Source organism: Paroedura picta, chromosome 4 (genome assembly GCF_049243985.1).
Source record: "Paroedura picta isolate Pp20150507F chromosome 4, Ppicta_v3.0, whole genome shotgun sequence".
NCBI lineage: Eukaryota > Metazoa > Chordata > Lepidosauria > Squamata > Gekkonidae > Paroedura > Paroedura picta.
In genome coordinates this window covers 127289098-127432284 of record NC_135372.1, presented here as the reverse complement: position 1 = coordinate 127432284, position 143187 = coordinate 127289098, and the positions used below count along the sequence as shown (strand labels likewise).

The following is a 143187-nucleotide window of genomic DNA, read 5'->3' as shown; positions in this document are numbered from 1 at the left end:
CACCTCCTTCTGCCGCTCTGCCTCATCCCTGCCCTGGAGGGACCACCTAGTGGGCTGAGAAACAGCCTGTTCTCTGTCCAGGCACAGCACAAAAATCACAGTCTTTCACAAAGTCTCTCTCAGGGCTGTTTGCGGTAGCAGCACCTTTTGCTGTAGAAAATGAGGGAAATACCGACGGCCAAGTTTCAGCAGCAAAAGCTTGTGTTTGTGTTTCACATTTGACGATTTGGCCTAAAGGCCAAAGTAGATCATAGGGGATGCTGTTGTTGTTGTTAGGTGCAAAGTCGTGTCCGACCCATTGTGACCCTGTGGACAATGATCCTCCAGGCCTTCCTGTCCTCTACCATTCCCTGGAGTCCATTTAAGCTCACACCAACTGCTTCAGTGACTCCAGCCAGCCACCTCATTCTCTGTCGTCCCCTTCTTCTTTTGCCCTCGATCGCTCCCAGCATTAGGCTCTTCTCCAGGGAGTCCTTCCTTCTCATGAGGTGGCCAAAGTATTTGAGTTTCATCTTCAGGATCTGGCCTTCTAAAGAGCAGTCAGGGTTGATCTCCTCTAGGACTGACCGGTTTGTTCGCCTCGCAGTCCAAGGGACTCACAAGAGTCTTCTCCAGCACCAAAGTTCAAAAGCCTCAATTCTTTGACGCTTGGCCTTCCTTATGGTCCAACTTTCACAGCCATACATTGCAACTGGGAAGACCATAGCCTTGACTAGATGCACTTTTGTTGGCAGGGTGATGTCTCTGCTTTTTAGGATGCTGTCTAGATTTGCCATAGCTTTCCTCCCCAGGAGCAAGCGTCTTTTAATTTCTTTGCTGCAGTCCCCATCTGCAGTGATCTTGGAGCCCAGGAAAATAAAATCCGTCACTACCTCCATTTCTTCCCCATCTATCATGGTCCTTAGGATGCCAGCCACCAGGTGGAACTGGGGATCTCCCGGAATCACAGCTCATCTGCAGACTACAGAGACCAGTTCCCTTGGAAGAAAAGGGCTGCGTTGGAAGGTGGGCCATATGGCACTGAGGTTCTGTCCTCCTCAGGCTCCCTTCCAGGATATCCAGGAATTTCCCACCCTGAAGTTGGCAATCCTATACCCCTGTCCCATGCCAATGGCCGGGGGTACCTGGCAACCCTAAGGCATCCACAGTTACATCTGGTGTTTTCAAACACTGTGTTCCCATGTAGCAACTCCTTTAAATGATATCATGAGGTCCCAGTTATGGTTGGGACCACCATTAATCAGGGAGAGGGGTTCCTGCCTTGCCCCAAGCCCTTGTTCTGACCCAGAGCAGGAGGGAGATGTACCAGCAAATGACTGTGGAGCAGGAGCTGCTTGCAGCCTGACTTCACAGAGCCTCGCCAGGTCATTTTATCTCCCCTTTCTTCCACTTTCCTTTTGTAGCAAACAGTCCTCTCTGAACCAGAGGCAATCATCGCATAACAATGGGCCTTAGTCATGCTTAGGTCAGGCTGAAAACTATCCCATCCCCGGGAGACCTACAGTCAGAATCCTGCCCCCAAGGCACTGGGATCCCCACCCTGCCCTGGAAGCTTTCTGCTGGGTGACCTTTGGCCAGTCACAGGTCTCAGCCTAACTGCCTTGCAGTGTTGTTGTGAAGACAGCACCGACTAGGGCCCTCCATCCCCCCCCCCTCACGTTATTCTCTCCCATCCCATCTAGAAGGGAGTGGTTGCATCAAACCTAGCCGCAAGACTGGCGCAATATGTTACTGGTTTTAATGTTGTGTGGTTTTATTATGATTGCATATTAGATTGGTTGTGAACCACCCCAAGACGGCTGTGCCAAGAAGGGCAGTCATAGCAATCCAATAATAAATAAGCAAACAAACAAACAAACAAATGGACTCTGGGTGCAAGGAGGGGTTTAAATGTAGGATATGAATAAATAATAAAAAGAGCCAGCCTGGGGTAGTGGTCAGAGCAGGCTTTCCCAACCAGGGTTTCATGGATCCAGTCCAGGAGGCAAAACAAGCAGAGTTAGAACTTTTAAAGTTTCTTCTGCATTCTGGTCTGTGACCATATCAATGAACTTGACTTCACGTGACTTGAGTTAGGATTTCACTGTTTACAGCTCGAGTACACACCGGAATCTCAACGTGCCACACGGCCCGTGGGTTGGCCCCCGAGTTCTACGACTTTCAGCAGAGAAAGGTTGAAGCATTTGCTCCAGAGCCGGGCAAGATGATATGGAAGACACAAGGCTGCTGGCAAACTCCCCCATTCAAGTGGTCCGCATTCCCTCTGCAGTATGAAGTGCAATTGATTCAGTTTCCTGTAGTCATTACACTGTGTGTAGGGCTCCTGCCCTCCCCAGCAGCAGCCAGGGACAGGCAGTGAAACACAGAGCAAGAGCCCTTCTGAGAAATCTACGGAGCAATTGGAGTGATGGTATTCAATGTTTTAAATTTAAGCTCGCTTGGCTTCAAGCTGGGCCAGAGCTTTCTCCATCCTGGCCCCCACCTGGTGGAACGGGCTCCCAGAGGAGATCAGGGCTCTGACAGAACTTGAACAGTTCCGCAGAGCCTACAAAAGGGAGCTCCTCCACCAGGCATTTGGTTGAGGTCAACCTGAACCACTGCTTCCCAAGGGCCCTCCTCCTTCCCAAGGGCCCCCCTCCTATGGCACCCACCATAATTCCATCCAACCCACTGGGCTATCAGTAGGGGTTACTTTAATGTTTAATTTGTCTACGGTTCCATGTTGCTTGTTGTTTCACTTCATTCATTATTGTTAATCTAAATTATCTGTATTGTTTCTGTTCTGTTTTATGTGAACTGCCCTGAGCCTTCGGGGAGGGAGGTATACAAATAAATAAACAAATAAACAAACAAGCCAATAAATAAAGGTTTTGTTTTGTCTAATCTATACTGAATGGTTACTTCAATTTTAATACATTGTATACCGCCCCAAATCTTAAAGGGAGGGGCAGTTAATAATTCCAATAATAATACCACTCATGATAATGATGATGATGAATACATCTAATCCCCCTTTAAATTAAGAGAAAGAAAGTTGAGTCCAATGGGACCTTTAAGACTAAACCCATCTTAATTCTGGGTATAACTTTCATGTGCATGCACACTTCTTCAGATACATTGAAACCGCCTTCCCCAAGTCTTACATAAGGGGTGAAGTTAGTCCTGAATCTACTGCCTATCAGCTTCATTGGATGCCCTGGAGTTCTAGTATTTTGGGAGAGGACGAAAAAATTGTCTTTGTCAACTGTCTTCACCCCATGAATAATTTTATAAACCTTTATCGTGTCCCCGCTTAGGCATCTCTTTTCTAAACTGAAAAGTCCCAGGCTCTTCAGCCTTTTTTTCATAGGAAAGGTGCCCCAACCCCCTAATCATCTTGGTTGCTCTCTTGGTAAAGGTAAAGGTATCCCCTGTGCAAGCACCGAGTCATGTCTGACCCTTGGGGTGATGCCCTCCAGCGTTTTCATGGCAGACTCAATACGGGGTGGTTTGCCAGTGCCTTCCCCAGTCATTACCGTTTGACCCCCAGCAAGCTGGGTACTCATTTTACCGACCTTGGAAGGATGGAAGGCTGAGTCAACCTTGAGCCAGATGCTGGGATTGAACTCACAGCCTCATGGGCAGAGCTTTCAGACTGCATGTCTGCTGCCTTACCACTCTGCGCCACAAGAGGCTCCTAGGAAAGGTGCCCCACCCCCCTAGTCATCTTGGTTGCTCTCTTGGTACTTACCATGCAAGTACACATTGCAGAGAAAAAGAACCTGACACGAGGCTGCCATTTTAGTGGGGGTTTTGTTCATTCATTTTGTTTTACTTTTATTTGCTCTGTGGAACTATCTGTTAAATCTATGGGTGTTCCCATTAGCTGGATCGTGTCCATAGTTTTAATAAGCCAAGCTACTTCCTCTGTGGAGGTTTGGAGAATTGATGAGTATCTTATTTATAGGCAGAAAGGAATTCCGCATTGGATGGAAGAAATGCAGGGAACCCTCCTAGATATACAAACTGTTTGGCTTAATTTTTAACCATTCTGATTACAAGACGGTCGGCCGTACTCCTGTTTTGTTGAGGCATCATGTATATTTTGCCCACTGTCACCTTTCTCTTAGTATTTTTTGGGTAGGGTTGGGAGTATCTCCTTGAATGTCATAGGACACCGAAGATTTGAAATTATTAATTTGATAACCCAAGTAAGGCTCTGCTGGATCAGACCAGTGGTCCACTTAGTCCATCATCATGTTGTCCACAATGGCAATATCATGGAATGTCCACAGCCTGTGATACAGAAGAACATAAGAGCCCTGCTAGATCAGAATAGTAATCCAACTCGTCCACCATCCTGTTTCATACAGTAGCCAACTGGCTGCCCTGGAGGGCCAACAAACAGGGCATGGAGACCAGTGGGCCAAGATCTTCCACTCATGTTGACCCTTGTGCTGGTATTCAGAGGTTTACTGCCTCTAAATATGAAGGCCCAATACAGGAAGCTGTCTTATACTGAATTACATCCTTGGTCCATCAGGGTCAATCTGTAAACTGCCGCAAGACTTTGGAGAGCGGCGGTATATAAATATAAAGATAAATAAATAAAAACTGTTGTCTACTCAGACTGGCAGCAACTCTCCAGGATCTTTTGGAGAGGTCTATCACATCATTTCTTGCTGGGTCCCTTTAACTGGAGGCACTGGGGATTGAACCTAGAGCTTTTTGCATGCAAAGCAGAAGCTCTGCCACTGAGCCACAGCCCACCCTTTGATTGCAATGGCGAGTTGCCACAAATGGATCTATTCTCTATGAAGCTGACACATTTATACAGCTGTCTACAGTAATGGCAATGAAAAGACCAAAGCCACTCCCTATCGTCCTCCCCATCAATTGGCATTCATCAGTAAAATATCTCCGAATACAGAAGTTCCACTTAGCCATGATGTCTAATGGCCATTAACTAAGCACTCCTCTATGCATTTGTATAGTACCATTTTACACATACCCACACATACATCTTTCAGACATTACAGCGACTTCTCCCTACAGGAGCTGTAACGTTTGCCACATTATCAAGAGGCTGTGATCCTCCCTGCCAGCAGATCTATTTTTCTCATTTGAAATCAGTGACCCGATCATGCTTTTCCTTTGCATAAGTAAAGTGCTGATCCTCCTGTCTGGATCAAGTGTGAACAGTAACCCCGGGAAAAGCTGGTGAGAATACAGCTTTAGGATGCCTGTCCTATTATTTTTACCAACAACTTCAGCATAGGGCTGAACATGACACCAGGAATGCAGGCATTAAAATAGGGCTTCTACCTGGTATTTAAAAAAACCCTTTCAGTCTGCCTTTTTAACACCACATCTATTTTGAACCGTGCTACCCCATCAGAAAGACTTTGCTTAAAGGTGCTTGCCCCAAAGGAGAAGTAGCCATTTTCCTAGTTCGTGTGTTCAGACGCCGTGCACCAGAAGCGTATCTTACACAATCCCTTGCAACCAACATACAGCCAACAGACTCTATTCCTTTCCGTGCTCCCCCTCCTGCGGAACATTTTACCGGCAGTACCCATTGTCATCCAAATTGTTGGAGCCAATGGATCTTAGCACCCGCCTCGTCTAATGAGTTATTGCTCCACAAGTCTCTGATCCCCAGCCAACTGCTAACACCCTGTCAGGTGGGCCAGGCACATTCATACATACATACAAAAGGGGACTCTCCCAGTGTCCCTGAGAAGAGCCAGGATTCTTCCTGGCCTGCCTGAGCATGAACTGACCTAGATCTTGAACTGTGTTTGCACTGGGCTCCTCGCTTGGGCACTACGTTGAGTGTGCTGCTCCTGTCCAAGCGAAAAACCAGAGAAGTCCCGGAGCCGTTTTCCTGGCTCTGAAAAAAGCCCGGGTCTAGCAAAACAGATTGTCCATGGCTTTCTGGTGCACTTAGATTTTCAGCAGAGCTCAAATGTGCTGTATAGTTGGATTGCTTCCTCAATGCCCTTGGCAAACAATCCCCGTACAATCCTTGTACATGTTTACATGGGGTAAGTCCTAATGAAGTCAGTGGGCTAGGCCTAGGATTACAAGCCGAGGCCCGGGTCCTGAGAATCCTACTACAGCCAATCCACACCAAGTAGTAAAACTCAACTAGTGAGCTTATCAGTTGATAAGCTTGTTTCCCAAGGACCAAACAAATAACTTGGCTAAGTAGCAAAGCATGTGATGTGTACATATTAAAGGTTTTAAGCCCTGGCAAGTTGCAGGCCTGGGAGAGATCTCTGACTGGGGTTCCAGAAAGCTGCTACCAAAACAGTTAATTTCACTCTAAGTGAAGCAATGCTCTCTGACTTGTTGTAAGGCAGTTGTATATGACTTCCCGATATTGGAGAGGCCACCTCCAGCCTATGACCACTAAGAACCTGGACAAAATCTGTCCTGCCTAGGGTTCCTGGTTCCCTGCTACTCACAAGGGAACTTCCACCAGCATTCCTCTCTCATCGGTTGCTGCCTGATGGAGCGGTAGGGATGGAGTAATGGGGAGGTAGAAAAAAAACATCCCATGATGTGTTACTGTTAACACATTAGAAGTCAAGTAACTTTGTTGGGTTCTACCCTTGGAATCCCCCAAATCTCCTTGGTCCTTATTGGCCATTTTTACTTTATTTTTTAGTTGAGGGGGGCATGATCAGGACTGTGGGATAACATGGCATGCTACAGGCATTCCTAGGGTGACCAGATTGTCCCACTTTTGGAGGGACATCTGGGGGTACCTGGCAAATTGTACTTATGTTGCAATTTTAAAAAATATATTACAATACACTTTTTGCATTCTATGCGTTCTATGAAACTTTTTGTTGCTCCATATAGACCAAATTTTTAATCAAGAACCCCCCCCCCCTGTCAATGGCGTCCCGCTTTACCAATGTTAAAATCTGGTCACCTTAGGCATTCCTCAACTCCCAAAGTGGGCAGTCCTGCTCCCTGAGTCTAGTGAGATTGCCTACAGGGGTGCTAGAGGCAATGGGTGTAGGGGGTGCTGATGTTGTACCCCTTCCACAGTGTTGTTGACTAGGCTATGACACCCTGCTGGCAAACAGCACTCTCAAAGTGCCTTTGCAGACGGCTGAAATCCGGTGGAAACTATTGGAACTGTTAGTAAATATGCCATGAGAGTTCTAGTCCGACTTGAATACTTCATTTTGAGAAACTGTCATATGTATTTTTCATCTCTTTGTCATTTTTCAAGCTGTTGCTGGTAAGCTTTTAAGGCTGAGTGTTGTACTTATTTACTTGTGTTCTTGGTTACTGAACCGGTTGTTGTGAAGCATGCCTTTTAGCTATAGAGGTATTGTTGTTTTTTGTCAAAGCCTGCCCAATATTCACATTTCTAAGTTATATAAGGACTTAAAAATTTTTAAATGAAAAATTGAGGGGTTAGAAGGAAAACTTTTGGTAATTGAGGGGAAATTTAGGTATACATATTTTTCAAAATGCAGCAATGAGGAAAATGATGGCAACTAAATAAAGATATTGGGGGGGAATCTGGTATATTTTTGGCAAAAAATAATAAATATAGACAAACCTTTATAAAGAAAATGCAACATATTCAGAATGGCAGTTGTAAATAAAAGAGAAATACCAATAAAAATATTAAAAGGAGGCAATAAAAATAAAATAATCAGAACATTATTTTTCTTAATATTTTTAGTTTTCTCTGGACCTTTCACTTTCCCTATGGTAAAATATCTTCAGTTTAAAATGTCCATAATGAATGAATGTACTCTTTCCCTTTAGCAAAAATTTCATCAATACATATTACATGATAGAAGTTCTACAAAGACTATCTTATTGCAGTTATAACATATTTCTTTACTATGTCCTTGATTTTAAGAAAATTCTCATATATATTTTTTAATTCTATAAAGGTATCCAAAGCTATCAACATTTCATTTCTTTGAACAGCATCATTTATTTTCAGTGTACAATAAACAGACAAATTATTGCTATAACTACCAAGGTACATTGAATTTAAAACCGGAGACCTAAATCACCACATTTAGTAGTACTGAGTGGATTTCTTTGCTTGGAGAGAAGTTAGATGTCCCCACTAAAATCACATGCCCCCAAATATGATGCTGGAAATGCAACAAAGAACTTCTTAATCACTGTCTATAGTACAGGATGGTGATCAGAAATTTCCTTCAGTAATCAAAACTCTTGGTCCCATTTCTTGGAGTCAGCTTGGTGTAGTGGTTAGAAGCCAGCTTGGTGTATTGGTTAGGAGTGCCTTCTGATCTGGAAAGCCAGGTTTGATTCCCCACTCTCCCTACAGCTGGGTGACCTTAGGCTTGCCACAGCACTGATAAAGCTGTTCTGACCGAGCAGTAATATCAGGGCTCTCTCAGCCTCACCTCCCTCACAGGGTGTCTGTTGTGGGGAAGAGGGAAGGGAAGGCAATTGTAAGTTGCTTTGAGACTCCTTTGGGGAGTGAAAAGCGGCATATAAGAACAACTCTTCTTAAACTTTGGCTTCATTGTATTGCCATTATGTAGCTCAAGTAATTCTCCCTGTACTACCCCAACTTCCTCGGTATTTATAAAAGGATAAATTGCCCAATCTGGAAACTCCATCAAAAGAAGGTCCTCAAATCACATAGGCATATCTTCATGAAGCATATCCAAATGGTCACCAAAAACTTTCAGATCACAGAATCACAGAATCATAGTTGGAAGGGGCCATACAGGTCATCTAGTCCAACCCCCTGCTCAACGCAGGATCCTCCCAAAGCATCCTAAAGCATCCAAGAAAAGTGTACATTTGCTTGAAGACTGCCAGTGAAGGGGAGCTCACCACCTCCTTAGGCAGCCTATTCCACTGCTGAACTACTCTGACTGTGAACATTTTTTTCCAGATAGATCTTTTTTCCAAGATCTTCATCTTGTATCCCAACTTCTCTTTTAGTTCAGAAAGCTTTGCAAATCAGTATAGCTCACAAAGGATTGTATTGCATTTGGATACAGGTAGCTTGGAAATAAACAGAGAAAATAGATTTGGTCTTAATAAGATTGACTCCATTTCCTTGCAGCTACAAATTCATTTCACTGAACTTTGCAAATAGTTCTGATAAAGAAGCAACATCATACCTGATCTCTCATCATTGAGTAAAACATGTCTTCAAAAAAACTCCATAACAGTATCCAAAAGTTCATCAAAGCACCTCACACAGTTGTCTTTTGATAGCCAACTTCTGTACAAAGCAACAAATGTACAAAATCATAATTCTCAACACAGTGCTCCCAGAACAGTCGACCACTGAGAACATGGGATTCAATGTAGTTCACTTGTTCAGGGGCAAAAACTCTATGGTAGCAATTGTTTTTACATAGAGATTTTGTCCAAGTGTCAGAGTGTCACAGCAATGGCACAGCGTGATGATATCACTTCCTGTGCAATCCTGGCAATATGGTCTGGGCCTTCCTCTTCCTCTCGGTAAATCCCCCCACATCCCCCACCAAGTTGCCAGGAGGGGAGAACAATGTATACTTTGGAGGAAAGGTAGAATAAAACAATGCCAACAAGTGCCACTAAGTTTACTAACAGTGCAGTTCTAAACAGAGTTACATCCTCCAAAGCCTATTGGCCAGGGGTCTTAGAAGGATGTAGCTCACCTCAGTGAAAATGTTGTTTCCTTTATCTCTTCTGAAAAACAACCATGTTTTTAGTTAGTTTTCATCAACTTTTCCATCATGCAAAAGAGGCCCTTGTCTCCATCGTCTCCCCCCTACTGGGAGGATTCTTGTTTTGTGTCACAACAACTACGTTAGAGGCTCCCCATGCAAAACTAGTGGACACAGACCTAGTGGAAAATTTTCAAGAAAACAAAAAAGGACAGTCCATCTTATTTTGTTCACAGTCCGGCCCTTATCCTTAGATAATGCAAGCACTGGCAGACAGATCCAAACGAAGGCTATGTATAGGATCCATTGTCCTGCAGCTGTAGCAATGGCTTAAAGTTTGCGAGAACTTACAGCGGGATCCTCTTCAGGTAGTCAACCTGTGGTCCTCCAGATGTTCATGGACTACAATTCCCATGGGAATTGTAGACCATGAACATCTGGAGGACCACAGGTTGACTACCCCTGCTCTTCAGCATCGGACAAAGCCTCACTGCAAACCTGGCTCTTCTGATGCCTCACAGGCAGAGGAGAGGTTACAGGCAGTCACTTGTGTGCTTTGCATCTGAACTGTGTGTCTGCCCAGATCTTCCATCTTCCTGGGGTTCTGAGGCCCACCATGAGATTCTTGGCAAAAGGCAGCTGGCTCCTCAGGAGCTCTTGGCCATGGGTCGTCAGGGCTTCTGGCTGGCAGCCCCAGCTGGTTGCTAGTCCGAGTGATCCAGGGATATGGAGGGCCCAGGAACTGCAGACTCTGCTGGGAGGTTGTTTAATCCATTTCTTATTATATTTATTTGTTTGTTTGCTTACTTGTTTATTATATTTATATACTGCCCTCCCAACCATCGGATACTGAACTTCATTTTTTTATTCAAATTGGATTTTTTCCCCTTTCTGTTTTAGTGATATTTCAAGATACCTACTACAACTGTAATGTGATATGAAAATACCTGTGATTTCTATTGGTGACAAAGTCCCAGGTACTGGTACCTGCAGGAGTGCGCATGGACCCGAAAGTTTATACCCACAATTAAACTTTCTTGGTGTTGAAAGTGCCACTGGGCTCTAACTTTGTTTGGTTGCTAATACTACTGTGGTTTGTGGTCTGCACTCCTAATTGAAGGGCATGTTAAATTTTACTTGGAGGTTAGTAAAAAGAAAGATGGCATCCCCCCCCCCTCCACATTCATGGCCCCTCTTGAAATCTATCCCTGGAACCTTTGGGAGTCTACGGACCCCAGGTTAAGAACCCCTGATCTTGTCCAACATCCCTGCTCAATGCAGGTAACCTAAAGCTTTTAGAGTTGCCAGGTCCTGGTTGGGAAGTACCTGGGAGGGGGGAGCTTAAGGAGGGCAGAGTTTAGGAGGGGAACTTTAGTGGGGTACAATGCCATTAAGTCCACCATCCATCACTTTTAAAGGTAAAGGTATCCCCTGTGCAAGCCAACCGGGTCATGTCTGACCCTTGGGGTGACGCCCTCTAGCGTTTTCATGGCAGACTCAATATGGGGTAGTTTGCCAGTTCCTTCCCCAGTCATTACTGTTTATCCCCTAGCAGTAAGCTGGGTGCTCATTTTACCGACTTCGGAAGGATGGAAGGCTGAGTCAACCTTGAGCCGGCTGCTGGGATCGAACGCCCAGCCTCATGGGCAGAGCTTTCAGACTGCATCTCTGCTGCCTTGCCGCTCTGCACCACAAGAGGCTCATCCATCACTTTTAGAGGCCAGCAAAGATGGCCAGGGCCAAAGCCAGTCTGGCCCCACAGCAGTCTTCCAGCCTCAGAGCACAATAAGGAGACTGCAGCCAGTGAAAGTGGGAGTGGAATGAAATGTGGCCCAGAAAAGACATCTGGTACTGTGCTGTTTGGCTTCAGTGAGGGGTGTGTGTGCACACAACGTCACTTCCACCACAGTTTCCATTGCATCTTCCCCCAGGGCACCACATAAGATGTTTCCACATCAAAAAACATTTTAAAAAACAAACTCGTGTGCCTCTCTAGGCATGGAAATCTCTGTAAAACGTTTTTACTGTCCACCGTGAGAAAGCAAGACTTGCCCCCACCTTCATCCTATCGGTGTCAATATAGAAAATGTGCCTGAGAATCTTGCATTAAATATAAGAATTCTGATCTTCTCTTTGGGGACTCTATATTTGTGTACATGTAAATGAACACGTCGAGAGCCAATGTTTCATCACGGTGCTTCAAGAGAGGGACGGATTGATTCTAATCTAGGCAAGGGAGACAAAGGAAGGCGGAAATGTAGATCCAGAATGACTCTTTAACGCCAGGTAGAGACAGGGAAAGGCAAAAACAACTTCTTTTAACTCAAGACCCCGGCCCTCTTTCCCTTATGCACCCCAAAGCAAGCTCAGGCACTTCCCCTTATTTCTACCGTCCCCTTTCTGATTTATTTCAGCCAAGTAATTGTTTCATCATGTTGCAAAGAAACATTTTCCCATTGCGGCACCATGGCATTAATTTCAGCTCACTGACATATGCATAAATCTGTCTCATAAAACTCCTGCGGACACGACTCGCTGGCAGCCCAGCGTAGGAGGGGAATAAAGGTTATAAATTGCATGGATTTTAACGTTGTTTTGAGAGGCTCCTGATTACTGTTACTGCCATTTGTAGGCCACATGGATGATCTTGCCCCTGCCGCTCATGAAGTGCTGTTGCAATCAGACAGTAAACTCCAGATATTTATAGAAAACAAACAAGCCCTATGCTTGCTTTGAAGGGGGCTGGAGAGGACAGAGATCACTACACTGGGCTGGCCTGAACAACAACTTTATTTTTTGACTCTCCTCCTTTGAAACTTCACCCCGATTGGCTCACAGTTCATAGTTCTGGGCTAGGAAGCCAATTGGAAGTCATCTTATTAATAACAAGCCATTGCATGGAAAGTGAACTGGATTTTGGAATAGAGTGTATTTCCGGAGATAAATGCATCTTTGCTGATTTCTTAACTGGCAAAATAGGTGATAGATAATCTTTGTTTATTACATTTTTATCCCATGCTTCTTCCAAGGAGCTCAGCAGGAGTTCTCCCCCTCCTTTTTATCCTCATGATTCTGTAAGGTAGGTAGTATAGGGAAATCTCTGGAGCCTAATTCGAGTCTCTAAGATTCTTTGAGGGAACGGGTCTGAAAGCTCTGCTCTGGACTCAGCCCTTCCCCTCTCTGTGTGTGTCCAGTTTAACTGTCTTCTTCCTCTCTGCCTCTCTCCTGTGGTGAGTATTAGTGTGGTAAAGTTAATTTGAAAAAATCTACTTGTAAATAATTAAATTCAGCTTCAGCTTTCTTAATAAAAATATGTGTGCTCTGTATATATCATATACTCATCCACTATGAAGAAACTTCAGACTCTGCTACATTAAAGGAAGAATATCCTGAATCAGGTGAGTGCTGGGCTATTACCCACAGATAAGAGACAGGCTATCCCATCTCTAATCGAGCCCATGGGAGAGGCGGGTAATAAATTTAAATATAATAATAATAATAACAGGTAGGTTTCCCATTTCTCCACTCTGCACAGGAAATCATCTTCCCTTAACCTAATTTCCCATCCACAGGGAACTAAGGAGCTGGAGGAAAAAGGGGCTCTACATAGGCCCATTATGCACGGAGGGGAAGGTCCACATTCAGGGTGAAATCACCAATAACACACAGCTGAAACCGGCCACAGATTAAGTGCAGGCTGCCGAAAAAGCCGTGTTAGCGAAACACGGAAGAAAATGCAGCTTCCGGGCGACCAGGGTGCAACCAGAAGTGTCACCGGGGTCGCCGCGTGCATAATCGGTTACTCTGGGTTTTGCCGCCATTGCGTCCCGTCCCGTGCATAAGCGGTTTGCTTCGCTTCTTCCCCCTCTGCGTTTTCCATGTGACCCAAAATCGCCGTTTCGGTGGCCGTGCATAATGGGCCATAGTGGCACAATTGGAATTTCACCTAGGGAAAGGCATAGGAATTAGGAGAGGCTGCCTACAGCATCACCTTACATCACATCCTCCCCACATTCTACCTCCCCCAGGCACTATCCCCAAAGTCTCCCAGTTAGAGTTCTCAGCCTCTAGGCCAGGGGTAGTCAAACTGCGGCCCTCCAGATGTCCATGGACTACAGGGGCCCTCCAGATGTCCATGGACTACAGGGGCTTCGCTGGCAGGGGCTCCTGGGAATTGTAGTCCATGGACATCTGGAGGGCCGCAGTTTGACTACCCCTGCTCTAGGCTTTGGAGATCTCTCAAAATGACAGATTAGATAGGTCAGTTCCCCGGGAGAAAATGACTGCCTTGGAGAGTAGACCATTGAGAGTCCTCACCAAACTCCACATTCCCCAAAGTCCGCCCCCAATGTCTCCATGATTTTCCCAACCAGGGGCTGGCGACTCTACTCCTGGCATTTGCCAAGATGCTTTAGTGGAAATATACCCAAAAGCAAACGAAACCAATAGGCAAAAAGTGGTATCTTCTTGCAATTTATTAAACGCAGTCCTAGGTTATTTAAATGCTTTTGCAACTACAATGGGGTCCTGGGTATACAATCCCGCTTACTGTTTCTTCTTCAGTGGTTACAATTATGATCTATTAATAAAGCAATAACATTGTGTAAAGTAACCAAACGATACTTTCCTCTATAACCAGTTAAGCACACCCTGACACTTTAAAATCAATTATAAGCAGAAATATGTCAAGATCCATAGTCAACCAACCTTAATATAAACATTTAACATCACCAGTATTAAATTCAATTATACAGGTCAAGCATTTTGTGAACAAATGAGGTCAGTCGGTGACACTGAAAAATAAGCAAATGTGTCCAGTGTTACCAATGGACATTGTACTGGACTGAATGTTCTCTGTAGGCCTACAGTTTAATCACTACAACTGCTCTCTTTATATACTGGCCTGTATCCAGCTAGACAATTCTGAAAACATAAGGAGTGTTTCTGCTTTGTCTGTGGGCATTTGGACATTGATACAAATGAGGGCTTCTGCCAGCCAAGGAACTAACCAGTCAAAGGAACCTGATCATTCTGCTGGAGCCAATCAGATTGCTCCGCTTAGGGGCCAATTGGATTGCTCTGCTTACAGCCAATCAGAGGCAGCAGCTGGTTTCTTGAAAGGTATAAAGTGCATGAGTTTGCCTGTTTTTCTCTGTTCAGAAGTTGTAGTCTGTTGCTGGAGTTGCTTAATAAAAAGAGCTGTTCTGAAGACTTGGAGTCTGTGATCACTGAACCAGCAGACTTAATAGTTTCCTTCTTTGGAAGAGGGGCATTGATTTCTGCCAAAAGCCTCCTCTTCTCCCCCCCCCCCAACCCAGTTGTCCCCTCTCACTGGAGATCCCCCCACCACCACTACTTGGCTTCTGTGCTGTTCCTGAAGGTCCTTTGACATGCAAGCACACAAGGGCAGGCGTAAGGCTGTGGCTGCAGTGAAAAGTGAGAAAGCCTCACCCACTGTGCTCCAGAAATGACTCCTGTTGTAGAAAAGCCATCGGCAAGGAGATATATCTTCCATTAGAGTCACGTCCGTCTGAATGAACGCACACAAGCCTTCGAGATAGAGCTCTTCATGCTATGGTGCTCTATATAGCTTGAAAGCTTGCATAATTAAGTTCAATTAAGTTGTTGGTGCAATGAGAGGTATCACCTCCACTTATTTTATATCTGTCGACCTGCAGGGCCTATATCACGCCTTACTGCTTTTATATTTAAGAGTCTTAACTTGAGAATAAAAGGCTTGTCTTAACAATAAACTCAAATCTGCTCAAGGCATACAACCTTCCTAAGGAGGTGCCCCGTCATCGCTAGGGAGACGTGACTTGTTCCTTCTAGCAAGGTTTGGTGTTTGCTGGTAAGCTGAACTATAGATCTAGGCCTATTGTATACATATATCCTCATGGATATATATCCACCAAGGCATTTAAAAAAAAATCCATCCAGCAATGCAGGGGAATGGCTGGGAGGATCTTGAGTTGAATGCCAGAAGGTATGTAAGGATAAGTAATGGGGGAAACAACCCCCATTGTTCCCCAAAGGGTTCCCAAGTTTCCCAGGGTTCCCAAGTTTCCAGGCTGGACTCTTTTGTGCTGCTGATGGGTTTCCTGGTGCCTGTTCTCTTCCTCCCCAAAGCAAACAGCCAGTCCTGGCTTTCCTTCACCTCAATGTGGCAGGAGACCCAGAAACAACTGCCAGCAATCCCCTAGAGCAGGGGTGGCCAAAATGTAGGCCTCCAGATGTTCACGGACTACAATGACCATGATCCCTTGTCGTCAGGGGCTCATGGTAATTGTAGCCCATGGACATCCAGAGACCCACAGTTTGGTCCCCTTTGCCCTCAAGAGTTTTATGGGCAGCAGCAAGGCAGGAGGGCCGTGAATGCCTCGATGCTCTAGGAATTCCACAAATCTCTATGGATAAAGCTGGGAACATTTTATGATTGACTCAATTACCTATGAAGAACAATGTCCCAAAGGTGAGGTGGAAGTCGCCATGGAAGTCGCCCTGTCTCTGAATCTGGACTTGGAAAGAAGGTCCAGGTAGCAGCTCAGGTTAAAGGACCCAGTCCAAGAGCAAAGTTCCATGGGTGGGTTCTTTTCTTTTCCAGCACCACATTGCTATCAGGCCTCAGGGTTATTGTGTTCTTTGCCTGCCTTCTTCTCGTTCCCATTTCTGCCTCCGGCAAGTAAGTCCAGACCAAAGATCTGTGTGAGAAGGCCAAGCTATTAGAGGGCAAACACCGATCTGATCATGGAAGCTACCTAAGGCCAACTCCGGCCTTAGACAAGGAGAGGAAGATTTCAGCCATCAAGGGACAGCAAATAACCATTTGTTTGATTTAGCACTGTCGCTGTTTACCACTATGAGGTGTGCGTGTGTGCATTGCTTGAATCTTCTGCCCTTGGCACCAAAACAGGCTGGTCTTTGAAGCCTTCCCAAAAGAGGAGAAACCAAGCCAGTTTCCTCTCACTTACAGTCTCAGGAAAGGTATATATAGGAACACAAAGCCAGCTGACTTCCCTTGTGGTGTGGCTATCCACCCACAAGATTCTCATAAGAGAGAACAGGTGTTTTGGGGCTAATCTCCATGACACCCAACTCGCCCAGTCTGGATTTAAAGGGAGCACAAATAGCTCTGGAACTCCTGAAAGACGTAATCTCACCTCGATATCTCAGTCCCAGGTTTTCAGTGATTATGTCTGTTGCATACAAAAATTTCTGAGGCCATCTCGGATTCCTTGCTTGCTTGAAGAACCCTTGCAGCAGAGTAGCTGTTCCTGCGTGTTCCTGGTGGGAAAACCGCCTGCCCAGAGACATGCTGTGGTCCAGTGACGGCTCAGAATTTATTTCAGCACCCATTGAGAATGGAATTGTGATTGTGAACCAGTTTGCTCAAATTCCAGAGTTTACTAAAACAATGTATTGGGCTGGTTTGTGGCAACATTAACTCTTCCCCTTTAACGCACTTTCAGTCAGAAGCCCCCCCTCCCTCCAAAATTAATTTTAGCCCCAACAGTCTTCTGCTGAAGCTGAAAGCACCCAAGAGGACCCCAGTTTTTAAAATTTCCGAAGTACACTGCAGGAAGAGTTAACCCACCCCTTTACTCCCTCCCCCATCCTTTATCCAAACGCCACCCCCTTCTTACCAGGCTGCAGTTGAAGCTAAGTCACATGTTGATTGACCCTGAGGAAACATGCCAGTGGAATTTTATCTTTATTTGGAACATACCTAGTGGGTGAGTTTTCCTGATCCTCAAGTCTGTGAGCAAAACCTCACTTATCCCCTTCACACGTCACCATTGTCAACAGCAGAATCTGTCTATGGCTCCCCTGAGCCAGTGTTTGGACATCGTTGCTCCACTTCATGTATTGGCTTCAGAAATTCTCTCCCTGTCCTGAGATTTTGGCCAAACCCCAACAGCTGTCTAGTTTGCTCAAATGTATCTGAAGGGTCTCTTTTAATACTAGGGCTTGTCTTTCCATTCTGCACACCACTCCAGTACACAGGGGACTTATAATAACAATATTATTATAATTATTATTATTTATTCAACTCATTTCCCACCCTATCTCATGCAACGGAGGGTGGATTACCTCATAAAATAACAACTAGATAAAAATAAAGCAATACAAATATAAAATTATTAAGGTAAAGGTAAAGGTATCCCCTGTGCAAGCAGCGAGTCATGTCTGACCCTTGGGGTGACGCCTTCCAGCATTTTCATGGCAGACTCAATACAGGGTGGTTTGCCAGTGCCTTCCCCAGTCATTACCATTTACCTCCCAGCAGCAAGCCGGGTACTCATTTTACCGACCTCGGAAGGATGGAAGGATGAGTCAACCTTGAGCCGGCTGCTGGGATTGAATTCCCAGCCTCATGGGCAGAGCTTCAGACTGCATTTCTGCTGCCTTACCACTCTGCGCGACAAGAGGCCCATATATAAAATTATTACATTACCATTAAAATCTAAACCAGCATTCAGTCACCCTCTGGTAGTTCTTCTCGTACTAAAGAAGGGAAGAAATGGGAAGATCTCCCAGCCCTAGGTGGCAGATAAATAAGACTTTGGCGGGGAGGCCAGCATAATTCAGATGCTACTTCGTTCCTCAAGCATAGACCGGGCAGAACAACTTGGTTATACAAGCCCTGTAGGTGGTTCCAGGCCAATCTAACCTTCTTGGGGCCAGAGATCCTGAGTTCAGTTCTGCTTGCTAAGTCATAGAGTTGTTTGTCGTCATCCTCAGCAGTTTCACCTTCCTTAGTCCGCTGAAGCCAAGGACTTGGTTGAGGATTGCACTGGCAAAGATCCGCTGTAAGCAATGGATGGTGAAGTATATCATCGTCAGCATCGTGTATTATATTTAGTGTAGTGGTAAGGAGGTCAACTAGGATCTAGGAGACTCAGGTTCAAATCTCCCCTTGCTGTGGAAACTTGAGCCAGACACTTTCTTGGCCCAACCTACCTCGCAGGGCTGTTGGGGGGGGTGTGGAACTAAGGAAGGGAGAGCCTCATTGAGTCCCCATTGGTGAGAAAAGCAGGGTAGATAAGTAACACATAGCACCCTATAAAAGCAACTCTGCAGTGTTATGTTTGGATTATAAGCAGGTAGATATGCAACTGGAACTCGGGTTGCCAGCTCTGGGTTGGGAAATACCTGGAGACTTTGGGTGTGGAGCTAGGAGTGGGCAGGATTTGGGTCAGGGAGGGACCTTTGTGGAATATAATCCTATGGAGGCCATCTTCCAGAGCAGCCATTTTCTCCAGGGGAACTGACCTCTGTCACCTGGAAATGAGCTGTAAAACCAGGGGATCCCTAGGCCCTACCTGGGGACTGGCATCCCCAATTGGAACTCATCCACATTTTGTAAAGGTAAGTTTCAGTCATACATGGCTCTTGTTTGGATGGAGGCCATGGAAGTAGAAGTGAGGTTGGCAAATCCTTCCATGCCCGTGCAAATTTTCACCTATTGAATTGCCTTTCCTACACTATTAGCAGTGGGCAGAAAAAAAAACAGACCAAATGGATCAAGACCTCTGATCTGGAGAACTATTCCCCAGTATCGCAGCCAGCTGGGTTGACCTTGAGCCAGTCACAGTTCTTTTAGGGCTGGTCTCACTGAGCAGTTCAGCCACACCTACCTCAGAGAGAGGAAGGGGCCAAGTGGCTTCTTCCAAATCCTGCCCAGTTCTCCATGGTGAGCTACAACAGGGGTAGTCAACCTGTGGTCCTCCAGATGTTCATGGACTAAAATTCCCATGAGCCCCTGCCAGCAAACACTGGCAGGGGCTTGTGGGAATTGCAGTCCATGAACATCTGGAGGACCACAGGTTGACTACCCCTGATCTACAATATCTGCTGCCTCTCTCAAAAACACACTTCACACCCTGCCGTTGCCCCAAAACAGACCTTGGAGTTTCACACAGGCTCCACCACACCCTCTGTGCTCCAGAAAGCAGGGGGGGGGCACCACAGCCAAGCCATGAGTTGTGAGCAGCATGAACACTGCAGGGTGATATGGGAAGAGCCACTTGCAAACTGCTCCATGTTCACTCAGCACTCTCCTCCACAACCAACCACCCTATGCATGAGCATGTCCTTTGTGGGAGGCCCACAGATCAGATTGCACCATAACTTGACGGTTGCTGTAAAGAAGGAAGTTCAGCTTTCAGTCTATGAAAATCAGGCATACTTCACAGAAACAAAACCAATTGAATGAATGTTTAGGCTTATTAATATTAAAACAGAACAGCACACTTTTCAGGTATTTAGGGGGAAATATTATGCTGCTTCTCCAGAGAGAAAATGTTTCGAATTCTTGACTTTATCTTTTAAATAGTCACTCTTGGAGTGTCAGTGTGAATTAGAAGTTAGTGCGAATTAGAAGGCAGTGTGTCAGACGGAGAAGCAGCTGGAATTAAAATCCCTTCTCTGCCAGGTGAACCTGGTCCAGTTATCTTGCCTTTCAGCCTAACCTACCTCAAAGGGTTGTTGTGATAATATAATCCAGCGTCCCCACGCTGAGATCCTTGGAGTACGGGCAAGATAAGTATCCAGCAGGGCCTGGCTCTTAATAAAGTGGTAGAACTGACCACAGAAATCAGAAAAGTTCCAAACACTGAAAATGTGACTTGAGAATTTTGAAAAAATATAGATTTAAATATTGGCATTTTAAGCCCCTTTAAATTTGTAGAGGCACTTGTTCTGTTGGTGTTCACCTTGAATTCTTAAACTGCATAGTCATTCTGATACCTGGCTTCTTTTTTGTCCTATAACTCAGTGGTCCCCAATCTTTTTATCACCGGGGACCGGTCAACGCTTGACAATTTTACTGAGGTCTGGGGGGGGGGGGGGTAGTCTTTTGCTGAGGGACGTCGCCGCCGCTGCCTGAGCCCCTGCTCCACTTGCTTTCCCGCTGGCACTCCTGACTTCCCACCGCCCACTTTGGGGGCGCTGCCGGCAGCAGCTGTGCAGTGCCACGCCGAAGGGGAGGCCCAGCCATGGCAGCCTACGGAAAACACCAAAGGTGAGCCGGCAGCAAAGTGGCAGGGCAGCCCCGAGGCAACAGCCGGGGAGGAGGACAAGGAGGAGCCGCGGCCCGGTACAAACTGATCTACAGACTGGTATCAGTCCCCGGACCGGGGGTTGGGGACCGCTGCTATAACTGACATTTGTTCAGTATCTTCTGTATCTGTAGTGACCATTCTAGACTGTTCCATGAGCAACAACAAATGGAGATACATAACGACAAAGCACACATATACATGCCACCTTTTTATTAATCAACGCAAGAGAGAAATTGGGACAATTATCATCCTCAGATAGGTCAACTGTCTAATTCATGGCTGACTCGTACTGTCTCTTCGATTCACAAGGCTACTTACGCACCACTCTGGAACTTGCTGACAAGTGTGTTGAGATGAGAAGTTAATCCTTTTATTAGTAAATATGCACACAGTGGCAGTGTGGAAGATGTTGTCTTTGATACAATTAAGCATGGAATAGTGAACATACACACACCAATGTTATCCCTGATAGTAAACTAACTGGCCCTTGTGGGGGGATGAAAGCCACAACAGGCCACCGGGACTTAAGGTTGGAGTTTCTATCTACTCAGGAGACTCCATGAGGCATAGAGAAAAATATGCTGTAAATTAAACAAAAGAAAAGGAACCTATAAAAAAAGAAAACGGCCTGAAAGGAAGTGAAGACGTTCCATTATGGACAGAGCATTGAGTGTCATGGAGGGAAGGAAGGAGGGAGGGAGGGGAGAGTTCAGCTTGTTGAGTAGTTACAGAATACTTGAGGGGGATCATCTGGGATGTGATGAGAAGGGGGGGTTCTACATTGTTCCTTCCTCCTGCAATTAGTTATGGGCCAGATTTGTCTTATTTGAATGCACACGTTACTTGGGGGTGCAACTTGAAAACTATATATTGTAGAGATGTGTGACAGTTCTTTTAAACCACAAATCCACACGATTCAGAACCCAAATCAGCCACTTCCCTGTGACAACTGTGTTACAATAATGCTACAATAATGTTCAGGAAATTACTTAGTGTTAATTATTCGATTGAAGCTTGTAATTTTTTTTAAAGTATTTTGGATTGGGCTGCTAACTTTCAGTTTGGTAAATTTGAATCATTTCCCTGGAACACAGCTTTATGCTGCACTGTAAATTGTGTTGTAAACCAGGGGTAGTCAAACTGCGGCCCTCCAGATGTCCATGGACTACAATTCCCATGAGCCCCTGCCAGCATTTGCTGGCAGGGGCTCATGGGAATTGTAGTCCATGGACAACTGGAGGGCCGCAGTTTGACTACCCCTGTTGTAAACACTAAACATATCACTATTCTTTTAGAAAGTTTATTACATGTTCATAACCTGATGTTTTTCATTCTATAAAAAAATGCAGAAGATTTTAAGAAATCCTAGCCCCCAAACCAGCCTGAGATAAGTGCCTGTAAATCTCATTAAATTCACAGTGAGAATTCAACGTATCTTTAATCTTGCTTAAATCATGTCTCTGGTGTTGCACGTAAAAATGAAAACAAAAACTGGGATCATTTTTTTTATAACTATAACAGGAGTGCTGTTTGGCTAAATGAAACTTAGAGGGCAAGAACAATTATTTTATCTGCTGTGAAATAAAAGGCAACATGCACACCTATACACACACAAATGAAATCAACAGCACAACGAAGGCCCAATTTAAATGTGAAACATAGCGCTCCTCCATGCAACTTTACACAGGCTCTAGGCCTTGTTTATACTGTACTGCTACCCAGGACAAGTAACAAAAAATCCAAAGGTTCTGTGCACATTGGGCCACTGCACTAATCGACTGCCCATATCACCTTAGTACTGACTGCAGCACAGTTTAAACAAGACAAGAAGCCTGTGCAAACTAACCCAGGCTGTATTCTGCCCACCCAACGGTCCCTTTGGACCGCTTAGAAGCAACTTCAAAAGAGGCCTGAAATTGGGGGGGTGTTGCTGTTCAAGGGATGCACAAACAAGTCCTTGGCCTCCAGTCAAGCAGCTCTTTCAGCCCTAGCTCTATTGGTTTTAGTCTGCTGAACTATCCAGAATACTTTAAAGATAAAGGTATCCCCAGTGCAAGCACCGGGTCATGTCTGACCCTTGGGGTGACGCCCTCCAGCGTTTTCATGGCAGACTCAATACAGGGTGGCCTTGCCAGTACTTTCCCCAGTCATTACCGTTTTACCTCCCAGCAACAAGCTGGGTGCTCATTTTACTGACCTTGGAAGGTTGGAAGGCTGAGTCAACCTTGAGCCGGCTGCTGGGATCAAACTCCCAGCCTCATGGTCAGAGCTTCAGACAGCATGTCTGCTGCTTACCACTCTGTGCCACAAGAGGCTCAGTACCAGAATACTTTAGGCATGCACAAAATCTTCCATACGTCAAAAGGGACTCTGCCCCTACTCCTTGAAACAACAGACCACCACAGGATAGCAAAATATGCTTGTGTTCTGCAGCACACAAGGGGGTGGGGTATGGGGGGGATTTTGTTCACAAAATCCAAGCCCTACTGAGCCCATCAAATGGGTCCTGCTAAGAGATCAGCTTGGCAAGAGAAACTTTAGGGGTCAGCAGTGGAAGGAATGTTTAATACGAGGAAGAATTCAAGGCAGAAATCCTGTCGAAATTAATCCATTTACCAAACGTTGCATGCATGTTCTCTAATGGCTGGGTCACAGGCGTGTTTACTCAGAAGTCAAGGGAGTTCAGTAGGGATTCTCTCCAAGTAAGTGTGCAGGTTTGCAAGCCAAGAGCAACAGTTTCCCATCAGGGGCCAGCACTGCAATACATATCTTTCACTGAACAAAAGATGTTTAAGGCAGCAAATGAGTTCTAAAAAGATGGCACTGTACTTCACAGAGGGATTAATTGGGTTCTCTAGCAAAGTTTCTTTTCACCCAGACTATACCTAGTGCTTTTCGCCCTGAAATTGCTCTCGAGCGTCCCAATGAAAAGACTCCCGCTGACATTTTTCTGTATCGCACTTCAGAAAATTCCTTTACCTGTGCACAATCTGGAAAGCAATATAAAGACGCCTTAGCAAGCCTGCTGTCACCTGAACCACTGCCGGTTAAAACGGAACATAACTCTTCTTGAAAGACTAACAAAAAAAGGAGTTTCATCGGCATTAGATGATCCTTCTTCTTTTCCCTGAAGGGTAAATACGTTAGAGCAATTTTAAGTGAAGTGTTGTGAAGCAAAACAACTTCTGAGAGTTACCGCTAGCTGCCAAGAAGAGTCAGAGGAGTTCTTTTCCGGGGGTTTGGACCTTGGGGGGATTTAAAAGTTGGATGTGCTTTTAAAGGGGTTGACCATGTATGAAAGTGCTGACTTAGTCTAGGTCCTTTCGGAACTCCCTCCCGCCTCCCACGCATAACTCTCGGCTCTGTTAATATTTTACAAGCTATACCTACGCAAGGGCATACAGTGCAAAGCCAAAGCCAGGAACACACTGCTTCCAAGCCTTGAGAAACCCTTCACGCTGCCCCTACAAGCACAGTCCCCTTTAGTCCAGGGCTGCTGGCTTGCATTCACACATGCAATCTTTTACTTGGCCTATATAGTTTTTCCAACTGTAAAACCCCAGCTATCCACAACACCCATTCCTCCCCCCCCCACACACACACATTTAATTAATAAAGCTGATCAGAGGTGAAGGAACAGGTGAGGCGACATAGAAAATCTGGGAAGACAGCACTGAACACCTAGCATGATCCAGAGGCCGGGGCTAAATGGTGCATTTTTGTTTCCTTCCATTAATATGATTTGCATTTCATTTCTTTTAATCTGATAGATGTCAGACCGGCCGATACAGCCTGCAATATCTCACTCGGAATGTGTGGATTTTGTGCGAGCCAGTCTCTGAAAAACATGAAACTTTATTTTTTTGTAAGTCAGTGCTATTTGAAAAGCATAATCCGCATGAAAGACTTACTCAAGGGTCTATTCTGATGTTTTAACATATCTGATCTGGGCTACCAGAGAGACCTGGCAGCTTGAGTTTCTTCCAACTGAAAGTTCGGATGGACAGACGTCTAACTCTTCTTGGTGGAGGGGATAGGTAGGACAGCCCACACCTCTTTAGAAGACGTTTACTGAACAGAAACTCTAAGGCAGGGGTAGTCAAACTGCAGCCCTCCAGATGTCCAGGGACTACAATTCCCACGAGCCCCTGCCAGCAAGTGTAGTCCATGGACATCTGGAGGGCCGCAGTTTGACTACCCCTGTTCTAAGGTCTCCCCTTCGCAGGCAACCTCAAAGGCAAAAGAAATCTCACCAGGCCAATTCAAACCTCTCCCTGTGCATTGTAAAACAAATCACATTTTTTCCTCTCATGGCTCATTTACCCCCTTCTACAACTAACAAAATCAGAAATACTGGCTCCTCAGCCTAAGCAGGTGTCCATGCCACACTGTCAAGTTTTTCACCATCAGATTTTGCTGCTCAATTCCTCCCCCTTCCCACACACACAGGGATGTAACAATTCACATGCAGATCCCTCATTTAAGTAATTAAGGAGAAAGCACAGGAAAGCCTGGAGGATTATCTATTTTTGATGTCTCGTTTCCCCTCACACACACAAACACTGACCAAAGAACAAATTTCTGGATCACAGAGTGATCTAATTCAGCAATGAGAGAAACTCCCCAGCTCTTTATACAGAAAATGTTTCTGTATTAGCCTCTTGCCCCCCTCCCCCCATCACAACACGGTGGTCTCCTCCCCCCCCCCTCCAGCCCCAGCAGCTTTAAATAGTAAAACCTAAGGGGGGGAACAAACCAAGCTCTCACTTTTTCCCTCCTAGCAATAAAAGTTTTATTAAAATTGTTCATTAATGCTTCGTATGTAGCAAGAATGCATAGATCCCAAAATATACATATGTCTTTTTTTCCCTTATAGAAATAGATCATTATTTATAATAATAATAATAATAAAAAATCCTTTAGGAACATCTTTAACAGATTACTCAATGCATGACTGACAGTTACGTGAGGTTGCATCATGTGTAGTCAACTTTCTCAGCCATGTTTAAAAGATTGCATCACTTTGGACTCACTCTCCCCCCCCCTCTTCCTTTATTATCCTCTTTTTTTTTAAATAACACTAACGTTCAACCACACAAAAAAATGAGCGAGAAAATAAAAGAACCTCTCCCCCCCCCACACACACACACAGACACACACAAACAGACACGCACACACGCATACAGCCCTCCTCGCAGAGATCGCAGAATGTGCATGGGTAAGTCAAGCTGCGGCCCTCCAGAGGTCCATGGACTACAATTCCCATGAGCCCCTGCCACCTGGCAGGCGCTCATGGGAATTGTAGTCCATGGACCTCTGGAGGGCCGCAGCTTGACTACCCCTGATGTAAGGGGTCGTATCGCGCTTGGTGTCGGCATTCGCTCCGGAAGCAACCCGACCTGAAAGCGGAAAAAAAAAAGCCACCGATTCCTTCCATGTGGTTTGCAGAGGTAAAAAAAGGAAAAGGAAAGGAAAAAAAAACAAAAAACAAAACAGAGGCCCCCCCGCCAAGCGACTCCCCCCGCCAGCCGAAGGAGTTGCGCAGCACAAAAAGCGAATTAAAAAGGCCACAAACCGGGAAGGGGGAGGGTGGGGGGAGAACCCCCAAAACGAAGCCGATTCTCTGTGCGCGCTCGTCTCCCCACTGCCTCCCCTGCCCCTGATCTCGGGCCGCCAAGAGGGGGACAAGCAGCTCCCAGATGTGCCCCCCGCCTTGGAAGACCCCTGCTCGGTCTTTCTCTCCCCCCTCCCCCTTCTCGGCGGCGGCGGCTCCAGCGCCATCCAGGTGGGCGCCTCGGGGGAAGGGGCTAGCAGTGTCCCGAGGAGGCCAGGAGGGGCTCGGGCAGCTGCTTGAACAAGTTCCGGAGGGTGCTGAGCTCCCGCGAGAGCTGCTCCACTTTCTTCTGCAGTCTCTCGTTCTCGGCCGTCAGTTCCAAGACTTTGTGCTGCGTCTCCAGGTTGCGCAACTTGGCTTTGTCGCGGCTCTTGCGCACGGCGATGTTGTTCCGCTCGCGCCGGATCTTGTACTCCTCGCTGTGCTTGTCCAGGCTCTTCTTGCCCTTGTTCTTGCCGCCGCTGTGGCTGCCGGCCGGGTAGGCGCCCGCGCCGCCGCTGCCTCCGCCGGCCGCCGCCGACTTCGAGGAATCCGACGGGTTCGGGGTGCCCGGCGGGCTGGAGGACGACGAGGTGGACAGGTTGCCGCTGCTGCCGCTGGGCACCGACTGGTAGCCCAGGTAGGAGCGCACCGTGCTGCCGTAAGGCGAGGCCATCCCCCCCAGGCCCGGCCCGGCGCCGCCACCACCGGCGCCCTCGTCCTTGCGCGGCCCTTTGCAAGAGTCCAGGTGCTCGAAGACCGGCTCCACTTTGGTCTCCACCATCTGCGGCGGGAAGCAGCCCAGCAGCGGGCCGGGCTTGTGGCTCTGCCCGACGGGCGGGTGGTGGCCGTGCTGAGCCAGGCTGAGGTACGAGTACTCGGGGTGCTTCTTCCCGCCGCCGCCGCCGCCGCCTTTATAGTCCTGCTCGGAGAAAAGATCCGAGAGAAAATCTTGGCCGCTGTTGTTGCTGCCGCCGCCGCCGCCGCCGCTGCAAACCGGCTCAAAGTTGCCCCCTGGTGCCGCAGAGGGAGGCGGCGGCTGCTGCTGCTGCTGCTGTTGCTGCGCTTGCTGCTGCTGCTGCGCTTGTTGCTGCTGCTGCTGCTGCGCGCTTAAGTCCAGGTAGGGGCTGAAGTCGATGGCCCTCTCGTGGTCCCCCACGCTGAGCTCGGTCATGGAGCGGCCCCCTGCCGCCCGGGGGTGCAGCTTACTCAGCGCAGCCAGACAGTCCGCCTCGTAATAGAAATTAGCCACTTCCATGGATTTAAAGGCCGGGGGCTGGAGGGGGAGACATGCCAGGTCCCAGGCCACCAGGCGTTGCATGAACTCGGAGGGCGCCCCCGAGGCAGGGGGGTCGCGGCGCCGGGCTCCCCCTCCCCGAGCGAGCGCTGGCGGCGGCGGCGGCGGCGGCGGCCGAGTCCCCAGCTCCCGAGGCCTCGGCTAGCAGGCGCGCTTGGCGAGTGGCTGCGGCGGTGGCGAGATCCCCAGGCGCCCGGCGGGGCTGTGCGGAGATCGGGGCGCTCGGGCTGCGCTGGGACTCGGCCGGACCATCTGCTGCTTGCGAGTCCCGCGGCCGAAAGTCTCTGACTTGGGAAAGTTCCTGCCTTCGCGCACTTATTTATAGGGCGGCGCATGCCATAGTAACACAGGCGCGCGTCACTGGCTGGCGGCCCGCCACCCGCTGGCTGCACGCTGGCGGCGGCGCACGAAGACGGCTCCGCGGGGCCGGCCTCGGAAGCGGCGCGGCGGAGAGAGAGGGAGAGAAAGCGTCCGCCTGCCCGCCGGAGTCCCGGCCGTCCAGGGCAGAGAGGAGGGGGCGCGGGGACCCGGGGGCGCGGGGGCGCGGGGACCCGGGGGGGGGGGCTTGGCCTCCTGTCAAGAGGAAGGAACGACTCGCAAACGCGTCTGCGGGTAGGACCCTCTCCGAGCTCCGTCACGGGGATTGCAAGTAAATTGCAAATCGGAGGCACTTTTATAGTAACGACGTATTGTTTCTTTATTGTCGTTGTGAATGGTATTTAACCGCCCTGAGCCAACAGGATTGATTGATGATTATTTATTTATTTATTTATTTATTATTTGGAGCGGGGCCACAAGTCAACTGTTTCCCCTTGGAGTTTGTGATCTGCGATCCCAGAGAGCCACTGTCCCCCTTGGTGTGTAGACAATAAGGTCCTCGCTGGTCTGATTTGCTATGTCAGGTTCAGCTATTGCTGCACCTCAAACTCTTCCAAATGCAGCCAGCTGGATGACCCGGGGGGGGGGGGAGTGCCAGTTCTTTCAGAGCTCTCTCAGGCCCACCTTTCCTGCAGGGTGTCTGTTGTGGGGAGAGGAAGGGTAAGCTGCTTTGAGACTCCTTCGGGTGGTAGAGAGCGGGGTACAGGAATCCAGCTCCTTCTCCTTTTCAAAGTTTGCTGGCTATCTGATCCAGGGAGATCTTTTTTTAAAAGAGCGAGCTAGCATTTTTCAAGTAAGAAAGAGGAAGAATTTCTTCAGCTTTTTCTTTCAGGTTGAGGCTGCGTCCTTTCAGCTTAGCTGGCTTCCAACTCAGCGGGACTTCTTTTGGAGAGGACAAATATTTGAGCCCACCGCATGATGCAGGCTTATTAGGAGAGGCAAACAGTTTGGGGGAGGTCTTGCAGGAAGGGGCCGAGATGTCAAGCGTCCAAATCTCACTTCAACCCCAAATTCACTAGAGGAGGGGTAGTCAACCTGTGGTCCTCCAGATGTTCATGGACTACAATTCCCATGAGCCCCCACCAGCAAACGCTGGCAGGGGCTCATGGGAATTGTAGTCCTTGAACATCTGGAGGACCACAGGTTGACTACCCCTTTACTAGAAGGCTTTCGGCAAGCTGACCTTTCAGCTTTCCAGTCAACAATAATACTGGCCTCCCCTGCAAGGCTGTTGTGAAGATTGCTGGGGTGATGTGCGGCAGACGGCTTTGAGCACTGGAGGCTATTTTTGTGACTCAACACGCTCACTGCAAGGGTGGGTTCCCTCCTGTGCTGCCTGCACATGGGCAGAGTTTCCAAGAAGACTAGCAACGCTCCCCTATATGCACTTATTCCTGTCTAAGTCCATTCACATCAGTGCAGTGAGAAGCGGTTAAGTCTGTTTAGGATGGCACGGGGATTGTGATTGCAGAACCAGCATCTGTTCCGGGTTGCTTAATTTTTGTGCGCAATGAGCATTCTTTCTATGCATCAGTCCAGGAGTGGGAACTGTTTGGTGCCGTCTCAGAGGCCCATTCCTTGGCTTGGCAAGGTCAAGCAATTGGCTTGCAAGATTTCTATGCTTTCCATTTTAAAACATTGGATTTCCCACCCCCCCGTATGAGATTACAAAATTGGTGTAAGGAGTTTGAAATCTTGGGCTCAGGACAGAATAGAGTGAGCTGGTGCTAGTGCTGAGAAATGGCTAGCATTTTTTTTTAAAATGAGAGCCATTGGGACCTTATGAACAGTCTGGACTTCACGCCCTTTAACCAGGGAAGCCACCTGAATCTCAGGTGTGTAGGGGCTGCTGGGGGCTGGAAAGGCACTAGGTGCACATGCAAAATAACTTTCTTCTTTGATTATTACTTGGTGTGTTTTTGGGCTCTGCCCTGGCATTGACAACAGGTTCTTTGGTGCTGCTGGGGAGATTTGGAAACTATCACACCACGCTGCGGAGGTGTACCAAACATCCACGTTTCACCTGGCTGGAGAGTTTGGATTCTTTTTCTTCCTGGAAAGTCTCTGAGCCAGCTGCTCGAAGCCCCATTGAGCATGCCTGGGCCCAAAGCTCTCCTCTCTCTGACATAGCTTCTTCCCCAACCCCCAAGGTGCGCAGGGAAGGGTCTGCACTTAATTTGACCCTTCAAAGGGCAGCGTATTCTTGAACTGCCTTCTTACTGAGGGCAAATGACCGATGGGGAGAAGAGGCAGCTCTCGTGGGTTCTCCACCTGCCAGGCTCAGTGAAGTGCGAGACACCTGGGAGGGCGGCAGCAGATAGGGAAGGTAATGAACCCGGATACCCTGAAAATTAAAGACACCCACCTGGAGGAGCCAAGCATATATTTTTCCCTCCTCGACTCCCACATTTACCTGTTTACAAGGCAATGAGTCAGTCCCAGAATAAAGGACACCGATTTGAACCAAAACATGTAATTAAAGAAAGGAGGAGTGTCTCTCTCTCTCTTTCTTTTCCAGAGCAAAGGCATCCCAGCCAGCGCGGGGAGAGAAAATGGCACTGCATCTCAGGAGAATGTGAAGCAATCCTGCGGTGTGAGAAACGCTGTAACGTTAAGCCAGAGGAACAGGTATTGCATTATGTGATCCAAACAGTCAACTGTTCGCAAAGAAGTCTCAAACCTCAGGTTGGAAAAGAGGAAGGATTCAAGAAAAAAAAAAATCCGGTGATACAGTCCCGTATTCCTTCTTTTCTGAAATTGGTTTGCAAGGCTAGTGGGGATACAGTCCCATATTCCTTTTTTTCCTGAAATCGGTTTGCAGTGCCACCTCCTCTCCCCGACCCCTCCAGCAACCCCCCCCCCCACTTCCCAAGGTAGCTGTTATCATGCTGTATTTGATCAGCAATCAAACTTTACAACATGGGCTCTTTGATCGGATTCTCTTCCAGTTAGGATTCTAGTCCTTATGGCTATAATGAAATTTGAAATCAGGCAGGCTGCATGGGAAAGGCCCCGCAGCTTCATGTGGTTTGCCGTGTGTTTATTTGTGCCGCTTTCTGCTCTTAAAAATTGTTCTGTTTTTTTCGGTAGCAGGAGCCCAAGAGCAAAACCCCTGCATGCACTTTCAGGGGCTTCTGTGAATTTCCATGAAGAATTTCCATGGTTCTTATATGCCGCTTTTCCCTACCCGAAGGAGGCTCAAAGCGGCTTACAGTCGCCTTCCCATTCCTCTCCCCACAACAGACACCCTGTGGGGTGGGTGAGGCTGAGAGACCGCTGATATCACTGCTCGGTCAGAACAGCTTTATCAGTGCTGTGGCGAGCCCAAGGTCAGCCTGCTGGGTACACGTGGGGGAATGCAGAATTGAACCTGGCATGCCAGATTAGAAGTCCGCACTCCTAACCACTACACCAAACTATCTCTCAACGTTCATTGGTTACCTCTTTTCTGCATTTGAAGTGCCTTCACAACCCTTCTCTCTAGGGGAGAAGACACACAGCACAGAGAGTTCTCTACCCTGGATGGTGGCTTAGACCAGAGGTAGGCAAACTGTGGCCCTCCAGATGTCCATGGACTACAATTCCCATGAGCCCCTGCCAGCTGGCAGGGGCTCATGGGAATTGTAGTCCTTGGACATCTGGAGGGCCACAGTTTGCCTACCCCCGGCTTAGTCAAATGGATTCTAAAGCAGTCTCATCATGACATAGCTGGTGAAAGAGTGCGTAGTTCTCCTTTCTGTGTCGTCTGTCGTATTCGCCCTTCCTTTGGCCTTTTCTTTAACGGCAGCTCCACTGCAAGGGAAACCGAGAAGGGGCAGGAAAGGATCCGCTGCGCTCTCCTTTCTGGTAAGGCTGACAAATTCAGGAGGAAACACAGCCGCTTTCTCACACACCTCCTACGGCCAGTACTCGGCCACCAGTTTGGGCTGTATAAAAGGAACCGGCATCGTCATCAAAAAAAAAAGAATTGACATGACTTTTCCCCTGACTTTGTCAGTTTCACAAGCCGGAGAAGGGGAAGGTGAGGGAAACCGCCCGTGGCGAAAACCCACACAGGCGTAGAAAAAGGAGCCGTTCCCTAGTAAGGTGGCTGCCTTGTGCCTGTTACTGGAAAGACGCTTCCTTGCAGGGAGGAGAAGTCAAAACGTGAGAAGGCCGTCTTCAGCTCTGGTGGTGGTGGAAATTACCCTCAAGCTTCAGCTGACTTGGGGTGACCCAGTAGGGCTTTCAAGGCAAGCGTTGTTCAGAGGCGGTTGGCTTGGAATCACGGCTCTGGACTTCTTTGGTGGTCTCCCTTCCAAAGCCCAACCAGGGCCAATCCTGCTTAGCTTCCAAGATTGGTCTAGCCTGGAACATCTTGGCCTGGGCACCTACATGGTAATGGAGGACTCAGGTGGGGTTTAGATACAATGCATCTGACACACATGCATACAAGATGGAGCTCTTCCACCAGGCTTATAGTTGAGGTGAACAGAAAGTACAGACAAACAACGAATTGGGCTTCCCTCCCCCCCCCCCAATTCTCCCCCGCCCCATACCATCTCCTTACCTATATGTATTACCAGAAGGTTAGAAGGGAACATCATCTTTGTAGGGATTTCCTATTTTAGCTTTGCTAATTTAGCTTTGCTAGAGAGCCAGTTTGGTGTAGTGTTTAGGAGTGCAGACTTCTAATCTGGCATGCCGGGTTCGATTCTGCACTCCCCCACATGCAGCCAGCTGGGTGACCTTGGGCTCGCCACTGTGCTGATAAAACTGTTCTGACCGAGCAGTGATATCAGGGCTCTCTCAGCCTCACCCACCTCACAGGGTGTCTGTTGTGGGGAGAGGAAAGGGAAGGTGACTGTAAGCCGCTTTGAGCCTCCTTCGGGTAGAGAAAAGCGGCATATAAGAACCAACTCCTCTCTTCTTCTCTTAAAATTGTATGAATATTTATGCTTTTATTGAAACTAATGTTTGTTGTACACCGCCCTGAGATGACAAGTCCAAGTGGGGCGATATGAAAATCTAAATCTAAATAGATAAAATAAATGTAATCCCCAGGGAGGTTGAAATATGACTGAAAATCCTCCCACCTGCATGCATATCTATTGATTTTTTAAAACTTTGTTTATTTATTTAAATCCCACCACTCCCATATAATAGCTCGTGGCAGGTCACAAGGATCTCATTAAAAAATCCCATTAAAACCCCCATTAAATGGACATACCGATACAATATAAAAATACACATCGAACCGGTGAAATAACACAAGCCCCGTGCCCAAGATTAATACCCCCTGTCGGGGAGGAGAGGGGGCCTAGCTGGCAACGCCCGGGTGCTAACACCAGCAACTCCATCGTTCACACACTAACAGAGAGACAAGCTGTATGACCTGTTTGTTTTATGACATGTGTGAACTCAGTTTAAAAAGGAGTGGAAACCAGCCTACAAAAACATCTTGTGTTTCCCTACTTCCTTTCCCCTTCACTTTCTGTCTCAAACAAATTCTGGAGCCCTTTCCTGTTTTCTTACATACTGCTACAGCTGTTGCCAGTCATTCTTCTGAATTCTCAAAACTCTCCAAAGTTATCAAAATATGCACATCAAAATAAGTACTTGATTCAGGTGAGTAAGCAATAGAACAAAGCTTGACGCCAGCGGCCCTTTTAAGACCAACGAAGGTTAATTCTGGTTTTAAGTCTTGGCAGCTAACCTCCCCACACACCCCTATATGAAACACTTGGGGAAAATGATTTCATTGTCTCTGAAGAAGGGTCCATCTACACATGCTGAGTCCCTCAGTTCTGATACCCAGAAATGAAATTCCTTGTTTGGTCATGGAGGTGCCCCTGGAGTCAAACTGAACTCCCCCATCTGTTTGTTAACTTTTGTATTTATATGCTAATTTGCTGCCATTCACAGCTCCTACCAACAGCTTTAATCCAATCTCAGCTATATTTATCACCCAGTAATGCATCTTGACTGACTAGCCCTTCCTGGCAACTAGTCCCTGCCCCACCCTTGCTCTACTTAAATGTAAGGTCTGAGAAAAAACTTTCATTGTACCTGAAGAAGTATGCCCACACACAAAGTATATCCCAAACTAAAATTTGTTGACCTTAAAGGTGCCACCAAACCCAGACTTCATTGTAAAATAAGTCCTGTCTTCTAAGCGTGAAGCTTGTGCAATTTCAGGGAAGGATTTGAGGCGTTGATACTTATTGGCAATAAAGACCCGGGTCCCTTAATCAGTTTGGGATTCCTCTTCCATCTGCTAAATCAGGGGTAGTCAAACTGCGGCCCTCCAGATGTCCATGGACTACAATTCCCAGGAGCCCCTGCCAGCATTCGCTGGCAAGGGCTCCTGGGAATTGTAGTCCATGGACACCTGGAGGGCCGCAGTTTGACTACCCCTGTGCTAAATATACAGCGGCTTCCCCATGGACTTGCTTTAGCACCCAACTGGGGTTTGGGGTGTGGAATTAAGGCCATACATCAGGCTTTCTCAACCAGGGTTTCGTGAAACCCTGGAGTTTCTTGACAACCCTGGGAAGGTTTCCCAAATGGATGGTAGTTAATTTTTAATATATTTTTTAAATGTGTTAAACATTTATCAGGTGATATGGCCATATATGGTCATGTTGACCTGCCCTCCCATCCCAAAATGGCTAATGATGGGCCTGGAGGGGGTGGGAAGGGGAGGGACCTCAGGTGGTCATGTACAGAGTTATGCTTCCCATCCATATTCTGCACGATCTCACCACTTCTGGGGTTTCACGAAGTACAAAGAATGTGTCTCAGTGGTAAGAAAGTTGAGAAAGGCTGGCGTAGATGGTCATGTCACCCACTCAGGCCATGTTGGCAAGAGAAAGGGTACAGTTTGACTGTGCTGGTGGAATGCAATGCCCAAAATATTGAACCTTGGCATGGGAAACAGAAATTTGTATTGAAATCCTAAGGACACTGTCCTGGAAGTAAGCTCCTTGAATAAACAACACTTACCTTTGAGCTGATGTGCTTAAGATTGCTCAGAAATAAGTCCCATGGAGAGAGCCAGTTTGGTGTAGTGGTTAGGAGCACTGACTTGTAATCTTGGTGAGCAGGGTTTGATTCCCCATTCCTCCCCCACATGCAGCCACCTGGGTGGCCTTGGGCTTGCCACAGCACTGATAAAGCTGTTCTGACTGAGCAGTAATCAGGGCTCTCTCAGCCTCACCCACCTCACAGGGTGTCTGTTGTGGGGAGAGGAAAGGGAAGGTGAGTGTAAGACACTTTGAGACTCCTTCAGGTAGAGAAAAGCAGCATATAAGAACCAACTCTTCTTCTCTCTCAGCCTCACTTCCCTCACAGGGTGTCTGTTGTGGCGAGAGGAAGAGAGGGTGATTTGAGACTCCTTCTGGTAGAGAAAAGTGGCATGTAAGAACCAACTCTTCTTTTTCATATTCAATGGGCCATTGTCCCAGGAAAGAATCCTTAGGATTGCAGCTTTAAACCCCTATAACATCTTGACTCAGTCTGCTTTGCCATAATTCCTTTCAGTTAATGGTTAACATGGGCCTCTTGGAGTTAGGGTGAGCTCAACATGGAACAATGAAATAAGAGTATGTCTGGGGAAATGCTTAGTTAGACAAAGCAGCAGTGAAATAACTTTGTCCCTAACCTTATATCCTATGTACCAGACCCCGTGGCTGCTTTAGATTGCACTGCAATGGGTGCCCCTTGGGAGAATTTCAATAGGCTTAGAATGGAATAACTCTGCTTAGGATCACACTGCTTAGGATAACTCTGCTTAGGATCATCTCTCCATCCCAGCCCTAATTTTACTTATGAGCCTCCCTAGAAGTTCAGAGCAAGATTTCAATAACAAGATCAGCATCCTACAAAGAACCATGTCAATGATAATTGTATGCATGGTATATCAGGCCCTGGACTGCCCAGGCTAGCTCAGTCTTGGAAGCTAAGTGAGAACTGCCGTAGTTAGTACCTGTAGTGGAGGCTGCCAAGGAATTCCAGGGTCTCTGTGAGGAAGGACGGGAGGGAGGGAGGGAGGGTAGGTTCTTATATGCCACTTTTCTCCACCAGAAAGAGTCTCAAGGAAGACAATGGCAAATCGCCTCTGTTCATCTATTGCCTTGAAAATCCTATTGGGTCACGGTAAGTCAGCTGCATATCATGAGCGAATGCGTTTGGTGCTTCCCACAAGCATTTCTTTTAGTCCCGTTTCCAGACTGGGATCAGGAAGTCCCAGGTTCATATAGCCACTCTCCCTCCAGTATATGATTCTATGAAAGGTGGGGGGCAAAGGGGAAAAAAGAATGACAATGATCACATGACTTCCCTCCTCCCATCCTTTTCCTCTTCCTCCCTTTCCTCTCGACTCCTCCCAACTTTATTGCCCCTGATATATAATACCTATAAGCCAGCAGCAGGCCGTGATCCCTTTAATTTTAACTCCAACTCAGTTTTATGGCAATTTATTGCGTTGCTTTTATGATTTGAAATGTTTGTATATTTGTCTGATGTTCACCGCCCTGAGACAGCTGGTCCAAGAGGGGTGGTATATAAATCTAAACATAAATAAAAAGCAAATTTCAACAAAGAAACAATCAGGAGTAGTAACATGAACTCCTTGTTCAAAGGAGGGATAAAGGGATCTAGTGATGTAGTGAGAGCCGCAGGCACAGATGGCTTTTCAACAGGGTCATGGAGGTGTATTCAGTGGCTACTAGCGATGGTGACTAAAGGGAACCTCCACATCCAGGTGCAGTCAACCTCTGAATACCAGAAGAGAACATCAGGGGGAGGCCTTGGTGGGAGAGCCAGCTTGGTGTGGTGGTTAGGAGTGCGGACTTCTAATCTGGCATGCTGGGTTCGATTCTGCGCTCCCCCACATGCAGCCAGCTGGGTGACCTTGGGCTTGCCATGGCACTGATAAAACTGTTCTGACAGAGCAGAAATATCAGTGCTCTATCAGCCTTACCTAGCTCACAGGGTGTCTGTTGTGAGGAGAGGAAAGGGAAGGCGACTATAAGCTGCTTTGAGCCTCCTTCGGGGAGAGAAAAGCGGCATATAAGAACCAACTCTTCTTCTTCTGTGCTCTGTTGTTGCACCTTTCAAGGAACTGGCTGGCCACTTCATGAGATTGGATGCTTGTCTGACCCAGCAGGGCTGTTCTTGTTGGCAGAGGTTCAGTATGTTTTGCGTCAGGCATCAAATAAAGCCAGCATACATATAATATCAAGAAATTGTTATATACAATTTTACCTCACACCCGCAATCCTTTACATAAAATGCTCCTTTACATAAAATGCTATTATATGCTCAGGACACTATGGCCCTTAGTCAATTCTGTGGACCGAAGGCCAGATATAAGAGAATGTTTCAAAAGCAGGCCATGGTCAAGGGAAATACTTTCAGTGTCCAATAAGTGTCATGTAGAAGCCAGCCTTCTTCCAAACAATTCTACAGGTCAACTGTATAAAACCTCCCCCCGTCCCATTTTTTAATTTGGCGGCACAATCACCACAAATGAAGATCTATGTGGGATTGCCTGTGTCAAGCCTTCACCTTTCCTCTCCTAGGGCTACTTCCCAAAAATTCAAAGCTGGCAGCAATGGGTGCACAACCAGGATTCTCACTTAGACATCCTGGGGATCCCACATCTGGCTGGTACTCCAGAAATTTGGCTGGCTCCCGGTTGAACTCCGGATTAAGCTTAAGGTTTTGGTAATCACCTTTAAGGCCATATGCAGTTTGGGCCCAGTGTATTTGAGAGACCACCTCCCTGCCTATACCCACAAAAGAGTCTTATGCTACACCACCTCCAACTGGCTGCGGATCCCTGATCCCAGAGAAGTATGTTGGACTTCAACAAGGGCCAGAGCCTTCTCGATCCTGGCCCCCACGTGGTGGAACGAGCTCCCTGAGGAGATCAGGGCTCTGACAGAACTTGAACAGTTCTGTAGGGCCTGCAAAAGGGAGCTCCTCCACCAGGCATTCACTTGAGGCCGACCGACTCGGAACATCTGCTGGTCCCCCCCCCCAGACGCCCTCTCAGGACTGAAAAAAATTGATCTCCCAAAGTTGCTGTTCCCATAGATTATTAAGATGATTATTGAAAATTGCACATATTGAACTGTTATAATGTTTTATTGAAAGTTGTACGATGTTACAGACTGTATAATGTTCCATGTAAAGTTATTCAATGTTCAATGTAAAGCGCCCAGAACTGCAAAGAATGGGCGGTATAAAAATCTAAATAAATTTAAATAAATAAATAAATCTCTTGCTGAGGTGATTTCTGTGAGTTCAGCACATAGCAAATTTCCCAGCCCCAAGTCTTTCTGCAAACCAAGAAAGGATGCATCTCATTATTCAGTGGGATAATTGGACCCAAAAAAAAAAGCCACTTTGATCTAATCAGATTGTCTTCCTGGTAGGTACGTTTTTCTGAAACTGTCCTGCAGGATGGTCAGCTTGGCCCATGGGTCCAGAAGGACGGTGTTCCCGAATTGTGGAGCAGACAAGGATGTCTCCGTGCTCTAGTTATCCTGGTTTTGCATCCCGTTCTTGATTGATCTGAGCAGTAATAATGGGGTTCCGGGGAAGAGGCTATCTTGGGATCTCAGTCTCAGGTTGTTGCGCTGGTGTGTCTCATGATAAACACATGTTTGCATAAGGGAGTCGGGGGAGGAAAATCAGGGAGGGTGGCGCTTCCATTTCAACTCACTTCCAGAGTTTTATTTTTAACCCAGATGCTCATTCCAGCTGGGGTGGCTCATATTCTAATTTGTTGGGAGGGCTACAGCTACGCCATGGAAAGGAGAAGGTGGCTTGGTTGTCGGGTGTTCAAGGCCTCCCTGGCCGCTGATGTCTGGGTGCGGGATAGGGTTGACGGCTCCATTTTGGGGAACTTTTGGAGGTTTGGAGGTGGACCCCAAGGAGGACGGAGACCTCTGCTGGGGTGCCATGCCGGTGGATCACAAAGGCACAGCAGCCCATGCGCCTCAAGCACCCCCCATCCAAAATACCCTCTCAAATAAACCAAACAGGGATGTCCAGCCTCCAGATGGGGCCTAGGAATCGCCCAGAATGACAACTCATCTCCAGATGACAGAGATCGGCTCCCCTCGAGAAAAGGGATGCTTTGCCCAGTGGGTTGGTCATGTCTCTGGATTCTACGCACCCAGCTTCAGATCACAGCAGTGCAGAGAAGAGGGCTGCCGGGTATGCTCCAGGTGCTCTAAGGAAGGGATCCTCAACCTGTGGTCCTCCAGATGTTCATTGATTACAATTCCCACGAGCCCCTGCCAGCAAATGCTGGCAGGGGCTCATGGGAATTGTATTCCGTGAAAATCTGGAGGACCACAGGTTGACTACCCCTGCTCTAAGGTGTCCAGCTCCCTCAGTCTGCTATTCAAAGCATGCCTCCCAGAGAGAAAATGCCTAGGAGTGTGGAGCCCTCCCTCCCTGCTATCAGCTTGCGTTGTGTGCTGGTGTTCTTTTCAGCTCGTCCTGTTTCATGTTCGACCTCTGACCCGGCACTCCCAACCTTTGCAACTCGTGAGGTTGCACAACCTCGGCTTGATCTGGCCACACAATGCTCTTTGCCCCACAGAGAGACATCACCTGGTGTCCGGCAGCTCCTGTCTCTTGCCTTTGGGACAGCGTGACCAGAATACCTGCTTCTACCTTGGAAAAAATTTCCAGGACGGCAGAGAGGTCACTGGAAGCAGCTGCTGATTGGTCTCAGGGTGGGGGGAGCTGCCAGAGTCATTCTTTTTCAGGATGGAATTTTGAGACAGCTTGTGGACATTTCGCAGAGTGGAATTTGTCGCTTCCCGTGAACAGTGGAGGATAAATTCTTGAGACAACTGTCTGTGAACCACATCAGATGCAAAGGCTGGGCTTTATAGTTCATTGATGTTGCCAGATTTAATGCGCGTTTACTTGGGAGCAAGGCCTATTGTCTTACTCCCATCTAAGTGTGCTTGGGATGGAAACCTTTCATTTGACGGACACATCTTTAGGTGTCCTGTATCGTTGCCTGTAGCATGAAAATGATTTCATTGGTTCTTTAATTGGTCCAGCAAGGAAAGAATCAGATAGATCGCCCGACCGTTTGCGGATTGATCACTGAGATCCACAAGAGATGGATGCAGAATACAAACAGTTCTGCATTGGAAAAAGTGCTCCCTGCCATAGAAATATTAAATACTTGGCTAGATGGCCATCTTCCCCATAGAACAGAAAGAAGAATGATCAATATCTGCATCCAGATCAGAGAGGGTTAGACCTGGAAAAATCCCCTTGTAATAAGATCAGGAAGAAATATATCTGGACAATAATATTATAATGGTCGGGGTATCTCAAAATCTGTAACTCGAGGAAATAACAGATATATCTCATTTGTACAATTCTCAAAAAACAAAAATATTAAATTCAGCCTGGAGAAAAGGAGGTTGAGAGGGGACATAATAGCCCTCTTTAAGTATTTGAAAGGTTGTCACTTGGAGGAGGGTAGGATGCTGTTCCCATTGGCTGCAGAGGAAAGGATGCATAGTAATGGGTTTAAACTACAAGTACAACGATATAGGCTAGATATCAGGGGGAAAAATTTCACAGAGTAGTTCAGCAGTGGAATAGGCTGCCTAAGGAGGTGGTGAGCTCCCCCTCACTGGCAGTCTTCAAGCAAAGGTTGGATACACACTTTTCTTGGATGCTTTAGGATGCTTAGGGCTGATCCTGCGTTGAGCAGGGGGTTGGACTAGATGGCCTGAATGGCTCCTTCCAGCTCTATGGTTCTATGATTCTAAATACTTGCATATATGTTTGATTAGTTTGTTAGAGATATACACGTGTGTGTACAGCGCCCTCATGCATCTCTCTCCATATTTCCACTATGTCAAAAGGATTATATCAAGGATGGGATTAGATTTCTCCCCCATGCTTGATTCAAGTATGCCCATTTCGGTTTTGCTTCTTGCTTGTGAGAAAGAACCATGGGCCTTCATTACTGCCCCACTATCTGTGCCTTTGTATGGAACACCATTTGTGCAGCTGCTGCCTGAGCACGCATGAAAGCTGCTCTGTATGCAGTTGGACCAATCAACTGTCAGGGGTGGTATTGTCTACTCTGATTGGCAGCAGCTCTCCAGGGTCTCAGGCCTTCAAAGGCTTTTCCTTTGTAAGCAGGAGGTGCTGGGGATTGAACCTGGACACTGCTGCACACAAAGTCGATGCTCTGCTACTGAGACACAACCCCTCCCCATACCAGAAGGCACATAAATAGCATAAGAGGAATCACAGGAATCACCAAGACAGCGGCAAAACTGGGGCAGGCTGGAGCCGAAGGTAGTGTGAGCCAACATGGAATCAAAAGGTCACAAACGTGGGTGGAAGGAGAAGAGTTGGTTCTTATATGCTGCTTTTCTTTACCTGGAGGAGTCTCAAAGCAGCTTACAATCGCCTTCCCTTTCCTCTCCCCACAACAGACACCCTGTGAGGTAGGTGAGCCTGACAGACCCTTGATATTATTGCTCAGAACAGCTTTATCAGTGCTGTGGTGAGCCCAAGGTCACCCAGTTGGCTCCAGCACAGGCCCTCTCTGCGGTTGCTATGCAGGCCTATCTGTTTGTCTCCTTTTTCCCCTTTCTATAAAATAATGTTTTTATCTTATTTCAAAATGAACAAGAACATGTAAAACTAAGGAGAAAAACAACCTAAGAAACAACAAAGAAAATAAAAAAATAGTCTGCAACTTAATTCATTGTATCTGAACCCTATACACTAATTGGTACAAGTCTATGAATATATTACCCATTTACATATATTACAATCTGAAAATGTCTTCAATTTACCAGATTGGTCTCGCTGGAGGACCTTTGCCCGGAATTGCCCCTCCTCACAAAGTTGCTTTTGATTGGTTCATTGTACATCATTGAGTGTTCCAGAGCTGGAATCAGCAAAGGGGGAACAAAGAGACCCCAAATGCCTACAAAGGAACAGAGCAAAATCAAACTTCCCTCGGCAATGGTACTCCATTAATTTCTGTCATGGGACACAACCCAGAATCTAGGCAAGACCATGGATTCCAGGGCTGATTCTGCACTTACTTTGTTTTTTCTGTTGTGGATCCTACTGAATTCAGATCGATTTGAACTCGGGTCTTCCTCCCTCCACCATCCCCCCACTTGAAACAGAAAGTGTTCTGCACTTGATTGGGGAAGCTCAGCGGGGAGGGGAACCTAGCACAGCAGGAGTCTCTTTTCTTGAATGAGGAGGGGGTGGGGAGAAGATTGGAGACAGCAGAGAGGGGTGGGAAACTAAGAGGCAAATCTCTGCTGAGAGAAGTTAGGGCTTCTGGAGCACAGTCACTTTAAGACAAGCAACCGGGAACCAGGAAGTCTTTGAACTGACACCCTGGCCAATCAGGGAAGACTACTTTGCTACAAGGCATGGAGAAGGGAGTTAATTCGCAAAACAGAAATCTGCACACTTACTGATGCCAATCTTTTAAATATCCATTTCTGGATATCGCGGGGGAAAGGTAGGATGACTCTAGACCAATCATACATGTTGCAGAGGGAAAATCCCAAAATCAAAATGGAAATTGAATTCAGTGTAGACATCAGGGATTTATTCAAACTGGGAGTGTGTAAAAAGCCCCATGGAGACTACTCTGTCAATGACTTCAGTTCTTGTGTTGAATTCCCCAGACTGTTCGCGTCCTTCCAATTCATGGTCTTTTTACCAAATACTAATAAGAAAAATGAAAGGGTACGCTCGTTCTAGTTTTGTCTGCCATTGAAGGGCGATGGTACCCAGCTCAACAATCATTTCTGTCATTTATAAACAATAATTTCTTCATGGCACATGGTGCTTTCTGGAATAACAGCAAGAGAAAAAGGGCAGTCCCTGCCCTGAGGAGCTTACAGTGAAAATATTAACAGAATGGGGGACAATATCAATGGGACGGAGGGCAGGAAGGAACAAGGGACTTCCCTAGACTCTGGCTGAATAGGCTGGGGCATGTCTAAGATTTCAAAGGGGCTTCCAAGTTGCACTCGGTTTCAACAGTTGAAGGCCCAGATCAATGGTGTTTAACTATTTAGAGGGCCAATTGTACAGGAAGTTGGAGTTCAGTGACTGGAACTCCTGATATGTTTTCAATTTCTAAAAGGCAGCTGCATGGATGACCTGGAAAAAGGGACAAAGCCCCACCCTGCACTGTTTCTCTGATCAGGAGAGTGGTATATAATTATATTTTAAATAAATAAATACTCATCTTTTGCCTGCCTTTCTCCCCTGAAACTGGAATTAAAGCAGCCAAAGAAGGGGAGCATTTTCAATCAAAAAAATTGCTGGGGGAGAGAATCCCCCCCCCCCATACGCAGTGTCATGGCCTCAGTCCAAAGGGATGCAACCTCATGGCTGCTTCTTAGAGAAAAGTAACGCCTTGGGAACCCCACTGGCAGCATATCATTTGACCCTGAGGTGTATTTGAGCCAGTCTGGTGTAGTGGTTAAGATCCTCTAATCTGGAGAACCGGGTTTGATCTCCCCTCTCCTCCACATGCAGCCAGCTGAGCTACCTTGAGCCAGTCACAGTTCTCCCAGTAGCACCCTCTACCTCCCAAGGTGTTTGTTGTGGGGAGAGGGAGGGAAAGGTATTTGTAAGCTGCTTTGGGACTCCTTCGGGTTGTGAAAAGCATGGTATAAAAAAACCGGCTCTTCTCTTCTTGAATTCTTGGGAGATCTATGATCCAGTTTGGATGGGGGGGGGGAGGAATATCTTCCTCTTCCACACGGCTTTGTGTATTGAAACAGATCACACAGAATCTATGTGGAGGAGGGGTGTGTCTTTTTTTCCCTTCCAAAATTAGCCCCAGAATGGGGTGAAATCAGGTATTCTAGGTAAAAACTGCAGGAATTAAACAGCCTCCCTCTGAATTAACTTCCGTGCAAGGCTGTCATTTGCTTTATAAAGAAAATTCTGGGGCAAACGAGTCACAGGTCTCCTTGGCCCTATGGTGTCATCCTTGGCAAGGTTACCCCCTCCTAAGTCCATAGAAATCCATGGGCTTAGAAGGGTGTGACTCTGTTTAGGATTGCACTGTTGGTGTTCTCATCTAGTCAGACCTGCCTGTTGGAATGCAGGGCAAGGCTGCCTACAGATTACACAAGCACAGGATCAGGTGCACAGCTTCTGGCTGCAGGCTAAGCACCACTTTCTCCCCCTCGTTGCTCCAGGTCCAGGTTCTGGCAGGGAAGCAGACCCCACTGTGCCTGCTTCAGAGAAGCTACCCCCTCTCCCTTCCCTTCCACTTCCAGAGCATCTGCCCCAGCTCCCAAATGAAAGGGCTGTTAAAAGTCACATCCCTGCCTTTTAAGAGCCCCCACTCACCCTTGTTGTCAGACTTACTGGTGACCCCAGTGGTACATAGGGGTGGTTCACTGCAAAGGGTTATGGTGACTGCCGCAGGCCACTGTCTCTGAGTTAACGCCTGGCTTTTGCACCCCTGCATCCAAAATGGGCCTTTCTTGGGAGCTGGGGAGGCAAACTGCAAATATGACACCAACCCCTCCTTATTTGCTTTTAGGCTGCCAGGGGAGGGGAAGAGAGAGTTCTTGATTGAGCCAGCTTGGTGTAGTGGTTAGGAGTGCGGACTTCTAATCTGGCAAGCCTGGTTTGATTCCCCGCTCCCCCACTTGCAGCCAGCTGGGTGACCTTGGGCTCGCCACGGCCCTGATAAAGCTGTTCTGACCGAGCAGTAATATCAGGGCTCTCTCAGCCTCACCCACCTCACAGGGTGTCTGTTGTGGGGAGAGGAAAGGGAAGGTGAATGTAAGCCGCTTTGAGCCTCCTTCAGGTACAGACCGACACTCCTTGTGTCCCCTTTCTGTTATTAATACTTTGGGGGGGGGGTCCCCCTTGATTGGGTACGGTGACTGTATTGCCAAAGCTGAGCAGGGGCTGAGGGGCTGCACCCGGCTTCTCTCTCCCCGTGGGCGGTCCTGGTCCAAATTAGGACTGTGCGTGCGTGCAAGGGGTCATGGGAGATCTCCGTCCAGTCTGTTTGGCCTCTCCGTCTTTCCCGGAACATCAGCGCTTGAATACAGAATAATTCCCGCCATCACCACATGGGAAACCGGCTGCATCAAGAGGGCGCCTTCTCCTGTTCCGACTTCACTTTCCAAAAGGGGAACTTGCCTTGTTTCAGCACAACCATTCTTTCCCCCACGCCTTTTGGGCGCCAGGTATGCCGAGTCAGCATACGCCGAGCGGGCCAGCGGCCGCATCACCTACTAGCGCTCGACAAAAGGAAGATGATCCCACAGCGCCATCTATCGTCCTACCAGAGAAACGAAGCGGCTGGATCAGTCTTTCAAGTACTACATTGACAGATCCTGCTTCCGGGAGGTTTTCTGCTATTCCTCAAGCCACTAATACTGATTTGTTGGGGGCACTGGGCTGCCAAACTTCACCATAGGCTAGTGGGCTGATGAGTCCAGAAATTCATGTGAATAGCTCAAGGGCCATGAAGAACGGCAGAACGGGAATGAAAACCACATCACACCATAAAACTAGACTGACCTAGTGGCCAGCCAGTTCCTCTGGACAGGGCACAGAGTCCAAGACTTACCTGATGTTGCCTTCTGGCTGTGCTCCTCAGAGGATTAGGGCTTCCAAAAGCAGATGCCCCCCCCCTCCCATGGCTAGGAGCCGCTGATAGACTCATCCTCCCTGGAGCTACCTCATCCCGTCCTACGTGTACTTACCAGGGAGTAAGCCCAAGGAGATACGGGCTGCTTCCCCATAGTGAAGATTCTCCATGTTGTTCTTATCGCCATTGCAAAGGCAGGAGTGTATGGAGCAGCAATAGCACTTCCATCTGGGGATCAACTGCCTTCCCCCTCCCACATCTTATGCATGTACTGTCCAGAGGAACATCTGCCTGCCCACCTGTTGCCTCAGGGTCTTGCAAAGCCAAACACCTGCCTTGGTCTAGCAAGGTCATCTCATCAACAAATGCAAGTCTTTCAGAGTGCAGAATCTCATTACTTATCAAGCAGCCAGGTGAGCAGATGACCTCCTTCCCTGAAAGCCTTCTGGCTGATTTCTCTGCTCCATACATGGGCAGGGAACCTCTACCCTGCCAGCCATTTTGTCCACCCTGCCTGGGAGCCATCTGTTTTTGTCACCTCTTGGGGAAACACCCTCCTTTGATTCAGAGCCAGGAAAACCATAGATTCTCATCCAGAGCTTGTCCTGAATTCCTGGGCCAGATATTATAGGCAGTCTTTTGTATTGGCTCCTGTAACGGTTGCTGCTCTGTACAGTCTCATCCTCTCCACTTGCCCAGGGGCTGCCAGCTCTGCTTTTCTTTCTCTGGGCCTTGGGACATTTGTTTGCCGCATGGGAGCTCCCCTCCACTGCCTCTGGGAGTTCAGCCTAAATCCCTTACTCTCCACTTGTAGATCCTCTAAACAGACAACACACTGGAAGTTAAGGTGATGTCACTCTCCTGAGACTTGGAGCTTTAGAGAAAGAGAAATGGAAGTTGATTCCCCAAATACGGAGAGAAAAGTGATTTTGTCAGCGTGGTGTAGCAATTAAGAGTGGTAGGTTCTCATCTGGAGAACTGAGTTTGATTCCCTGCTCTCCCACATGCATCATCATTCTCCCAGACCTTGAGCTAGTCACAGTTATCACAGATCTCTCTCAGCCCCACCTGCCTCACAGGGTGGGGACAGGAAGGGAAGGCGATTGGAAGCTGTTTTCAGACTCCTTCGGATGGTAAAAAATGGGGTATAAAAACCAATTCTTCTTCTGTTCCTTCTTCAACCAAGCAAAAGCTCCCATATTATCAGGTAAGGGTATCGGATAAGCCAGTAAATACTGTGAATTCTGAGATGCATTTGGAGAGTCATCCAGAGCATCCTATATGCAAGTGGAGTAGTAGTTAAAGTGTTGGTCCACAATAATGCAAACTTGGGCCTGTCACAGACTCAACCTAAGTAGTGAGGAAAAGAGAGCGGGGGAAGAAGTATTTTCCTTCATTCTTCTTTTATCGTTGTAAACCACTATGAGCCCAATTGGGAACAGCGGTATATAAATCCAAAAATAAATAAATAAATATAAATAAATAAATACACAAATGAAATATTTACTCCAACTGCCTCAGTTAGTGACCTCTTCCCTCTCCTCTTACGGAGTCCTCTTTCTTAGGCGGAGATTCAGACTATTACCAGAAAAAAATAATTAAAACTGGATGATTAATTGTTGACGGCATGTGGTTTCTGGAAACAGGAATAATTTCATTTGGGAACGATTTAACAGAGATAATATGTACAGGCCTGGACCAGGTTAGTCCTGTCCCCCACCTGCTGGAAAACTGCTAGGAAGAGAGAGGAGGAGGAAGGAAGAGGCGGTTGATATCCAGGTGTGCTGTCTGTTCATAGATAACTTTGGAAGGGCAGACAACTCCAACAAGGTGAGCCACAAGATGGCGCTGCTGTAACACCTCTTACGGGTTTCTTCACCCAACGCCTTGGAAGGGGAGAGCATCTGTCTTTCTCTAGTTTTGTTCACCTGTCACAAATGTTTGCCTTTCAGTGGTAATATCTTGCTTGGGATCAAAATGTGGCTCACCCTAATTGGTTTACTTGGACTTTATTTTTGCTCAGTTGTAGTGACGGCCACAGGAACAAGCAGCTTAGATGGATTCATGAAGGAAGCGTCTATCAGTGGGTTCTAGCTCTGATGTGTGTGGGGAACCTCCACATTCAAAGGCACTAAACCTCTGAATCCCAGAGCCAGGAGGCAGCATTGGGGAAGGCCTCGAACTCCATGCCCTGTTGTTGGCCCCCCAGCGGAACTGGTTGGCCACTGTGAGACAGGATGCTGGACTAGATGGGTCACTGGTCTGATATAGCAGAACTTATGTTCTTATCAGGAAAGGCCTCAGCCTCTATTCCCAGTTGCTGATCCACAAGAGTAACTGGTTGGCCAGTGTATGAGACAGGATGCTGGACTAGACAAACCACGGGTCTGATCCAGCAGGGTTCTTCTAATGTTCTTAGTTGCCTGTCCACCCCCAAGTTCCTCAAGGTAGCCCACAATGGATTCAAGTACTGAACCATTTCCCTGTTAAAATTCACATAACCTGAAGAACAAGAAGAAGAGCTGACTTGTTGTACCCCATTTTTTACTACTCAAAGGTTTCTCAAAGCAGCTTATAAGCAACATCCCTTCCTCTCCCCACAACAGACACCCTGTGAGGTAGGTGAGGCTGAGAGAGCTCTGAGAGAACTGACTGGCCCAAAGTCACTCAGCTGGCTGCATGTGAAGAGGAGTGGGGAATCAAACACCAGTTCTCCAGATCAGAGACCGCTGCTCTTAGCCTCTATACCAAGCTGGCTCTAAAACATCTAACATAAGTCCAGGTGTAAAAGGAATAGGAACTGTTCCTCTTTAATCCTGCTTGAAGGCTCTTCCGAAGAAGAAAAGTATTTTCTTCAGTATAGAAAGGGGTGGCCCCTCTCTTCTGGGGGGAGGGAATTCTACAGTGGGTATGTGTGGCCAAAAGGTCCCTCATCAGCCCAACATCACTTCCTTACTTTCCCGCTGACAGTCGCTGTTTATAATGTTCATAGAGGGCTGGTTCAAGTATTTCATTATCATTTATGTAGCTCCTTTATTTATGGTCCACCTTTCTCCCTGAGGCTAATGATGTATTAGAATACTTTGAAACGGTGCAATAAAACAGTATGCAGCTTTCAATAAATAATGCAATAAAACTTGGAGATAAAAGGAAGAAGAGCTGTTTTTTTTTGTACCCTGCTTTTTACAATGCAAAGGAGTCTCAAAGCGGCTCACAATTGCCTTCCATTCCTCTCCCCACAACAGACACCCTGCGAGGTGGGTGGGGCTGAAAGAGCTCTGAGAGAACTGTGGCTAGCCCAAGGTCACCCAGATGGCTGCATGTGGAGGAGGCGTGGGGAAACAAACCTGGTTCTTCAGATCACAGCCTGCCACTCTTAACCTCTACACCAGGCTGGCTCTCAAGAAGCACAATAAAAATCATATAGGGCATGACTTACTCCCAAAACAAATGAAAATTGAATGACATGCTTTAGAAAACAACTCAGTACAAAGAAAACACATGTGAATGTACGAACAGCCTGCTGGATCAGACCAGATTAGATCAGCGGGCTACCTAGTCCAACATGATATTGCACTCAGTGGCCAAGCAGTTATCCTGGAGGGTAAACAGGGCATCGAGGCCAGGTCTGCCTCTAACTATGCTAAATTCACGTCTCCTCTGTTGCCCCCTACAGGTTATTCTTCATATTCTGTTCAATCATGTACAATACAGATCATGCCTATTCCAACGATCTGTAATTAAATAACGTACATTGAGGGTAGTCCTAGATCAGTGGTTCTCAACCTGGAGGTCGGGACCCCTTTGGGGGTCAAACGACCCTTTCACAGAGGTTGTGGCAGGGCAAGCAGCTTGGCCGGGGGGGGGGGGGTTCTACACAACTGCCTTGTGGGGTAGATCAAGATAGAGTGTTTGTCTGTCTGGAACAGTAGAAAAGAGCTAGATTGGCATGGTGGGATAAGAGACAGAACTGAACTGAGAAACCCCAGAAAAAACCAATGTATATACAATCATGAACCATGGATCTTCACGCCATTGGTCAGTTTTGGTTTAATTTCTGTGAAAGAACACTTGCATAATTTTATGATTGGGGGTCACCGGAACATGAGGAACTGTATTAAAGGGTTGCAGCATTAGGAAGGTTGAGAACCACTGTCCTAGATGTAGATTTTCTTCTCTCTATCCACTGTTGCCACTTCAAAAAAGCTATGGAGATGCTGGAAGGTAGGCAGGAGAAGCTGTTAACAGGACAATATAAAACTGTGTGAGTGGTCAAAATCAGTCGACTCTGCTGCCCTGCTCTACAGCAGGGGTAATCAACCTGTGGTCCTCCAGATGTCCATGGACTACAATTCCCATGAGCCCCTACCAGCAAATGCTGGCAGGGGCTCATGGGAATTGTAGTCCATGGACATCTGGAGGACCACAGGTTGACTACCCCGCTGTTGTCGGCAGTGGTATAAAGAACAAATTGTGCACAGTCGCTGTCTTAGCTGCTGCAGAGGTGTGCTAGTCCCGGAGGGGGGTGAATCCAGGTGCAAGAAATTAGCACGCCACTCAGGGAACAGGTAGCGTTGGAAAGCCTGAACTTCTAGGTGCTTTGCTGGACCGAAGCCAATAGTAGCTGGCTGGTTCTCATCTCTTCAGAGCCGTTGGGGTGGGAGGCTTTGTAATAATAATAACAACAGTAATAACAAATTGTGGAAATCTTTGATCCTTTCTCAGCAGAGGCAATAAAGAGAAACCTAACTACTGAACAGAGGCACAGAGGTCCACTGACTTCTTTGCTTACTCCTCAGCAAAGAAACACGGTCAAAGACTCTGAATGTCTCTTTCCACCACCCGTCATCCTTGTAAAATGCTATTGTTTTTGCTTCAGGTGACAGAAGCAGTGATTGAGAAACGGTGATATATCCTACGGTTGCCGACTTCCAGGTGGGTCCCAGAATTACAGCTGATCTCCTGATGACAGAGGCAAGTTCCCCAGGAGAACATGGCTTCGGGCTGTGGTCTATATGACATTGTACTTTGCTGGGACCCTTCCCCTTCACGAAAATTGCCTTTGCAGGGTCCACCCTCAATATCACCAGGTAGCATCCAACCCTCTGTAGAAAGCAGCTACATATAGAAGCTGCTACTGAGGCTACAAAAGAGCCTCTTGTGGCGCAGAGTGGTAAGGCAGCCGCCTGAAAGCTTTGCCCATGAGGTTGGGAGTTCGATCCCAGCAGCTGGCTCAAGGTTGACTCAGCCTTCCATCCTTCCGAGGTCGGTAAAATGAGTACCCAGCTTGCTGGGGGGTAAACGGTCATGACTGGGGAAGGCACTGGCAAACCACCCCGTATTGAGTCTGCCATGAAAACGCTAGAGGGCGTCACCCCAAGGGTCAGACATGACTCGGTGCTTGCACAGGGGATACCTTTACCTTTACCTTTACTGAGGCTACATTCGCATGTGTGTTTCAGCTTTTTAATTGCGTTTAATGGAAACATCATGTGATAAAAACAGGACATGGGCGGCGCTTCCTCATATCATGCTAATTAGGCATAATTATCTGCTATGCAGTATTCTCCTCTGCTGAAGCAAGCAGGTGTATTTGTTTTTTATATGCATCTTGAAAAGCTGACGTGCCCTTTTCTGGTAGGACATTTTATGATATTGTTTTGTGATACTGCCTGTTCCTTTTTTTTTTTATGATGCTCTGTTACAATTTGAGATGAAGCCTTCTGAATTCATTATCCATGTTTATCTGCACCATGTGAAATCTCCGGCTGTAGTTTTTTATTTTATTTATATTCTTTCGGCTTATATGCCGCCCCTTGCTGTGATGTCTCAGGATGGTGTACGTAGAACAGAGAGAACAAGAACATACATTAAACATTTGCAACCATTTGAAACAAAGAAATATAATGGTCATAGATAACCAATGAACAGCATATGACAATAACCAATGAACAGCATATGAACAGCATACCAGATGAATTGGGACGTATTGAGTGTTGATCTTAAAGTTTCCTGGAGATTGGTTTGAGTATGGGAGTCCTTGTCACCAATCTTATCCAAAAGCCTGATGGAAGAGCTCAATTTTGCAGGCCCTACAGAACTGTTTGAGTTCTGATAGGGCCTTGATCTCTTTGGGGAGCTCATTCCACCAAGTCGGGGCCACGGATGAGAAAACTCTGGCTCTGGTCAAGACCAGGCGGATGTCTTTGGGGCCAGGGATCACCAGATTGTTGGAGTGGATGGAGTGAGTCACTCTTTGGGGAGCAAAGGCAAGCAGATGGTCCTTGAAGCATGTAGGATCCTGACTGCGTATGGCCTTGAAGGTGAGTACCAGCACCTAATACCTGATCCAGTACTCAATTGGTAGGCAGTGCAGCTGCTGGAGGATCGGGGTAATGTGGGCTTTCCATGGTGTTTGGAAGAGAACACAAGCAGCTGCCTTTTCGGACAATTATAGTTTCCAGAGCAGGAATAAGGGAAGGTCCACATACAGAGAGTTGCAGTAGTCTAGTCTAGAACTGACTGTTGCATGGATCACTGTGGCAAGGTATTCTGGGATCAGATAGGGCACTAGTAGTTTAGCTTGGCAGACATGGAAGAATGCCAGCTGTTCTACTCTCGTGACCTGAGCTTCCATGGTTAAGGAATTCCATGCATGGAAAGCCTGTGGATTTTCCTATGTTCCTCTGTATTTCTGCAGGCTATTAGATTATGAACAGGCTTTAGCAAATGTGCAGACCTGTTGTTTTAGTCGGTCAGTCAGATCTTTATTACAGTCACAGACCAGCATATGGAAAATGACCTGTTGTTTAAATGGGGCAAGATACCAGGTCCTCAGTGTGATTGTGATGCAGCCTGTCAAACTGTTTTCCATCTGTCACATGAGTATGAGCATCGTGCTTTCCAGGGTGATGTGACAGAGCTCTTTGTACTCTCCGCAGCTGCAATTGAGTAGACTGAAAACTTAAATATCAGCATTGAGGAAGAATGCCCAGTCTCTCTGTATAACCATGGTACTTACTTGGCCATGTATTTTGTATTGTTGGATGCTCCCTGCACGTAGTTCTGCCGTACAATGCATAAATGTCCCTTTCTGCAGCTCCTTCTCACCTCTGGAAAGATAATTTCTGAGTCTAGGATACCAGTATAGAAGAACAGGGTACAGCCCTCCAGAGGGTATTTGGGGATCTCCTGCTATTACCTCTGGGCTACAGAGATCAGTTCACTTGGAGGAAAGGGCCACTTTGGAAGGTGAATGCCACAACATTATGCCCTATGGAAGCCCTTCCCTTCCCAAACTTTGCCCTCTTTAGTAGATTACTATGTTTGAACAACGACATTTGAAGAAGATACTGAAGAAGAATCATCGAAACAGACTTTTATCTGGAATTCCGTCTTTGCACTTTTATATTTCGGATGCCTTTCTGTACCTACAATTGCAGCACCAATTTTTGTAATAAGAACTCTGTGGAGTCGATTGTTTCATATTAACCATGCCTTTGGGGAGGGCGGTAAATGAATGAATGAATGAATGAATGAATGAATGAATGAATGAATGAATGAATGAATGAATGAATGAATGAATAATGTAGCTTGGAGAATATTACTCTATGTATATTTGTTGTAGGTTAACTTCTAACACAAATGATTTTGTGTCTGCCTACACCGTGGTGCATTCTGCTTTTGTATTTAATATTTTCATACTGTGTACTCTTCTTGTTGTTTGACTCTGGGTGATATCGCCACATTGTTGTTGTTAGGTGCAAAGTTGTGTCCGACCTATCGCGACCCCATGGACAATGATCCTCCAGGCCTTCCTGTCCTCTACCATTCCCCGGAGTCCATTTAAGTTTGCACCGACTGCTTCAGGGACTCCATCCAGCCACCTCATTCTCTGTCGTGCCCTTCTTCTTTTGCCCTCGATCGCTCCCAGCATTAGGCTCTTCTCCAGGGAGTCCTTCCTTCTCATGAGCTGGCCAAAGTATTTGATCTCCTCTAGGACTGACCGGTGTGTCCAAGGGACTCGCAAGAGTCTTCTCCAACACCAGAGTTCAAAAGCCTCAATTCTTTGACGCTCGGCCTTCCTTATGGTCCAACTTTCGCAGCCATACATTGCAACTGGAAAGACCTGGAAAGCCTTGACTAGACGCACTTTCGTTGGCAGGGTGATATCTCTGCTTTTTAGGATGCTGTCTAGATTTGTCGTAGCTTTCCTCCCCAGGAGCAAGCGTCTGTTAATTTCTTTGCTGCAGTCCCCATCTGCAGTGATCTTGGAGCCCAGGAAAATAAAATCTATCGCCACATACCCCCCACCAAATGATGACAAAGAAGAGTTGATTTCAATACCCCACTTTTCACTGCCCAAAGGAGTCTCAAAGCGGCTTACAATCACCTTTTTCTCTCCCCACAACAGACACCCTGTGAGGGAGATGAGGCTGAGAGAGCCCTGAGATTGCTGAAGAAGAAGGGTTGGTTCTTATATGCCCCTTTTCTCTAGCAGGAGTCTCAAATTTGCTTACAGTTGCCATCCCTTTCCTCTCCCCACAACAGACACCCTGTGAGGGAGGTGAGGCTGAGAGAGCCCTGATATCACAGCTGATCAGAACAGCCTTATCAGCTGGCTGCATGTGGAGAAGCGGGGAATCAAACCCAGCTCACCAGATTAGAAGAAGCTGCTCTCAACCACTACACCAATATAAAGGGGGAATAAGCTTCACAGAATGTTGTTGCTTTTCTATCATTATTATTATTCTTTTATCAACTTGCACCCCTTAAAGATTGGCTCTTCCCCAATGATGTATCTCCTCTTTGGAGCAATCCCACTGAGATCACTGATACGTGTATGAGCAGAATTTCTTTTTTTGCCATCAAGTCACAGCTCACTTATGTGACCGCAGGGTTTTCAAGGCAGGAGAGGAACAGAGGTTGTTTGCCATTGCCTGCCTCTGTGTAGCAACCTTGGTATCCCTCAAGGACAGGTCCCCCATCCAAGTACAAATGGGAGCCAACGCTGCTTAGCTTCTGATGAGATCAAACTAGATCTGGCTAGCTTGAGGTACCCGGGTTGGGGCAGGCTTCGAGAGGACCGGATCGTAAACATTTTTATAAAGCCTTAATGCAGACTTTCTCAACCAGGGGTTCATGAAACCTTGGGGCTTCTTGACAACCCTGGGTTTCCTGAATGGATGGGAATTAATTACATTTTTATATTTTAAAAAATTTCTTACACATTTATCAGGTGATAGGACCATATGTGGTCATGTTGACCTGCCCCCTCCCAAAATGGCCATTGATGGGCCTGGTAGGGGTGGGAAGGGAAGGGGCCTTGGGTGGGCCTGTACACAGCTCTGTTTCCTAACCATATTCTGCATGATCTCGCCACTTATGGGGTTTCTCTAAGCCTGATGAAAGTTTCAGGGGTTTCTCAAGGGCAGAAAAGTTGAGAAGAGCTGCCTTAATGAATATAAACTGTCTCAACATGGAACAGGCTGCCGTCCCAAGCTCACTTTCTAAGAAATAAGACTTGCTGAGTCAACATGCCTAGGATTCAAATCAAATATAAATTTCGTCTTTCTTCTAGCCCACAGCATTCTCACAGCAGGACATCTTGGGGAAGAAATTACCAGTGTAAGTATGAGTCCCTTAAATTGCTACAGGTTCTTTCCAGCAGCGCTGGACCTGCTGTTGACTACATGCTGTTGGCTTATTAAAGCAACTGTTGACACTCAGCAGCATTCAGCGTCTTGAGGAAGCAGAATTATTTGCTCTGACCTCCTGACTTCCAGTGTCACATAAAATTAAAAGAACCCCAGCTTACATAAGTAGCAGAATTAATTGCCAGAGGCTTGAATAAAGAAATCTTGACTGATGTGCGGAAATGAATTTGGGCGGTGCCCCTCCCTGTTTGATTTCATTGGCACGCTTGGGGACACCTCATGCGAGGCTGGAGTTTATGAGAATGAAGACTGAGACTTGTTGAAAATTTTAAGATTAAGAAAGTTCAAAACAGACCAATGAAAGGTGGGAAGTCCGTCGTCTCATCTTCGGTATTCTATTTGTCCAAGATTGTTACATCTCTGCGCTTCTGACGTGGAGTTTACAAGACTGCAAGATTTGAAAGAGTTTTTTTCAAGGACTTCTCACGTATGCTGTTCAGCGTTGCTGAAGAGCAGTTTGCTTGGACACTGTGATGCATGTTTTTTGTAACACTTAGGTCTCTATCTTCTCTTATCACTTTTGTTAATATATTGAATTGGACACTTGTTTGGTATCTATTGATTAATGGCTGCTGCTTTCCCCATTCCATGATATAGTTTTGCAGAAATTTACTATTGCTATTCAGTCTTAAATAAAGACATCTTGACTGATGTGTGGAAATGAATTTGGGCTAAGCTCCTCCCCATTCGGTTTCAGGTTTGTTTCCTGAAGAGTATTTCCCATCAAACAGGCAATCCCTTATCCTAATACCTGTAGAAGGTGGTGTGATTTACAAACAGATTTGTTGCATCTGTTCTGATCCTGCATCAGAGCTGAACTTTTTGCAGTCAGGTGTTAAATTTGATTCTTTGGCATAACTGACCATGGATTTGTGGTTAGAGTGTTGGAGTATTATTTATTTGTTTGTTTTATTGCCTACCACTCCCTTACGGCTCATGGCAGGTTACAACTGGGTAAAAAACCCATAATACCCCAATTAAAATCCTAGAATAAAATCACACTCAATTAATCAACACACAAACAGATACATGGCAGAAAAAAACAGTGCCCTCATAACAGTGCCTTATCCCATCATCTTGGAAAAGGAGTGGAAGAGAGGAGGGTGCAGATCTTACTAGCAATCGTCACTTCCTGGAAGGGGGGATCTTGACCGTACTGACCTCATCCAGAGACCTGGTGGAATAGTTCCGTTTTACAGGCCCTGTTGACTAGGAGACTCAGGTTCAAATCCCCACTCTGCCATAGAAGCTTGCTGGGTGACCCTGGGTCAGTCACAGACTCTGTTATTCTAACCTACCTCACAGGATTGTTGTGAGGAAAGAATGAAAGAGAGGAAGAAGATGTATGTTGCCATGAGTCCCCATTGGGGATAAAGGAGGATACAAAAATGAAGTACAAAAAATAAAATCAGATCCTAGAAATAGCTTGCTAAGTTCTCCTGAAAGACTGTGTTGCTGATGCTAGTTGTGATTTGGTGGTGAGTCTGCTTGTGACCGCCAGATTAATATTTAAAACATTTATATGCCACTTTAGCCGCTCAGACTCAGGAAACCAGGGTATAGTCTGCACTTACATTTTTTCCCACCGTAAATCTTGCCAAATTCTGGTCGATATTATCTACAGCCTTCCTCTTTCCAGATTCTAAACACATCGCCCTTCTGCATTTATCCCAATTTTCAGTCTCCTTCCTGCTTGATTGGGGACGGGGGCGCGAAAAGCTCCAGATGGCACCGAAGGAGCACAAGGTTGGAGAGTGCTTTATTTCTCAGAGTTCTCTCAGCCCCACCTACCTCACAATGTGCCTGTTGTGGGGAGAGGAAGGGATTATAAGCCACTTTGAGACTACTTTGAGCAGTAAAAAGTGGGATACAAAAAAACAGCTTATTCAAATGCACTGTGAGTGGATGGGGCTTGAGAAGCTTTGCCCACACTTTTTTGACCTGATCCTTTAAAAAGCCAGCACCGGAGTTGCAGCTGAGATAACATAGCTGTTAAAGGGGGGTTTCAGAGGGGAATGGTTCCCCTTTCCTGCTGCCTATCTATACTGTAAACCTCTGCAAATAGGGATACCAGGCACCGAGTGGGACCTTGGGATCCCCCAGAATTACAGTTCACCTCCAGACTACAGAAATTAGTTCCCCTGTAGAAAACCGCTGCTTTAGAGGGTGGATACTATGGAATTGTTCCCCACTGAGGTCCCCTGTCCTCCTCAGGCTCCATCCCATAATCTCCAGGAATTTCCTAACCTGGATTGGGCAGTCCTAACCCCCACTCCTCACCCATGGCCAGGAGGGACCTGTCAACCACATTCCTACGACTGTAGACAGACCAAACTCAGCACCTGTCCTATCTAGTTTGCATGCCTATTGTGCGCCTCAGATATGACTAACATGTGCTATAATAATGCCGTTTCCTTGTATCCAAAGCAGAAGGCCCAATATACCATTAACCTTACGTATATACTAATAGGGTCCATTTCCCCTTATTAACAAACAACACCGTGCCCATGAAATTGCTTCAAATAGGCCGTCCCTTTCAAGCCAAGCAACATGGAAATTACTCTTCAGGGAAATTACTCCATTTTTTGTTTGTTTGTTTTAATTGTCTCTTTAATAATGCATCCCAGAAGTGCTTTGGACTGCTTTGGATGCACTGTTCCGTGCCCTGAACAAAACAAAGGAACAGAGCTCATTGTGCTTCACTATAGCCAGTCAGGGAAGTTGCTTTTCCCTCCACACTGCCTTCTTAACATGGCAGGTGCATCATACTGTAAGCAGTCATCTCTCTGTCACCACCCAGAAGTGCCGACCGCCACAAATTCTGACACAGTTGTGAGGTTAACATAGGGCTGCCAATTCTCAGTTGGGAAATACCTGAAGACTTTGGAGATGGAGCTGGGAGTGGGCAGGATTTGGGGCAGAAGGGAACCTCAGTGTTGTATAATGCTATGGAGTCCACCTTCCAAAGCAGCCATTTTCTCTAGGGGACCTGATCTCTGTTGCTTGGAAATGAGCTGTAATTCTGGGGGATCCTCAGGTTGCACCTGGGGACTGGCATCCCTAGTCTGTCTGATCCTAAGCAAAATTACACCCTTCTACTCCCATTGATTTCAATGGATTTAGAAAGTGGGAAACCTGTTTTGGATAGCAGTTTAGTTGAGCAACCTTTCTTGCTTAAACTGACCTGGCCAGCTCAGTGATTGCCCATCTCTCTATGTCAGACATGTGCCGCTTCAGGTATTCCCTGTCCCCATGCTTTTTGCAAGAATGAACCATTGGCAACTCAATGGATCTATTCCTGTGATCCATTCCCCTGTGAGGGTCAGTTTATCAGCTAACCGAATAAACAAATCAATACTGCTTTGGCAAACAATGCATGTCAAATGGGATCCAGGGAGTGTTGCATTATGCAACCCCAAAATATCACAATCCAAGTTGCACATGAGGAACCTACAGTGTTGTGCCCGTATTGATAACCAACACATGGCATGGGGCATGCACCATTTATGTCAACAGCTAATATTCTATAGAGATGGCTATCACCAAATGTTCAGAGAGGCATCAAGGCTTAGGTCCTTATCATTAACATTCGTAGGTTCAGGCTCTAAGAAGTACAAAAACAGCAGACAGGCAGATGAAGTCAGATGAAGATAGGTCTGCAGACAGTTCACACACCATTCTATCCCACATACAATACTGCTATATAATTCCTTCAGCATAATTTGCTATCTGTAGTGCCACCAAAGCTAAGCATATCAATATGACAGGATTAAGAGCCTCTTGTGGCGCAGAGTGGTAAGGCAGCTGTCTGAAAGATTTGCCCACGAGGCTGGGAGTTCAATCCCAGCAGCTGGCTCAAGGTTGACTCAGCCTTCCATCCTTCTGAGGTTGGTAAAATGAGTACCCAGCTTGCTTGCTGGGGGGTAAATGGTAATGACTGGGGAAGGCACTGGCAAATCACCCCGTATTGAGTCTGCCATGAAAACGCTAGAGGGCGTCACCCCAAGGGTCAGACATGACTTGGTGCTTGCACAGGGGATACCTTTACCTTTATGACAGGATTAACATAGTCATGTTTAAACATACTAGTTTAATTATCCATAGTATTATACCCGAATATTCCCTAAGAACACCTGTTAGGTCAAACCCATGGCCCTGCATCCAGCTTCCAAACAGGTATCAGCAAGATTCTTTCCGTAATCCCACAAACAGAACATGGACTTTACAACCTTCCTAATTATCTGGCCCCAAGCAGCTAGTATTTAGAAGCCTAGTCCTCCTACGCATGAAGATTTCAATTAGCTGTAATGGCTGCTCTCTCTCCCAGATTGCTAATCCTATGCAAGTGGATCCAATTGCAGCGCAGTTTTGCAATCTGCGTTGAATGGTGTAATACTTAAAGCTCCTTGACAGGTACTCAATATAGAGTAGCCCACAGAGGGTGTTTTTGCATCGCTGTTTCCCCTCCCTTTCACAGGGCATTTCCATCAGATTTTTTAAACCACTAACTTTCCTGTCAAGTTTACCACACATCCAATTAGGGATAAATTTTGGCTTCTGCTTAAGTTTTTCTTCACTTCAGTCCTCAGTTTATTTTCTGGCTGCTTTATCTGCGGCTTATTCGAAAGTCCTTTGTGGTGGTTTCCCTGCCTTCGCTCTAAAGCATAAAGATTCCATCGGATTAATTCTCCTGACATTTTTTTCTCCTGGCCTCAGAGGACACTCCTCCACTCAAACACAATCCACATTGTACTTGTACCTCCCAATCGGTACCTTCCTCCATCTCTCCCACCCTTTATTTATTTATTTATTTAATTAGTACTGTGCTTATCGACCTCCACTCTCGGCCCAGCCAGCTTGTGGGCAACAGCATCATTCCCAAATAAATATGGACAGGATTACACAATATTTATTTATTTTTATTTTATTTATTTATCATACTTTTATACCGCCCTCCCCGGAGGCTCAGGGCGGTTTACATTATAACAGAGAACCATACATAAAACAGTCTGTAGAACATGTACACCAATAACCAACAATTGCAACCAAACACAACACAGTATAACAATAAACAATCATAACACAAACAGGTCCAGGGCTTGTTGATGGGATTCTGAGGGGGGTGGCTTATTGATTGAATTCTGAGGGGGGGTGGGGGGTAGCAGGGGCCCTTGGTCGCTGTAGATTACATCTGGTCTCGGCCAAATGCCTGGTGGAGGAGCTCCTTTTTGCAGGCCCTGCGGAACTGTTTAAGCTCCGTCAGGGCCCTGATCTCCTCTGGGAGCTCGTTCCACCAGGTAGGGGCCAGAACAGAGAATGCTCTGGCCCTGGTCGAGACCAGACGGACTTCTTTAGGGCCAGGGATCCTTAGCTGATTGGAGGCAGTAGAGCGCAGAGCTCTTTTGGGGGCATAGGCGGGGAGGCGGTCCCTCAGGTACACTGGGCCCTGACCGCGTATGGCCTTGAAGGTAATTACCAGAACCTTTAGTCTGATCCGGAATTCAACTGGTAACCATTGCAGCTGATGGAGAATAGGCCGGATATGGGACCTCCACGGTGTTGCCGTGAGGATCCTGGCTGCTGCATTTTGAACTAGTTGTAGTTTCCGGGTCAGGGCTAAGGGCAGGCCTGCGTAGAGCGAGTTACAAAAGTCCAGTCTAGAGGTGACCGTCGCATGGATCACTGTGGCTAGGTGTTCCGGGGCCAAGTAGGGCGCTAGTAGTTTGGCTTGGCGGAGATGATAGAATGCCAGCCGCGCTACCTTTGTGATCTGGGCCTCCATTGTCAGGGAGGCGTCCAGAATCACGCCTAGGTTCCTGGCAGAGTGAGCCGTAGAGAGCTGCACGCCATCCAGGGTGCAGCTCTCTATGTTCTCGAGGCTTCGTCACGAGTCTTCCTCCAAACTCGCTCTAGCCGTCTCAGTTCCCGTTTCTTGTCGCGAAGCTCCTCGGTGTACCAGGGAGCTCGCTTGAGACGGGGCCGGAGAGGGCGTCGGGGAGCTATCTCATCAATGGCAGTCAGCAGTCTGTTATGCCAGTCACTGACCAGGCCATTGAGAGAAGTGCCAGGAGGCATCGGTTCCCGCAGAGCATTCCGGAATCCTATTGGATCCATAAGTCTCCGTGGGCGAGCTGAAATTTGCTCGGCACCCAACTGAGGAGGTGGTGGGAGCCTTAGCCGAGCCTTTAGAGCATAGTGGTCTGACCATGGCACGGCTGTTGTTGTGACCAGATCCACATCCAAACCTGCGCCGAAAATAAGATCCAGGGTGTGACCTGCTTGATGGGTGGGGCCAACAATATATACCACGAGACCTATGGTCGAGGCCAGGAAATTAACATTGAGAAAATACTGTCCTCCCTGAATAACAATGGACGGAATGTAAAATTATTGCACCAATGACTTCACTGTGAATTTGAGATTTGGATAAAATATAAGATTCATTGTTAACTGTGTGTGTATTCATTCGGGAAGAGACTCAAATAACGAGCCTTTTACCCGTGAGCTCGTTTTCAATGACTGGGCGGAGATGTCTGCCAATACAATTGACTAAGAGAAGCATGTCGGTCTCCCGCGACCACCTTAAGGAGCCCTCTCCGCTCTGGAATGCACCGCGGGCGAGGTCCAACCGCGAGCCCCCTTGGCATCCCGTCGCTCCCGCCCTAGGCTGGCGGGCGACATCTTGGTTCGCGGCTGGGCGCACGTGGGCCGCCCCCTCCCTCCCGGGCCACGCAGGCGTCTTGCTCGCCGCCTCCCCCCGGCCAGGAGAGCCCCCAAGGCCCCTCCCTCAAGCTGCGCCGCCATTGGCCCGGGCGGAAGGCAGCTGGCCCGCCATAGGTCGGGGCGTCTGCGCGCGGACCTCGCTGATTGGCCGGGCCCTCCTCCGTCGGGGGGGCAGGCGCCAGGGGTGGCGCGGCCTGGCCACCGTTCCCTCCTCAGGCTCCGGGCGCGGCGGCAGTGGCGCTTGGCGCGAGCTCCGGCCGGCCTCTGGGCGGGTTTGCTGGCGATGCTGCTCCCGCCGCCGCCCTCCTCGCTGGCTGGGGCGCTGGCGCCGAGCGGCTCTCCCGGTCCCGGAGCCCGTGCGGCGGGGCCGGCGTTTGAGGACGCGGCCGGGCTTGGCGAGCGGCCGGCCGAAGAGGAGGAGGAGGCGGGGCGAGGCCGCGCGGGGGCCATGGCGGAGTGCGCCCACCGCCTGGGGCCGGCGGGGACCAACCTGGAGGCGGCCGGGGCGGAGGCCGCTGCGTCAGCCGCGCGGGAGGGCGCCTGTCCCCGCTGGGGAGCGCAGCACGCCGGAGCCCGGGAGCTGGCCGACCTCTACTCGCCCGGTGAGCGCCTGCTGCTTGGCGGCCGGGCCGGGGGCTTTGTGGCGCCTCGCTCGTTGCTTGGATGTTTCCCTCCCCCCGGGCATTACGTCTGCAGCCCGGCGCGCGTACAGGGGCTTGGCTCTCCCCCTCGCCCGTGGGGGTTGCAGAGAGGGGTGAACGTGGGAACTGGCTGCCTCGCAACAAGCGTGGCTGGGATGTGCATAATGATGACGGCCTTTTTCTCCCCAACCTGTGGCAGGATGCCTGCCGGTGCTTGTTCACCCTTGCTAGTTGTCATTAGAGCTGCAGTGTGGCCTTGAAGGAAAAGTTGGCTTTTCACAAAGGAGTCTGGAAGCGGCTTGCCATCGCCTTCCCCTTCCTCTCACTGTAACCCCTTCCCTGTGTGGTAGGTGAAGTCTAGAGAGCTTTGACAAATTGCTCTGCAAGAACAGCACTGACAGGACTGTGAGTGGCCCAAGGACACTCAGCTGGAGGAATGGGGAATCAACCCCCACTCTCCAGATTAGAGGTTGCCGCTCTTAACCACTGCACCTTTTTTTTTTTAATTGGTGGATGGGTGGGATTGAACAAGCAGTAGACATCTTCCCTTGCATTAATACTTTTAGTCTAAAAATATTTTCATTAATTTGGTGCTGTGTTTTTGACTGCTTAATCAGATGAGATACAGTTGCCCAGTTGTGGCTTGCATGTGTAAAAGTGGCTGTTGATGTCTTGGTCTTATATTTCCTCTTGGATCTGGTGCTTGTGTGTGATGTACGGCTGTGTCACCTAAAATCAAAATCTGCCTCTTTCTAAAATCAGAATCCAGTAGCACCTTTAAGACCAACAAAGATTTATTCTTCATGTTGGTCTTAAAGGTGCTACTGGACTCTGATTTTATTGTGCTACTTCAGACCAACACGTTTGCCTCTACTCATTTGCCTCTTTCTAGAGAAAAGTTCCTTCTTACTGAACTAGTATGGCTGATCCAAAAAGATTAATTTAAACAGGGGGCCACAATGGCATTTGGTGCTTGTTCATTGATTTAAATGATGCGTTGGGTTTTGTTTCTTAAGATCCTACAATCACAGAGTTAGAAGGGGCCATCCAGGCCATCTAGTCTAACCACCTTCCCGAAGCAGAGTCGGCTAAAACAGTCCTGGCCAATGTTTATTCGACTGTTGTTTGAAGACTGTCTGTGAGAGGGAAATAACTACCTCCCTAGACAGAGAATTCTAATCCCAAACTATTCTATTTCAATTTGCTTCTTGGAATTATGGGTGATAGCTGTTGCTGCAAAGTCAAACTCCCCCCCTCCCCCCCAATATCTACCTGGCACCTTTATTCCTGCAATTTAAACCCACTATTGCAATTCCTCTCCTGGGAATAGCTCTGTGTCCTCCTCTCAGTGACAGTCTTTCACATTCTTAAGGAAAGCGACCATGTCTCCTCTCAACCTGCTGTTCTCCAGGTGTGACTTGGTGGCCCTGAACAGGGCAGAAAGATGGGGCATAAGCCCACTGCGCTGGTAGTTGCTGGAGGAGGGGGCTGACTTTGGCACTATGAACCATGTGAAACTACTAGTTGAAGACAGAGGGTGGCCTGATAGCTTGCTGCAGTTAAAGAAGCAGATGTGCAACATTTTTTCCAGCGGCATTCATCTGCCTGACATAGTTGTGATTGCGATTCTTTAATGTGAATTGGCTACCTCTCAGTGCTATTTTTTAAAGATCCCTCCTTCCCCAGGGACTCATCAGCATCTTGGAAAAACAGGATGTTTTTTATTTGGCAGAGGTCTTGCTAGCCTTTGGTAGGGAAGAATATAAGAGGGCTGCCCTCCTCCAGCCTTTGGGCAGGGTGAGTTACAGGCCAGATAAATAATGCTACCGTTCTATTCATTCCATCTCCCTCCTCGGAAAAATAACACACCCTTAAACTGATTTTTTTCTTAATGGGAGAAAGAGAGGTTCTAATTAGCTGAAGGGCTTGCTTCAGATACTAACAATACCATTTGCATTTGTATGTTACTGTCCAGCTGTTGAAACTACTTAAGGGAAATGTTTGCTGCATTGCAAAACACAAGCATATGGCTATCTTTCTATATCAGGAGATGTGTGGAGATACTTTTCTTCACTTATTGGAATTATTGGGCAATTGCTGTCACTGCCGGGTACAGAGATTTGATCTTGCATATTTGTCCTTGTGGTCAAATCTGGCTTTGATTATCCATGGAGATTTGGCCAGGCTTTTGTACAGTGTGCTCTCTTGAGTATATTATTGTGGCTAGTATATTAAGGAATGAAATGGGTAACTCTTATGTGAACCTATGATCCTGCCATCGTGAGACTGATCATCGGTTCATCCTGGTCAGTACTAGCTGCTGTGACTGGCAGAAGAAGAGTTGGTTCTTATATGCCACTTTTCTCTACCTGAAGGAGTCTTAAAGCAGCTTCCGTTTGCCTTCCCTTTACTCTCCCCACAACAGACACCCTGTGAGGTGGGTGAGGCTGAGAGAGCCCTGATATCACTGCTCGGTCAGAACAGCTTTATCAGTGCTATGGCGAGCCCAAGATCACCCAGCTGGTTGCATGTGGGTGAGGAGAGGGGAATCAAACCCGGCTCGCCAGATTAGAAGTCTGGACTCCTAACCCCTACACCAAACTGGCTCTCTCCAGAGTCCCAGGCAGAGGAAGCTTTTTCCCCAGTGCTTGCTATCTGATACCCCTTTAGGTGGAGATGCCAGGGATTGAACTTGGACCCGTGGGCATCCAAAGCAGGTGCTCTGTCACTAGGTCATAGGTACTGGGTGAGAGAAGGCTGGCTGGAAAGCAAGTGTGTGCTAATCCCTAGAAAATCCTGCCTGTGAATATCACCTACATTTGCTTCCAGTTTTGAGCTCTTCTGGTGGTTGGTGGTTTTACGTAGGCATTATGTGATAAGTTGGGACTGGGAATTAGAATGCAGATTTGCAAAAACTTCGGAGGCTTTGTGGAAGTTTCTTACTGTTGCTTGCCCTTTAGCATCTCTTCTCCCCATTCTGTTGAAGAAATAGTATTCAAGTAGAACACAGGAAGGGGTGGAAACTGAGCTGCACTTTTCTGGGACTAATTCAAGTGGGTAGCCATGTTGGTCTGAAGTAGCACAACAAAATCAGAGTCCAGTAGCACCTTTAAGACCAACAAAGATTTATTCACGCCTTGAATAAATCTTTGTTGGCCTTAAAGGTGCCACTAGACTCTGATTTTGTTATTCTGGGACTGTTCAGATCAATATAGGATTGGTATCTTGAAAGCTTGGTAGAATTAACATTTCTGGCAGCCTGAAGCGTGAAGTTCTTTAACTTATGACCCGGTCTTGGCTGGCCTGTTTGGGAAACCGATAAATCCTGCCTTCATTCATGAAATGTCACGTACTTGCTTTAGTAATGCTTCCGTCACTTGTGACTAAGGCTTATAAGTGTGCTTTTTTTAGGTCGCTTTATTGTTGCATTGAAAGACCAAGCCCCACCCAGTCCAGGCCTCAGTGAGTGAGGCAGTGCAAACTGATCTGCTTGTACAAGGAAGGCCTGGATATTTTTGTATTGTTTAAAACCTATTTGCTTCTTGATTGCAGCCATGACCTCCCATGATTCCCATCCTTTCATGGGTGGGTATCTATGTGTAAATTCTATGCCAGCTAACACTCATTCTAGGTAAATAAAACTGGCTTTTGCAAAGGGAACTCTTGGTTCATGAGCCTCTTGGAGATTTTGGAGAAGGTTAACCAGCATATGTCTAAGGCTGATCCAGTAGACATTTTATACTTGGATTTCCAAAAGGTTACCTTACCAGAGACTACTGAGTGAGCTTAACTGCTATGATTTATTAAGTGCATGGATGTTGATTTAAGAAGTGGCTAAATACCAGGAAGTGGAGAGGTTTCTTACTCTATATCAGGGGTAGTCAAACTGCGGCCCTCCAGATGTCCATGGACTACAATTCCCATGAGCCCCTGCCAGGGTTTGACAACCCCTGCTCTAACATCCATGGATTAAATTCAGGATATTAATAAAGATAAATATGTTCTAGATCAGGGGTAGTCAAACCGGCCCTCCAGATGTCCATGGACTACAATTCCCATGAGCTGGCAGGGGCTCATGAGAATTGTCGTCCATGGACATCTGGAGGACCACAGTTTGACTACCCCTGCTCTATATTATCACTATCCCACTGTGTTCACTCACCATTGAGTAGGTCAGCTTTAGAGCAGTGACATATGTACAGAATTGAACAGAATTAAAAAGACAAGTTTCTAGTTGCAGTACAGTTCGGTTAGGGCAAAGTGTGTGAAAAGAGCTGGCAGTGTTCAACTAGCATAGATTTTCCTTTTCTCCAGAGAGTGCTATTCCATCTGCTTCCCTTATTTTCTATATTTTTTCTGTCTTTCTGGTCTATTCTGCTTCATGGTGACTTCATGCTTCATCATTTATTTATTTGATTTATTAACCACCCCTCTCTGCATCCAGGCTCAGGGTGGTGTACAACATAAATTTCTAAAAAATGCTACAATCAGAATATAAGACCATAGCAAGACATAATAAAACACTGTCCCAATGCTCCATCTCAGTATAAATGGATAGCATAGGGTGTTTGGGGGAGGGGTGTGTGCAGTTGGTCTGTGCGTATTGGGCTCAGCCATAGGCTTGGTGGAATAGCTCTGATTTGCAAGCCCTGCAAAAGTTTGGTAGTTCTTTCAGGACCCATGTCTCTGCTGGCAGCATATTCTACAAGGCTGGAGCCAGGGCTGAAAAAGCCCGGCCCCTGGCAGCCAATGCTTCCTGTGTATGTATTGTATGCCTGTGTAGTGCACAGCATGACATTTATGGGCAAGATGTGTACATGCTATGGCTATTTAATGTACAACTGTGTACAATCACAGCTCCATGTTACTCTGTTCACAGAAGCAGCATGGGTGCTTTGTAGGAGGTAGGGCATTGTGGCCCTCCATCATTGCACATAGAATGCATATTCAAGCTCTATTATTATTATATTACTACTACTACTACTACTACTACTACTACTACTACTACTACTACTACTACTACTACTACTATTACCCCCCCCCCACTCTCGGCTTGCCGGCTTGTGGAGGATTACAAGATAAAAATCCCACAACAATAAAACCCCAATAAGACCCCATTAAAACAACAACCAATAAAAAACGTTTGTACGATACCCATAGAAAGATTGCTTATTTATGTTTCAATTTCTATACCACTGCTCCCCAAAATGGCTCATCATGGTTAACGACCTCTCAATAATAAAAGCAATCATTGAAACCCCCAATTACAAATCCCCCTTGACAGCAAAAACTCCCGCCTCCTCCCTGGCTCAACAAACCTCCTGATACCATGCCTCAGTAGGGATCTTCCCAGTGAGGGGCCCAGATCTTACTGGCCTCAACCAAAGACCTGGCAGGTCCTGCGGAACTGGAGATCAGGGTGGGGTCCGTGGGTATACTGCTCCCCCGCCTGCATTGTTATGCCCACATTTTATAGAGCCATTTGGAACACTGAATATGAACATCTACGCACAAAGTGTAGATCTCTTCAAATGCTTGCAGAATCTTAATTCAGGAGTCTAAAGGGCATTTCTGACTAGTTTGATTCTTTCCCCAAAGATTTAAAGCACAACATAGCTGGCATTGTTTCTGTTTTAACAGTACAGCAGGGTATTTTGTCAGGGTCAAACGTTAACTGGATCCCTTTTCTCTCCCCACTAATGAGTAGGGGCCAGCATTTGAAGGTCCCTATCTCAAATCCAATGCTTGGTCTCTCCTGACTTTCCTGGGATCCTGCACTGCTGTTCCAGAAACAAGAAAAGCACATGAAGGCAGTGGGAGTAGCATTTGGCACCAGGCTGTGCTTGGAGCTGAAAGTCTTAAGTCATGGCTCCATGTCCTTGCTGACCAGCAGTCAAAGGAAAGTCTGAGCAGATGAAGATCTCCTATTTGAGAGTGTCATGGTGGCCTGGTGAATAAAATCTTTAGCTGAGACTTGCGAGTTCCAAGTTCAAATGCAGTTAAGCCGTGGAAAAGATTGATGGATGGCCTAATAACGTAGTGTTCAAAAAAACACCTGTCTGTCACAAATCCTCCTTTTGTAGGGTGGGACAACTGTGCTTGAGAGGAATGCTGCTCCTCACTTCCTGGATTTTAAATTTTCTGTGGAGTGTCAGTATGCTGTGTGTATGTGAAGGGGGAGGGCTTCAGCCAGGCCTCTGCCAGAGAGCAGGAAGTTGTGCCTTTGTCTCTCCCAGCAGCTAAGGAGAGCTGTGGCTCTTCCTCCTTCCTCCTCCAGCCATGTCCATTCCCTGTCTCCCAGGCAGTTCTCAGATGAGTAGCTGGTCACTGCCTGCTTCTGTGGCACGGCTGCTGCTTTTCCTATAGCTCTTGATGGGATGGCGAGTCTGCGGAGAGCGGCGGGCTAAGCATCTAATCTAAGAAATAAATAAATAAGTAATGATAAAGGAAATGATTACAGCCTTCTGATTGATCATACAGTTATTGAATATTGGCTTTTAGTTGTGTATTAGAGACCAAGGCATGATCTCTCTTCCCTGCATTAAGAAATGCTGTTTGCTCTGCAGCCTTTTGCCTGCAATGGAATACAGGGGAAAGGGTTTCTAGAGTGCTTTCCAGATACACTAAGGATTTGTCTTTTTGACTGAAATAAAGGGTCACTTTATTTTTTAATAGCTTAGCACAAGCTTGTGCTGGAGGTAGTTCTTAGGAATATGCTTTGTTGAGTGCATGCTTGAAGAATAAGTCTTCATCCAGAGATTCTAGGACTCGCCCTGAGACTTTGGGCGTCATCCTGGAGATGGAATGAAGGATGGGGAATAGTTGCATTGATCCAGCCCTGTGAGGTAGACGTAGAACATTCTGTGCATCCCTCTGTTCTTTGTATAGGTTTGGTGGAGGTGAGTCCCATGTGACTTTTTGGTTTCGCTGCAGCGAAATTAAAAGCACACTAAAAGGTTTTCCGCTCTGGCGTGTTTTCGGGTAACTCTCATGAGGCAAAGGTCGCAGAGCCAACACTCTCCTTTTTGTTTTATCACCTAGCCCTGCTTGTTCTGGTCCCATTCCCGTCTCTGGAAGCTTTAATTAGTGCTCCTGAACTCATGCCCTGCTTCTGCATGAAGCCCTGCAGTGATGCAGCTGGGTGTATCCTGTGAATGCTTGATAGATGTAGGGCAGGCTAGACCAGGGGTTCCTGTGTTGTGGAGCAGGTTCTGGAGAGCATGGGAACATGATTACGGTCTAGGGAGGAATAGGAGCTAGAGACTGAAGTAGAGTACCTTCCCCCACTAGCAGTAAAAGACCTTGGCATAGTGGCTATCTCTGTGCAGTGGACTCTACTAGTCCACATTGGATGTGTGGAGGTGATTATGCTCTTATTGGGGCTGATGGGGCTATGCGATTGAGAGCAGGTCCTGAGTGAGACTTTGGAAAGGGTGTGTGTGTGTGTGTCAGACAGAGGACTCCTGTTCTGTTATTCTAATGCCAGATTACTACTCTTGTGTGCAGATCCTTGTGCACTCTTTCAGGCTGCAGGGACTTTCAGCTGCGGGGGCTAGGGTGGAGGGCCCCAAAGATACAGATTAAAAAACAGACACAGGAGCTCAGAAAGCTTAAAGCCTCACTGTGCAGATTATGGTGAAGCAGCATGATATCTGTGCCAGCAGCATGATTCTGGGTAACCGACTTGAGGGCTGGAGGGTTAAAATATCTGGTTTTAGAATGTTGTGGTTTCTCATGTCAGACTTGTGTCCGTTTATTTGTTATAGGGATAGGGACTAGCCTGTTTAGGGAGTAAACTACCAGTGTGGAGGATAGAAGGGCATCGCTGGCATTTGATAGCATGAATCATGTTAAGCAGATGAGCAGGACTATGAACTTGAGATGTTATGGCTGATGTTGCTGGGTCTAGTGATGGTGTTGCTAGGATTTATATGAGATCAAAGTTGCCATCTTGGTTTGTTGCAGGCCTTGGTACCAGAGGCCACATTAAGTAGTTTATCAGTGAAGGTGAGAAGCTGTTCTCCCCCAGAGGCGGAAAACATCTTGGTGGTTTTCATTCCTCAGTTCAGGGAGGCAGGGTCACTTTTTTTCCTTTTTCCTGTGTGGTGTGCCTCTCTGCCCGTTTCTTCCTGCCTCTTAGTAGGGAGAGCATCTCATCTAGCTTTGCTAGCAGGCGTAATTACTATTTTCTTGTACTTACCTTTGATTCCTATCATTCTCCCTCCCTTCCTTCTCTTCAGCTTGCGCTTCTAGTGGAATGGGTTAGTTTAGTCTCTTAAGAGAATTGTTTTTGGAGCCCACAGTTTCCCACTGTGACTCAGGACCTTCCCGGTGGTGCTAGTAAGGAGGAAGAAGACTTTTTATCAGAGGAGGACACATGTTAGAAGGCAACGATCAGCTCCCTGGGCTGGTGGACATGCCTTCCAAGGCCGTCTCCCGTCTGGTTGGAGTGGGGGAAGCCAGGTGCGAGTCGAAAAGCGCCAAGGAGTCTGTGGCGGCAGAGCATCATCCCCTCAACGTGACTGCTGTTGGCGGCAGCCATCTTGGAGCCTAAGAAAGGAGCACACAGACTTCCGGGGCGCCTGAAATGGCAGCTTCCATGGCTGGCTCAGCAGATCGTCACAGCCCGGTTAGGAGGGAAAGGGACCAGCGCTCTTCTGACTCAGAATCTAATGCCAGTACAAAACATGACACTGAGTTCCACGTGCATGAGGAGTTAGAAGCTTCCTGAGCCCTCCAAGAGGTTCTTTAAGATGGAAGACTATTTAGCCTTGCTGGATAAACCTCTGGCTGCCTTAGAGTTAAAGCCTAATCTACTGGATGATCCAGTAAGCCTAAACGTCAACTTCCAGAAGAGTTTGCTATCACCAACACAGCAGCTCAAACATCTTGGGTAATCATCGACACCAAGGTGGGAGCCCTGTTTACTACAGAGAAGAAGATTCAAAAGATACAGAATCTAGTCTCTCATGTCCTCAGTGACTAAACCTCCACTCTGATGTCTCTGGTGAGCCTGATGGGTCTCCTCATTTGTCTAGACATGGTTCATTGGGCGAGACTGCACTCCAGACAGCTTCAGGCATTCCTCCGCCCACATCACATGAGCATTGTCTACAAGAAGACCATGTAGCTCAGGGTACCATCCAGGGTGAAGGACAGTCTTCGTTGGTGGTTGTGCCCATACAATCTCTCCAAGGGAAATACGCCAGTCTACATGGCTGGGAAGCGATGTCTCATGGCAGTTTGGTCCAGGGGTCCTGGACTCCTCAAGAGAAGGCCTTAACCATAAACCTATTGGAGTCTTCTTGGCTCTTTCAAAGTTCAAGTGGACCCTTGAGGGCAAGGGCACTAATAGCCACGCTTGGTGCAGATGAAAAAACGCCGTCTGGGGCCGTCCGGGGCTTCTTCTTCTTCTTCTACCTTTTGTGACCTGAGCCTCCATGAAAAGGCTCTGCAGGATGGCCTTGACCAGGGTCTGAATGCGCCACACTGAGAAGACAGGTGGCGGCCATCTCCACCATCATACCCAGGATTCAAAAGAGATGACTTTCGCATCATCCACGCCTTGCTCAATTCCTTAGAGCAGTGGTCCCCAACCTTTCTGAGGTTGGGGACCGGTAGGGCATTGGGGCGCGGCCCGCGCCTGTGCGGGCCACGCCCACCCATCGGCCGCGCCCCCGCATCGGGCCGCGCCCACACGGGCACGGCCCGGCCCCGATTCCTTCTCCCCGCCCTCCCGCAGTAAGAAGCTTCCCGGGCCGCAAGCTTGCGGCCTGGGAAGTTTTTTACTGCGGGGAGAGGGAGCCGTGGCCCGGCGCCATGGCCTTCGCGGCCCGGCACCGGGCCGCAGCCCGCAGGTTGGGGACCACTGCCTTAGAGGGTGTCCTTAATTGGTCCTCCCATGAAGCTTAGGTTGCCTATCTGGAAGCTGAATCTGGTCCTTAATTGGTCCTCACCGCCCAGACGTAGAACACCTGCTGAGCCCCCAGACTCCATGACTTTTATTTATATGTGGTTTGTTGTTATTTATATGTGGTTTTGTAATCTTTTGATACCTTATTTGAAAGTTGTTTATGTTACAGTCTATATATCATTCCATGTAAGTTATATAATGTTCAATGTAAACCGCCCAGAGCTGCAAAGAAATGGGTGGTGTAGAAATCTAAATAAATAAATAAAAAATCTTCATTTCTATCATGGCCCCAAGCAAGTGATGTAAGTTTTCCAAGTCTTCAATCCGTAAGGACCTCAAAGACTGTATCTTGGAGACTTATAAAGCCTTCAGAGTTCAGGTACCAGAAGGAATTCTAGCACACTTGGTTCACAGTGTGACTACAACAGTTGTCTTACATAACTAAGCATCAGTGGAAGACATCTGCAAAGCTGCCACTTGGAAATCTGTATCAATCTGTTTACGAAGCGCTACAAAGTGGATCTCTTTGTAGAGGCTGCCTTTGGCAGAGCAGTGCTTCAGGAGATTATTCCTACATAAGCAAATTCCCATCCTTGGGGACACTGCTCGGGGGGGTCCCAAGATGTCTTCTGCCTCTGGGGGAGAACAACCAGTGGTCCTCCCTGTGAGGGATCCTTCTTCCCAGAGGTTTAGGAAGACATCTTCACCCCTCCCTAGAAGTTTCAAGTTTCTCTTTTCTCCATGTGTTTTGGAGATTTGTTTTTTACTTGTCAGTTTACTATTTGCCTGTTAGCTTTTCTTGTCATTGTTCCTTTTCCCACTTCTTTGATTAGATCTATAAGGGTTACTGTTAGGTGTAATTTCTGGCACAGGGCTGGAAGTCTCAAACTAGAGAAAAGGGGAAAAGTGAGCCTGCCTCCCTGAACTTAATACAAAATGCCTTAAAGGTGGATTCAAATGTGGTGGTTTTGAGGGATGGATTTGACAGTTTAAATGGAGAAACTGGTAAGCACTTTCAGTGGGTTGCTTGGTATTCGTGCTGTGATACAATGATGGATGCTAAATGCACAAAAGTTAGTCCTGGGTGTAAACTGCACGGAGCTTTTATTCCAATCCCAGGTCGATTCAATCCCTGCCATCTCCACTGAATGCGATTTCCATTTTGATTTTGTCTGATTTAAATTTTTCCTCTGCAACAAGCATGATTGATCTGGAGTGACCCTACCTTTATCCTGCAATATCCTAGATTGGATATAACCGTCAGTATTCCAATTCCAATGAGCCCCTGCCAGCATTTGATACTGTTACCGAACATGTTGTCATGCTGTGATTATTGTTACAATTGATATTGAAATTGATGCACTTCATTACCCATCTAACTTTCTCTGTAAACGACCCTGAGCCATAAGAGAAGGTGGTTTATAAATGCAAATAAATAGATAAATAAATAAAGATGTTCATGTGTGTCTGTTGATCATGCAACTCATCTCTGAGGCACAGTAGATAAGATTATGCTATGCATTCAGAAGGTCCCAGGTATAATCCCAAGTATCTCCAGTAAAAGGGATCAGGTTGGAGGTGACATGATAGACCTCTGCCCTGGGACCCTGGAGAGCTGCTGTCTGTCTGAATAGACAAAACTGACATCAATGAACTGATAGTCTGATTCAGTGTAAGGCAACTACATGCTTCTAATTGGGAATTGACTTGTCTGGAGGCATAAGCAGCATAAGCAGCAACTTCTGAAAAATGATTTTGCAGCATCCCATGTTCTGAACACGAAATGGCAGGGCTCCTCTCTTTGCAGTCAGCTTGAATATGAGCTTCCCTTGGGATACCATAAGAGTGCCACGGGGCTTCCCACACTGTCATCTTAATTGTTCCTTGTGGACATTTAGCTCATCTATTTAGGGTAGCTGCTCCTTTGCAGAATGTGGGTGTTAATTAACTTATTTGGATGCCATAGAGGCTCTTAGAGCAATACCATATTGTGACCCTCTGCTGCTTTGGTAACATTCTGTTTGTGTCAGGGCTTTTAATCTTCAGCCTGTACCCACAAACTTCATTGACCTCTCTAACATTATTTTGCAGGAGAGGAGGTTGGGAGTTAAACATATATGAGGCTGCTCTCTGCTCATTCTGGATGGTTAAATTGAAAAAGGAAAATGGCATGGTGGCTTATGCCCTAATAGGGAGAATTTCATATATCATTTTTTCTCCAGTAGGTTTCTACATTGGCCAGAGTTAGTGTTAACTGCATAGTATTCACTTAATTAATTATATTTATATACAACCCTCCCTTGCGGTTCAGGACAGTTTACATTGAAACTGTCTCAGGATCATAAAATACAACAACTTGGCTTGAATGCGTAACATTTTTAGGCAGTAAATAAACCGCCGTGAGCCTCCGGGGAGGGCGGTATATAAATATAAATAAATAAATCAAAAAGTAAGAACTTGCATAAACTTTCATAGTACTGTAATTTAAAACAATTTGTTTTGGGACTCAGTTGCATTGCTGCTTCAGATATTTTTATGCATGCAGTTGGTAGTGGGAGGGGCCTTTGGGCTCTGGTTGTTGGTTTTTTAGGTCCAGCAGGGCCCTGATGTTGTCTGGGAGTTCATTCTACTAGGACTATATCTCCCCCACACACAAACACACACATACACATACAGTAGAGGCCCAAAGCAACTTACAACATTTTCCTCTCTTTTTTTATCCTCACAGCTTCTAGCTAAGTTCTAGCTGTGTAGCTGGTCAAAGGGCAGCCAAAGATTCAAGCAAGGGTCTCCCAGATCATGGCCGGACACTTGAAACTACACTACACTGGCTCTGAACTTGTCTCTTCTCTTTACCATGCAGATAGTTATTACAAGCATAACTGCAGAGTTGCAGCTCATATGATTTCTCCCCCACTACTTTTTTGGGGGAGGGGGGAAACATTGCAAACTGACCCTGTACTATAAGACTTAGGATTCATATGAAATATCTAGTTAACATTAGCCTGCATGGTCATGGGGGGGGGGGGGAGCATAGTCCATCCTGAGACTTGGGACAAATATGAATGTCTTTAGTAATTCCAATAAGAAAGGCACAGATTGAAATCATGTAGGCAGCCACTAAAACAATAGTGTAATGTCCTTGTCCCTGTTTTTTTTTTCCTTCAGAAGGGAGAATAACATTGGGAGAACACAACTGCAAAACCCTTGGGAGAAAGCACCAAGGTGGCATTTGTCTTCTGTAGTACATACAGTTTTAAGCTTTCCCCCCCATAAAAGCAGGGATGTCTCTAAGGATGTTTATTTTTCAGTTCTGGAGGCAGTTGGCGGCTGGTATTAACACAGATGCCTCTGTTGCTGTCATTTCCAGGAATGCGCCTTGACGATCACCAATGGTCTCACCCAAGGCCAAAACATTCTCTTGTTGGGCGGGAGGGTAGGCAGTAAAGGAGCAGAGCGTGCCTGGTCTTCTATTGGACTTTGAGCCAACATTTGTCTTGTGATCTTCATGGAAGGAGGAAATGGGAGACCCAGTAGCATCTCATGAGTTCCTTATTGGGTCAAATTCCTTGTTGTGTCAATACTTTGGGGCATGGTGTGCTCTGGAGTGTTAATATTAACTTTTCTGCTGTGCAGCCTGAACTCTGTCCTTCTGATGACATTGGTGTGGGATCCACTCAAGCTTTTATGTATTCCTCTCTGATTTGCATTCAACAGATGTCTCAGACTCCAATACAGATGAGGAGCTCCAAGTTCTAATTATATTATAGCTCATATTATAGCTTGTAATTGTTGTCTCTCAGCTGCCTTTCAGATATAGTGTCCCTGAGAGTACATCATGGCTCTACAGGATAATAGCTTAAAAAAAAAACATTGTATTCAGCTGACTTTTTTGCCTCAGACATGGAAGAGGAAATTGCTCATTTAAACATACTGGAATGTAGAGACAGAACAGGGGGAGGTGATCTAAAATTCTGCTGGAAAACCTTCAAATCTTACCCTAGTGTTCTCAGTAACAACAAAATCGAAAATATGAAAAATACTTATGGCATTTGATAATTCTGATCCAGTACACATTTGGTGTCTGTCAGAATTAGTATAGTTTAAATTGTAGCTGAAATAGTCTGTAGCTCTGAAGATTGATGGTGCCACCTCGAACTGGGTGAACAGGTTTTTCACGTGTGATAGTCCATAGTTACTTAATAAATATTTGTCTCTATGACAACAGAAGTATAGAAAGTATATCCGCTGCAGAGGAGCCGAGTTCAACATATAGTCCGTTCATCAATATATATCTATATTTATCCTGTTGCTCTGGCCGATAGGGAAGACACATTTATCTGTTCAGCTCTTACGACTGATTTATTATTTCAAACTGAGATGACAAAACGTTTCACTGATTTCGTTATTTATTACAATTTTAATAAATGGAATTTCCCCCTTTTTTGTTGAACAGGAAAAAGACTACAAGAATGGATCAGTGTCATCTTATGTTTTTCTCTGATGACTTTCAACTTCTACAATCTTATCTTCTGCGTGAGATGGGAACATGCCTTCTCTGTCGTTGTTGGGATATGTAAGTATGAGTTAGCTGCAATACAGCAGGGAATCTTTTCTGGGACTGTTAATGCATGTTTGAAAACCCAATCCATCATAAAATGCATACAAAATTTTTAGTGTCCTGAGACTAGGCATGTATTGATCTGCAACTGTGGGCTGAATTCAGCAAGAATGTGGAATTTTCTCACCAATACTTTCCGAAGCTTTCATAAATCTGCCTTATGGGTAGATATAGATATAGAATCATAGAATTGGTACCTCCAAGGTCATCTAGTCCAACCCCCTGCACATTGCTGGAACTCACAACTACTAGCCCACCCACAGTGACCCCAGTTTCTGCACTCCACCAAAAATCTCCAGAATTAGCGTGGTCTGGAGGAAATCCCCGTACCATCCCACAGTGGCATCAGCAATCCCCTGGGTATGCAAGGAAGGGCCCCAAGAGACAAACACTGACACAGCTCTTGCTGCTCACCCATTAACAATCTGCCTAAGGTCATAAAATCAGCATTTCTGTCTGATGACTATGTAGCCTCTGCTTAAGAACTTCCAAAGAAGAAGAACCCACCACCTCCTGAGTAAGCCTGTTCCACTGAGGAACCGCTCTGTCACTAACTTCTTCTGGATGTTTAGCCGAAAATTCTTTTGAATTAATTTCAACCCATTGGTTTGAACCTTCTGGGGCAACAGAAAACAACCCAGCTCCATCTTGTATGGTGCTTTGAACTTAAGTGTGCTGTTTTGTAAGCTGAAGATGGTGTCATTTAGCAACTAGAGCAGCCTTTTTCAGCTTTCTGAACACAGACTTGAAATATTTTCCAGGCTTCAAGATACCAAAGAATTTATGCCAGCTGGCCATGCCGCTTGCCATGCCCCCATACACAAATAAAACATAAAAATATGCTTCTCCCCACTCAAAATAGCCCCAGTGTCCAATAGAATAGTGATCCCCAACCTGTGGGCTGCGGACCACATGTGGTCCTTCGACTAATTGGAGGTGGGCCCCGAAGGATGCCTTCCCCTCCCCTGTACTTCATCCCCCCCAGCCCTTTACAACACACTTCATTGTTGTGGCATGTCTGTATCTTATTTTGAAGGGATGTTTAAACATTACCATAGCGTTAGGGCAGTAGTTGAGAGTAGAGGAGTAAACTACCCCCACCACACCGGGCCTCAGTAAAAGGCATTGAGTGGTCCCCAGTGAGTGGTCCCCGGCGTTGAGTGGTCCCCGGTGATAAAATGGTTGGGGACCACTGCAATCCCATCAACAAGCCCTGGACCTGTTTGTGTTATGATTGTTTATTGTTATACTGTGTTGTGTTTGGTTGCAATTGTTGGTTATTGGTGTACATGTTCTACAGACTGTTTTATGTATGGTTCTCTGTTATAATGTAAACCGCCCTGAGCCTCCGGGGAGGGCGGTATAAAAGTATGATAAATAAATAAATAAATAAAATAAATAGAAGACCCACTGGGCCAACTTACCCAGCCACACGGGAAGAAGCAGCGCTGCTGTGGTGGTGGCTGCCAGCTCTGTGTGGCCACCATCCTGGAATTCCCCCATGCTGTGGTACATACGAAGAGGACTCCAGGTATACTGCTCTACCTGGTGTATTGGTTTGAGTGTCAGCTGGAGATCTGCGAGACCCAGGTTCAGGTTCCCACTCTGACCTGGGATCTTGTGGGCTGACCTTGGGCTAGCCACATACTCTCATCCTAACCTCACAGGCATATTGTTCGGATAAAATGGGGGAGCAAATAATGATGGAAGCCACTTTGCCTCCACATTGGGGAGGAAGTAAATAAATGGAAGCTTAAGTATGAACTTGGGCAGTAGCCATTTACGTTGTGCAGTAAAGAACCAATATGACAAAGACAGTTGTGATTCAGGTGCTCCATCACAATCAGTCTTGGACTGTTCCCTGGGTCCTGAAATAAAATTAAACCAGAGGATAAAGGACAGGTCAGTTGATGAAAAAAAAATGACATTGGGTTGCATTTGTCCATCCGGAGGAACATCTTCCTGGATAAGCTGGGTCTCCCAAACTTTTTTGGTTGCAATGAGTAGTTGAATACGTTTGATCTGGTTTGAGTGCTGCCTGAGCATTTGGACGACCTAAGCGGCTTGGCACCACTTACCCCTTAATCCCCTTGTCTCTGCTCTGAAAAGGTGTTGTAACATTGGGTTTACAAATGTACTTAGTAGATGGTTGTAAGACCATGTACTAATTGGAGAGAACTCTCAGAGAGGCAGACTTAAGTGCTTTCTGTGTTGGGTACACTCTGTACAGATATTTCTGCCTGCATTTGAATAATGATGGATTTAAGATCTGTGACTTGACGAAGTAAATTGCTGTGGAATAATTCGTTCTGAGTGTCTTGTCTTGAATGCTGAGTATATTGTGTGTGCTTTGGGTCATGTGCTAGAAGCACTTTGGTTCTGATGCACAGGAAGTTAATTACCGTGATGGTGGGGAGTGCTGCACTACTGAAATGAAATGCTTTGGGAACATGGTCATCTTCTTGGGAGGAGGAGAACATCCTTATTGATGAGAGAGGTCATCTGGATGCTCTCCATAGTCCTAAGTAGCACCCATGGTAAGGCACAAGTTCCATTATAGGTGTGACATCAACAGTCTTCACCAAAGTTGTCTTGAAAAATATAAAACCTGATCAAAATTTATGAACTGAATCCGATTAATTTTACTAGTAAGTATCTTTAAAAATCACCTCATTAATATGCACCACTAATTTTGATAGAAGTTGTTATGTTGGCATTGGAGAGGGGCATGCTAGGTAGCAGATGTTTGAATTTCTGCTTCAAGAGTTCTGTGCAGCCAAGAAGCTTTGTACCCTTCTAAGGGTCTGGCCCAGTGAAAAGGATCCTTCTCCATTTTGCCTGGATCAGACGTCTAAAACTGTCATTTGACTTCATGTAAATTTTGTGTGCTGTCTCTTGGGATAACTTTTGATGAGTGGCCGACGTTACCAGCTCAAATTTACAAGGCTCATTTCACAAAATTCCAGAGTTCTTAATTGTATCGCATCCATTTGGTAGTCCAGACAGACTAGTTCCTTAGCTCTGTTGTTCTTAGCAAATGTGTAAGGTTTAGAAATTTCTTTTTTTTAAAAAAGGAACTGTGGACTTTGAGGGAAAAGTCACAGCACTTAATGGCTCATACCATCCATAGTTTGCTCAGGGTACGTAAGGCAGAAGCAGTTATATATAATTCTACTGTGGGTAATTATAGTGTGCCTGCTGTGCAGGCATCTATTTTTTATTGACTGTTTCTTGCTGGTAGAAAAGAGGGAGAGAAGAGAAGGGCTTTTTTATGCCCTGCTTTTCACTGGCCAAAAGAGTCCTAAAGTGACTTACAAACACATTTCCCTTCCTCTCCCCACAACAGACACCCTGAGAGGTAGATGAGACTGAGAGTACTGTGACTAGCCCAAGGTTACCTAGCTGGCTGCATGTGGAGAAGGAGTATAGTCCTTCATGCTAATTTTGTACACAAATGCACACATTTCTCCCTTCTGTGATGGAGCCTTAAAGTGTTATCAGTTCATTTTGGATAAGGCTGACAAATTACTTGATAACCTTTTGTGATAAACAAGCAGAATGGCATTTCAGCGTCAGCGTGGCATCCTGGCCAGTTCTGGTTGGAAAGGTGCATGCACACTTGCGTGTTCTGTGGCCTGGATTTTAAAGAAGGGCTGAACTACTTGTAGTCAAGGAAGCTTGAGAGCAGCATCGCTGAGCAGTCTGTTTGGACTCTTGCTCTTGAAGGGGTTGCTTTTTCAATTGTTGAGCCAAGTCAAAATGTTTCTTAACAGGCTTAAAAATAGAAAATGGGATGATGGCCGCTTGCTGTTAAATCGAGTGGCACTCGAGCTTTTAGGGGTTTTGTTTATCACACATTATTGCATGGCCCCCACAGGCACCTGTGCCGCAGGATTGAAACATCTGGATTTTTAAATGATGGATTATGACCCCCCACTTCGGGACTGCGAAATGCTCTGTTATGCCATAATGCTCTGATAAAAAATTGGGGGAATCAGCTATGCAAAAAAGGATCCATGTGATAACTAGCAGGATCTGTTTTGCACGGTTTACAAAGTGACTAAGCCCTTCAGGGATCCAAGGCAGACAATAGTTTAAAATACTTTTGTAGCTTTATTTACAGAATAAGACCAAGCAATTACACTAACCTACACCAGAAAGAAATATGATAGGAAATAGCTAGGTTTGGAGAAGAGGACAGCAAGGTCCATCCGATTGCCTATCCTGCATAGATGGAGGAGTTGGGTGCATTGAGGGAGGAGTCAGCAACACAGATGAAACCAGCATCCAAGCGTCGCCAGAGGGGAGCGAGCACACTGGGAGCTCCAAGGAAGGGGTTTTATACCCTTTCTGTAGTCAGATACATGATAAAAAGTCACGTAGGCAAAAAGTGGGCTTTTGGACAAAGGGTGCAGATGCCCCCTTTTGATGTGGGCCCAAAAGGTTGATTGATTAGGGCTGTCTAAGAACAAAGTTGATCAGACAGAATGATCTTGGAAACTTTGGACCTGGTTTGATCTTGGTGACTACATAGAACAATAAATCTTTTGGCAATCTGGCATTAAAGAATGGATAGGAAGGGGGTAAGATGGTAAGAAAGTACTTGTGAGATCTCCTGTTTAGAGGGGTGGGGAGTCAGGAAGGAGGATGCTCTTTGGCATTGCCAGCATGTGTTTCCCACAGATGCAGGGATGCTGAGTTCATGAGGCCAGTCAGTCATGGTAAGCTTAACTGATGCTCTGCAGAGAAAGGTTGGACTCATTTTTCTTTTTGTCTAGGCAAGAGCAAATATCCAAAGTTCAGAGTCTTCATTGAAATAGTCTTGATTGAAGAAGCACACAAGTTCTGATGTCGCATGATGAGCTCTGTTGTCAAAGGTGCTGGTCCAGGGTTTCTGGCACCATGGAATACAGTCTTGAAGGGTCTGGTTTTCATTGATTATAATCCAGCACTGATTACATTTCAGGGGTATGGTTGCCCTGGTAACAGGACCCCCACTTCATGCTCTCTGGTGAATTATAATCAGCTGTGTGTCTCTTACAGTGAATAGCTTTTACATTGTATACTCCAGATGGTTTGCTTGCTTGAATGTTTGTTAATGAGTTGTAGAAAGAACGAATCTGAACTTTTAGCTCACTGAAGTGAAGGGTGCATAATTTGGACAACATACATGTGTTCCAAACCTAATTTGCTGCCAGCTCTTTGCCTTGAGGATCAGAGTGTGTTTTCTGCCAGATGGTTAAGAGCTACATTCTCTAAACTAGAGAAAAAGCTTGATTCCCCACTTTCCACCTGAAGCCTGCTGGTTGACCTAGAGCCAGCTACAGTTCTCTCAGCCTCATCTGCCTCACAAGATACCTGTTGTGGGGAGAGGAAGGGAAGGTGAGCATAAGCCTCTTCGAGACTCCTTTAAGGTAGAGAAAAAACACCTACTGTTCTCCTCTTCCATTATTTTGTGCTTTTGTTTGGATAATATTGCAAAAAGCATGCATGTACTTAATTATAAAAATATTTCAATACTGAGGTACTGTAATGCAGGGGTAGTCAACCTGTGGTCCTCCAGATGTTCATGGACTACAATTCCCATGAGGCCCTGCCAGCATTTAGTGGCAGGGGCTCATGGGAATTGTAGTCCATGAACAACTGAAGGACCACAGGTTGACTACTAGACAGGAGGTGCTTTATATAGAATCATAGAATCATAGAGTTGGAAGGGGCCATACAGGCCATCTAGTCCAAAACCCTGCTCAGCGCAGGATCAGCCCAAAGCATCCTAAAGCAATTCCCTTTGTGTCAAAATTCAAGAACCAAGCAGTGGATTCAGTAGTTATTTTGAAACAACTGTTCATGTATCAACTTTCCAACAGTGTGGCAAAATTATAAGGTGACATGTCAAGTATTTGCCTCCTACTGTCGAATAACTATTGGTGTTAAGACTGATAACACAACAGCTTTCTAGATGTCTTACCTGAGGAATACAAAGCAAGTAATAGGACACTGGGATACCAGTATGGTAGCTTAAGGCGTTCCAACGCTAGGAGTAGCAGTCGTTATAACAATCTTACTCTCTGTTAAAAAGATTGTTGAAGTTTTCTGTTGGGCAAAAAACCCTCTCTGTTAAGAGAGTGTTGAAGTTTCCTGCTGGAAAAAAATTAATATTGATGTCCCTTGAAAAAGCCACACAGCGAAATGCGTTGGAATCTGTTTAATATTCTGGATATTAAAGAACCATTGAAGTTTGAAGACTCCTTAGAAGTCTGTTTATTATATTGTAACAATTGATACGCCATATTGATATCCCAGTGCCCTATTACTTGCTTTGTATCCTTTATATTAGCAAAGATTAGCTGCCGTGGAACTCAACAGTTTCTGAAGATGAGCACAGAATAGCAAGGATTCTAATTTGTTTTCTGCACTCTGCTACACTTGGTAGTTGCACGCTCTGTAGCCATTGGCAGGATGCATACATGCTTTAAAAACAGAAGGGAGGAAAAGAGAAAAAAGCCACACACAAAGAGATGCCCACCTCTTTTTTCTTTATTTATTTCTTTTTTTTGCATATATGCTTTCTTCGTGTTAATAACTTGAAAAGTAGACATGTTTTTCTTTCCCTGCATTTAGCGTTGCTTCCTTATTAGAGAAGCTCTGCAGGCTCCTATAAGCCAGGACAATATTCTCCCCTGAGCTGTCAGAAAAGCAGCTTGCTTCTGTGTGACACAAATAGGCTTTTGTTCGATTCCCCTGACACACGCCTAATATCCTTGATTTCATTGCCTGAAGGTGTTATTTCCCTACAGTGTAGTGAGATTAAACTGAAATGAGGTGGTTACTTTCCGAAGTTGAAGGTTATAGATGCTGATGGGGGAAAAAAATCACCTCCTCTGCACACAAAAAAAACCCCCACAGAAAAACAAGAGTTAGCATAGTGGTTAGTACGGAACAAGGAAGATGTCAGTTCAATGTTCTACTCAGCCATGAAGGGCTCTGCCTAACCCACCTTCCATGGTGACGTAGAGCAGTGGTCCCCAACCCCCAGTCTGGAGTGTGGATCAGTCAGTACCGGGCCGCAGCTCCTCCTCGTCGTCCTCCCCAGCTGCTGCCTCGGGGGCAGCCCTCGGGAGAGCCAGTTTGGTGTAGTGGTTAGGAGTGCGGACTTCTAATCTGGCATGCCGGGTTCGATTCTGCGCTCCCCCACATGCAGCAAGCTGGGTGACCTTGGGCTCGCCACGGCACTGATAAAACTGTTCTGACCGAGCAGTGATATCAGCGCTCTCTCAGCCTCACCCACCCCACAGGGTGTCTGTTGTGGGGAGAGGAATGGGAAGGCAAATGAAAGCCGCTTTGAGCCTTCTTCGGGTAGGGAAAAGCGGCATATAAGAACCAACTCTTCTTCTTCTTCTTCCTGCCACTCTGACGCCTCCTAACCTTTGGTGCTCTCCAGCAGCCGCCATGGCTGGGGCTCCCCCTCGGCGTGGCACTGCGCAGTTGTTGCTGACAGCACCCCCCATTGGGCGGCGGGAAAGCAAGCAGAGCAGAGGCTCAGGCAGTGGCAGCGACGTCCCTCAGCAAAAGACTACCCCCCCCCCCGGGCATCAGTAAAATTGTCAAGCGTTGACCAATCCACGGTAATAAAAAAGTTGGGGACCACTGACATAAAGGATGGGAGAGCCGTGTTATATATGTTGGAGGAAGGGTGTGATTAGTTAATAAATACAATGTCTAGAACCATTTTTAAGGTTTAAACCCAACCCCTTCCCTAAAAAAAAAGAAACCCAAAGCTTTCATGGCCTTGCTTGTTTGGCCTGTGCTTGGGAATACCCCTTGCTTTCTTCTTAAAGATGAAGGAGGTGGGTGTGTAGAATTGACCGCAAGTTAAATTTTTCCCTCCCCACAGGGTCCTTTAGCCTGCTTAGAGAGCTGTTTTCAAAAAGCAGTCGTGACTCTTAAGGGAGTGGCAGATCCTGCAGTGATGGGTTTAAACTATGAGGAGAATGATATCGGCTAGATATTGTTCGGGCGGGGCAGATTTCAGTCTGAGTAGTTCAGTAGTGGAATGGGCTGCCTGAGGAGGTGGTGAGCTCTCCTCACTGGCAGTCTTCAAGCAGTGGCTAGACAGATTCTTATCCTGGATGCTCTAGGCTGCTCCTGCATTGAGCAGCGGGTTGGGCTAGATGTCCAGTATGGCCCCTTCCAACTCTATGATTCTGTTCTATGATTCTATCCCCTCCCTCTGCATAGTGAGCCTCTGTAGAGCCAACACTTTTCTTGCTGTTTTTTGGGAGGTCTTGTTATACTAGCACAATCGAGTAGAGAAGACATGCCATGCCTCCCTGCCTCTTTCTGCCTGCCCACCCACCAACCCAGAGGACTGCAGATTATAACATGCTCACTAGTGTAGAGCTTTCCTTTTTAGCGCTGACAGGTCCAATAATGCCCTTTCCCTCCCCCTCCCCCTCGTATATCTTGAGGTTTGGCTACTTTAAAATGCATGGTTTGTTTTATCTCCTCTCAGGGAAACCTTCTCCCTAATTGCTTGTCACTTGGGGAGGGGTTATTAATCTGAAGCTGGTTTCTACTTGACAGCTGCCCCACTTGCACTGACCGAAAATGCAATTATTTCTTCCCTGTGCTTATGGTGTATGATCAATTGCCTTGGGCATTTTGATTAAATGGGTTCTGGCTCGCATAAGATTGCCACAGTCGGTTTGTTAGTCTTTAAAGCATGCTAAAACTTCTCCAGCAAAACAGGAAAACCCTGCAGGATAACACAGGCTATCCCTGAGGAAGGCAAGGTGCTCTAGGAAAAGCGTAGGCCAGTTCTCCGAATCGTGCTTCCGTAGTGAAGCAAAGAAAGGGGTGGTTATTTCACAAGACAGGCACAATTACCCTGGATGCTTGTTACGGCAGAACTTCTATTAATTCAGTACCCTTTTCTCAAACACAGGTAGGTGATCATGCTTTGGTACATTTGAGCATTCCAATAATTATTTCTGCCATGGTCTTGATACTGCATATAGTGTTTGTGGGAGGAAGGGTACCCCAGTACGTTTTTGACACGGAGGCTCCCCTGTGGGCATACTCTTGAGTTAAGTGTTGGGATTGAGTCGTTGGGTGAGGCAAGAGGAACAGTGACTTGAGTGCTAGAGCAGGGGTAGTCAACCTGTGGTCCTCTAGATGTCCATGGACTACAATTCCCATGAGCCCCTACCAGCGGCTCATGGGAATTGTAGTCCATGGACATCTGGAGGACCACAGGTTGACTACCCCTGTGCTAGAGGATCTGCTCAGCAGGCAGATGGTCCCCATCTCAGTCCCTAGCATCTCCTGTTAAATACAATCAATCAATCAATAAAGGATCAGCTAGTAGGTGATATGAAAGTCCTCAGCAGAAGACGCTGGAGAACTGCTTCCTGTCTGAGCAAGCTAAGGACCAATGACTTGATTCAGTATAAGGCAGCCCCACCAGTGTCCAGGTGATACGTTGATATTTAACGTCCTCCTCTGTGCTGCAGAGAGCCAGCTGATGTGCTAACTACACATCGTCTTGTTACAGAAGGTTTTGTCCAAAAATTAAATGCACACCATTGACCTCAGAAAGGCCCTTAACTGTTTGGTTTTAATGAAGTTGCATGAGTGAAATGATCTTCCCTCTATGGCAGGGGTAGTCAACCTGTGGTCCTCCAGATGTTCATGGACTACAATTCCCATGAGTCCTCTGCCAGGTTGACTACCCCTGCTCTATGGGACGCATTTGAATTGCCGCTGAGCGAAGGGCGTCAGTACAAGTCTGCTTTAGGTTGCATCTGAAACAGTGTTGTATGCTCCTTTGAGAAGCACGCTCAGCTTGGAGTCGCTCATTCCTAAAATTTGGTACCTCTGGGGATAGTGGAACAGCCATTCAGTGCAGGAACGGAGAAGCTGCTGATACAGCAGTAGATTTCTTTGTGGTTCCCTCTGCATTTCCTGTTCAGCAGCAGCTGTTGGGTGGCATCAGCTATGCAGGCAAATCTTGCTAGAAACTCCTGGCAACAGTTGCAGGCAGAGGGGAAGGTAGAGGAATAAGCCTAGAAAGCATGATAAATAGAAATTAACTAGCCATGGGCAGGGATAGAGAAGGATTGGGGGGGCACCTTTTCTTTGGGGGGGGGGAATGCCGTGCAAGCCTGAGGAAATACAGCAGAACTTTGAAGGAAGCCAAGGTTGCAGCTTCTCAGAAGTGATGGGAATTTTTGGGGAATGGGGGGGGGGCATTTAAATAAATTGGATTAGGTTTGTAAAACAAGGCAAAATATACCATGTAGAAGCACTGAGGTTTGTTGGTGTTTCATGTCCTTTATTAATCCATTTCATATGATTGACTTGACAGATAACAGATCTGGCAACTGTGTGTGTATAAAGTGCCATAGAGTCACAGCCAATTTATGGTGGCCCCATAGGGCAGCGGTCCCCAACCTTTCTGTGGTCAGGGACTGCCTCCGGGGTGAGGGGAGAGCCGATGGCCCGGGCACTGCACAGCAGCTGCGCGCAAACGTGCACGCGCAGTTGCCGCGCATGCGCGTTTTCACCACCAGGGGATGCTAATGCGCATGCGCGTTTGCCTCGCTGGCGTGCTGGGGACCATGCCTGCCTCTTCCCCTCCCTCTTGCAGCGAGAAGCGAGCCGGGCCTGGCGAGCTTCTCGCTGCGTGGGGGGGGGGGTAGGCAGGCGTGGCTGCCGGTGGCCCGGTACCGTGGCGTTTGCAGACTGGTACCAGGTCGCGGACCGGGGGTTGATGACCCCCGCCATAGGGTTTCCAAGGCAAGAGATGAACAGCAGCAGTTTGCTATTGCCTGCCTCTGCCTAGTGATCCTTGAACTTCTTCCTAGTTTCCTATCCAGGTTAGCTTCTGAGCTTTGATGAGATCACGCTAGTCTGGGCTGTCCTAGGTAGGCTATATTTACCTATTTGGCATCCAGGTGCACTGTTAAAACCCAAAAAGTTTTATCCTGGGTATAAGCTTTTGTGTGCATGTACACATTGAAACAGAAGTCGCCATATCTGAAGAAGTGTGCACACGCACACAAACGTATACACAGAATAAAGCCTTGTTTGTCTTCAATGTGCCCCTGGACTCAAACTTTGTTCTGGTGTTTCAGGCCAACATGTATTGTTTCAGGCCAACTTTATTGTTTCCAGCCAGAGGCCTTTACAATGTTAACAATATTATAGCAGTTGATATCAAAAAAGCAATAAAACAATTAGAACAATATATGCAGTAGTCCATAGACAATAAGAATTCGGGTCTCTGGTGGCATAAATGTGGCTCGAATGTTCCTTGCTGCTAGTGCAAATAATGAGACATTATAACTCATTAGGGTGTTGGCAGGCCAACATGGCTACACACCTGAATCTATGTGAAGTGATACACATCACACAGAAAAACCTTACGCTGAGAGTTGACTTGAAGGAGGGAATTATGAGCTGAGGAAGCTGAAAACATTAATCGTTCAGGAGCGTTGTTGGACATGACAGTTGTGCAAGATTGGCGCAGGAATTCTTTCCATTGTGCTTAATTTTGGTCATGAAAGGCTGCCAGGAAGTTCAACAGTGAATGGCCTATTGTTACTGAGCACAGTGAACCTATTGCTGTGCTCAAAGGCAGCACATGAGCTGGATGACAAAGGACATTCTGTTTGCCCGTCAAGACTTGCCCTTGCACGGGGGAGATAGAACAGATTCTCAGGGAGCCGTAGTGGGGAACATTCAGTCAAGGGCAGGTTGTAACTGTGCGGTAGGGGAGCGGACCTGGGATTTTAAATGTGGGCAGGAGTAGAAATGGGTTGATATGTGGGGTTAGGGCAGAAGCCAAAGGTAATCACGGGGTCTTTGGATAATAGATCGTTTTAAATGGTTTATTTTTGCTGAAATTAGGCTTGAATTTTTCCCCAAGCTTTCTTACTTGTCAGGCATTTACTGTTTTTTTTTCCAGAGAAGTAATTGGCTCTTTGCGGGCAGAGGCAATGGTAAATCACACATTTATGGAAAACACCAGGTTCAATCGTGGGCATCCCCAGTCAAAGAATTAAAGTATTGCAAAAGAGCTTTCTCTCTGCCTGAGATCCTGAAGAAGTTCTGCTAGAGGAAATACTGCACTAGATGGCTCAGTCATCTTACTCAGTGTAATGCCTTTTCATATGTTCTTGGGATACCAAAGTCTGTTCCATCCTCCCAAATTTTAGAGTACCATGGCAGAAATTGGTGTCATGTTCCTTTTATTGCACAGCAGATTCAGTAGCCTCGGTTGTAATCCTCAGTCCTAAGCATTTGCAGCCTTATTTATTTATTTGTTTGTTTGTTTGTTGATTGATTGATTGATTGATTTGGATTTGGATTTCTGTACTGCCCATTCTTTACAGTATGAGCCTCTTGTGGCGCAGAGTGGTAAGGCAGCAGAAATGCTGTCTGAAGCTGTCTGCCCATGAGGCTGGGAGTTCAATCCCAGCAGCCGGCTCAAGGTTGACTCAGCCTTCCATCCTTCCGAGGTCGGTAAAATGAGTACCCAGCTTGCTGGGGGGTAAACGGTAATGACTGGGGAAGGCATTGGCAAACCACCCCGTATTGAGTCTGCCATGAAAACGCTGGAGGGCGTCACCCCAAGGGTCAGACATGACTCGGTGCTTGCACAGGGGATACCTTTACCTTTACCTTATTCTTTACAGCAGTGGTCCCCAACCTGCGGGCCGCGGCCCGGTGCCGGGCCACGAAGGCCATGGCGCCGGGCTGCAGCTCCCTCTCCCCGCCCCCCCCCCCCCCGCAGTAAAAAACTTCCCAGGCCGCAAGCTTGCGGCCTGGGAAGCTTCTTACTGCGGGAGGGCGGGGAGAGGAAATCAGGGCCGGGGACCACTGCTTTACAGCTCTGGGCGGTTTATGGAACATTATGACATTTTTACATGGAAAAAAGATTAATTTTTTTTATCCTACTTGCTTAAAGATTAATTTTTTTTATCCTACTTGCTTAATTTTTCTTTCTCCACCTGTTAAGAGATACCTGCAGTTATGCCAGAGGGCATGAAGAAGTTAGGGTCAATAGCTAAATTTGAGGTGTTTATTGCTCTGTTTATTGCTCGATGGTGGGTGTCTCCTCCAGGGTGAAAGATGTGTCTTAAGTGTGAAAGGAAACAGTGATAGAGCATCCACTGAGCATGCAGATGGTCCTAGATTCAATCCCCAGCATCTCCAGCTCAAAGGATGAGGTAGTGTATGTGAGATCTCTACCAGAGACCCTAGAAAGCTGCTGCAATACTGATTTTGGTTGGCCATTGGTACTGATCAAATATAAGGCAGTTTTACTTGCCTGTGTGAGAGGCTGCCACTAATTTTGGACTTTCTGGCATAGTTGGCAGCTGTGAGCAGTTACATGGCTTCTTGGCTTAATCAGTTGAAAGTCATTTTCATGTGTCTCACTGATACCCTAAGTGCAGTATGCCTCCATTATAGAGCTCTTGCCCACACAAGAAGAAGGAAGCACAAGCGTTAATTCTGGAATGTTGCTGAATTGCTACTCTAATGTTCTACTTGTACTTTCCCCACTGAATACAGAAAGGCTGCAGTGTGTGAAGCCCACCCACGCAGTTTTCTGAGGATAGCAGGAGACCTGTTGGGTTAGAGCTTTTCCCCCATCACTTTCAGAACTTCAAAAACTGTTAGCTAATCATGTTCATGAGGAGTGGATATGGAATTGCACAAGACCTCTTCATATGGAACACAAGCCAACTTACTGGTATTTGCTGCTGAAATGTAGAATTAGAGCCTACTTGAACATAAGACGGTAGTGGAATTTTTAAAAAATAAGATCTGCTAAATCATGCTTGCAGGTAGGCCTAACAACAGTTCCAATTTCTCTTCTTTTCCCCTTTTTTCTGTGACTTCCAGACTTCCAAAACATAAGTGTTCTGGCTTAGAGGCCTACATTCTAATCAATGTGTAGCAAACATCAATACAATACCGTTCATTTTGAGTAGAAGGTAATCTGAACTCCTATTTGGAGGCCAGAACTGCTAGTTCATCCCAAAACAGCCTGGCTAGTTCTTGTGCCTTGAATTGTCTTGTGATGTGCAGAGAAAGCTTTCCAGAGCTAGCTTGGAGAACTGTATTATCATCTGGTCCTGCCCCCAGAAGGGGGCAACCATTAAAATAGGTTGAGTGGAAGGGAATTGGCAGCCCTATTGATGGTCCTTGCTGTAGTAGACCGAGCTATATTCTTGTTTTGTTGCAGTAATACAGTTGCCTTGGGTAACTGAAATACATCTTAAGAGCAAACATGATATGATTAGGATGGTTAATGTACTGGCTCAGATAGAAATACAGTAAACACAAATTTTTGGCTGGGACATCTGTGTTTCTGAAGGTCATGGTGCTCTTGCTTTTTATGAGGTTCAGCTGATGCTCGCTGACTCATTTAAGAGCCTATAAATGACACAAAAAGGCATTCTGTCTGCTCCACCTAGATGGGAAGATGGCCACCTACTGTCATTCTAGCTACATGATTTGAGGCTGGGCTGCTGTAATAACTCATCATGGGTCTGCCCATAAATAGCCTTGGAAGCTGACATAAGTGAAACATACCATAGCCCTGCTGCTTTTGGTTGCCAAGTAGAATCTATCACTCCCATTCTTCACATACTCCGTTGGGTACTGTCCTGTTACTGGGTTCAGTTCACGGTACCGGCTATCACCTACAAAGCTCTTAAAGGCACTGGGCCTACCAATCAGCAGGGCCGCCTCTCCTGTTAAGTTCTGCTGTGACAGCTGTGCTCATCTAAGCAAAAGCCTGAAGGTGCCATCCTGCCAGCAGGTTAAATCAGCCTGTTCACTTGCATTCTCTGTGGTGGCCTCTATAATATGGCCTACCGAAGGGAGGCTGCTTCTGCCACTTTGCAGTATGTGCAAGACAGAATTATTAAGGACAACATTGTAGAAGGACAGTTGCAGTATAATGCTCCAGCTCAATGTGTTATTTATTATAGATTAAGTCTTTCCTACATTGATTGTCTTATTGCCTTAAGACAGATTTGGTATGCAGCATTCTGTATGAAAAACTGAAAACTTTATTCTACTTGGAATCTGTCTTGGGTCTCAGTGAGAAAGGTAAACTATACAGGAACACTGATAATCACAGATTTTCTGCAATAGACCATGATAAAGCGAAACAGACATTTAACTACATTGTCTGCAGTATGTATGCAACAGATCACAAATTGAGTTGAGAGGATCAGCAGGGCAATCTGAAGAGCTCTGCCTTTCTAAGCCTTCAGTAGACTGAAGGTAATTCTTTGAACTGTCTTAACCTTTTCCAATGCAGTTAAAACGAACCAAGCTAATGCTGTATCAACTCTGTAGTGCAAAGAGCCAGGGAATTATAGTTCTGCCTTATTTCGTGGAGTCCTCAAACGATCAGCAGTGCTGATTCTGTGAATTCGGACAGATTGCAAGAGGGAGGGCAGGAAGGGATGAGCTAGTGCTCCGCTCTTGGGGCCCTTTCTTGAATGGCCAGAGTATGCTAATTGCCATGGTGGGGTCAGGAAGGAATTTTCCTCCAAGCCTGATTGATCCATGGTTTAAACTACAAGTACAACGATATAGGCTTGATATCAGGAAAAAAAATTTTCACAGAATAGTTCAGCAGTGGAATAGGCTGCCTAAGTAGATGGTGAGCTCCCCCTCACTGGCAGTCTTCAAGCAAAGGTTGGATACACACTTTTCTTGGATGCTTTAGGATGCTTAGGGCTGATCCTGCGTAGAGCAGGGGATTGGACTAGATGGCCTGAATGGCCCCTTCCAACTCTATGAAGAAGAAGAAGAAGAAGAAGAGTTGGTTCTTATATGCCGCTTTTCCCTACCTGAAGGAGGCTCAAAGTGGCTTACAGTCGCCTTCCCTTTCCTCTCCCCACAACAGACACCCTGAGAGGTGGGTGAGGCTGAGAAAGCCCTGATATCACTGCCCGGTCAGAACAGTTTTATCAGTGCCGTGGCGAGCCCAAGGTCACCCAGCTGGCTGCATGTGGGGGAGTGCAGAATCGAACCCGGCATGCCAGATTAGAAGTCCACACTCCTAACCACTACACCAAACTGGCTCTCATGATTCTATGACCCTGGAGGGCTTTTTTTTTGGGGGGGGGTCTTCCTCTGGACATAATGCCAGGAATCACAGGGGGAACGGGGAGGTAGTTATGAATTCCCTGCATTGTGCAGGGAATCTGTGTAGACGACCCTCAAGGCCCCTTCCAGCTGTATGTTTGTGTTTCTATCCTGGCCAGGCAAAAGCTGGAAATCCCATCCCAGTCAGGCTGCATGTCTGCAGGTAGTTTTTTCATCTGTGTTTCTAAAGTTTCAGCTTCACAGAGATTTGTCGAATGTAATAGACATATCATGCTCTAAATATATACATTACTTTGCCCAGCAGGTCTCTAATGCATCACAGTTCTGTGTTCATATTGTGGTATTTGAAGAGATTGGTTGGTTTAGGACAGCTGCTATCAATGCATGCATTGAAACTGGAAGGGAGGTGCATTGTATAGAATCCACTTAGGCCTTGGCTGATTGAATCCTCCCATAGTTCAGGGGCCTGGTGGTATCCTGCCATGAACAAACCCGTGTCTCGGTTTGCATGAACCCCACAAGAAATGTGTCCCACAAGGAAAGAGCATTGCAAAGTGCTTCTGGGTTGTTGCTCTTCTCTGCTGCCTGGAATCCTGCTAATTCTGAACAAATCCTGTTAACTGGGATTTAAAAGAGCTGATCTAAGTGACCTCAAAGGGAGGGGAAGTTTGGCTTTTCAGTCGTGAGGGAAGTGAGTCACTGGGTGTTGGATTTCCTTGTAACCAAGGGTTGATTATATGTGGTTTGTTAAGATGGTAATACAGGAATCCAGTGTCTTCCCTACCATCACTGTACCAGCCTTCAAAAATAAAAACTAGGCCCCCTTCTTCCCACAGGTGGTTCAGGAAGTAGAAATGAGTTCTCCCTTCATGCATTTGTGGGTTGGTAATCACTATCACAACTTGGCCAAGGAGGAGATCCTAAAACATCCTGTCACAAGTCTAGCTGCTACATCAGCACTTCCAGTTCCTGTCTGTCTCTCTTCCCTGAGTAAAATGGAATTAAAAACCCATTAATCCCAGAGAAAAATGAATTGTAAATAATGTAAAATAAAGAACATAGTGCTCAGAGGTGTTATGTGCCTTGGGGAGAGGCTGTGGATCTTGCAGAAGGTCTCAAGTTCAGTCCCCAGCCTCTCCAGTTAAAAGGATCAGGTAGTGGGAGATGTGGAAGAACTTGACCTGAGAGCCTCTGCCAAACAGTAGACAAGACTGACTTCATGTAATGCTTATGTGTTCATGTGAGTCTCTGGCAAACCAAGAGGAGTTCTTAATGTGCAGCAAGTATTGGGGTATGGCTTTGTCCTTAGACAGTTTTGCTGGCTCATCAGGACCTGTGGGGGGGGGGGGCATGTAGCAGGGTTTTTGTGAATACTACCAGGCCTTTCTTAAAGGATGCCTGACAGGATAGAGCCATGAAGGCTGTAGAAAATAATTTGCCATTTTTCTTCTCATGCTTCTTTCTAGGAGAGCAGGCGGTGGGGCGTCATCTCAGTTTATTTACCGTCTCTAGGTGACTCCAAAATAGAGAGGCAGGGCTTATCAGATGTTGGCTGCTTTGCGTAATAGGTTTGTTTGTTATTTGCTGACTTAAGGGCAGTCCCATAGGGTTTGCAAGGGAAGAGACTTTCAGAGGTTGTTTGCTTTTGCTTGCCTCTGTTGGGCTTCCTTGGTGGTCTCTTTCAAATGCTGCTCAGGGCTGATGAAATCATTCTAGCCTGGGCTATCCAGGTGAGGGGCATACATTGTACCTTGATTTTAAAAACTGAGATTTCACTTGCGTAGCTTCAAGCTAGAGACAAAGTGCTGGTACTCACCTCAGTTGGCAAATTGACATTCTTACCGACTTTTAATAAGGGCTTTGGCTTTTATTATGTTATTACCTCTAACCAGGTACAATCTACTTAGCTGAAGTCTTAGTAACCTCCTGTAAGCCCAGACTACTACTGAATCTCAATGATGGGTAGTTACTTGAAGGGCTGCACTTCTTGCTTTGTGCCAAGCATGCCAGGTTGCCTTGGGCATTTCTCTCTGTTTCTCACCCCCCTGCCCCCCCAGCCATTCATTAGACTAGTAGCCCATGAAGGAAGACAAATGTAATAGTAACCACTCAAAATTGATTTACTTTATATCTGTTGCCAGTCAGCCATTTACTACTGTCGTTGACCAATACAATATATGTTTGTTTATTTATACCCCACCTTTTACCTTAACAAGGACTCTAAGCATGTTATGTCATTCTCATGTCCTCATTTTATCCTCACAACAACCCTGTGAGGAAGGCTAGGCTGAGAGTGTGTGACTGGCCCAAGGTCATCCAGTCAGCTTCCCATAGCCTGAGCAGTGTGAACCTGGATTTCCCAGATCACAGTCCAGCATTTTAACCAGGACCCCATGCTGGCTGTCTTGGGAAGCACAATGGAATATACTGAGAAGTGGAGCAGTTAGGCACTTCCAGGCTCAGATGTCGCCTCCACCACGAACTTGCGAGGTGGACCTTTGGCAAATCTTCCTCCTGCTTAGCTCTAAGCCTCTCCCAAACCCCGCTGTACTCTGCACCTTGTACCAGTTATCTTTATAGGTTGCTGCAAGGATTTCTGTGCGTGGGTTTAACACATAGCTACATTGAAGTTTTGAAAGTCCTTTATGGATGCTTACTTAACATTTGATTATAAAAGGATACCACAGTTAATATTTTTTTTCTGGAATGTATGGAACTGTTTGTGGCTTTACTGTACAAGCAGCCAATTTCCTACTTACAGCATATACAAGGTGGCCAAATAGCTGGAGTTCAGTCCAGCAGGACCTTAGAGACCAACAAGATTTCTGAGGTATAGGCTTTCAAGAATCAAAGCTCTCTTTGTCAGATGCAAGTCAAAATGGAGGTCCTTATATACTGTGCAGAATATGGGGAGGGGTGTTGGTGTTCAGGAAAAGGAACTCAGGATGCATTGTATTATTATTATTATTATTATTATTATTATTATTATTATTATTATTATTATTATTATTATTATTATAGTTACCCGCCTTCCTCCTCAGACTCAAGGCAGGTTACATAAAAATACAAATCCCCATAAAAACCCCAATCTAAACCCCACAAAACTAAGACAGCAGTAACCCCCCACCACAGTCATCTAACAGGGAGGTGTGCTAGGTGTCATAGCGAAGCCTGAAAGGCGGGGGGGGGGGGGGGGTCATTGATCTTATTAACCAGCCTCAACCTGGCAGAAGGGCTCCATTTTACAGGCCCTGTGGAACTTTGCCAGCTCCGTCAGGGCCCTCAGCTCTCCTGAAAGTTCATTCCGCCAGGTTGAGGCCAGGACCAAAAAGGCCCTGGCCCGCATTGAGGCCAGGCATAGCTCTCTGGGGCCAGGGGCCACCAACAGATTAGTACCCACAGCAAAATGCCTTGCGTGGGGCATAAGCAGATAAGCGGTAGGCTGGGCCCAAGCCACAGATGGCCTTAAAGGTCAAAAACAACCTTGAGCCTGATTCGGGCCAGGACTGGTAACCAGTGCAGCTCCTCAGCACTGGCTGGATGTGGGTCCTCCAAGATGTGAGGACCCTTGCAGCTGCATTCTACACCAGCTGGAATTCTTGGGTCAAGAACAAGGGTAGGCCAGCGTAGAGCAAGTTACAGAAGTCCAGTCTAGAGCTGACCGTTGCATGGATCGCTGTGGCCAGGCAGTCTGGGGGCAGGTGGGGCACTAGTAGCTTCACTTGATGAAGATGATAAAACACCATGCATGCTACCCACTGTGACTTGTGCCTCCTCCATAAGGCAGGCATCCAGGACCACTCCCAAATTCCTTGCTGCACACAAGATAGGGCGCTTCCTATCCTGCCCCTTTTCTATTCAGCCACAGGACCTCCGTCCTGGAGGGATTGAGTTTCAGGCTAATCAGCTTGATTAGCGCACAGGGGTAGAAAAGGTAGAAAATTAGCATCTGTAGTGATATAAGAATCCTATGTCCTTACATGACCAGAGGGTCAGGTTTTTGCAGTCAGGATCATGTACAGTTGCCAGTCTGCATGTTTTCATGGACAATACAAGTCACTCTTGGACAGCGTGTAGTATAAACCTTCATGTATTGGTTGAAGTGGCCTGTATATCATTACCGGTGGTGAGTTGATTTTCATTTTTTAAACAATCGCTATGCTACTTTGAATGCCTAATTATTCTCTTCTCTCTCTTTTCTCCCTGCCGCCTTCCCTTAAAGTTGCAGGAGTCATTACTGCAGACTTCGTCTCGGGTCTTGTGCACTGGGGAGCAGACACCTGGGGATCTGTGGAGCTGCCGATAGTTGGAAAGGTTTGATTTTTATTACTGGGGAACCTAGGATTTTCTATGGCAATTTATTTAGTTGGAAATTCATCTACTGCCTCTGAGCCTCCTCAAATGGGTCCGTGGAAAGCAGAAATTGTCACAGAAAATTGTTTATAATAAGAAAATAAAGCCATGGGTATAAAAAATAGTATGTAGTAATATTCAGCAACTGAAAATGATATTCAGGGCTAAAAACAGGCCATAAAAGCAGCTCAAAAAGAGGAATTGCCTCCATTAAAAGCCTTTATAATAACCCACGTTTTGGCCTCTTAAAACAGGGGTAGTCAACCTGTGGTCCTCCAGATGTTCATGAACTAACGGGTAGTCAATGGACATCTGGAGGAACACAAGTTGACTACCCCTGTCTTAAAAGGATGTTAAAGTAGCACCAAGGGAGCTTGGGAGGTAGGGTTCTTCCAGTGGTGAGATGCTGCCACTGAAAAAGTCTTGCCTATGGTCACCATCTGTCTAACCCAGGGGTAGTCAAACTGCGGCCCTCCAGATGTCCATGGACTACAATTCCCAGGAGCCCCTTGCCAGCGTTCGCTGGCAGGGGGCTCCTGGGAATTGTAGTCCATGGACATCTGGAGGGCCGCAGTTTGACTACCCCTGGTCTAACCCCTTCAGAGAACAGAGGTTTGGGAAGAGAAACTAAAGTGGCAGGCTGAGTATTACAGAAGACATGAACCTTAAGCAGCCTTGCTACAAGCCAAGTAGCCCGTTAAAGGTCAAAAGAAACACTGAATCATGACTGGAAAGAGCCACACCCCGTTAACTGGCACCTAGCAGGTTGAAGAACTACTTCCAAGTTTAGTAAGAGCTTTGTTACTTGGTACTTATGGGAAAGGGGGATACTGGATAAAATGGGCCAGGTACTCAAGATTATCATGCTGCCGAAACGTCTGCATAGTCATGTAGACTGAAATCACATCAAAAAGACATGGTCCTTTATGTATCTAGAAGTTAGTTCAGAATATTTGGGCAGGCAGGCTAGTAAAAAAAAGGGGCGGGTTAGGAACTTTTAAGTTACGTTACAGCTGGCCTAGTCAAACTTCTAACTGCGATCTCTCCTGTGTGCGTGTGTTTTTTTTAGGCTTTTATCAGACCTTTCAGAGAACATCACATCGACCCAACAGCAATTACCAGACATGACTTTATAGAGACGAATGGAGATAACTGCATGTTGACCGTGGTGCCACTAGCAAACATGGCCTACAAGCTGGTTTCTTTATCGCCAGGTAATCTGATTATAAATCAGTGAGTAGACTGGACTTTTAGCCTCCACAAAGTAGGGTTATAGGCCAGCAAAACAGCAGTAGCAACAAAGAAAGGAGAATGTCACCACAAACACAAGTTTGAACCCTTGCCTTAGGAAGGGCCCACATCATCCAGAAAATACACTGATTGGGGGAAGTGGTACTAGGCATATTCTGGGTTGAAAAAATGATAAATTAAGAGGGGTAGGACCCAGTGAAAGATCCAATACAAATCAAGTATAGAGGCACTGGGATACCAAGGTGGCAAGCACAATATCCAAAATAGACCTGTAGAGTCTTGAATCTTCTATTATTTCTTTCTTTATTCTTTATTGTACAAAGCAGTCCTAACGTGTTTCGCCCACTGGCTTTGTCAAGGGGCATTAAATTTATAGTTTTCAGACAAACTTCAGATTAGTAAATATATGTTTTTGTTTAAGAGGTCGTTATAACAGCAGCTACTCCTAGCTTATGGCGTCTGGAAGATTCAAGACTCTACAGAAGTCTATTTTGGATATTGTGCTTGCCACCTTAATATTCTGGATTGGGATTAGGATTCCAGTTGGAAGCTGCTTTTAAATCAGCATTGGATGAGAACACCTTTTTCACTCACTTTGGTTGGTACACCAGCTGCTGCCCTTCCAGGAGCAAAACTGTTGAGATATCCATGCCCTGGTAACTTGCATGTTGAAATCCGTAAAAGGTACCTAAACTGTTGGGAAACTTAAGCTACTTAAAAATATTATGGCCTGAACCGTAATGGGTATGCATGGCTGCCTATGCAAGGCATTGGGAAACTCAAGCTGGTTGAAAATAAAGCAGCCAATGGCTAGACTCCCTATAACGCAAGCAGACCATACTATTTTTAGCCAGTTTAAGTTTCCCTGCACTTCAGTGGTTGCCAGTAGGTTTCAAGGAGGTTGTTCTCAACGCCCACTGCTTCTGCAGTGAATCCTCCAGGACGGATGGCAGACAAGTTGCATGCCGTGCAGAGTGCTGAGCTTCTTGTATCATGTAGAGAGAAGCACAGACCCAGCAGAAAGTGCATGCCAGCTAGAGATGTTTCACCAAGCAGGAATATGCTTCAAAGACTTCAGCCTCTCCCAGAAGAAAAATTTTTAAAGGCGCCAACGTAATTTGAGGGAATGGGTGGAGCTGTGAAATATCTAATTTTGTGTAGGAGTCCAGTCATGCTGCTAAAGGGGATCTCTCTCCAAAAAGAAAGGCAGCTGGCTGACCCTGCCCTCTCCCCAACAACAGTTCCTGTACAGCAGCCTGCAACGCAAGGGAGCTCAGGATAAAATTCAAGCCTCAGACTAACTGGGATTTTCAATCTCTAATCTGTTATGTGTGGAAAATCTAACAGGGGTTTGTCTGACTAAACAAACACAGGTTGTTTGATCTGAATGCAATTTTGATGGCTCTTTTTTAAAGCTTGCTTATTTTTGTTGATTTGTTTACTGTTATGGAGAAAATGAATGGTATAGTAGAAACGTTTGATAGTCTGATCAAAGAGGTATCTTCAAGATTAATAGAATAGAAAATCTTGATGGCTCGGGCAAGTGATCCATGCTGTATAGTGAGAAATGCTTTCCTGGCCTGAAATATTGCGATCCTTTTGACTTCTGTACGTGAATCAAAGACCAATCAGATCCCAGCCTCTGAATTCATTGCATTCGGTGACAAAGACGCTTCCATTATAAACTAACCACCACTTGTAAGGACATCTCAGGGATAAGAGAATAGCAGTTGGGAAAGTGAGTTCTATCTGAAGTGACCTCAAGTGACCAAAACAGGTTTCTACAAGAAAATGGCATATCTTAATGCTTCACTTCTTCCCTGTGCAGCAGCACTCATTTTACCACATTAGATTCTTTGCTTGCAGGATTCCCAGGAGGGTGGAGATAAATTTTTTGTTTCGGGGTTGCAAACTATTGATACAGCAATTGCCCTGTAACACTTTAGAATGATCTAGTGTAGGAGACATCATCATTCAGTGACTGCACTACCACAAAGTGCATTGCTTAAATGCTCATCAGTTCTCAGAAGTGGTACCCAAATTGGTAGGGAATCTGAATCATGGTTGGTTTTGGGCTTCTGTTGGTAGTTTCTATTGGACACTTGTTTGGGTTAGTGAAAAAGTTGAACCTCTTTGTCTTTTCTTCTTTTTTTCAGAAGCATTGCATCAAGCGTGCCCTTGGGAGTGTTACGTCTTTGCCCTGGCTATATTTGTAACCTTGACAAACCAGATTCACAAGTGGTCTCACACCTATTTTGGTCTTCCTTGCTGGGTCGTCTTTCTGCAGGACTGGCACATCATCCTGCCACGGAAACACCACCGGATCCACCACGTGTCCCCTCATGAAACCTATTTCTGTATTACTACAGGTGAAGGAAAGGGCAACTTGCAGCGGCAAACTTACATCCTAATGCAGTTAGCAGAATACTGGCATAAATGCAATGCCCCCTGCTATGCATGATAGAAGGAACAATGTTTCCTTCCTATGTAAGCCCCTACTGAGTGCTTGTATAGCTGGCCATCTGGCAGAAAACTGGGTACATGAGGGCGGGCAGCTGCTGCTTTCAGCTTTTCTTGCACTAGCAGAATGCACAATGTTTATTAAAGCATCATGTGTGCAAATGAATCGGTTTCTTTCAACACTGCATTAGATGGTGGAGCATTCCTGATTTGACTTGCCAACTTTTATCAAGCGTTACTTGATAACATGTGGCTTCCAGATTTTTAGTGTGTTACCTAAATAATTGTGCAGTATGTGGTCACTAACTGCTTATGGGACAGCTGGCACATCCTCGAAGTTGAGAGCTTTCATGTTTTTATCGTACTCCAAAATTTGAAGTCAGATGCTTGCTCTTTACTAGTTTTGCCTGAGGGAAAGCACTGAACTCTGGTTCACTCAGCATAGCTATTATTTTTGGTGTCAGTAGTGACCAGCAGCTGTCATCTGATTGTTTTTTTTAGTCTACCAACTACACTACCCATCAGTCCCTTTTCCTTTGGTAAGTGCTAGGTCAGATAAAGCTTGCTTTCTAGCACCCATTAGGATCTGCTTGTGAAAAATTATGTCTGTTGGCTAACAGGTGGCAGTTCAAGCAGGATTAGCAGCCTCTGTGGTTTTGAAAGACAGAGAAGCTGATTCTGTGAAGGTTCAAGTGGGTGGCAGGTTACAGTGGATGAGCAATAGGGTTGTGTCTTGCATAGTGCAGGGTGTTGGACTAGATGACCCAGGAGGTCCCTTCCAACTCTATGAACGAAGCTCTTTAATTGTTATTAGTGAGACTTGAGTTGGATACAATGCTTCTGCCGACAGCCAGCCGGTTCCATTCCTCCCCCCACCTCAAGGCAGCCCCAAATACCTCCTAAAATGTTATTCTTAAGGAAAGAGGATTCCCCAGGAACAGGATTGGTTGGGGGGGGGTTCAGATTGCAACTGGGGGGATCTCCCTCTATGAGTAGCAATCCTTGTGCATGTGGAAACATTAAGCTGGATCCAATATTCATAGGCTGTTTTAAAGTCATATCAGTTGTGTGTATAGCACATTTAGCTTCAAGAATTAAGCATTGCCAGTGGAAGGCTATATACAGCAGCTTGGTGTAGTGGTTAAGAGCGACGGCGTCTGATCTGGTGAGCCAGGTTTGATTCCCCCGCTCCTCCACATGCAGCCAGCTGGGTGTCCTTGGGCTCAACACAATTCTCACTGAGCAGCAATGTCAGCGCTCTGTCAGCCCCACCCACCTCGCAGGATTATTGTTGTGGGGAGAGGAAGGGGAGGTGATTGTATGCCGCTTTGAGGCTCCTTCAGCTGGATAAAAGCCGGGTATAAAATCCAGTTCTTCTTTTAATGTATGAACATCCCTGAAAGTCTGTTGGCCAGTGGAACTGGCTTCTCTGGAAACCCACTTAGGATAGGATGGCAAATCCAGGACCCGAATCTTAATGCCTTCCATTATTGTGTATTGTGGCTGAATTCTAGTGCATACAACCATCTGCCGTAACTTGCACTCCTCACCACCCTCTCCTTCTCTAACCTTGCAGGCTGGCTCAACTATCCATTAGAGCTCATCGGATTTTGGAGGTTCCTGGAGAATATCATTCAAAGACTGACAGGAGAAAAACCTCGAGCAGACGATATGAAATGGGCTCAGAAAGTTAAGTAACTCTTTGACAAGCTTCTGCAGTCCTCACATCTGTTGCCAATATTTTTAAATGAGAGAAAAAAGCCATCAGCCAAATTAAAGACTTTGCAAAGAAATAATGGACTAAAGCACAATGCTTTTTTAAAATAAAAAAGTGCTAACAGTCTGCAGTACAAAGGACTCATTCTTCAAAAATAATACTTGAAACGCAAACGGTTTTTCCATTTGCACTGAGCACCTTCTGTTAGCTACATCTACGGATGCTGAACGCACTCATCCTCGAGACTCAAAAGCCATTAGTTGGAGAAGACAGTCTGCGACTTCCAGTAAGACAGAAGTCGGGGGCACAGTAAGGAACAAGAAAATATGTTGCATCAACATGAATTACCGCTTTGAAAGCAGTTCCAGAAAGTGTGGGATAACAGACCAAGCAAACACGACGTCTTTTTCAGGAGCGGATCCAGACTTACTGCATGAAATCCAGGCAGGCAGGCAGGCAGTCCGAAATGGTCACCAGTGAGTGCTTCGTACAGCGACCCGTAGCTTCATCTTGCTATCATGTCCAGTCTTCGTCTGCGGTGTGCAGCAGGACATTTGAGAGTCTCACTCTGTCTAGTGCTGGGGTAGTCAAACTGCGGCCCTCCAGATGTCCATGGACTACAATTCCCAGAAGCCCTTGCCAACATTCGCTGGCGAATGCTGGCAAGGGCTCCTGGGAATTGTAGTCCATGGACATCTGGAGGGCTGCAGTTTGACTACCCCTGGTCTAGTGGATTAAAGGATCCTTTTAATGTTGTCGTTCTCTTTGAAATAAACAAGTGTTCTCTTCCCTGGATAATTCGAGCAGACTATCGCTGGGTAAACCTGTGACTACCTTGGTAGCCATCGGGGGGGGGGCATCTGAGCGGAGGTGTTAAGCAGAGTTCATTTTGTGGGAATGTCCAAGATCTGCACTTGTGTTAGGCCGTTTTAGTGTCAGCGATGACGGGCGGGGGCCCCTCTCGGTATGATTTCACCCTCCGATAATTGTTGTTAAAAAGTAGTTCTAGGAAGCGGGGCACGTCTGTCGGTGTATATCTTAGAAAAGGATAGGTGAATGGCGTGTATTAAAGGTGCTTGCTCGTTTGTGTAAATATTTATAAAGCCTTAAACCCTTTTTCTTTTCTTTCGGTGTAACATGGAACAACATTTTAATGTGGTCTGAATGTATATAAGATATTTATAACAGTTGGATAATACTAATCGCATTTGTTAAGCCTTGTGGCAATTCCTCTTTCGTTTGGGTCGTTTCCATAGCTTCTCTGAGTAATTCGTTAACCGGCAAATACAAGTCGGCCACACTGATCCGGAGCGAGCTTGCCGTGCCAAGAATGGATTTTCTGCGTATTTGTCAAGCAGCTGTTCTTCTGAATATCAGCAGCGGGGCAAGGGAGGGACGCAGACACACGGTGGGGAGGCATTTTCAGCCTTGCCAGGCTTTTGTAGACTTTGCAGCAGCATCCGGTTGTGGAGGAATGTGGTGCTGGGTTAAATGGATCTTGAAAAGCCTGAACTAGACAAACAGTCTTCGGTAGCTTGCTTGCATTAGGTTTTGTTTGGATCAGTGGTTCTCAACCTTCCTAATGCCACAACCCTTTATTCCAGTTCCTCATGTTGTGGTGTAAAAGGTAAAGGTATCCCCTGTGCAAGCACCGAGTCATGTCTGACCGTTGGGGTGATGCCCTCTAGCGTTTTCATGGCAGACTCAATACGGGGTGGTTTGCCAGTGCCCTCCCCAGTCATGACCGTTTACCCCCCAGCAGCAAGCTGGGTACTCATTTTACCGACCTCGGAAGGATGGAAGGCTGAGTCAACCTTGAGCCGGCTGCTGGGATTGAACTTCCAGCCTCATGGGCAAAGCTTTCAGGCGGCTTCCTTACCACTCTGCGCCACAAGAGGCTCATGTTGTGGTGACCCCCAACCATAAAACTATGCCAGTGTTCTTTCACAGAAATGAAATTGAAACTGACCACTGACATGAAGATCCATTGTCCATGATTGAATATAAATTGGTTATAAATTGGCAGGCCCCTTCAGGAGGAGGAGCGGCAAGTGGTGGCACCCCCTCCCCCGCCAAGCTGCTCACCCTGCCGTGACCCCCGTGAAAGGATCGTTCGACCCCCAAAGGGGTCCTGACCCCCAGGTTGAGAACCACTGCTTTGGATGAATATGCATTCTTGCCAGTGTTCTCCCCCAATCCTCTTTAGAGCCTTACCTGTTCAAGAATTGTGTATGTCATTTCATGACACAGCTGCACTGTAACATGCCTCCTGGCCCCCACAGCAATATGGTCCTTTTAAAATGCACTTTTCCTGGTTGAGCAAAGTGGTAAGTGTGAGTTCTGAACCATGCTGTAGCACTTGACCTAACATATTTAGACTACTGAAAGGACTTCACATCTGTTTAAATTACAACCACCAAACTGCACACTTCTCTGCTGCTGTTCTACATTAGACTACTCAACGAAGTATGACGTTTCAAGAACGTGGGTCTGGCCAAGGGGGCTCAAGTCGGCCCGTTAGAAATTGCAGGGTCAAAGGAATCCATCCGTGTTTGCCATAACGGACCAGTATTATACCCTGATGCCATCGGGTGAACTCATGGCCAGTGGAAATGTGAACAGGGTTTCCCTACTCATAGCTTTCAGTGTGAGCCCCTCTAAGCTGCAAGGAGGATGGAGCAGCATAACAGTATCAGCACCAGCACTAATATTTGAGGAGTTCAGCATCTTTACCCAATAACCTACACCAAGGTTTATAGCTGAGGTTTCCTCGCCAAATAAAATTTGCTGCCACTGGGCTGCCTTTCTGTTGCTGCTCCTATGTGCTTCCTCGAAAGGCATTTTAATTTACGCTCAGCTGCTTATAACAGCGTGCTGTACAGCATGTAGCTTTAAAAGGATTAATGGAAAGTGGTTGAGATAGAACGATAATAAAGTGCAGTGCATGTTGGCCATGACAATTCATAAAGCGTTCCGAGAGGCTGTTTTTTCCTCCTTGAGGCCGCGTGCCCATTCGTATCGATTGCATCTGTGCTTTATACGATACTAAATGCTAGAAAACAGCTTGGCCTTTCAGAACTCCCCAGGGATTAGCTAAACTAGAGCTCTTCTTTCCCATAATGTGAAAGTTGCCCAAGACAGAAAAGGCTGTAGAACTGAACTGTTGTTTATGAGACCAGGAAAGCACAAGGATTGCATTTCAATTAGTGAGCCTCCGAATATTTATTTATTTATTAGATTTTTATGCTGCCCATCCATACAGCTCTGGGCAGTTTACATAGAACCTCATGGGGTAATTACATAGAACATTGTAACAAATATAATAAGTATAGCAATCATAACACGCCAACCAAAACAATATTTTAACAGGAACGTTGACACAGCCTTGGGTAGGTCGGATCCTTCTGTCATGGAAGGGGGGGGTGTCTGGAGGGGGGGGTAGCAGGTGTTTTTGGGTCAGTTGGCCCCAAGCAAATGGCTGGTAGAGGAGCTCTTTTTTGCAGGCCTTTTGCACTTTGTAGTGTTTCTCTTTGATGTCCTGAGTGTGTCTTAAGTATGTGTATTTATGCCTTTTTTCCGCAAGCTAATGTCATGGTTTTAAAATCTCAAAAGTAGAAATTCCCTGCACAAATCTGTATTCAACCTTCAACCCAGGGCCTAAATGTAGAAAACACTAGGGACAAAAAAAAGTGTTCCTTGGGTGAATGGGGACACCTACTGGAGATCACAGGATATTGCACTACACAAAAGTAAATTAGGGGCAAAAGAGCTATATTTGGCCATATCCTTAGCTATTCTGCCTAGCTGAGTGTCTCTCCCTCCCATTTTTATCTGTTTGGAGTGGACAACACCCATACAATAGTATCTCAGCCTGCTTTGGAAAATCTGTTTAGCTTCAAAAACAGTTTGCCTTTTGGTTATGTTGGTAGGGGGAAAATCCTAGGAAAATACAACCATCAAACCTCTTCAGCTCCTCAAAACTACCTGTGCAGCTCTTCACATCCTGCCTATAATGTTTCATTTTGTCATGAATGTTTTTTACCATCCACCGATACTCGCATAGTTAAACCTATGTTTTATGTGTGTGTGTACATCAGTCTCAGCATTTCTACTATTAAGAAACCCGTGAAACATTCTTTAGATTTTGAGAAACCCCAGAAGGGGTGTGATTGTGCAGAATACAGTTGGGAAGCATAGCTGTGTGCCCACTCACCCGGGGGCCCTCTCCTTCCCTCCCCCTTCAGGCCCATCATTGGCCACTTGGGGGAGCAGGTTGACATGACCACATATGGTTATATCACCCAATAAATGTTTAACCAAAAATATAAACAAAATTCAGTAACTCCTACGCATCTGGGAAACAAGGCTGTCAAGAAGCCCCAGATTTTCACAAAACCCTGGCTGAGAAAGCCTGCCATACATAAAAGGTGGGTACGTAGCCACTACCCCAAAATCAATGAAGGGGAGAAGCATGTAGTTCAGGAGTGAAAATTTCCATCAAGATTCCAGGTAAAGAGCTGCAGCTAATAGATGTTGGGGAAAGATCGTAGGGAGCTGCTGCCAGTTAAAGGAGAACAATATGCTACATCACTGAATGGTTCAATATATGTCCTGTCAGCGTCTTACGTTCAGTGAGGGCAGAAGTAATGGGATTTGGCTGTACAACTTGGATCTTGCTGATGTCGAATGGGCAGTAAGCCCCACTCAGCTCAGGAGCACTCTTAGTAAAGTGTAGGGCTGTGGCTTTACATAGGGGATGAAAGCACTTGATGTACCATATTGCAATAACCTTTCAAGACGAGGAACATTATTTCAGGGGACTCGTCCAGTTCTCTTTGGGCTGTTCTTGCAGAGCAATTCTCTTAGAGCTCTCTCAGCCCCAGCTACCTCATACGGTGTTTGTTGTAGGGAGAGGAAGGTAAAGTTGATTGTAAGCCGCTTTGGGATTCCTTCAGATAGTGCAAAGCGAGATATAAAAAGCCCAGCTCTTCTCTTCAAATAAAAATCTTGAAATATATAGCCCTGGAAAGAAAGGGTGTGAGAGGGTTGGAAATGACCTGCTGAAGGTTAGCTGTCACAGCCTACATGGCTATCCTGTACGATTTACAAGGCAGTTGTGTACCTGTGGACACCAATTCTGGATTTCCATGGTGGCTTCCCACCCAGTACTGACCAGGGCTGGCCCTGATGAGCTTCCAAGACCAGATGAGTAGCCTGGGCTGTCCCAATCAGGACACCTGTAAGGTAGACCATCTTACTGAAAGGAAAGCTGAAGCTTGCTTGATGCTTCTCAGGGAATTTGCGGTAAAATTTAAACCTGGGATTTCACGGATCACAGTTTGTTCTTAGTTCCTGGGCGGCCAGGGCCTTCTGTTGCTTTGTCTATCAGAGACCAACTTGATGGAGGTCATCTCTGCTGAACTTTCTCCTCGCCCCCTGCCACCAGCGGAACTGGCTATTTCGTAGTATTTTCAGGTTTGGTCAATAGTGGGGAGACCCCAGCAGCTATGTTGTAGGAAATAAGAACATTTGAAGGTCTTTTAAAGAGAGGATTGTTTATGGGGTTGAGATTCATAACGTAGGCCTCGGAACTGAGGTAACTGAATCTCTTCCCCAAGACTTGTCGGTTGGTGTCGGCCCGTTAAAATCTCTCCGCCTAATGTATGTCACGTAGTTGTTATGAAGAGAAAATGGAGAAGAGAACACTGCAATAAGCAACTTCGGTTCCCAATCATGAAGTGATGTGGGATATAAATAAAAGCACTTAAATTTGGGGGAGTATCAGAAGCCATTTGAAGGTTTTGCTTTGAAACAATGGATGGGCTCCTAGGAATCAGGAACCGTTTCTGTTATAAATCTATATTAAAAAGTGAAATAAAATGTGATGGAAGCGTGGCCTATCAGGGGGTAGGCCTGTGGTCCTCCAGATGTCCATGGACTACAATTCCCATGATCCCCTGTCAGCATCTGGATTCCTTTTTCCAAGCCAGGGCAGACTAACACATTACTAAGCATCCTTGGGAATGGAGGGTAATAATAATCTTTAAATAGGACAGGGTCCTATTAAATAAAAGAGTAAGGCCACCTGGGGAGGAGTTAGGGCGGGCCCTGTCCAGGATAAAAACTCAGAGGGCCCAATCCGGAGCCGTGAAGCGGCTCTGGATTGGGCCCTCCGAGTGTCCATCCAGGCCCAAGCAGCCAATGGGGAGGCGCACAAAGTGCCTTCCTATTGGCCCCTCACCAGGACAGACCAAAATTCCATTCACCCAGCCCAGTCTGGCTGCCAGTCCGCTCCTGACCACCACAGGGAGAGGAGGTCAGCAGGACTGCCAAGGGGGATGAGAACAGAGGCTTGGACAGGCTGCACCAGCCCTTTTCACCCCAAGGCTGTCCTAACTGTCATGTCCAACTGTAAATTGCCTCAGAACCCTGACAGAGCTGGCAGGAGGCTGCAAGTGCTCCCCCTCCCCCTCCCGCCCTGCTGCGAAGGAGCCTCTGACAGGCCCTGACTGAAGGAAGGAGGCCTTTCCAAGAGCAACGCAGGGGAGTCTGAGGGCCTTCCTTTTGAGGGGGGGACTTTCCCCTTCTGCCAAACAGTTGCCTGACAGGGAGGCCACAGAAAAGCCCCTTCTCACTTAAAATACTGCTCTGGCCGGGGGTTAGACACAGCCAAGCCATGTGTCTTTCTTCTTTGCACCTCTCTGCAGATTTGAGGCCACTGCACAGCGTTATTCTGCAGAGGAAGCTGGCTCTTTTGTCTCCTGTTTCATCTGCACAACAACCCTGTGTAGTAGGCCTCAAGTCTTTCAATTCAACAACAACCTGTGTGGGAAGCCTTAAATGTTTCTTCTCTACCACAACCCTGTCCAAAGTAGCCCTTTCTGCCTGGGGAGCTGATCTTTATACTCTGCAGGTGAGCTGTAATTCCAGGAGCTCTCCAGGCCACACCTGTAGGTTGGCTACCCCTGGGTTGGAAATATTCCTGGAGGTTTGGAGGTGGGACTTCAAAATCGTACAATGCCTCAGAGTCCAGCCTTCAAATGAGCCATTTTTGCCTGCAGTTGGTAGGGAGTGGTGCAGGAGTGTCCCTCCTGGCCTATGGGTTATGGCCAGCCCTTATCAGCAACTGTTTGTATTCTGGGGCGCAGACAGGCAGACCAGCATCAGTCCTGTGAGTCTGGAAAGTGCTGGAAGATCTAAATAAATATTTACAGCCTGAAACTAAATAGAGAACAAGTAAATGTCTAGAGACACATCATCACTGAAATAGTAACTGGCAAATAACCTTAGCCTGGCAAATAAAAAAACAGTATTAAAAACCTTACTAAGGTCAAGACTGCTGTGAACAGACAGTCTTCCTCTTAGGTTGCCAGCTTCCCTGTGAGGCTTGCTACCCCACCTCCCTCATGGGGAGTCTGCTATGGGGAGAGAAGGGGAAGACGATTGGAAAATGCTTTGAGACACCTGAGGCCTGCTGGGTCACTGTGGCCCATTCCCAATTCTCTCAGATCTCTCACAACCCTACATACCTCACAGGTTGACTATTGTGGAGAGACAAATGGAAAAGGTGTTTGTAAACCGCTTTGAGACTCCTTTGGGTAGTAAGCAATAGGGTACAAAAATCCGTTCTTCTAAGGAGCAACCATGAAAGAAGCATGTGGGCACATAACATTTTACCAACAGTGAAAATATGGGAGACAGAAGGAACAGGGTGGACACCTGTGTACTGTGACTACCCTATGTGTATTAGGGCAGAGGGGCATTTCGGTGAATGTGGCCTAATTCACACAAGAAGGGAAATGACGCAGAACTGGGGGGAATTGGTTGCCATGTAATCTTCCCCTAAGATGAGTCTCCAGTCTGATTTTCCCTTCACATATCTGAGGACATGACTCTGGAAAGCTCATCTGTAACCACTATGCCACAATTCCCAAAGGTCAGTCCTCTCCCACACTCAGTGAACATTCCACACCACAGGTTCTTGACACCCATATCTCCACACCCATGGCCTCATTTGCCACCATGCCACCACAACCTCCCACACAACACATATGACAACCCCATGCCCTTACAGACTGGACAACTCCTCCCCTTCCTCTTCCCACTGCCAAGCTCTAGCGCCCATTGTATTCTTGGAGACAATGGGCTTTGCCCCTAGTATTAATAATAAGTCCTCAAGTCCTTAATATGGACACCCCAGGTCCATCAAGTGTACTGTCTTAGCAGGAATTTGTGCCTGGCACCTAATTCTCAGCGGTGTCTGGGCCTGATTCAAATTGGGATGGACTAAGGAAGGTGCAGGGTGGTAAGGCAGCAGAAATGCTGTCTGAAGCTGTCTGCCCATGAGGCTGGGAGTTCAATCCCAGCAGCCGGCTCAAGGTTGACTCAGCCTTCCATCCTTCGGAGGTCGGTAAAATGAGTATCCAGCTTGCTGGGGGGGGGGGGGGTAAACGGTAATGACTGGGGAAGGTACTGACAAACCACCCCATATTGAGTCTGCCATGAAAACGCTAGAGGGTGTCACCCCAAGGGTCAGACATGACCCAGAGCTTGCACAGGGGATACCTTTACCTTTTTCAGGAAGGTAGGTTTTCACACATGGCTTTTTGCTACCCTAAGGAATCTCAAAGCAGCATACGATCCCCTTCCCTTCCCCACAACAGGCACCTTGTGAGATAGGTGGGTCTGAGAGAGTTCTGAGAGAACTGTAACTAGCTCAAGGACACCCAGCAGACTTGATCTAGAAGAGCAGGGAATCAAACCGAGCTCTCCAGCTTCACCCTGCCACACTGGCTCTCTGGGACCATAGCACAAAGGGGGGAAAGGGGCTTAAACGTTTTCCCAGGCCCTTATCCTGATCTGAAACTGCTTTGGGGAGCTCTAAGGGAAACTGGGGAAGGCACTGGCAAACCACCCCGTATTGAGTCTGCCATGAAAACGCTAGAGGGCGTCACCCCAAGGGTCAGACATGTCTCGAATACTGGCAGTGGCTCGTGGGAATTGTAGTCCATGGACATCTGGAGGGCCGCAGTTTGACTACCCCTGCCTTTACCTTTAAGGGAGGGGAAACTTCCCCCCACACAGCACGATCCAAATTGGGATTGTGCATGGCTGGGAATCCTATTCCGGGCACGGATCTGGCAGAGCATCCCTGCTCGGCTGGTCCCGGACTTTTATCCCTTGCTTATTAGCTGAAGAATACACTGAGGCAACGCGGTAGCTGGAAATCTGATAGTAGCTATCACCCACACCTCCACCCAAGCTCTCATTCATTCGTGTTAGTTGCTACCACAGGAAGGCTAATTGGGGTGAGTCACCACCGCAGGCTCGTAATTAAGGCTGCCGTCCTTAAAAACAGTTTCCCGGGAAGGAGCTCCGTGGACTAAAACGACGCTTACTTTGGAGTAGCCCTGCCAAGGATCCCACAGCCGAGGGCCTTTGTATGAATGGCTATAAGACAAGACTGGTGGCTTCTGAAGGGCTAGGAGCCCGGGGATCACGTCCTGCCTCTGCGTCTCCCTTGCCAGCACCAGCCCTTTGCACGAGGTTACTCGGAAGTCAGCCTTTACTCACAGGGAAGCGCGTCTTGCTCTACTCCCGCGCAGGCTTTTCTCGGCCATGCGATTCTGGGTCATGCGCTGGTTTCGCTTCCCTTCGCCGTCGCGCTAAACCCCGGCGAGCCGCCGAACCCGTTTCAAAACGAAGCCGGGAGCGGCTCCCACCCTCCGCCTCGACCCGGCCCTCCCGAGCGGCTCCTTTCCCCCACCGGGGTTCTTGCACCGGAAAACCAATCTTGCCCCGCCTCCTCCTCCCCCCCCCCCCCGTTCTCTTTTCGCTTTCCTTTCCTGCGCCCGCCCGCCCCGCCTGCTCCCGGGGCCATTGATCCTCCTCGCCGCCGCCTCTCCCTTCCCGCGTTGCGGTGACGTGGGCGGCAGGGAGGCCGGGCTCGCAGCGACAGCGGCGCAAGATGGCGGCCACCACGGGCTCGGGTGAGCGGGGGGCCGGGGAGCCCGGGCAGGCCGGCTTGCCTGGGCCAGGGGGGGGCCGCCGGGGAGGCGGAGGCCCGCTTGTCCCGGGCCCTGGCGGGGAGGCGCAGCGCCGGGCCCGCCGCCCGCTCCGGAGCCGGGGCTCGCCGGCTGGGTGTGTCGGGGCCCGAGGGGCGGCGGCCGAGGAGGCTCCTGTGGGGCTGGGAGGGGGGGGGTAAGGTTGGGGTTCTCCATGGGTCAGTCTGGCGGAGTGGGTGGCTCTCTCCCTTCTTTTCTCCCTCCTCGGGACTGGGGAGCACCTCATGGCGAGGCAATGGAGGGGAGACTCGGAAGGAGCCGTGTGGGCTAAGGGGGTGCGTGAGTTAGCTTGGCTGGATAGAGCTTCCCAGTCTAGGGGCACTGTATCCTTGGATACGTGCGGGGTGCATGTATGTGTGTGTGGGGCGGGTGGGGGTTAGCTCGGCTCATGCAAACACCATGTCGGTTAGCCAGGCTGGCTCAGATGCCTGGAAGGAAGGCTGGTTTTGGTTTTCTGAACGGGACTTCCCTAGCTGAACGTAGAGCACCCCTAAAGCCTTGGCGATGGAGGGCAGAGGGAATGACACAGATGGGTGGAATGGCACCTCCAGATAGGGAAGTGGTGTATGTCTGAATAAATGGTTGGAGAGCATAGGTGGGAACAGGAGATACATTAGCCAGTGAGCCACATTTATTTATTATATTCTTATTTCTAGGGGCCAGGCCTATTGCATTCAGGAAAACAATGGGCGCTAGGTCAGGGTGGGGTGGAAGAACTCTGTGGACGGCCTCTCCCCACCTCCCCACCTCCGGGACCTGGAAAGGCTGGAGGCCCCCAGGAAGGGAACTCACCGGCAGGGGCAGCTCTCATGCAGCAGGGATCTGTAACCTCAGATAGGGAAGTGGAAGGTGTAGGGGGTGGTCAGTAGTTGGCTGGCTGGACAGAAGGCAGTTGGCTGGCTGCTGGACAGACAGGCAAGCCGGTGGGAGGAGGAGGCACTCGGGGGTGGGACAACCACCCTGAGTGGCACTTAAGCCATGAGACACACTCCTCCTTCAAGGCCTTCCCAGAAATATATTATGTGGAACATATGCTGCCCTCCCCTGTGGTTTGCATGGAACTTGAAGGAACATGGAACAATACAATATAACTCAGGACCAATGAGTAACAGGGAGGACCAAGAGAACTATGTTTAACAGCATAAGCATATAAACAGTCCCATGGCTGATCAGCTCAGGATCTTTGCTTCTTGGGGAGGGATCTGGGAGCCCAGTAAGATGTTGTCTCTATAGCTTTGCATGCGTTCTGAAGGGAGTGTTGGGTGGTCAGTATATGGGAACGGATATGTATTGGAGCTAGATTAGTTATGAAAAACTTCCATGTTCAGAGGCGGATATTAAGGGAAGGCATTGTTGATTATGCCTTGTATATTTCCAGTTGGCATTTGACTGCCTGCTGTTGGATGCAGACTTCTGTGCTAGATACCTTTTAATCTGATCCTGGAGGGTTTTCTTTCTTTTCAAACTAAGGTATGTTGAGGAAGGTTTGGAGTGAAATGGTTTCTTGGAAAGGGATGTGGGGAAGGGTTGGGATAGGGAGCTGGATATGGTTTCATGGAGGATTGGGCTGGATTTCTTTGTAGTTTAGCTGTTGTGTGTGTTGTTTTTTTGACAGGATGTGGCACTGTAGCCTAGTTACAATTTCCAGAAATTAGGTACCCATGGTGGTTAACAGACTGAATGATGACGAGTAGATATGTTCAGATTTGACCCTTTCTGGAAGTCTGCTGTTGAATAATGTAGGCTTCTGATTCTCAGCTACAGCACCCTCCCCCACCCCCCCCCCCACGCCAGCTTGTACTGTGGTTTTGCTGTATTGCTTTACAGGGCTAGTGTGAAAATTAGTCAGGTAATGTGTTGAAAAAAGCCAACAATTTTGTCCCAGTTCACCACCTACCCCAGTGCAGTTTGGTTTCCGGAAGGCACTAGACTGCAGGAGTAGCCAAACTGTGGTTCTCCAGATGTCCATGGAGTATAGTTACCATGAGTTCTTGCCAGCCATGGACATCTGGAGAGTCACAGTTTGGGCACTCCTGTGCGAAGAGTGTTTGGTGAGCTTAAATGTCCACAGCAGAGGAGAAAGGACATGAGAGCGTAATGGTACAGGGTTTTTTTGTTTGTTTGTTTGCTGTAGGATAGTTCTGAACATGTAAAGACATGTATCTAACATTGAGTCAGACCACTGCTCTTTGTAGCACAACATTGTCAATTCTGATACGTAATGGCTGTTCACGAGGTCTTTCTCAGCACCTGCCACCTGATCTTTTCACCAAGGATGCTAGGGGACTGGATCTAGGACCACTTAAAGAGCAGGTCCTGTGTCTTCAGGTTTTTTGTCACCCTTCTCTGAATTCTGGGTTTCTACAAGGAGTGGGTAGGGAACAGGGGCACAAGAGAATCCTACCAGAATTTAGTTGGAAGGGAATAATGCCATCCATTTCTGGTCCCTTTCCTGTCTGTAGGCAGCTGGATCTGAGATGTGTGAATTCAGGTGCCTCTGGTGCTGTAATTTAGAGCATTTCCCCCCAGTAAAATTGGATTAATAGCGAATAATAGTGATGCAATTTGTTGGATAGCTGTGAGAGTGAATCCAGCAACTGTGGGAGTGATTTACAGCAACGAGGTCTTGTAGGATTTTCCTTTAAACATGGGGGTAGAAAAACATGGGGAATGCAGCAGGATTTCCTGCGCTGGAATTTTCTCTTGAGTGTTCACTTACAGGCAGATGGTTTGTATAAGCTTGTTGATTGTTTAAGATGCTGGATTATCTCAGTTGTGGTCTTCAGTAGTAAACTGTACCTTAGAAGAGTATTTCTAAAAGAGCTCAGGTAAGAAGAAGTACTAACATCCTGAAAACAGCATTGCAGAATAAAGGTAAAGGTATCCCCTGTGCAAGCACCGAGTCATGTCTGACCCTTGGGGTGACGCCCTCTAGCGTTTTCATGGCAGACTCAATACGGAGTGGTTTGCCAGTGCCTTCCCCAGTCATGACCGTTTACCCCCCAGCAAGCTGGGTACTCATTTTACCGACCTCGGAAGGATGGAAGGCTGAGTCAACCTTCATTGCAGAATATAAGGTGTTAAATACCACATGGAAGAGATGCAAGCCATGTCCTAGAATAGAAGTCTGGGATGGGCCATCTGTAAAAGAGGAAACTTAAATTTAATTCTCAGAGTGGAAATTATGCTTCATGTAGAGATATAGAATACTCAGAGGCACAAGAGAATCCTACCAGAATATAGTTGAAAGGGAATAACTTTGTCATTCAATTATGGACCTTTCATTTTGGGGTATTGATTATTTGTACAGCAAGAATTAAAATGCAGGTGACATTGGTTGTGATTTGAAGGGCTTCCTTTGGCAATTGGAATTCTGGATAGAAACAGGGATCACAACATTTTAAAAATGCTGATGCCAACACTTTCTTGCCCAGTGCAGCCAAAGCACACGGGAGGCTGATTTGGCTCATTTTTACTGACCTGCAGAGAGCCTGGAATTATCCCGTGTAATACATTTTCATGCTTAAAGTAGAGTTCTGTCTCCATCAGTGAAGTATGCTGGCTGCAGCACATTTCTCTGATGGAATATATCTTATTTATCCTTCACTCTAATCCTTAAGATAACTTTTAATTCCTTTTAAAAGTCACTTGGGAGGTCATCAGCTGATAAAATGCCAAAGTGGCCTTACCTTAATTGTCACTGATGCAGTAATCAACATGTCTCATAGGGTTTTCTGACACATATTCACATCCTCCTGTATTTTTTACCCGTTGGATATAATCAAGGCTTTTTAGATTATTGGACAAAATCTGACAAAAAACTGCTCTAGATTGGTGGGATATTTATCAAATTCAGCTTCCCCTCCTTGAAGCACTCAGCGGTGTATTTAGATGCTCTTCTTTTAAAAATGACTTTATATCAGAGAAAATAATACATAAAGTTGTACATTATGCATGCCATTTATATCCCAATATATTCCATGAAGAATGTCCAGTTCAGGGGTAGTCAACCTGTGGTCCTCCAGATGTTCATGCACTACAATTCCCATGAGCCCCTGCCAGCAAATGCTGGCAGGGGCTCATGGAAATTGTAGTCCATGAACATTTGAAGGACCACAGGTTGGACTACCCCTGGGTTAGATTGTTCTTTCCTTTTCCTTTATAAGAGGTTGGCCATTTTAATAATGTTGTCTTCCACAATTGTCTGTACCATTCCAATCAAACATGGTGAAGCTGTAGACTCAAATTTTGTAGTAGTGTACATTCTTCTAGCTGCTGTTGAGTTGTAACTAGTTCTATATTTCCTTGTCCCACACATTAAAAAAGCAGGTGGTACTTGCCCCCCTTTAATCCTCATGACAGCCCTTTGAGGTAGGCTGAACTGAGAGTGTGAGACTGGCCCAAGGTTACCCGGTGAGTTTCTGATCTTGGATCCAAATCTGATGCTTGAAGCTCCTGATAACAAAGTCTTCTATCTGTATTTCCAGGGCAATTAATTTGGTTGAGCAAAATAGCTTTTGACAAGCCCGCTGATAAAATGCCTGCACTCAGTATGACAGTGATACCTTCTGTGAAAAAAAACCCCTGTGTATGACTGACTAAAGCACTTTGAATCTCCAAACAGTACTCAAATTCTACTTTGCTCTTCTGTACCAGGATTTCCTACGTTGCTTGGTTACAATGGAACTGCGAAATTGGTTTTACTTTCACATTCTTTTTTAAAACATTAGAACAGAGGCAAATTTGAACACAAGTTTAAATACATGATGCACAGGAAATAATTTTTGCATAAGGAAATGAAAAGCAGTCCTTGACTTGTAACTCTGCTCTTCCCTTTAGGGTTTCAAAAGAGAAGTAGGGTTCACAACAGTCTATAAAATGGCAGCTGATTGTTTAATTTCATTTTAGGCTTGTATTTGCTGGAAGTCCCTTCTGTTTTTTTTTTTTTTTTTTTACAAACACCCATTTTTCACCAGTCATAATTGAAGCATTGGCACGCTAGTGCTTTTCACTGTATCAGATTTGTATTGGTCACATTATTGAAAAATAGAAATAAGGAATATATAGTAACAGAGTGCAAACCCCACTAGTCCTGGTTCGGATTCACCATATACAATGCAAAAAAGAAAAAGATATCAACAGAGAATTTGTTTGTGTGTGTATGTGCTTCAGGACCCTATTGCTTTAAAATTTTCTTAGGCAGACATTCCAATTTTGAGATGTTTTTCCTGCAGTTGCCATTTTCCAAGGCAGCAGCTATCGTCATTTCAGTATTGACTAAACTGGCGTTAGCTGGCAAGGGCTCATGGGAATTGTAGTCCATGGACATCTGGAGGGCCACAGTTTGACTACCCCTGGACTAAACCTTTGCCACAGAAGGTGAGCATGTACCTCAGCAATAGCTCCACTGCACCTGTATCATAATATTACAACATGCTTTGCACAATGCTTGATTGCCCAGTTTGCATGGTTTATGCGATGATCAGCTTCCTCATTATTGCTCCTGATTTCCTTAACCCCAGTCCTCTGCAGTAGCTGCAAAGAAGGCAGAGCACACAGCGCTGGGACTGTAGGGTTAGCAAATATCTCTCCTGAACTCCTGTTCCAATGAGCACATTCTGGACCTCGTCTCAGAAGAAAACCGACCTGCAGCAGTGTGCCTGCCAAATGAATCCTCACCAGTCCAAAGAAGTACACGTGCCTGCTATTGAAATTGGGTTGTCATTGATGACAAGGGTATTATTGCAGTACTATACTTGAGTAATAAGAGAGATTTTGTTCCAAGGATAGATTCAAGTGGGGAGAAGTGTTGGTCTGAAGTAGCACAACAGAAATGGAGTCCAATAGCACCTGGACTGCCCTAGTTTTCACTCATCCCAAGCAGGCCACGTCTTGGAATCCGATTTGTATCTGTTTTTTTGTTCAGTGGATGAATCCCGAGACACTAGCTGGACTTCCTCAGGACCCCTGGCAGAGCTCTCTGCAGATGGGCAGATGAATCAGGACAGCTGGCAGGGAGGCCGTGCCAGGCTCTCCCTGGAAAAGTGTGTAGCTCTGTGCAATTTTCTTGCAGATGTCTGGGTTGCCAAACTTGACAATGCACTAGGCAGGGGGCTGGCCCCAAAGGGCCCTTAGAGGCAACTTCCAGAGTTGCATGAGAGCCCAAACTCTGTTCCCCTGGCCAGAACAAATAAGGAGGCAGAAGATGGGCAAGAGAGCCCACTGGGATGTCTAGGCCATTCGGATCCCTGGCATACCTGCACTTATGCAGTTCGTCCTGGAGTCGTTTTGCTGGGTTCTCCAGCTCTTCCATCTGCATGAGATACGAAGTCATTTCCCAGGGGGATGTGCTCCCCCCCGCTTCCTTTCTTTTCACTGGGCTGTTAAAGGTGGGCGGCTACCATCCCACCCATGCTCTGCGCAAGGTGGGGGTGGGAGCTTGCCACCCCCTACGTAGGTGTAGCTTTTTTACAAACGGGACATCAGGGGTTGGGGCTACTGCTGCAGGCCCTCGCCACTTCCGACTTGTGGCTGCTGCTCGGTCCAAAGCAGGCCCTGCAAGGGAAGACTTGGAACGCCACAGCTACAGTTCACTGGGCTTCTGGTTTAGATTCACCGGCTCGGATGCCCAACCCAAAAAGTCTGTGAAGGGGGGCGGGATTGCCTGCGTTCAATGGTTGGCTACCCCCCCCCCCAAAAAACCCCACAACATTCTTAGTTCATGTTTCCCCTTTGGCAACGAGACTCGATCCTTGGCCTGAAGGAGAAGGGACCTCCTATGTTCCAAGGATGTTGTTATTGTTCGGAATCAGTAATGGATGAACAAGCTGAAACAAAGTCCTGATGAGACAGAGGTTCTCAGGGTTAGTAGCATGGCAGACCACGGACTTCAGATCTCTCTTGTCTTAGATGGGGCTATATTCCCCTTGAAGAGTCAGGTTCAATACCTAGGACTGCTGCTTGACACAGCAGTCGTCTTAGAAAACCAGGTGGCTGCAGTGCTCTGAAGAGCTTCTGTCCACTTTCGGGTGGTGTGTCAGCCATATCCGTTTCTGCATTGGCCAGATCCAGCCATGTTAACCCATGCTTTAGTTACATCTTGATTGGGAAATTGCCATAAGCTGTACTTAGGACTGCTCTTGAAGAGTGCTTCGGCTAGTGCTGGATACGGCTGCTACATCAGCCTTTCTCAACCTTTTTGCCATCAAGAAACCCCTTAAACATTCTTCAGGCTTTGAGAAACCCCAGAAGTTGCGTGATCATTCAGAACATGGTTGGGAGAGGCCTTCCTGACTGTCCAGTCAACCAGAGAAGCTCATCTGATGGACACATGACAGAGGGTATTTTTGGTATCAACCCCATGATTATGGAACGACTTCCCCAGGGAGGTGTGCCTGGCCACCTCGTGTTTGATCTTTAGGAAGCAGTTTATTTAGAAGAAGAAGAGTTGGTTCTTATATGCCGCTTTTCCCTACCCGAAGGAGGCTCAAAGCGGCTTACAGACGCCTTCCCATTCCTCTCCCCACAACAGACACCCTGTGGAGTGGGTGAGGCTGAGAGAGCCCTGATATTCCTGCTCGGTCAGAACAGTTTTATCAGTGCCGTGGCGAGCCCAAGGTCACCCAGCTGACTGCATGTGGGGGAGTGCAGAATCGAACCCGGCATGCCAGATTAGAAGTCCACACTCCTAACCACTACACCAAACTGGCTTTAGAACTGTGTTGAGTTAAATCAATCCTAAACTATGATTTTAAATTTTGGTTTGTTTTTCTAATGTAATGTTATTTTATTTTATTTGTTTGTTTGTTTATCACATTTATATACCACCCTCCCCGAAGGCTCAGGGCGGTTTACATGGAACTGAAGAAACTATACAGAAAACATTATATATAACTAATTAAAACATTAATATTATTAACTGATAGTAACAAGTAACTGTATAACATTTAACAATAATAATACAATGTATTTTATTAATATTTATTCTATTTATTTGTTAAATTTCTTAGCCGCCACTCCCACAAGCCTCATGGCGGGTTGCAGTGTGTGTTAAAATCCCATAAAACCAACCCCTAAAAGCACAATACAATAACAATAGGCAATAAAATAAACAAGAACAGCGGCGACTAAACCTAATTCCCGCTCCCAGGGTAGGCAGAAGTGGAGGGCTGATAGTACCCGGCCATCAACTAGAAGTTGCCTTGAGCTCTGTAAGGAAGAAACACAGCTTATATTTTAAATTAAATAATAAATTAATGGTATTATTTAAGGCAGCAGAATAAATAATGTTCCGTATTTTTAAGCCTCTTGCTGCATTTTGTCCCAATATCACAAACAACGGGAAAAGTTTCTCTAGATCAGTGGTTCTCAACCATTTGGGGTTGCCTGGCTCCGTCCACGGGGTCCCCAGGTTGATGGATGTTGCGGTGGCCGCAGGCAGAGGCAGGTGGCAGTAGCCGGAAGTGGGCAGAGGTGAGCGAAGGTAGCCACAGTCAGCAGAGCCATGGCCCTGGCTGCGTCCACTCTGCTACCTGATTGTAGTGCGGCTGCACATGCGCTTGTATGCACCACCCCCACCACCGCTGCCGCAGTTGGGGTCACGGTGGGGCAAAGGTTGAGAACCGCTGCTCTAGAGTGATCATCCCCCAGATATTACAAACATAAAAAAATAAAACTTTGCTTTGTTTTCACAATAAAAGAAATAGTACATTCAGTTTCATTGATCCCCGAAGCATACAGCTTGACACCAACATCAGCTCCTTACAAGAATGTGAAAAAGTCCACCATCTTGAAAAATGGCTGCCTCCACGACAAATATAGTAGAGTATTTGGCTTTGTTGATCTCAAATACATGTACTTTGACAGCAAAATGATTATCCCCTGTGGATTTTAGATATTGAACTATCATGGCTGCCATCTTGGAAAATGGCAGCTATAGGAAAAAGTCCCAAAATTAGAATGTCTGCACAAGAAAATTTGAGAAGAATCGGTTCTTATACTCTGCTTTTCACTGCCCAAAGGAGTCTCAAACCAGCTTACAATTGCCTTCCCACCCACTCGTCACAACAGACACCTGTGAGGTTAGCACTATTAAGGCTGTGGCAAGCAGCTGGCTGCATGTGGAGGAGCAGGGAATCAAACCCGGCTCGTCAGGTTAGAAACCGCTGCTGCTGGCCACTACACCAACCAATAGTGTCCAGAAATACACCCAGACAAATTCTTTATACATATCTTGGGAGGAACGGGGGAAAAGATATGACTACACCCGACTTGTTCCTACCACCAAGCCCCTCCAATTTGGGGGTGGGGTTTAAAGACTACTACCAGAAAGTAATGTAAAAGAAGAAATGGGAGGAAAAAGAAAATGGGGGTTCAAGTGGGAGATAAAGGGGTAATCGCACTAGCTGAGAAAAGAAGGCTGAATGTTTCTTTTAAAAGATAGATGGGAGAACCCCTGACACTTTTGCATTTATATGGCAAGATTTTCCTCTTGAGTCCTAAGTACTTGCACTAGCATGTCTATTGGTGCTACTGGTGTTACACTATCACAGGGCCAGCTGAATGTTCCACATATCCTGCCTCTGTGCTGGTGTTCCAGTTGGTGCATTCTCTCAAGCTCTTACTTGACATTACAGGAAATTCTTGGATTGGTCTGTTTGTATAAAATTCAATGGTCATGTGGGGCCGTGGCCTTTCATCCTGTGGAGCCTACATGCCCTTAATCCTCTGCAGCTGCTGACTTTGCAGTTTACAGTTGGCTGGAGGAGCAAGGCAAAATTACTTTCCTTCTGTCCCCCCCCCCCTCCCTCCATGGCTCTGAGGTTCTTCACTGAAAGAGACTGAAGGGAAATGTACTTCCTGCCTGTCAAGATCCAGTTTGGGTGAGTGGCTTCCACATGGTAGAACGGCAGTGTGGTAAGCCAGAACTTGTCAGCTCCTGCACACTCACATGATATTGTTAAGCAGCTGTGACGGGCCTGCCAAGATGCATTGAATGAGTCTCTTTTTCAGTAAGCGAGAAAACAAGGTGTGCATACACGTCGTTGTGATTTTAAAGGGGAAAAGAGCATTGCTTGGTTCCATGCCTTCCTCGCTGGTGTGCTGAATTTGACCGGGGGTGAAGAAAAGCTACCTGAACTACCTTCCATGAGGCCAGAGCTGGTGGAACGGCACATCCCTATGTTGACTATGCTAGATGAATCTTTTACAAGCCTACGATTTGAAAGTAAGTAATCAAAACTGATAAACACAGCAGATGGGGACTGCAGCAAAGAAATTAAAAGACGCTTGCTCCTGGGGAGGAAAGCTATAGCAAATCTAGACAGCATCCTAAAAAGCAGAGACATCACCCTGCCAACAAAAGTGCGTCTAGTCAGGGCTATGGTCTTCCCAGTTGCAATGTATGGCTGCGAAAGTTGGACCATAAGGAAGGCCGAGCGTCAAAGAATTGAGGCTTTTGAACTCTGGTGCTGGAGAAGACTCTTGCGAGTTCCTTGGACTGCGAGGTGAACAAACCGGTCAGTTCTAGAGGAGATCAGCCCTGACTGCTCCTTAGAAGGCCAGATCCTGAAGATGAAACTCAAATACTTTGGCCACCTCAAGAGAAGGAAGGACTCCCTGGAGAAGAGCCTATTGCTGGGAGCGATTGAGGGCAAAAGAAGAAGGGGACGACAGAGATTGAGGTGGCTGGATGGAGTCACTGAAGCAGTTGGTGCAAACTTTAAATATGGACTCCGGGGAATGGCAGAGGACAGGAAGGCCTGGAGGATCATTGTCCATGGGGTCACGATGGGTCAGACACGACTTCACACCTAACAACAAAAAATCAAAACAACCATAAATGTCGTGTTTCTGGCCCTACAACTAAGGTTTCGGCACTTACTAATGAGTTTTGAAGTAACTTGGAAGTTGGCTGTGCTGTTGCTTTTCGTACTTTTTCTTTTTGCAGGTCTCCATATTACTCAAATATAATAAGGTTGAGTAGAATAAGGGACTGGGAAGAAGTTAATGCTTCATAAGATGGAAAGCGGTGTGATAACAGCCGTAGTAAGATGTCATCTGAACATGAAGCAGGGGTCTGGCAGTTTGAGATCCTCTTGAGCATGCAGGGTCCTGAACCTGGAACTTTAAATATGCAGAACATGTGCTCTGAACTGAGCAATGTCTGCTGAGCCATGGACCTTTGGCATGCGCACATTTGCAAGGGAGAGGGGGAGTCACTGTTGTTGTCTGCTAGTTGGATTCCCCTTCTGCCTGCAGCGACTAGTTGAGAAGTCACCAACACCCTACCTCTGTGACAGATTTGGTAAAAATTGCTCCTTTTTTACCCACTCACTTATACAGCAAGTTAGGGACACCCTTAATACAGCAGCTTTAAGCAAGGTGACAATACTTTTTTGTGACGCTGTGCAAATACTGCTGGGGGTCATTGTGCTGAAATAATTAGCCCAGACTTGCTCTGAGGGTTGATTTGCAAAGGCTAAATGTGCTTTCAAGGGGAATTTAAATCATTACGGAACATACAAATGGAACGGACACATTCATCCATTGGCTGTATTTGGTTGTGACACAGTCTACTGATGTAACAGAATTGATTTCCTGTCATGTAAGGAGATCATAGTCTGATAAAGAGTGCTTGCACTCGAAAGCTCGCGCCCTGAATAAATCTTTGTTGGTCTTAAATGTGCTACTAGACTCTGATTTCATTGTGCTACTTCAGAACAACATGGCTACCCTTTTGAATCTGATCTTAAGGAAGTGGATATATGTTTGATTTGTCCTGTACATTGAAAGCTGACAAAGTTAGAGCTCAGCTTTAAAAAGGCTGAAGACTACAGCTCTGTGAAGGTAGCCCAAGATGTTCAATAGAATTAGTTTGAAAAGAATGAAAATAAATAAAGTCTAATAATAAACATCCAGAAAACCATGCAATGCACCCCCTGCCAAAAACAAACAAACAAAAAAAAAAAAACAGGAGGAAATTAATAGCATCCAGTCAGAATAATTGATAAAATTAAGGGAAATGCTATAATCTGAGCTTTACAAACTTTCATAAAGTAATTTCAGAATCTTTTTATAGTGTGAAACAAAGTGGTGTTGACTGTATTGGGAAACTGCGGTGTTTGCAAAGTAGTTAGGCCATGGATTGAATGTGAGAAATAAACGTGTTCAGTCTTAACTGATGGATGATTCCTATATTTTGTGCTGGAGAGGGTGAAAGTTGTGGGAAGCTGCTTTGCAAGTGAGATCTGAAGACCATGGCAAATCTAGAAGTGAATCCCACTTCAAAAAATTTCACATGTGAAAATGGCTTGGGGGGTGGGGGGAGGACACAACATAGTTTGGACTCTCCTTGGGAACACATGTTGAGTCTGGGGAAATAATAATATAATTTGGCTCCAAGATTTCTTCCATTGCTGAAAAACTTAGCGGAAGGCAGCTACTTGGTCCAGAATCAGCCAATCCGTGTTCTGGGGAGTCCACAAGCAGAGCATGACGGAGATAACGAAATGGGATTTACACATTCCCAGGGAGGATCGCTGATTATCTGCTGCTACTAGGAGCAAACAAGGAATTGATGTTGCAAACAAATACAAATCTGTGGCACAATCAAATTTTGTTGTGCCACTTCGGATGTTGTGCCATAAATCTAGGTTAGTCTATGATGCGTGCTTCAGACCAAGTATCCAGTTCAGTATTTGTTGGTTGAATTATTGCACAGCCAGTGTGTTCCTTGTGCTGGTAGCTAACAATATATGGTGCAGGAAGGGAAAGTCACATCATGGTATCATGTTATTCGTTCTATTAAACTCAAACTTACGAGGAAGAAGCATGGGGGGGGGGGGTGGCTGCACCAAAGAGATAAAGAAATATAAATGGGAAAGCGGCAGGTGGTGAAGGATTGTTGGCAAAAGCCGCTGGTGATTCTTAGTTGTGCTACTGTAGAAGCTCCTGCTATGGGTGGAATCACAGAACGTGGAGGGAAAGCTGGAAAGCCAGATTTTTGGATCACAGCTTTGACCGTCCAAATTTCAGCTGTTATAAACTCTGGTATGAAAGTGTAATGCTGTTGGATTTGTCACTGCCTTGAATCCCACCTAGATTTCTAGAGCCATAGGTGGGGATCTTTTGCCAGTTCCTCTCTTCCTGCAGCTCCTTCAAAATGCTTCGACTATGGGTTGGGATCCCTCCGGAATAACTTGGGGGTATCAAAGCTCCATGCTGGATGGCGGGAATCAGTGAAATTCACCTTCCCTCCTTTCAGCACAAATCTAGGCACAGCACGGGTAGGTAAAATGGTTTGGCTTTCTTTTTTTTTCTTACACCAAGACCAGTAAGGACAGGACCACGGTATTAAGTTGTAGGCAGTAAGCAATTAAATGCCAAAGTTCCCTGCTTATTTTTCCATTGTAATATTAGGTTTAACTCTGTTTCTGGTTGGCAAGATGCCAACGTAGATACAGCGTAGATGACAGCTTTTGTTGTATTTGGGGCTTTTCATTGTATTTGGGGCTTTTCAGCCAGGAATGCCCTAAACAGCTTGTAGTGATTTACAGGGTTGATGCAAATAAAGGATGCTTGGGAGAGCTGTTCTTAGTGGGGTCTCATTCCAATCCGTATCCAGTGAAAGGTGTGAGGCTGCTGCCCTTTCTTCCTTTTACTTGCATTTATCTTCTTTTGCCAGCATTTGTTGTTTCCTGATAGTCTAATCTAGTAAAGCAGAACCTCGTTCTAGCTTTCTGCATGTTGAGCTCACTGTCACTGCCGTATTGATTGACCTGGTCTCATGTTTAGTCTCTTGCTCACACAGCCACCGCTTCCATCAAAGGCAAGTTGACGGCCTCCTGTCTCATTTTCAGGCCTGTGCATGTTTGTTTTGCTTGTAAGTACACTTAGAACCAAATTTTCTTCTCCTGGGCACTCTGTGCCCTGTTAAAAAGACTTAGCAGGTTGGTTGTCTTTTAGATTTCAGTGCTGCTGTTTTGGAAAGTGTAATGTTCTACATCATTTTTCGCAGTGTTTTCCAAACTTCACTGAGATGAGTGTTCACGGGGGGGGGGGGGGGGAGGAATAAATTGGATAATTGTACTATTGGGACTACCATACTCCTTGACCCAGGGTTTCCCAACCAGTGTCCCAAGCACTGTACACTGAGAACTCCTCAGATGTACCACAGCATGGGGGGGGGGGGATTTCAAGATGGTAGCTGCACAGAGCTTCTTACCCTGTAGCTGGGGTAAGTTGCCCCAGGGGGTCTTCTGTTGGGCATGAGGGGTGTCTTGAGTGGGGGGAGGCAGGCACTGTTTTGGGGTAGTGGATGAATTCCATGCTTTGTGCGGATCTTTATTTGTGATACCAAGTGTAACTGCTAAATACAATTGAATGCCCATCTTTTGCAGGAGGAAACTTGAGATGCAAATGGGTTAGCCTCTAACAGTGTGGCGTCTTCTTTCTCTTTGACTTTATGCTAATTAAAATAGCTGTACATTGATATTAGAGAAGCAAAGAAGGGGAAAGAATACCAATAGAATTGTAACAGCAATTCCGAAAGCCGCCATCCAGATTGCATGCCTTGTCCCCAAAAGCTTCTAATGCCTCTTTCTTCTTCTTTTTTTAAGGAGTAAAAGTTCCTCGTAATTTTCGACTGTTGGAAGAACTTGAAGAAGGCCAGAAAGGAGTAGGTGATGGCACGGTTAGCTGGGGTCTTGAAGATGACGAAGATATGACACTTACAAGATGGACAGGCATGATAATTGGGCCTCCAAGAGTAAGCATCACTAAAGATATACCAAAAAAACCCCGATTTCCCCATAAAGTGCATTTTTTGGGATAGATTTCTGTTGTTCTGGTTTGCTAGTCTTTTTTGCTTGCAGTTTTCTGCTCCAGAACGGTCATACCAAATGAACTGTAGAATGTGGGATGTAAAAGTGTATTCCAAAGGCCTCTCTAAACGGACCTAACCCCTAAGCAGAGCCCACCAGTTACCGAATGGGGGCAATTTTGCATACTGTTAAACTTGTATGTGAGTTGAAGATGACCCATCCTTTTTAAACAGCCCTTCCCCCAACATTTTTAATTTTCTTGTTTTGGAGTTAATGCAATCTTTTCCCATAGATTTTTTTTTAAATTTGGGATGTAAATTCCACAGTTTTCCTTCAGGACTGGCTTTCATTTTGCTGTAATTGGTACTTAATGCTGTGGTGCAGTGACTAAGCATGAGTAACGGAATTATATGAAGATATTTCCAGCTTTGTGGTGCTTGGAGCTAAAGACTGAAGGAGAAGGTCAACTGTAAAAATTCAGAAAGCACCTCATTTCTCATGTTAGAATTGGTTGCAGTCTAGTCTGCCTTCTGCTGTCCAGATGAGCTGCTTATTCATTGCCCATATGGGAATTGTATGCTAAGTCAACTAGGTTTGTGGGAGAGATATGGAGTAGACACAACTCAGTGCCTCTGGAACTCAGTAACTTATATTGAAGAACTCAGTGCCCATCTAAAGTTGTTTCCCAACTTGTGCGTTGGGACTCAAAAATGGACCAGCCCTCCCTAATGGCTCCATCTGCCTTTTCCATGGTTCATTTCTTCCTCCTCCCCTCGTCCTTTGCACCCAGAATGAGGGCGGAAGCTTTGTAGTGACTGGTAACTTCCTTAGAGGAGCTGAAAGGAAAGGGGTAAGAAGGCTAGAGAATTATCAGGAGCTGTTGAGCATGTGGAGAAGCAAGAGAAGGAAAGGAAGAGTCTGAGTGGATTTTGCCTCGGTGGTGTCCCTTCAGCAGGCGGCTGACCTCTTGCCCAGCTCCTTCCAGTGCCTCACTGCCCTCTGCCTGGAATGGGAGATGTGCTATATTAAGCTTCTCACCAATAACCCCTTTGCCTCCATCTGCCATCTTCACGTTTCCTCCGCCTGCTGCACCTCCTCAGATTTAGCTGTGCCCCAGCTAGCAGAAACTGAGTAGATGAGAAAAAGGCACCCACCTTCAGGTACTTGATCTCAGTGGGCACCTGGTGAATTCTTCACTCAGAAGAGAAGACCCTTTGCTGTAATTCCTTTCCCCCAATGAGTGACATGGATCCAGGTGGGTAGCCAAGTTTATCTAAAGTCACAGAACAGAGTTTGAGTCCGATGACACGTTTAAGGCCAACAAACTTTTATTGAAGGTGTAAGGTCTCATGTGCTTGTGCTTTGAATAGATTTTGCTTGTTCTTAATGTCATTGTTAATTTGGACAGACTTGTTTGGTCACTGTAATGGAGGCACAGCACTGATAAAGCTGTTCTGACCGAGCAGTAATATCAGGGCTCTCTCAGCCTCACCCACCCCACAGGGTGTCTGTTGTGGGGAGAGGAAGCCCCTTCGGGTAGAGAAAAGCAGCATATAAGAACCAACTCTTCTTCAGTAATATCAGGGCTCTCTCAGCCTCACCCGCCTCACAGGGTGTCTGTTGTGGGGAGAGGAAAGGGAAGGCAAGCCACTTTGAGACCCCTTCGGGTAGAGAAAAGCGGCATATAAGAACCAACTCTTCTTCTTCTTCAGTAATATCCGGGCTCTCTCAGCCTCACCCGCCTCACAGGGTGTCTGTTGTGGGGTGAGGAAAGGGAAGGCGACTGTAAGCCACTTTGAGACCCCTTCGGGTAGAGAAAAGCAGCATATAAGAACCAACTCTTCTTCAGTAATATCAGGGCTCTCTCAGCCTCACCCGCCTCACAGGGTGTCTGTTGTGGGGAGAGGAAAGGGAAGGCAACTGTAAGCCACTTTGAGACCCCTTCGGGTAGAGAAAAGCAGCATATAAGAACCAACTCTTCTTCAGTAATATCAGGGCTCTCTCAGCCTCACCCGCCTCACAGGGTGTCTGTTGTGGGGAGAGGAAAGGGAAGGCAACTGTAAGCCACTTTGAGACCCCTTCGGGTAGAGAAAAGCAGCATATAAGAACCAACTCTTCTTCTTCTTCTACCTTCCATATGAGCTTGGGTTCTGCTGTTTGAATAGGCTGCTTGGCTTGTGGAAGAAAGGCTTGGCAGTTCCCCTCTGCTCCCCCTAGAGGCGGAGGACTTGCATTTCTAGGGAGAAACGAAAGAAAACCCGAGATGCTGTTGAGCCCCAGCAAAAATGGACCCAAGTCTGGATTGTGTTGGTGGTGTGCTGATTTGCAGCTCTTCCCTCCTGGCACCGGTACAGTCCTCCCAATGCTTTCTTCCCTTGAGTGACCTGATCATTTCAAAAACGAACCAGACAATCTTAGGAGTGCTTGTCCAGGGTGTGTGTATGTGTGGTAGGATGGGTAGTCAACCTGTGGTCCTCCAGATGTTCATGGACTACAATTCCCATGAGCCCCCTGCCAGCGTTTGCTCATGGGAATTGTAGTTCATGAACATCTGTAGGACCACAGGTTGACTACCCCTGTGGTAGGACATGTGTCAGTTCAGCCAAGGAAGGAGAAAAAGTGGCCAGTTGCTTAATTCAGACGCATGAGGGCTTCCAGCAGAGCTACCTGCATTGCCCGATCTCTATCTGTCACGAAGCTGTTCATTCCATGGCTCTCCTGTATGTGGGCCTCCTTCAGTGCAGAATCACCTGACCTTGATGTTCTTCTCTTCCAGACAATTTATGAAAACAGAATATACAGCCTTAAAATAGAATGTGGGCCTAAATATCCAGAAGCACCTCCATTTGTAAGATTTGTAACAAAAATTAATATGAATGGAGTAAATAGTTCTAATGGAGTGGTAAGTTTCTTCTGTCCTACTTAATACTAACATGATTTATATGATTTATATAAGAGTCATGCAGAGAAGGCTGTTTCTGTATGTGGATGTGTTATATTGGCCTTGACTTCCTTACTGCAGCATTGTTTGGGGGAATGTGCACGCAGAGAGACACTTTTCTCTTATTTTCTCCCACTTTGCCATTATCTTTCCCAAACCTGTTTTGTTTGTTTATTTCTTATACTTCTATCCCGCCCTCCCCTGAGGCTCGGGGATATACAAAACGCAGGGATATACACGACAATTCATAACATCAGCAGCATCAGAAACAACAACAGCAGTGGGTTCAATAACTTAATACAATAAGAATTACAACATTTCCCAACAACAATAACTTCTAACCATGCTTTTGTAGGCTTGGTTGGTTTGGGATCAGATTGTGAGGAGGGGTTTCTGGGTAGGAGCATGGGCAAATTGAATTTGGAAGCTGTATGGACGGGGACAGACACACTTTTTCAGGTCCTGCCCACATCAGTGTTGTTTTCCTTGCCTCAGGCCCTGCAGCAGCCGTTTTCCCTGCCTGCCGCAAAGAGCTTTAAGTGGGGCTTGAGTAATTGACAGCTTGCATGCCTTTCCCCTTATAGCTTCCCAACGACAAGGGCTAGAGACGAGAGCTAGCAGATTGTGCTAAGAGCTTGTGTAATGCTGTTGTGCTGTGAGTTACCATTTTTATTTTTAAGATCCCCCCCACCAAGGAAAGCAGTAACATGGTAACTCAAAGGGCTGAGAAAAAAGAAGTACAGGGAAAGTTGCTGTGCAGATGTTCTGCTGGCTGTGGGGGTGCCTCTGTCTGCACAGCTACAATGTGGAGAATCATTTAACATGTGGAAACAGCCTCATCTCTTCTTAGAGCTTTATGTTTTGAGCTTTTCTTTGAAAAGACCAAAAACCTTTCATGTACTATTCTGTTTGCATTAAAAGTGAGTGTCTTTGTGTTGAGGGCTGTCTGCTGACAAAACAGCTGTTTGAGGCTCCATCTGTCTGTTAAGCGATCCCTTTAAATCAGCACATTTTCCTAACTGCAGTACAGATGTCCGTTTGATCCGTGAGCTCGGTTTCTAAACCAGAGCTGCTCAAGATGGATACCCGTGTTCGTCTGTCTGTGGCAGCAGAAAAGAGCAAGAAGAGTCCAGCAGCAGCTTGAAAGACTTAACAACAATTGTGGCAAGGTATGAGCTTTTGTGAGTCACTGCTCACTTCTTCAGACTTACGGAAGCTCATACCCTTCCAGAAATGAGTTTATTCTTTACGGTGCTGTTGGACTCCTGTTCAGAGCCTTGCAGGATCAAAGGAAAGGCGACCTTAAGCGTTTATTACCGTAATTCATTAAAGGAAACCCAAACCATGGCTCTCAGCTTTCACCAAACCAAATAATTGACTTAAAAAAATTAGTTGTTTCATTTGCTGACTTAAAACTCATTCAGTAAGATTCCAAAAGAGCTGCTTTAAATTCTTTTTATTCTGCAAACAGCCAGAGGGTGCAAATTGTGCCTTCTTTGGATCTTGGCGTTGATGCTTTGCGTTTCTTCCGCTGTCTAAAGGGAAATCAGGATGCTGCTGGAGGTTAACAGGTTGTGGTTTTTTTGTGTTTGCTTTTAGGTGGATCCCCGAGCCATATCAGTCCTAGCGAAATGGCAGAATTCTTATAGTATCAAAGTGGTTCTGCAGGAGCTGCGGCGTCTAATGATGTCTAAAGAAAATATGAAACTCCCTCAACCACCGGAAGGACAATGTTACAGTAATTAATGAAAACAAACAGGGAAAAAAAAATCATGCCCCTTCATTCAATTTAAGCTCTTTTCATTTTCCACAGTAGTAAATTTTCTAGATGCATCTTGTAGACCTCCAAGTACTGGAAAGAAAGTTCCCATGCAAAGGAAAAAGCCTCTCTTGACATACTGTAAATGATACTAATTATTATTTCCCCCCCCCCCCATTTTGAAAATAAGTTGTGCTATAACAAATAATCCTGTCATGTGTTAACCACTGTCCACATAGTTGAACTTCTGGTATCAAGAGGGGGAAAAAAAAAAGTACTTAAACTGATTACCGTCAAAAGACTGGTGTGGCACATTGAACTCAACTGTGAAAAAAAAAAGAAGAAGAAGCATACGTCACACAATCACATTGCTGTGCGCTCGGCCTGGGTGTGTCTCTGTTCTCTCGGCCCCTTTACGCCCTCAGTCTTTCTCTGTCTCTCCTGTTTGCCATAGAGTTGGGTGCTCAGGGCTATTTATTAGAGTAGACACGAAGGGCCCAATCCGCAAGGAAGCTCCGCTGCTCCGGCTCCCCCTGGAGACAAGAACGGGGACTGCGGCCAAACCCCCCCCCCCCTTTTTTCATTCTAAAGGAGTTTGGGCAGGAGAGCTTCTCGAGAGGATTGTACCCAGAGGCTTCAGTTCCCGGTTCTGCACTGGGCTATGTACAGACTACTAACAGGTTGCAGTGGCCTCCTCACTCATCCCTTCCTTTGTGCAGGCTCTAGTCAAGGCTGAATGTCTCTAGGGGTGGGTGGCTTTTTTCCTTTTCTTTATAGTCTGCCCAATAAACTTGGGAAGCAAGGCCTTTTTTTCGTACGAAGACGTAGATTGTATTTCTACAACACCCCTTCCCTCATAGCTTGGTCCTTGTGGGATGAGAGTTCTTGACCCCTCTCGGGGGGGGGGGCACTTCCCATGCTTCCTCTCTCCCTTTCTGTCATAGCTGGGGTGCTGCTTTCTTTTGTCCCTTCTGCGATGCTTTTCTTTACACCCCTGGCCAAAAAAAGAGGTTTAAGTGGCTGGCGAAAGAGCCTGCTTGATTTGTTTTGTTGTTGTTGTTGTTTTAAGCTGTGGATTTAGTCTTCGCCCGCCTGGGGAAACAAGAGCGTCCAGGTAGTTTTTTTTTGTTTTGTTTTGATCTTTTGGCTCACAGGCATCCTCCCCTCCTTTGCCCTTCGGCTCTGCTTCCACGCCACCAAGCTGGCCGCGGCCGGTGCTACTAGACAGGCTTTTGATACGGTGAAAAGATCGCTCGAGCTTGCTAAGCTGGCCAAAATGTGACAGGGATTTTAAAACGTAGACACCTGCAGCAAACCCTCCAGTTCCTTTTCCTCTCCATGCCCTCAGCCAAAGGTCAGTTCCATCGCCATCGAAAGCCGTGTAAACGGCTCGTCTCTCTGTGCATGTAAAACTTCTGGCCCTGTAACAGACAAATCGACTTGATGGAAAAGAGACTTTTGCCGCAGCACACTGGAGAGATGAGAACGCCTTCTTAAAGAGCAGGACGGCAACGTCACCCGTAGTGGGGTTAGGGACCTCGTCCGGCAACTCTTCCTGGAAAATCACTTCCTTTTCGGACTTCTTGTTTTGGACCATTGATTGCTGAAACGTGGATGCAAGCTTAAAATGCGAACAATCTAGCGTGTCCTCTTTTAAGTTTGATGGGGGGAGGGGGGGAATTCAGTGTTTGTGTAAAAAAAAAAATTTAAAAAGTCACATTTAAAAGTAGCAGCTATCCAGTCAATGAATAATTGATGTCTCCATTAACTCTTTTGAGGAAGATATTAGTTGTAAGGGTTTAACATCCTCTGTAATTAAAAAAAAATTAACAGTATTCCATAAGCAGCCTTTTTATTGTATCAGACCATTGCCTGATTTTAATATAATAAAAAAAAAGTGTGCATTCATATTACTGTGCTGTCACTGCATTTGATGCTTAGAGGTGGCCATATCTGTGGAGGTTACGCATACAGAAATTTCCTCTGCCCACTGGTTTATACCTTATTCGGAGAAGAGATGTCATTTTACTCCCTGCCAGCCTGGTTTGATTCTGCGTCCTGACAAATATTTCCAGGTTTTTATTTGGAACAAGGAAAGTGTTCCTGAGATTTTGCGTGGATCCTGAAGGAACATTGGATGCCGATTGTGGGCCATGCCCTCATCTGACTCAGTTCCCCTTGTGCCAATCGATCCCAAGGATGTTCTAAATACAATACAGTTAAATAGGAGCAAGCCACACAAAAACCTTTTTACAGCCTGGAAATGCGTTTATGACAAGTGGTTTATATGCTCATTGTGAGGCATGATACGCCTCCATAACACTTCCAACTTGGGAACTTCCTCTGGCTTTGTAGGCAGGGATTCCTCTCTGCAAGCACCGGGTCATGTCTGACCCTTGGGGTGACGCCCTCCAGCGTTTTCATGGCAGACTCAATACGGGGTGGTTTGCCAGTGCCTTCCCCAGTCATTACCGTTTACCCCCCCCCCCCAGCAAGCTGGGTACTCATTTTACTGACCTCGGAAGGATGGCTGAGTCAACCTTGAGCCAGCTGCTGGGATTGAACTGCCAGCCTCATGGGCAGAGCCTTCAGACTGCATGTCTGCTGCCTTACCACTCTCCGCCACAAGAGGCAGGTATTCCTAGACAACTTAATTTGATCATTTCTGCACGGCTAATAGTAAAGTGTTTGTTTTGAGGATGCATATTGTGTTAGATGCCAAAGGAAAATTAAGAAATGTGGACTGAGTGTTCCGAGTTTTTAGTGGCGTCCTTGAACTGTAGCTGGGAAGTCATTGCAGTTGCCAAAGCTGGAAGCTCCTGGGATTGCACTTGCATGTGATAGGAAGGCTTTCTACAAACATTCCAACCCTGAAGTTAATGGTGGTGATTTGATTTTCGTATCCTGAGATGGTGCAATGATCCATAATAGTGTCCAACCATGCTGTTCTGGAGGCCAGGATTGGTCCGAATTTGGTTTATTTCTGCTGCAGACCTCCACTCTCCCTGGTACTTCCCTGGGATTCAGCTGACTTTAGGAAGCAGGATTGGGGAATTGAGAATCTCAGTGGGTGGGTGGTTGGAAAATCCTGCTCCATGAAGTCCACCATTCATTGGTTACTCATCAGTAATAGGCAATTGTGGTAGAACTCGCTTAGGTATAGAGAGCCAGCTTGGTGTAGTTGGTTAAAAGTGTTGGCCTCTAATCCGGAGAGCCAGGTTTGATTTGAGCTCTCAACCTCACCCTGTCTTACAGGGCTGTGGGAAGTGAGCCGCTTTGAATCTTTTTCAGATAGTGAAAAGTAGGGTATAAAAACCAACTCCTATGTGCCTCTCAGGATTTTGTGCTGTCAATGTGGTTGAATATTCTGATGTATTTTTATGGAAGTAGGTGGGCCTGTCAACATCCTTGTAACAAAGCACTTCACCAGTAGAGGGTGCTAATGAGCTTTGCAGGAAATGCATTGGAACCCGCCAGCGTCCTCATTCCTTTCCATGAACTACCTGCATAGTTTTCTGATCTAAATAGTTCATCGTTTTGACATAGCCATCAAGCCTTAGGTTGGAGGTGGGGAAGACTCCTGTTTAAAAGACGTGCAGTGAGGAAATTCTGGTTTGGCAAACAGAGCAAACTTGTGCGTTCGTCTAGCCATTGATTCCAAATTAAAAGCTTGCCTTTGAGAATTGTCATACTGCCTGTTATCCTTATCAGGCATCCCACATGCCCATTGATCCGTTTGGAGTGTGTGTTGAGTGTTACTCACTGAAGACCAGAGCAGGGATCTATTATACGGCTTCTCTCTCCAAGTGCCTCGCAGGCTTCCTGACCTGACCAAGAATAACCTATGGCAGGGACAGCCAAACTGTGGATCCCCAGATGTCCATGGACTACAATTACTATGCTGGCAGGGGCTCATGGTCATTGTAGTCCATGGGCAGCTGGAGAGCCACAATTTGGCCACCCTGACCAGTGACATGATCTTGGAAGGTCTTGAGGTCGTCAGTCCTTGATGCTAAGGCTCTCTTGTCTTCTTCAGAATTAAAAAAGGGGAGCAGTGACTGGCAAGTACTCATTCCCTGCCACAAACTTTAAGGCGCTGCTAGACTCTTGCAAGGCTTGGACTGCAAGGCAAACAAACCGGTCAGTCCTAGAGGAGATCAGCCCTGCCTGCTCCTTAGAAGGCCAGATCCTGAAGATGAAACTCAAATACTTTGGCCACCTCATGAGAAGGAAGGACTCCCTGGAGAAGAGCCTAATGCTGGGAGCGATTGAGGGAAAAAGAAGAAGGGGACGACAGAGAATGAGGTGGCTGGATGGAGTCACTGAAGCAGTCGGTGCAAACCTAAATGGACTCCAGGGAATGGTAGAGGACAGGAAGGCCTGGAGGATCATTGTCAATTGGGTCACGATGGGTCAGACATGACTTGGCAACTAACAACAATAACAAGACTCTTGCTCTGCTAGTGAATCTAAGCACAGTTTAAAAGTCCTTTGCAAGACTTCTCCTGTACTGACAAGGAGCTCATACTTTGCTGCTGTCCCCGAGCTTGTTCCTTTTGGGGTGGGGGGTGGGGAGAGGAGTCACAGCTTAAGATGGAGACATCAGACACAGGTTGCTGCAACTTTACATGTGAAGCATTTAACTACTGACGTGCCAAGTTGAAATGTAAAGTGTCTATATTTAAGGCATCCTCTACCCCCTGTAGCATTTGCATGGACGGATGGATTTCCACCACAAATGCCCAAAGAAGTTTGCTGGGTGCTTGGAGAAGTATGAGGAGCTGCTTGCATGCCTCAGTTTCTACCCTGCATGGATGGTAAAGATTAGCTGCAAGTCTAGTTGTTTGGTCTCATTGGGAGAATGGGATGTACTGCCTTGCATCTTGGTTATCTGGTAGCAAGATGGAGCTATGAGAACTTCCTGGTTGGGTAGCCATGTTGGTCTGAAGCACCAGGACAAAGTTTGAATCCGGTGGCACCTTTAACAACAACAGAAGTTTTATTCAAATTTTAAGCTTTTTTGGGCATGCACTCTTCGTCAAAACTTTTAAGACCCAGTCTCATACAAGGTACAAGTTTTGGTGTGCATGCAGTCTTCGTCAGAAGTGTGCATGCCCACAAAGACTCATATCTTCAACACAAGGTATTCCTTGGCCCCAGAGAGTCATGCCTGGCCTCAACTCGGGCCAGGGCTTTTTCAGTTCTGGCTCCAACCTGGTGGAATGAGCTCCTGGAAGAGCTGAGGGCCTTGATGGAGCTGTCTCAGGTCTTCGGTTGGTGGTAGGAGTAGGTACAACTGGCCAACCATCTTGCGGACCCCCCCCCCCACACACACACACACCCTGTGGTAATTGGCTGCAGATAGGGGAGGAATGGGAATTATGCCGCTTATTGAGTTTTATGTTATTCAGGGGGTTGATTGGTTTTATAGGGGGGTTATCTGTTTTATATATGAGCCTCTTGTGGTGCAGAGTGGTAAGGCAGCTGACATGCAGTCTGAAGCTCTGCCCATGAGGCTGGGAGTTCGATCCCAGCAGCCGGCTCAAGGTTGACTCAGCCATCCATCCTTCCGAGGTCGGTAAAATGAATACCCAGCTTTCTGGGGGTAAACGGTAATGACTGGGGAAGGCACTGGCAAACCACCCCGTATTGAATCTGCCAAGAAAACGCTAGAGGGCATCACCCCAAGGGTCAGACATGACTCGGTGCTTGCACAGGGGATACCTTTACCATTTAACTTTATCTGTTTTATGTAACCCACCATGAAGCCACGGAGAGTGGTGGGATATAAATCAAAATAATAAATAACTTTGTTGGTCTTAAAGGTGCCACAGGACTCAAACTTGGTTCTGTAAAAATCTTAACATTGGGACCCTGTAACCTCCGAGTGAGATTCATATCTGAGTTTGGGTTTCCTGGGTCCAGGTGTGGCACACACCCGCTACTGTGTCATTACTGCCTGTTCAGCGCATGCGCACAAATGTTGAGTTAACGAAATGGGGAGCTCCGCCTGCAAAGCAGGGAGAAGCACGCACCGTTTGCAGCAGTAACTGATGCTTCAGGATCAACTGTGGTAGAGCCGAGATTGTCTGTTTAAAATAACAAAACACAAATGAAACCCTGGCCAAGCTACCAGATTAGATGTTGTCTAAGGTTAATGACCAGATGTTTCTCAGCTGCTGGACAGATCTCCAGCTGAGACCCAAATGAGTGGCTATCCAACAGGCAACAAGGAAACATAAACAGTGCAGAGGCCTCGCCATTCAAACCTTCCCACGATCCTATGAGCGCCACCGGCTTCCTTGGAGACCCGTCCAGCATGACGTGCGCTACACCAGAATATGATTCAGGCTTGGACTGCCACCTGCTAATGCAAGGCCCCAGCCAAGCCTCCCGCTTGGTTTAGTGGCGCCAGAGCCGTGTGGTCCCTGGAATTTGATTATTTGTGTTAGCAGATAATTTAAGCCAGAAGGCTTAGAGCGCTCTCTTCGTTTCTTAGATGCCGTCATACTTCCCAGCAAACAAGGGCTGTAAAGCCAGTCTCCTGCCTCCCCACAAACCGCCACAAAATGCTGCAGGAAAAGGGCTCCCTTTTAACTCTGTGCTCCTTTCAAGAGCCTCAAACGAACATGCTAAATTGTTCTTGGGACTGCTGCGTCCATCTGTCATTCTGTTCTCAACAAATGCTGAATTTGCACTGTGCTAAGCTTGGGGTTTTCGTGTGTTCTGGAAAAGAGGAGAGCCTGTGTTTGGCTTCAGCTTCTATTGGGACGCATTTACAGAGACTGTGCTATATAAGCTTGTGGGATGAGGGGTTGCCAGTCTCCAGGTGAGACCCAAAGTTTCCCCAGTATTATAACTTCCTCTCAGAATCACAGACTCACAGACTCAGAGAGTTGGAAGGGGCCATACAGGCCATCTATTCCAACCCCCCTGCTCAACGCAGGATCAGCCCTAAGCATCCTAATGCATCCAAGAAAAGTGTGTATCCAACCTTTGCTTGAAGACTGCCAGTGAGGGGGAGCTCACCACCTCCTTAGGCAGCCTATTCCACTGCTGAACTACTCTGTGAAAAATGTTTTCCTGATATCTAGCCTTTCTCAGGCTCTACTTCCAAATCTCCAGGGATTGCCAAACCTCAGTTGGCAACCTGGGGTGACATCTCCAGGTGTCCAGTTCAGCATCTGCTTTCTATGCTGTGGTACCTCATGCCTTAAATGGGTTTTGTTTGTTTGTTTTCTCAATGGCTTCCACCAATTCATTTTTTAGAACGAGAGATCTCCACCTTGTGTCTCTGTGGTTATAAATGAAGAGCCCATGAGGCCTAATGGTGGTGTCTTTGGCAGGTTTGGGAGATCCAGGTTTGATTCTCCACTTGGCCTTGGACACTCTCTGATCTTAAGTCCATCATTACAAAATCTGGAGATGGAGTTCCAAGCATGATTTTGTGCTTAGTTCTCCATTTGCACATCAAGGGTTGTTAAAAAAAAAAAACCTGCTACATAAAGAGAGAGAGAGTGAGTGTGTGTGTGTGTGTGTGGTATACAAGAGTGAATTTTAATGACTGGAATGCAGGCTGGCTTCAAGTAGGCGTCCCCTCAATTAGTTTTGCTATTAAGTGGTCTCCGCTTTTATGATTCCCTCCTTGAGGAAGAGGTTATAATTTTGCATGTTGCTGGGAGGTTTGGGGGCTTATTTACATAGACTCTGCTGGATCTGCAGATTGAATTCATCAGTTTGATAGCCCTGTGACATTTTTACATGGGTGAACATTTCCTGTTAAACCATAAATACTTGGGCAGGGGCGGAGGGAGAGGGGGAAGACGAGGCTGGAGAACCGGGAGTCCTTTGAAGACCCGTTTCCCCACAGACTTGCAAGTTCGGTCTGTTCAGATGAGCAATGATCTCTGTTTACCGGCAAAGAGCGCTGTTTTGAAAATGCATGCTTGGTGGAGCTCTCTGAGAACCGAGTAAATAATACAGAATTCCTTCCTGTCTGTTGTGGGATTATAAAGTGGAGCCATACTTTATGAATTGAGATGCTAGCAAATGTAGGCTTTGCTTAAATCTTTTGTATATAGAAGGGAAAGAGAGCCTTGTGTGTGTGTGTTTGTGGGGTGGGGGGTGGGGGCTTCCATTCACTCCTTTTGCTCTCGGTCATGTTCACAATTTGCCCTTGCCATTTTGTTATTGAAGCCCTGTGGTTGCAACGCTGTGATAAAGGCCAACAAGTCATTGTGTTGAATACTGCTGTGTGTTTGTGCCCATGTACCCGCATGACCCAGAATTATGGGGAGGGGGTGAATTCTCTTAACATGCTCTGTAAGATAGGATGAAAAGCCAAGGGTCCTGCAGGGTGGGGGTCGTTGGGGGGGTACTTTTACATAGAATCTACTCCCAGCCAGGACTGAAAAAGCAAAGGAAGGTTCTCTGGAGGACGGGTGAGAAACTGTAGGCAGGTGTGGTGCGTTTCCTTCTCTCGTATGGAGAGTTGCCAGCTCCCGGTTGGGGAATACCTGGAGATTTTGGGGGTTGGCGTTTAAGGAGGACAGGGTTTGGGGAGGAGGGGGGACATCGTTGGAGTGTGATGCCACAGCATCTACCTTCCCAAGTGGGCCATTTTCTCCAGGTGGTCTGATCTCGGTTCTCCATAGATCAGTCGTAATCTCAGGATATCTCCAGCCACCACCTGGAGGTTGGCCAGCCAGCCTCTAGGAGAGGAAGTTCAAAGGAAGGAATCAGCCCTCTTCCATAGATTAGTCTTTATTTCCTTACGCTCCCCCACCTTTCTCTCCAGTGGAGGCTCAAGGCCGCATACCTCATTCCCCTTTCCTCCATGTTCTCCTCACAACCACCTTGTGAGGTAGATTAAACCGAAGGTTTGTGACTGGCCAAAGGGCAACTAGCCATTCCCTAGCCAAATGGGGATTCAAATGGGCATCTCCTTGATTCTAGTCTGATATTCTGACTTCCTCACCTCACCGGCTGAACTTGAACTCACAGCTGGCCTTGCGGAATGAAGAAAGGGGTCTTTGGAAGATGGCAATCAAAAGGAGTCAAGGTGGGGTGAAATTATTTGAGTAGAATCCTGACAGATAAAAACTGCTGTGCTGCAGCAGACTAATTATTCTGTTATTTCTTTTATTTTATTCATCTAATTTACTTACCGCCCATCACTATGCTGTCTCGGAGCAGTGTACTTAGAACGGTAGAGAACGAAGAAAGTACATTGAAGGTATTTGTAATGATAAGAAGGAATCCTAAATGGTCAAAACAGGAATTATAAGCAGAACGCATGGAACGCCAGTGAGTTGCTTTGCAGGGATGGGTCCAGGTTGTAGGGAGGCCCCATTGCTGGCTTCGAACAGCTCCATTTTACAAACCTTATGGAATTGCTTGAGCTCCAATAGAGCTCTAAACCTGCTCTGGTATTCGACTGGTAGCCAGTGCAGCTGCTGGAGGTGATGTGAGCCCCCCACGGTTGATGGACCTATCTTCCATGAGTCTGTCTGAGCACCCCCCCCCCTGTAAAGAGATTTAAGGAAAGTGCAGCACCCGATTGGTTGTGCACAATCCTGTAGTCATTTTGGGATCACAAGCTTCCCAGATTATTCACTGTATTGTGCTCTCAGCCCAGGTTCCCACTATAGATCAAAGGAGCAAAAGCGGGTGGGGTGGAGGGACTGGTGCTCTAGGAATTTCCCTAATCTCTCTGGTAAAAACCATGGCCATCTGGGGGATTTCCTAGAGTGTCAGCCCAGGCCATGATGTAGTTTTTGATGCATGTTTCTGCAGCTGGGGTTCTGTTTTTGCCTCAGCAAAGCTAATCCCAGCCTGCCTTCCTCACAGTCAGAGTAGTTCAGCAGTGGAATAGGCTGCCTAAGGAGGTGGTGAGCTGCCCCTCACTGGCAGTCTTCAAGCAAAGGTTGGATTCACACTTTTCTTGGATGCTTTGGGCTGATCCTGCGTTGAGCAGGGGGTTGGACTAGATGGCCTGTAAGGCCCCTTCCAACTCTATGATTCTGGAACTGATCTCTGTAGCCTGGAGCGCTCCTGTCCCCCACCTGGAGGTTGGCAACCTTGTCCCCTTCTCACATAGAACTCCTTCCAGCAATAGGCATACCTGGCCCAGCGTGTGGCTGGTGGAGTTTGCCAGAGTTCAATTTCTGTAGATCCTGTGGTTATATTAGCGTTAATTGATTGCAGTCACCAAGAGGAATTGGAGGTGGGGGTTCATTCTTCCATATATCTCTCTCTGTCTCTCTGTCTCTCTCTCTGCAGTCCCACATTCCCCTTGTGTTGATTTCCCATTCAGCATCTCTGACTTGGCCTCCCGCAGCGCTGGAAAGTTTTTTTTTTAAAGCCTCTCTTTATTGCTCGAAATCCTATTGATTGTTCGAAAGGCATGCCGATGGCTGTATCAATAGTCTCC

General features: G+C 46.5%; 3 protein-coding genes and 1 long non-coding RNA gene across 5 annotated transcripts; 3 read left to right on the top strand and 1 right to left on the bottom strand.

Annotated features, from left to right (window-relative positions):
• Positions 1–25489: 25489 nt before the first annotated feature.
• On the bottom strand, positions 25490–27914 carry CEBPB (CCAAT enhancer binding protein beta). The gene has a single exon (XM_077335604.1). It carries the CDS (start codon positions 27634–27636, stop codon positions 26530–26532), a length of 1107 nt encoding a protein of 368 aa, XP_077191719.1. The 5' UTR covers positions 27637–27914; the 3' UTR covers positions 25490–26529.
• A 1222-nt stretch (positions 27915–29136) lies between these two features.
• LOC143836374 (uncharacterized) lies at positions 29137–55943 on the top strand. Its single transcript, XR_013230589.1, has 3 exons — positions 29137–30618; positions 50517–50572; positions 55218–55943. It is a non-coding gene; the product is annotated as an uncharacterized LOC143836374 (long non-coding RNA).
• Positions 55944–62230: 6287 nt separating this feature from the next.
• On the top strand, positions 62231–104384 carry PEDS1 (plasmanylethanolamine desaturase 1). 2 transcript variants are annotated; one of them, XM_077335602.1, is made up of 6 exons: positions 62231–62678; positions 77087–77206; positions 97611–97702; positions 98811–98955; positions 101152–101361; positions 103029–104384. In XM_077335602.1, exons 1-6 carry the CDS (start codon positions 62360–62362, stop codon positions 103148–103150), a joined length of 1008 nt encoding a protein of 335 aa, XP_077191717.1. In that variant the 5' UTR covers positions 62231–62359; the 3' UTR covers positions 103151–104384. The 2 variants fall into 2 exon arrangements, with proteins under 2 accessions (XP_077191717.1, XP_077191716.1); XM_077335601.1 differs by having other exon boundaries at positions 62258–62678; positions 101149–101361.
• An 8615-nt stretch (positions 104385–112999) lies between these two features.
• On the top strand, positions 113000–134663 carry UBE2V1 (ubiquitin conjugating enzyme E2 V1). Its single transcript, XM_077335603.1, has 4 exons — positions 113000–113158; positions 127852–128000; positions 130832–130957; positions 132596–134663. Exons 1-4 carry the CDS (start codon positions 113137–113139, stop codon positions 132740–132742), a joined length of 444 nt encoding a protein of 147 aa, XP_077191718.1. The 5' UTR covers positions 113000–113136; the 3' UTR covers positions 132743–134663.
• Positions 134664–143187: the final 8524 nt, after the last annotated feature.

Bases quoted from the DNA above. Each gene is read 5' to 3' on its own strand.
- CEBPB (XM_077335604.1), bottom strand. From the start codon at position 27,636: ATGCAACGCCTGGTGGCCTGGGACCTGGCATGTCTCCCCCTCCAGCCC.
- PEDS1 (XM_077335601.1), top strand. From the start codon at position 62,360: ATGCTGCTCCCGCCGCCGCCCTCCTCGCTGGCTGGGGCGCTGGCGCCG. The intron at 62,679-77,086 runs GTGAGCGCCTGC...TTTGTTGAACAG, and splicing joins GGCCGACCTCTACTCGCCCG to GAAAAAGACTACAAGAATGG. The intron at 97,703-98,810 runs GTTTGATTTTTA...TGTTTTTTTTAG, and splicing joins AGCTGCCGATAGTTGGAAAG to GCTTTTATCAGACCTTTCAG.
- UBE2V1 (XM_077335603.1), top strand. From the start codon at position 113,137: ATGGCGGCCACCACGGGCTCGG. The intron at 128,001-130,831 runs GTAAGCATCACT...CTTCTCTTCCAG, and splicing joins TGATAATTGGGCCTCCAAGA to ACAATTTATGAAAACAGAAT. The intron at 130,958-132,595 runs GTAAGTTTCTTC...GTTTGCTTTTAG, and splicing joins TAAATAGTTCTAATGGAGTG to GTGGATCCCCGAGCCATATC.